The sequence below is a fragment of the Lepisma saccharinum genome, chromosome 23 (genome assembly GCF_977018435.1).
Source record: "Lepisma saccharinum chromosome 23, izLepSacc3.1, whole genome shotgun sequence".
Taxonomy (NCBI): domain Eukaryota; kingdom Metazoa; phylum Arthropoda; class Insecta; order Zygentoma; family Lepismatidae; genus Lepisma; species Lepisma saccharinum.
In genome coordinates this window covers 45,383,599-45,527,777 of record NC_139251.1, presented here as the reverse complement: position 1 = coordinate 45,527,777, position 144,179 = coordinate 45,383,599, and the positions used below count along the sequence as shown (strand labels likewise).

General features: G+C 39.4%; 1 protein-coding gene across 1 annotated transcript; it reads right to left on the bottom strand.

Annotated features, from left to right (window-relative positions):
- Positions 1–58,474: 58,474 nt before the first annotated feature.
- On the bottom strand, positions 58,475–125,491 carry LOC146005483 (LIM homeobox transcription factor 1-beta). The gene is given in 8 exon segments (XM_083144729.1): positions 58,475–58,659; positions 72,746–72,922; positions 73,865–73,991; positions 94,013–94,209; positions 95,755–95,972; positions 100,599–100,606; positions 125,048–125,252; positions 125,457–125,491. Coding segments are annotated over 8 exon segments (1,152 nt in total).
- Positions 125,492–144,179: the final 18,688 nt, after the last annotated feature.

Below are 144,179 nucleotides of genomic sequence, written 5' to 3'. Positions count from 1 at the left end.
GTGGCGAATGGAAGATTGTAGAGTGCCAAAGAAGGTGTTAACAGGAGGACCAGGTGGAAGAAGAAGAAAAGGAAGACCTAGAAAAAGATGGCTCGATGATGTAGAGGGAGAGCTGAGAAGACTGGGAGTCTGGAGATGGAGGAGGAAGGCGATGGATCGAGACGACTGGAGGCTCGTCGTGAAGGAGGCCAAGGCCCTGCAAGGGCTGTAGCGCCAAGGAGTAAGTAAGTAAGTAAATGAATCTGAAATTGCAATTTGAACCAGTTTGAAAATAATATGATGTTTATAAAAGCAAATTGGCACACTAGAACAAATTATCAAATTGTGCAATATTTTGAATTCATATTAATAGCAGTTATATTTTAACTGATAATATATAAAAAAAATATTCTCAAACATTAATTGTGTTGCTTCAAAGCAGCAAGATAGAAAGATTCAGATTTATAATTAATTATATTGAAATTATATACATTTACATCGATTCCATCAAGTTTTATGTACAAAGGTGAACTCTTCAAGATTTTTCAGTGTATAGAAATGATATCATGTTTGGTATTTTATAACATAATGTATAGAGTGGTAATTGTAATTACCAGATAAATATATTGCTATATATATATATATTGCAAAATAGTTGAATCAGAGCAAATATGTACATTTAGATCACAAACCCCAAGGATTTTAAGCACTTAGTACTCAAATGATAAAAAACAATTGAAGATCACATGTGCTTAAACTAGTTTTTCTAAAACTAGTTGTCTGTAAACAATGAGAAAAATAAGTGGGGTGATGGGAGTAAGATAAGTATAGTGGGGTCCATGAGTATTACCGTGCAAATTGTCCATCAGCATGTTCGTGCACTTTATTTGACCCAATAAGAGCTTCCAGAATTAAACGAAAACTCAAAACAAGCTGTTGACAACTTATACACCAGCTTACATAAAAGTCCATCGCTTAAAACACACACAGGGTGTAAGAGTAAAAAAAATGAAAATAGTCATGGACAATTTGCCGAGCAATACTAGTGGACCCCACTATACAACTGTAGCAAATTTTGAATGGCTTCATAATTGGACACATAGTAATGTTTTAAAATATAATCCTTACAAGTTTATTGTAAATAGCTTGGTTAAACCATGTAGAAGCCTTTTTCTCATAAGTGGACATTGGGAGAATCTTGATTATTGCAAAATCTTTAAGAAATATTGTGAGCTTGTTGGATAGCACTGATATGTATGAAAAGTGCCATGTTGAATGTGAGGAAGCAAATTGATATATGTTTTCATCTGTGTGAACAAGAAAGTTTAAAGTGATATAATACCTCAAATAGATATTTTGAGGAATAATACATTAAGTGATACAAATATCATATTCATTCTGAAGTGATTTAGCCAGATGATGAATTTTTCAAATTGAAGAATGGAATCCATTTTGTATAAAACCAGGATGAAATATACTCACAATAGAACCATTGCATGCAAGAAACATAAGAAAAAGAATGATTCTTCTTAGAAAAGATATTCTAAGACATGTCTTTATTTACATTTTATTACATATCAGGCAGGTATACATGTAAAATGATATAGCCGAGAACATGAGACTTATGATTTAAGAGTTTGTTGACCACACTGTCATCACCATTCTCTTTCTTCTGTCTCTTGTGTAAATAACTCATTCATGCTGAATACATTTGAAATTTACGACTCTAAAATATTCTTGTCATTCCGATGTTTCACGGAGTGGTTCGTACAGTACTACGACACCAGTGGTCCTTGATTCGAATCACGATCTTGGCGTGGATATTCTTTGTGAGTGTACCTTCATCGATTTCAGAATTTTATATTGTATAACATGTACGTATATTAAATATTTTAGTTATTTCAAACTTGCTGTGTGTGTGTGAGAGAGAGCAACAAATTAACAAGAATAATGTTAATAAGAACAGAAGAATGCAGTGAAAGTAAAGCAGTCATTTCAGCTAATGAAACGCATAAATTCAAGAAAATGCTTTAAAGTACAAACAAGCATTCCAGTGTATCTCTTGATTAAACTTATCACTTCATTTTCTCTTCACGAATTGATTAAAGTTATATTAAGTTACTCTTCTTTCACTTTTGGCTAATCGCGAAGATGAGGATGAGTGATCATATGATGAAATTGATAAAGGGACACTCACAAATAGCGCCCATTCTCAGGCTGGGGTTCGAACTCGGGACCACTTGCATTGTAGCACGTTGTGGTAACCCAAAACGTGTCAATTGACACACATATATTGACTCCAGTGCCACATTAACGTGCATAAACTGCAAACGATGCACTTTTTATTGTGTAAAAATACACACAGAAATGCATGAAAGGGTACTTTTATCAGCTGATGTTTTGTGTGATGGTTTGTATGTGTAGGCCCGGGCCTAATATATGCCTAAATGAGACCCTGGCATCGAGTGTATGTGTAGAAACGGTAGGAAGAGTTGAAGACTAGTAGCTTCATGTGTACGACTCTTATCTGCCTCTGAAAAAAAATGAAGGGGAAAGAACAGAAAATTCAATCTCGAGTATGTTGGCGGGGCGTGTACCGATGTAATATTGGCATCTCACCCCTCTTCCGCCATGTGGCCGGCGCGTGCATGTTGTTTGCTCTCAAAAAGGTTTCCAGCAAGCCACGTCCAGCGTTCACCTGTGACGTTCGCTTATCAAATCGACTGTTAACTCAATCACTCGAAAAGTGGCCGGATCGGTTCGCAGCTCATTCCCTTTCGCCTACTCTTTTCAGGGAACTCTTTTTTACCCTCCACTCTTCCGCTCCTCTTGACGCAATCCGCCTTTCAACTGTCCGCATGCACGCGATGCCAGCGCCGCGGTTGGTCCGTTTCGGAACGCAACAAAGATCCCCCGCGTACTTCAAATCAGTGTTGCTAGCTACCGTTTAAAATGTGGTGCAATTTGGGTCCAAAGAACCCGGTCGGGGCTCATAGTAAACTGTAGGCCCAGTCCCGATTAGGTTATTCTGTATGAGCCTAACGTGAGTTTGAAGCAAATTTTGGGAATAAAATTTTCGAATTACATTTTCTTCCTTACATGATAAAAGCACCATCATGAAATTTTAATTGGATGTGAAATACGTTTCTGACTCTCTATACAGCATCCCTAATTTCAATCTGTTTAGAAATGACGGAAATACCCTAGCAGGTGACACCGCTATCTTCGTTAAGAACAGCTTTCGTGCCTCTCACGTAGCTTCGGTCAATGAAAGTGACCTTGAAGGGCTTTGGGTGAGAGTCTCGTGTTCTAAAATGCGGTTCGGTTAGAAGAGCGTGCGAAATCTTGCAAACGACGACCACAAGCTTACCACCAAGCCAACTATCCATATTCCTAGGAGACATGAATGTAAATCTATTGAAAGATGACCAAGACACAAATACATTTTTCGAAACTTTATCAGCCTTACGAGACAAACAACGCGTTATTCTGCCTACAAGAATTATTTGACCACATTTATTCCTCGAACGCTAACTTGCACACAGTTACACGAACTGTCTATGAGGACATGAGTGGCCATTTTCTCGTTTACACCACACTCAAAATTAATATAACGCGTACGCCAAGGAAGCTAATTACTACCCGTAAAATTCACAAAATATATGAACCTGATTTTTTTCACCTTCGCGTGCTCTCTTCCTTTCTACGCAAGTACATCCCCTGACTTAACCGTGGACGAAAAAGTAAGTCATCTGCAGTCTCTCATTTCGACTGTACTCGGCGAATTTGCTCCCTTGAAAACTCTCCGGGTGAGAGAAAGCAGGAAGGCCTGGATTACCCCTCAAATTATTAATTTAATATCACAGAAGAACCGCTTGTTCAAGAAAGCGGTGGGCCCTTCCTGTGACTATACGTGGGAGCAATACAAATCTTTTAGGAATCATTGCACAACAATTACTAGGCAAGCAAAAGTAAATTACTATAGAGATATGGTGAACCAGACCACTAGCAATAACAGATGCAAATGGAAGGTTATCAATATCACGGGTAGAGAATCAAAAACAACAATTAATCTCATACTAGTCGACAATGTCCGCCTAACAAGCCCGCCCGATATAGCTCATTATCTGAATATTCATTTTTCTAATATCTGCAAATCATCGACGCACGTTAATCCCAACAATTCAGGTGTAAATATACTAAGAGAAGACCCCAATTCAACTATTGTCAAGCAAATTGAAGAATTCATATTAAAATCTGTCACTGTCGAAGTTTTGGTAATTCTTAATAAGTTAAACGTAAAAAAGGCGGGAGGTTCTGATGGCATTCCCAACGGCGTTCTGGTGGTTTTGGCCCCACTTATAGCGGAGCCCCTTGCCGACGTAATTAACACGTCCTTCAAACGTGGCCAGTTTCCAACGAGCTGGAAGCACTCCATAATAACACCAATCCACAAATCTGGATCTCCTACCTTAGGGTCTAACTATAGGCCTAATTCTCTAACCCTACTTTGAGCAGAGTTCTAGAGAGGGTAATAGACAGGTAATTGAATACCTTCCTGGAAACAAATAATCTTATGTATGATCGACAATTTGGATTTAGGAAGGATGTGTCCTCGGAATTATTGTTACTTATTTTAGTTAATGAATGGCGCGAGACACTGCACCGAAAAAACAGTCCCCCTGGTTGGATTAATTTCCCTGGACGTATGCAAAGAATTTGATACTATTGACCACAAATTGCTAATACAAAAATTAAAGGATAGATTTGGGTTCCATAGCAAAACAATTCTCTGGATGAAAAGTTTCCTCGCGAATAGAAAAATCTCAACGAAAGTAGGATGTTCACTTTCCACCGAGCAGTCAGTGTCTGCAGGCATTCCACAAGGCTCTATACTTGGCCCAAAATTATTCAACCTATTTATTGACGATATCACACTAATAAATTCAGATTTATCGATTACACTGTACGCAGATGACTGCCGTCTCGTCCATGTTGGAGAAACGTATCAGGATGTAAAGGAGAAAATGGAAAACTCATTCCACAAAGTATTAACGTGGTACAACATCAACAACCTGAAACTTAACGTTGCAAAGACGAAGGCCATGGTGCTTCACACCGGTAAGGGAATCCCGGCTAACACGATAGATATTACCCTTAATGACGTCAGAGTACTTTTGAGCAATCATTTAAAGTATCTCGGAATCACCCCAGCTAAATTTTAACCTCCAAATAAATAACTATATCCGAAAAATTTATCACCATATTTACATATTTCGAAAAATTCGTAAATATCTCAATAGAAATCTTAGTAGCCATTTCTACCTTTCCTTTATTCGTCCCGTATTCGAGTATGGAGCTAGTCTTATTTATACGGTAACTTAGCTCATCTGAAGAAACTTGGAACTATCGAAAATAATTGCTTATGAACCATTCACACATGCACCTCCAACAAAATAATTCCCAACAATTGCGCAATTTTTACAACTTACCCACAGTCACTTCGAGAATACATTACATCTACCTGAATAAGGTATTCCATAGTATTCATAACAAATCATCTCCATTGCATAATAGGCTTAAGCTCCGCTCTGAGTTCAGCACCCGAAACACCAGATCGTCTTTACATAGAGACCTAGTAAACCTAACAAAAGCAGATTTGGTCAGAAGTCTTTCTCGTACCTAGCAGCGGTAACCTGGAATTCACTCACGACGAAGGTCAAACTCAGCACCAGCAAAGCGCAGTTCTGTCGTTTTTCTACGTTCACATGCCTATAAATGCTAACTCACAGTAATATATTATTTTCAGTGCTTACCCCCCTCCCCCACGCACATATTTAAATTTACATCCCTATCCTATTCAAACAATAATTCCATACACACCCATATCCAAACCCATACACCTTCTTTTCTTTTAACTAACACTCAAGCTTTCCTTATTTCATTGCTACTATGTAACACTCTACATGCTCATGTAAATTCATCTCATTTTCCTTAGATCTAGTATTTGTTTATATATTTATAACATAGGGCATCAAGTAATTTTTTGTATTAATATTGTTCTAAATGAATGTTGTATGGCTTAATTGTAACCCTATTGAGAGATAATAAATAATAATAATAATAATAATAAAAAAGGAGCAAAGACAATTTAGTGGTATGTTTTGCTTGTCAAATTTGAATACTAAATGCTTCGACAATGTGGTCTCCACTTTGGGCAAGGAATTGAATGCAAACAGTCAAAATAAGAGAGACCAAGGGCCTAGAGAGAACCGGCCTAGGGAGGGGAAACTCAGGCCCCTCACCAGAGAAAAGTGAATTGTGTACGATTTGTTACGAGTTTATAGGACGCTAGTGATTGCAATTAAGTAACTTATCTGATTTTTCTGACTTCATGTAATATTATACTTAAAAATATCCAAAATTACCGAAATTGTATTCTAAACCAAGAACTACATAAAATAGTGTTCAAATATATCAGTCAAAAGTAGTTACAGTAATATGCACTATTATTAATCTATTTATATAATGAAATAACGAAGTGACAATATTATTCATATGAAACAATGTATACTAACTACGGCCAAAATTCTTTGAAAAGTAAGCAGAGAATTACGACAGAGAACGTTTTTGAATATGATTAAAAATAGCCACTTTGATAAGTAAAATAATGATTTGATATTGAACACACCCCGCTTTGAAATTAAGTATAATGAACTTCGCATCAGTGGCACATCAGAAAGGAAAGGAGATATCTAATTTAGAACCTTTTATTAGCCTGCTATAATTCTTGATTTTAACCTTCAGTATGTTCTGCTTATTAATATTAGGTAATAGTAAGAAATATATCAATTAATTGCTTATTATTTGTAATAATGCACATATCGTAATTGTGTAGGACACTTGTATTTCAAACTAAGGAACAAAACTCAATTTCTTTCAGAACTCTGAAAAATTGTGGTTTAGACTGACTGATTTGGTGTTTTAAGTCCACTTTATGCACAGTAAGGTTAATCGGGACTGGACCTACAGTTTAAAGTGGGATCCGAACCACTATGCGCCTCCACTGGGAATCGAACCCGGGACCCCTTGATTACAAGGCAACGACGCTACCACAGCGCCATCGGGGGTCGAATTGTATTTTAGACATCAGAGGCGTCAACTTAAGATAAATTTGGGGTCAAGATCGGCATAAACAACACATCATATATGTAAATATACATAAAATGTGTCCTTCTATGTGAATTTTGGAGGGGGGTGGGTGGTAGAAAGTGCCTTGCCCCCACAAAGTCTGCGGCTATGATAGACATTGTACGCCACAGGCCCTGTACCAAACAAAGACCGGGCCTGCCTAGGGTCAACACTTGCCTATTTCACATGGAATTATGCTACTCAGAGTATATTTTTCAGAATACGTAGTTGGCAACACTTGATCAACCGGTTGAGGACCAAGAGCGGCCACAGAACTGAAGGACTACCAGATGTTTGTCCGTGTGAGAAAGTCTTTGCTTATCTGGAAGCAATCTTTACCAAATGGCGCTCGCGTAAATGGGGCAAACATACAAAGCACGCGCCTCGTTCCTGGATAACAAGGCCACCGGATATGTTCCCACGGTGTGTTTGGAATTGACACAGTCTATCGGCTAGCCGGGCGCCTTCCATGGCCTGGGCGCACGCTCGGAGAAGTTAACGCCCGGCCAAGGGAGGGCGCTACCTACTCTATTCGAAGGGATTAGCCAAGGAAGAAAACAATTGCCTGCGCATGAGGTACGAACGATAAGCCAACTCTTCTAGAAGGCAAAGTAGCCCCAATTAAATAACCACGCTCTGGTGCTCGCATGATCACCTGTGGCGTTTTTTTTTACCCTTACGGTTATTGATTAATTGGGTTTATTGTACTTCGCTTTTCTGCCACTTTGGCTAGTCGCGAAGATGAAGGAACTCTCACAAGCCCAGGCCGATTCGAACCTCAGTCATCATGGCGCTCTGCGATAACCACTCCGCCACGGCTACAGCTCTTTTCATAAAAATTATTGCATACATATACATCGACTCTCATAGATATTCAGATGCACATGAATTTTTCATTTCAAGGCTCGTTATACAAATTTTAAATGAAGACACATTAAAAAATATTCCCTTCTCTATTTTGGACGTAAAATGAAATATGAAGCAATTATGAAGAAATATAATTTAAGTTCGCTCTAGAAGGAAGCCTTTCCTGCAAGCATAAATGCTAACTAAATTTTTCCAAAAATCTTATAGCATTTTCATAGCAGGCAGTGTTTTACACAGAAGCATTTCATGTAACATTCCCATTAGGATTTGCGTACAGAATACATTAAACAGGGTGGCTCGGTGCCAACTGACACATTTGAAATGGTCATTGAAACATGAAAATAAGCTAAACCGTCTATAAATACGTCCAAGTATGCTATTTATTACTTAAATTACAAGCTTATTTTTTTCTAAAACTATATCAGAAGATGGCCTTCCTTTACATCAATTCTGTTGCAAGCGTGTCTGGAAGTTCCCGTACACGCAACCTCAACAATGGCTTGTTTTAGTTCCTTCAAATTTCCTCACCCAAGCCAATATGGTATTCCGAGACGGTACGTGTCCATGTCGACTAACATCGAACGGTCGTCTGAAGACCCGCTGCACTCCTGCCACAGACTTCGTTTCGTAATAACTAGAGCCCGGAAGTTCAGGCATTTATTTTCGTTAAAATAGGCAGGCAAAAAGTCATTTATAATGTGGAAAATAGGCACTAAAAATGAAAAAAAGGCAAAATAAACCGGAAAAAGGCACATTTGGAAGTCACTTACTTTTATCCATAATTTCTGGCAAAATGTTAAAATCTAAATTGGGAAGAGCATTTCAATTTTTTCCGTCTTGATTGCACATAACTACAAGGTGCTTTTTAAGTTCTCAACATTCATTGCTAGTCGTCTGTCAGAGAGAATGTTTTTCATAATAGAAAATGATCTTCCACGAATTGAAGCCGCTTCATTTTCTGGAAGAGCATCGATCACCTCATTAATTTTTTGAAGGTTGTTAGCATAATATATAGCTGCCCATCTCGTCAAGACTGGTTGTGGAGGTAAACTAAGTTCAATCGCAACTTCCTGAAATTTTCGGGTTTGAGAGGGAGATTTCAGAAATATCTTCTTTGTGTTCGAAATCAACCTGTCCACTTCAGCAGTCAATCATGCACAAGAAATGTTAACCGAAAGGCAATATCCTAACTCAGCATGAAATACTTTTTTCTCACACTTTTCTCCTTCAGCAATGTTGAAACATGCGTGAGTTCAATATTACTTAAATAAGGCGAAAATTATTCACATAATAAACGGAAGAAAAATAAATGCCAACAACGTTTTTTGGGAGAAAAATAATTTATACACATTTTTTTTAAAAAATTGTCATATTTCATTGAAAAAGGCGAAAAAAAGGCATTATAATTAAAAATAGGCAGTGGGGTCCCAAATAGGCAAAATAGGCAAAATGAAAAGGCTTCCAAAACATTCGAAACAACATAAGAAACGTATATCCAGAAAAAAATTATCAATATATGCAGTAAATAAAAAGAGGCATTTTGCCAAACTTCCGGGCTCTAGTAATAACAGACGTAACACGTTGTTGCAATATCCAATGCTCCATTGTGTAGGTCACATCACCACCACAATTGGCCGAGATTGTTTATGTGTAGGGCCATATCTTCACCCTATCTCCCTTTTCACATGCCTTCATGGCACGTTATAATGTGCATGGCGTAACTTTATAATTCTTTTAGTAAACCACAATTTTTAAAACTCCCGTTTATAAATTGGTTACCGCAATCTCTGTTCAGTCATTCAATTTGAGAAACTTTTTACAAGAAAGCATAGACTATACCCCATCCCAAGTATCTCTGGAGCAAGGCGGCGCATAGCGGCAGAGAAGGGGGGTAATCGAGTGGGCAGAGCGAAGCAGTGCACGCGAAGGCTGCAACTTCTCCCCCTCCACGCAACCCCGCTCCTCTCATGTATTCATTAGTAGACCCGTCTCGCGTCGCTACTTGCGCAGAGACTTGTTTTCATTCGCCTACTCCAGAGTTAGTTTGGACAGAGTATAGGAGACCCGTAAGAACGCCCTTACTCATTTTATTAAACTACACTTCAAATTTCCAATGTCTAAAAAAATTGATGACGAAAATTTCATCTCATATAGGCTGGTACTTTTGCAAAACTTGCATTTACTTTGACTTTGAAAAAATACTGTAAACTATCCTGGTAACCTGTTACTAACACCGTTAACAAAACAGTAACGGCGTTTACATTACCCCCAACACTATTATCAACATAAACAAAACATCAGGTCGGAGATAGAATTACACAAAATCCACGCAGCGATGGAAAAGGGGCGGGCCATAAATTGAATCAGTTTCGAGGACCACTCCAGCGTGGAAGCTGTGGAAATTGGTCCCGTGGGCTTTGCCCTGTGTATCATGGTTGCGGGAAGCGGTTGTAATTGGGGGGAAAGGGAGGGGGTGCAGTGTCAACTGCGGAAGGATGAGTCGGGGGTATAACGCTGGATTTTTCAGATGGCGTTATCGTCAGAGCCGTGGAGAGCGGCACCCTGGTGCAATGAATATAATATTGAACGTCCTGTTGCATGGAATTAAAATTCCTGAATTGTATATATTATTTGGTTGAAAACATGCTGACTGAGATGTCGCTTATGGTGATGCTGGGCGTCAGTACAGTGAAGGAAGTTTTCCATTACACATTCATACGCACTACTGTAAGCAGGATTTTTTTCGGAGGGTGCTGGAATTGTAAAGGCGGGTATTACATACATTCAGGAGCGTATATTCTAGTCTAGCTAAGCTATATGCGAAGCCTGAAGTCTAGATAATAAAATACAAGAGAAAAATCGATCAGAAATTGTAAATAATATTTATATCAGTGAGATGATGATGCTGATTCTGGAGTTGGCAACCTGATATCTTATGAGTTGGCAACCTGATTTCTTATGAGTTGGCAACCTGGTTTCCTATGATTTGGCAACCTGTTTTCCTATGAGTTGGCAACCTGATTTCTTATGAGTTGGCAACCTGATTCCCTATGAGTTGGCAACCTGATTTCCTATGGGTTGGCAACCTGATATCTTACGAGTTCGCAACCTGATTTCCTATGAGTTGGCAACCTGATTTCTTATGAGTTGGCAACCTGATTTCTTATGAGTTGGCAACCTGATTCGCTATGAGTTGGCAACCTGATTTCCTATGAGTTGGCAACCTGATATCTTACGAGTTCGCAACCTGATTTCTTATGAGTTAGCAACCTGATTTCTTAGGAGATGGTAAATTTATTTCTATTCATAGACTAGGCCAACGTGACATTGTGAGATAGCCCGGATGTTGGACTCAGTATACGCCACTGCATACATTACATCGGCCTCCCCTATGGCGCAGTGGTAGCGTCGTTGCCTTGTAATCAAAGGGTATCGGGTCCGATACCCGGTGGAGGCACATAGTGTTTCGGATTCCACTTTAAGATGTAGGTCCAGTCCCGATTAGCCTTACTGTGGATAAAGTGGACTTAAAACACAACTCAATCAAGCAATCAATACATAGATGCGTTCTGGGGGAGAGGGCGTTTACGCACTACTTTGAAATTACCAGTTTTTAACCTTCGTTTCTATAATTGTTCAAAGAAAAAATGGTAAGATGGGTCCGTACGTATTCACCATGCTTTGGTTTTTCCTCAAGTTCTTTACTGCTTTCATTTGAAAATTTTTATTTTCTGAAAATTTCTGGAAGAGCTTTAACCCCGCCGCTCTCCTCGGTGTACGCCAATTGTCATACGGTTACGAACAATCAGGCACGTATCCAGGAATTCCTTTCGGGGGGGGCTCAACACCATATTTTTAAGGGGTATAGTAAGAACCTCACAATTGTATGTTCAATACCAGTGGTGGCAATTGGGTTCCAAAACGGAGGGGGGGGGGGGGGTGCGGAGGGCGTTGCAAGGAAAGTTTACTTTCTCTTGGTAGACAAGGCTTAACATCAAGAGGCCATAATGTTGAGGCAAAAAAATGGGGAGCAACTATCCCTTAAACCGTCGCCACTGTAAGGCTGTCATTTTAATCAGAACGTGAAATCGGAACATTTTTAACCGCTCTACTCCTCTGTTTCCATGCAATAACATTGTGTGCCGGAACCATCTCAGTAGGTGTGTTTGTCCATTTCTTCCCATCAGGAATCAAAACATCTATGGTGTCTTTGAGTGTCTTTACGAAGCTGTTACACATGCACGGGATGGACAATCCACTCGACAACGCGAGATTCAAATTGTAGGCTGCGAACTGGACGCAGACGCTCTTGAATATTTCTGTCTGATAAAGCCTGAACACCACTAACGTGTCTTGTCCTCCCATGTTTGCAGCTCTTATAAAAGCAGAAACCCACCAAATTGTTCAGATTCAGGCCTTAGCACTCACAAGTGTTCAAAAATGCCTGTCACAGCTTCCGCTGTCTTGTCATATCGGCACGAAACAAAGGACGTCTTCTCGAATACAGGTGGATCACGAAACAATTAATGGACAGTGAAAACCCTTCCGTTCCCAACACATCTAATGTTTCGTCTCCCAGTATGATCAAATGCTTATTCTGACCACCAAAAATAGAATGCCTAACCCCTCTCCCTTCCGAAAATCCTGGGCACGCCTCTCTTTATCTCGGACACATTTTTTAAGATCAACTCACCAGAAGTTTTTATCATTCCGTATTGGAGATTGAAGTAAGATGTGTTCTTCCTGCAGGTTTGGTTATGATCCTTTAGGGTGCTGTCGTCTGCCTGCCTTCACACCTAACCTTAACAAGGCACTAATTTTCCATCCTTGTGACTTGGATTTTCAAGACTTAGGAAGATTTCAGACCGATTGGAATGGGCTAATCAACAGCAACGTTTCATACAGTAGCGACACAAAAGGCAGCACAAACCTAATCTTCAGGCGACATGGTGAAATCTCCCTTATTAGGCCACTGTCATTGTCACCTTGAAGTAGTAGTTCTTGTTGACCACAGAAAAAAATTCTCCTCAACCCGTGGAAATGTTCCTCAGTTTTCTTGTCTCTCCTATATTTTCGTGCTAGTTCACTATACAGGCAACACCTTACGATTTGATATACACAGGACATGTACTATGTAGACATTTTAACGAAAAATCGGTTGAAGTCAAGTATGGCTAGGTGACTCTGGCTCAGTTGGTAGAGCCCTGATTTGGGTCCTGGTAGAGCCTGCAATTTCCACCTAAAATGTCTACATATGCAACATCTTCCTGCTTTCTTTTCTCGACATTCATAAAATTTTCGGCTGTCTCTTTATGGTAATTAAGTGTTTGAATGTGTTTCGAACCCAGTAGGGGGGTATTTTTTTATACCATGAAATTCTCGGACTGCATATACGAAATTTAGTTCTGGCAAAACTAAATCATCACTCAAAACTTTGATTTTCAGCTGATCCATGCAGCTTAATTCTGTTCTAATAAACCACTCCAACATCCGGTACTGCTGAAATATTCACTTTAGAGAGAGACCTTTGATCTCTTCGGCCCTCGAACGGAACTAGCACTACACTGAGGCCCCGGAAGTTCTGCTGTCGTCAATGTCTTCATTTTCGAATCACTATATCTTATAAAGCAACCAGAGGACGCTGACTGATCTGATCACCAATCGACTGTATGAATTGTCACACATACCTCTGAAATCTCATTGATCGATTCTTTGTACAGATCAACCGAAAAATTTAATCCGCGTATTTATATCCTCATTATATTCTAGAACGTTCCGCAGATAAAACGATTCGTAAATATTGCCAGTAGTTGACTCCTTCTCTCATTCAAGAACGTACCCTCTCCCGCCTTCCAAAGATTAGTAATTACAACGAATCGCCCTACGTGTGGCGCTACCTTTGTTGTGCAGCTTCCAAATGCTGACAAGTCTCTACATAGTGCTCAAGTGCGCTGCGACAACACCGAAAGCGCAAGAAAAGTTTACGTGCAATATTATCAACAACAGGGTTATAGAACTTTCTCCGTCTTGCCTCGATAATTGTCTATCTCCTTAAATCATCGTCACATTATTCAAAAAGCCAAAAACCTAATTTTATCTAGTGTAAAATAAAAAATTTCCTGGGGGCGGTTGCTCGAGCCACCTCAACCCCACCTTGGATACGTGTTATTAACAATAACAGGGTTATAGAACATTCTCCGTCTTGTCTCGATAATTATTTCTCCCAAATTATCATCACATTATTCAAGAAGCCAAAATCCTAATTTTATCTAGTGTAAATAGAGAAAAATCCTGAAGGGGGGCTCGATCCTCCTGTCCCCACCTTGGATACGTGCTATTGACAATAATAAGGTTATAGAACACTCTCCGTTTTGTCTCGATAATTATTTATCTCAGATTTATAAATTTATTATCTTCACATTATTCAAGACGCCAAAAATCTAATTTTATCTAGTGTAAATTGAAACATTTCCTGGGGGGGCTCGAGCCACCTCATCCCCACCTTGGATACATGCTATTAACAATAACAGGCGTATAAAACATGCTCCGTCTTGCCTCGATAATTATTTTTCTCCTTACATTATTTTCACATTATTCAAGAAGCCAAAAACCTAATTTTATCTAACGTAAACTGAAAAATTTCCTGGGGAGATGTCGAGCCCCCTGTGCCCCATCTTGGATACGTGCTATTATCAATAACAGGGTTACAGAACATTCTCCGTCTTGCCTCGATAATTATTCCTCTCCTTAAATTATTGTGACATTATTTTATTTCACACCACAAGTAACAAAAAAACTCATTTTATCTAGTGTAAACCTAAAACTTTCGGGGGGGCTCGAGCTCCCTAAGCCCCCCCTCTGGATACGTGCCTGCGAACAATATTAAGATTTGGAACAAGGTAAAACATTAACAGCTAAAAATCAGACGATGGATTTAGAAGGAACTGCACCCCCTTGTATAGAATTAACAAAGACTATCGGCTTTATCCGTTGTGTTTGTTAATTTTGCGTAACTTTGTATGTACATATAGTTGTAAAATTATAGTGTAACGAGGTGCGTCTGTTCCTTTCGCGCCAAAAAGTTTGACATAATAGTATGCGTAGCCAATCAGCTTTGTTTACCAATTACTGAGGCGCGATCTGATTGGTTTAAGGAGTAGCCAATCAGCTTCGTTTATCCATTACTGAGGCGCGATCTGATTGGCTTAGGAAGTAGCGCGTATAGGGGCTTTTGGCGGGAAGTACGTAGATACAATTGTAGTACTTATCTTATTGAGATATTTTGAAGAAGTAAGAGCAGACAATTGATTAGCCTTAAATAACACACTATTTCAATACTCTTTGATAAGAGTGCCTAGATTGTATCTAGGATGTATCGCCCAATCGGCGTTGCCTATAAGTCACAAAAGGGACCAAAAGTGGCGGCGTACTTTGATCAGCAAGACGGAGAAAGATCCCCATAGACAGGAGAATAAGGGAGGAATATATATATCCGATTGAGTGAAATTCATTACCCCTTAGGGTGTTTAAGGAGGGGCGTGGCGACGTGACCAAACCTTCCCCCATTTTCCCGCCACGTGACTTCGCCACCACCGTGAAGAAAGGAACGGTGGCGCCTCCAAGCGGGAAACAGTTTCATTTCTCAATCAGAGGAGGGCTTTCGGGGGGTGGATTGGAGCCCGGGGGCAATTTGTAATGTGGCGGTCGCGTGTCGGCGATCGCGAAACATGTCGGCCTCGTTCGATGACCGGCATGGCGGCGCGCGCTGTTCAACTATTTTCTCGCCGAAGTCACGTGACCATCTGTTGACACGGCGCTCGCAGGGGGTTGAACGATACTGGCAATAGAATTCGGTGCGGCGGAAAGGGATTTGGCTCTCTCTCGGACGTGGGAGAGAGAGGAGGGGGTTAATATTGAACACCAATGCAGGAAACAGGAAGAATGGGGAAGGGGGAGTAAAAAAGGGGGGAGGGGGCAAATACGTAAGCGCTGATTCACCCAGCAAGTGGCTTCTCTCTGTAGGAAGAAAAGCTGAAACTTGGGCGGCAAATTTAGGAACGAATCAATTCCCTATGCGGAACAAAAGATAGGCAAACAAGCTTTGTTCAAAATATTTGCGAATCTCGTATATCCTGGGAGACAGGAGAGTTAAGGGGGAAGAGAACTATAGGCATACAAACACAGGGCCCTCGTCATACACACCACCTGCAAACCCTCCCTGATTTTCAAAACTGTATGTAGTACAGAAAGATTCCAAGCCTCTTCTACACGGAGAACATCACTATTTTTTTTGTACTGTCACGAGATGACACTCGATTACTGTATTGGTTGAGTAAGTAGTTCAAAGAAATTTTAAATACGAACCAAACTGAATTGGTAACTTTTTTAAAAAACGATGCGTTTTTCAAGACTCATGAATTTTACGTTTTAATTTTCTTCATTTAATTACAAACTGACAATTTATCGAACAAGAACTGCATCGTGTTTTCACAAATAGTCAGTGATAATACGAGAAACTAAATGTTTTACAATTTTAATTCTTTGATTTTAGCTTCTCGTTCACTGATGCATGAATATTTTGATTGGGGAACACCGCGGGAAATTAAACATTGCTCTCAATTTTCTTTTCAGTAATGTTTTGCATATCGAGGCCCAAGTTCCAATCGTTTAATTCAGAATAATCATGGTACAAGCGCATTTTTTACATGGTTAGATTTCTACGAGTATGTTTACTCATACTTCAGTGTCTTGTTAGTAATTTACTGCACGTTTTCTGGGGGAACGATTTTCCCTTTCGCATACTCCTATATGATTCTTTCTTGTGAGCATCCATTCGTATACTGTCGTGTTGGCTTTGGGCTACTGCTGACATATACTTCACGTATGTGGGGTGCGAAGGGGTAAATGATTTCATTTTTAAGTTAGACGGACCAGGTTTACTAACGATAGAATAAAGACAAGAGAAGCGGGACCACAAGTGGGGAAATACCTGTGGGAAGTAAGGGAAAGCTATTAGAGAAGAAGGCAGAGAAATTAGTGATCATGCTCAAACCGAGCCATCTTTATAGTGTAACGTAAAGTGTGAACACCCCTTATCGCATAAAGAAGAGGGGAGAATGGGAGTGTGAAAGGCAGCCCGAGAAATAGTGCAAGGGGGAGTTTGGGTGGGAAGTGAAAGATTGGAATAGAGGTATATAGAGACTGGACACCTAAGGAACCAGACGCATAACTTTATTTGATTGCTAAACTATATTTATTATGTCTAATATTCTTATATCTAATTTTCTTATTTTCTTATATCTGATCAACTACTAAGAGTATCTCTATACTTATTAACATAAAGAGTGTACAATATTAACATGACTGTAAGGAAAGAGAAAGTGTGTGTAAAGTAAAATTTATGTAGTGCGTACAGCGTACAGCTCGCACAAGGAAAATACAAATAAACTAAAAAGTAGTGAGTCAAGAGGGCTCACTCACTTCTCCTTTCAAGCGTTCATTGGTCGAGCCCTTGCGAAGAGGACTTGCTTTCTTCCCTTGCTCCACACATTCCCTCCTCACAGTGTAATTCACAAATATAATAGTTAACGAACGAGACGCTTTCCGGCGTAGTGATATGTAAATCATAGAGGGGTGACTGACTACTTACTGTACGTAGAGTCGGTTTTGTTTTCTCGTGTGAGAAGTGAAATATTTTCATATTTCCTCCCAACAAGTGTAGTTAGAAGAAGAAGAAAAATTGAAATCTTACACGATAATATACATTTGTCGAGTCAGCGTGGCCCTACCAAGTCTTAATTGCTTTTGTGTGAAGGTGGGGGTGCCATTTTTCTTCCCTTGCTGTTCTGCCCAAAATTAAGTCACCCTTTACGTTAAACATTTCTCATTGGATGACATTTTTCTATCCTCCTATTTGAAAAACCCGCGCTATATTAAAATTGAACTCGATTTCTTAAGAACAAAAAGGTAGAGTGCTTGTTTGGCAAGGACGTATTTAGGGGGGGTCAATGGTGTCCGGAACCCCCCGAAAAACTTACCAAGTACTAAAATAAAATATTGAAAATGTACTTTTTAGAATTTGTTGTACTATTATCGATTGTTATTTATTTCCTATGAATTTGGAAGACAAAGATTATTATATTGGGATCATACTGCTTTGAAGGACAGTACCAAGGAAGATTTATCCACTTATTAAAATATGCATAAAATATTAATGAGGAACATCATTTTTTTATTATTCAATAAATATTGGATTCTTTATAAATTTAACACTAATTTCCTTGTTTTTCTACAACTTTTGCGATCTTAAGTACACGCAAAGTAGATAATAAGTACATGCTGTTATATTTATATTATTTTACCACTTTTTAAGTACCTATTCATGTAATAATAAAAAGCAATATTAAAAAATACATATTTAAATTAATTTGTAATTAAACATTATAATAATAATAATAATAATTATTATTATTATTATTTCTGGGACACTTGGTCCGTGCCGGTTGTTTCCCTATGTATGTAAACGAAAAAAGAAAAGATAATCCAAGTATGACAAGCCAGTAACCCCTAACACCTTGGTTGTACTCCATGATACAAGGATATCTGAAACTTACTCGTGTCAATAGAGTCGTATATTTAGCATGGATCCTCTTGTATATTCATTCTAAATCACACTTTAATCATCATTCATCTTTATATTTGAAATTATCCTAAAGTAACTAGAAGGATAATTATATCTTCTACAAATCTTGATGTTCGGGTGTCCTTTATTTTGGCTGTTCCCAGTTTCCATTGCACGAATTAGTGAATTATAAATTAGTTTGGTAACTTTCTCATAAACAAAAGACATAAAAATATTGATATGAATCTCAACCGAATTCATCTTAGTGGAAAACCTTTGTCGTGTCGAGAGTGGAGTTGTCTAGGATCCTAGGGCATCGGAAGCTGAACCTATTTTCGGTTTCTAGAAGCTTCTAGAAATAGCAAGAATCTAGCAATCTATTGTTTGTACAGTATCCAAATTACCCAGAAAAAGGCGGAATGAGATATACACTAACAGGAGTGTGTTATAGAGTATAGTGTGTGTACAGTTTTACAATTCCAAAAGATCTTTGTATTGATATTGTCCTGGTGTCGTGGATGATAATGTGATATACTATTACTGAGTGTGTGTACTATGTGTGATGTTCTTTCATCACCCGAGTTACGCAAAACACATCGCAGAATAGGGAAGCGATAATTTAGGATCTAGTTGTACCATTTACAATTCTGATGAAATTCATAGATTCAATCATTCGAAATGTGTACATAACCGCAACACATCTACAAATAATGTTTCAATCGCAAAGGAAGTTATGTTCCAAACTAAGCATAATTACTTGAATGATTAGACAGATGCATTTTCATTTTATTTTAAACCCTTGCGACCGTACAAATACCGCCGTGCATAATTTTGGGCCACACAAGCTCTGAAAAATTCAACGATCGGGGTGCGCGTTGCCCCCCTCCCAGCCCCCACCCGCGGTCCCCGTCTGACACGCGTTCCCAGCCGATACCCCCTCCCTGCGTGTGGATATAATCCATGGGCAAACAGCGTGCCCCCTCATTAAAGTAAGCCACGGTAATACCCGGTTTAAGCCAACATTTCACCAACTACCTCTTTCCCACCCATTAGATTTCATTCTTCCGCGAGATATGGTTTACAATGCGTTCCAGTGGTGGGTATTTTGACTCCGTAATGTTGTTGGAGTCATATCACTTTTTTTTTTGACAGTAAGTGTCATCTGTAGCTACTAGTAGAGTTCCAAGTGGAAGCCGGAACACTTAGGCGTGGTCCCTATTTGGGATTGGACATGAGAATGGAAGCTGTAATCAGTGAGCCCTGCTATATCCTGAACGTGTTTTTAATCTTGACTCTTCGGGTAGAACTCGTGATCCATTTGTTTCGCCATACTTTGCTTTCAGCAAGAGCAGGAGAAGAAACCATGAAAAAATAATTTTGTCACAGGTTACGAGAATGGTACTTCCAGCATCAGGAATGATAAGTACAGTGACTCGTGTTGTTATTGTGCCGCTTGTACGTGGACCGTGTAGCGGCTGGAAGCGCCTAACCTACCGGCGAAATTGGATGTGCATATCCCCTCAATTGAGGCGGATATCGCATTCGATAGCTCTCCATGCTGAAATTTTGTCAAGATTCTCTTCGGTGCAATACAGTTAACTTTGATCAACTACTCTTATTGCGAACAGATCAATGTCTTCGGAAAGTGCCACGAACGTCAGTATTATATTTCATACGGGTGGAAGTGTAGTGTTGAAGAGAAACTTCTGTATAGTTTGCTAAGGTGACAAGTGATAACCAACAAGTATACACTGTTGATAAGAGTTATTAGTGTTTCTAAAATCCCGCAAAATAAGTACACTTTAGAACAAAGAATTTTTATGTACCATTCTTATCTGAAAACAAACTTGTGAAGGGGTATTAGGAAGTGATTTTTATGGAAACTTTCCCAAAGGATGCCAAAAATGTTTGGCAGTGCAAGAAAAACATTCCAAACATCTGTGACAAAAATACGTGATTGTAATTGTTAAATATTTTAATAAAAATAAATCTACACGTTTGAGTTGAAGGGTTACGCACAACCGATTTCGCCGGCAAGCTGCGTGATTCCAGCTGCTACACAGGCAGCGTTCAATCGGCACATTGACCAAATCAAGGCACTGTAGTTGAATACTATGGCCCGAACATTGTTACCAGGACATGTTGACAGGACGAATACAGGCAGAACACGGAGAAATCTTACGGAAGGAAATCTGAAGGAAGAAGTCAGGAAGACAAAAGAGACAGTAGGAAGAGAATATATAGACGAGGACTTCATAAGATTGAGCCTCAAGAAATGGCAGAAGGTGTAGGATCAGGAGAAATAGAAAAAAGACGAACGAAAATCATATATTTGTGTACGCATATCACGGTCACATATTCAACTTAACTAACGTATGTTCTCTAGATTGCATCAAATGAATGACTACCATGACTACGATTGACGTATTCAGAAAAAGCTCTTAATGAAGGACTTTCACAATAAACTTCTTGCGTTATTTGTAAGTTTGAATAAACTTACAACGCGCTTTCTATAACTAATTGAATACCTATAGTTTCTTCAATAAGAACTCTTTTCTTTAGAACATAAAGCTATTGTGATATTCCTGTGAAGTAATAGAATACTTTGCTCCGATAACAAAAGTAGCCGTATCACTGATCAGTGCCATCTGTGAACAACTTTTTCTATTTTCATTACAACAACGAGTGTTGTAATTTATTTGAACGATATGCCCTTTAATTCCACCAAGTGTTCCAGAAATAATTATAATAATGTTTAAATTAAAATTAAATTAAGTATTATTTAAATATGTACAATTATTAATATTGCATTTTTATTATTCTTAAAAAGATAGTATAAGAATATACATATAACAGCATATATCTATTATCTAGTTTGCGTGTACTTAAGATCTCCAAATTTGTATAAAAACAAGGAAATTAATGTCAAATAAATAAAGAATTCAATATTTATTGAATAATAAAAAAGGTTCTTCCGGATTAATATTTTATGCATAATATCATAAGTAGTGGTGTGCATAAATCTTCCTTTGTACTGTCTCTCAAAGTAGCATGATCCCAATATAATGATGATAATAATAATAATAATCCTTGTCTTCCAAGTTCATAAGAAATAAACAACTATCGATTATAGTACAACAAATGATAAAATGTACATTTTCAGTATTTTATTATAGTACTTGGTAAGCCTTTCTGAAAGGGGGGTGTTCGGACCCCCTGCCCCCCCCAAATACTTCCTTGGGTGTAGTGGTAATGTGACTGGGACACCTTGATTACAAAGCGACGATGTTACTACTACGCCATCGTGGAAGCTCTAGAAGTCTAGAGGTATCGTAATTCCGTTAGCTGAATTTATATGTACTTTAATTTTGAAAAATGTGTTATTAATTATTTTAAAAATAAAGTTTAGAGCTTGGTATTTTTTTCAAAAGATGCTAGCTCCTTCACCTAATTACATATGCTTATAGAGTATCGTTCTCTTAAAGAAATGAAGAACCCAAAAACTTCCATTAAAAAGGAAGAGTAGAGAAGGGAAAGGGGGGACGGGGGGAGAATGCTCACCCAACCAAAAGGAAGTTTCTTCTTAGAAAAATATAAGGACGAAAAAATAATTCTCTCTCTCTCTCTCCCTCTCTTTACGTGTTCTCTGCTTGCTGGAAAGCCTAAGCTCTCAGACACACACACACACACACACACACACACATAGAGAGAGAGAGAGAGAGAGAGAGAGAGAGAGAGAGAGAGAGAGAGAGAGAGAGTATCTTCTCCCAGAGACCCGAGGCTCTGCCTGGGTTTAATATCTGACTGGGGTGTAGTCATCTATCAGGGCCAAACAGACAAGAGTTTTATTAAAAGTCAGAGCAGGAACGTCAATAGCTCTGGGGTTGGGGGTGGTTGAAAGGGGAAAGGGAGAGGGAGGGGGCGGGTATAGGAAGGGAAGGCGCACGGAGGGAGAAGGTAGGATGGAGCAGTGTTGCCAGCCCGGACCTTATTGGAGCACACTGGAGGGGGTTGTCGAAACTCTTTATGTTACATAACTACCTGTTCGTTTCTGTGTGATGATTCTTGGACAAAAATTGATGTTGGGAAGATTCTGTTTCATATTAGTACACGAAGGCGGGAAACCTTTTATTTAACTTTTATTTGTTTTCATTTATATTGAAATTTATTACTCAATCTGAATCGGATTTGGATTTGAGATTTATTTGGTGTTTTAAGTCCACTTTATGCACATTAAGGCTAATCGGGACTGGACCTACAGTGTAAAGTGCGATCCGAACCACTACGTGCCTCCACCGGATATCTAGCCCGGAACCCCTTGATTACAATCAACGACGTTAAAACTACGCCATCGGGAAAACCCCGTACGTGTTACTCACAATTATATGAGTGATCGCTTCAAGACCTCGCTAGCGAAGGATCCGGGTTTGAAGTATCGGCAATGATGCTTCTTTGTAAGTGTCCCTCACCAAAATACAAATATATATGAAATAATTTATTTTTAACGCCGACACTGATTTGGGAAAATTAGTACACAAGAAAGATTTATTCAGGTCAATTCTGCCTTACCACCTGTTGACCTCGAATTATATTCTCTGTGAGAGATAATGCAATACAAACACCACCACGTGATGTTTACACAGCGTTGCTGATGTCGACGCACAATACTGAAAATCTGATTTCGCAACAATAATTTTCTTGGGTGCAAATTTCGCAAATTTCATTCGAGAGATGGCGCTACTTGCAGTAGGAGTAGTCTTCGCATAAGGAGAAGGGGAGGGAAGGAAGTTATAGGTGGAAAGGGGAAGATCCAGAATTCCCCCCATCCTCGGAGATGCTCCAAACGTAGACGATAAGAGAAAAAAACAAGGATAAAGAAGGGAAAAGAAAGAGAAGAAAAGGCAGAATTCGGAAAAATGAAATGTGATTTTTCTTTCGCGTTTCTCCTTTACTTATCCCTAGCCGTCCAACACTAAGTGCACGCAGCACAAAAATAATGCTTGGATATTTTTATTACGCTCCTCTGGGGAAGGGGGGTTATTATGGGAAGCTCACAAGCACAAACAAGGTTTATCACTACGAATGAAAGATTTGTAAAGTTCTTTCCAAAAAAGAAGTTTAAATTTCGCCTCTGAGAATCAGTCCCTTACCCACCCTTATAGGCGAACTTTCCTCGGAAGCTGCTCTAGGCTAAGAAATTATTTGTTTCCCAGCTTCTTACGACTTTCTACACAATTCTGCATTGTCTTGGACATCTTCATGTGAATTGCATATTCACATATCTAGGTTGCCTCTTGTGGCGACCTCCTGCGTGAAGAATTCTGAGGAGGCTGTGTTTGAATGTCTTCCGTTTCTCGCACAGAAAGAATTGCCACCAATACTGTATTTGCTTCAATATGATCTGTAAGGTCAGCCACACACGGGATCCGACACGACACGACGAGTCAAATAGCGACACGACAACCGTCACAACGACGAGTCATTTTGTTTGTCAGCTAAAATCTGATAGCAGATTTCGTCCATGTACGCAATAGGACTAGGTCTGTCATTTATAATTTAGGAAGCGGATAACGATGTATTATAAAAATACCAGTTTACAGCAGAATCGGTGTATCAATGTGCGTGTAGAATTGATGTGTCAGTTTATGTTCTGAATTTGTTAGAAAATATATTAACCATTGTAACGAGTACACTCACGGTCCCCGAAATGACGTGTCATTCATACCCCGGTACGGGGCCAAACGTCGTTTTGTGTACGGTAAACCGGTCGTGACTCTTACGGTCCAGGTTTTCAAGTTCGGTACTGAGACGGTCGTTTATTGTCGTACTAATGCGAGGCGGAGATAAATACCTTGAAATGTTACACTGTTTTCTTTACCTTGGATATGTAGGTTCGAACAATCACAACACACTAATAGCATAATATCCGGTACCTGAAAAACGTCAAATAACAACACTGACGAACGATAAAAGGTGAATATATATTGTAACAACAAAAAAATATTGCAATCAACAACTGTTTACAAAGCCTCCTCAATCTCTCACTCATTCACTCTCTCTCTCTTTCACACATCTCAGGTATTTTTACATGTGAAGTATAGATACAAATCATGGATCTCATTAACATATCATTCCTTTTTAGTTTTAAACCTTTATGTGAATTTAGGGTATTTGTCTGCCAGCTCCTGTGCTCTTTTAAATTAATTTATGTGCCAGCCATCGGAAAGCGGTTATCTAAGACAATTGGGTCGGCGTAGTTAAATCTTTCGTTCAAATGAACGTATGCATCCAGTCGTAAGCACGACATTTAACAAGTTTCTCGGACGGGGAAATACACATAAGCCTCTCTCGTCCAATGAGAACAACTACACCAGTACATATTGATGCAAAAACTTAATCGGCGCGAGCAAAAATTACATCAAAAACCACTATGCAACAAATAATACTACTTCACGCGCACGACCTTGCAACATAAAATACGCTTTCCACAATTAAAAAGGACTCATCAGTCAACTATTGACAAATTAAATGGCGCGACGGGGCGGTCGGTTACACAAAAAATGGAGCACACTTTGACAATTTACACTAAATATTAAAGTAACGAAATGGAGCTTCTAACCCTGAATGCAGACAATTAAATTAGAACATCTGACCATGAAATGACCCTTTTTTTATAACAATACCAAAAATTATCAGACACGGAAGTTAGGTTCGGGGTTCCTGAGTCACTTTGCAGATAAGTGAGACTTTGGCGTTAACAGTACGGTGTTGATACCAACATTGCACGTTTACATGGACATAGACCATCTGAAGAATACTCTACCGGACTCTGCTACATTGCGTGGTCATTCATCTCTCCTGGACGCGGGACTTGCACACGGTTTCTTTGCGGCGAAATTGTTCTCCGAGGTCGATCGCGACGAAGGATGATTGCGACGATATGGTGTACTTGCATCTCCTCAGTACTTCGGGCGTTCCTCTTGTCACTAGCGTCGGGTATACGTGGTCACGCGCCGGTCTGGAATCTCTCTTGTGTCGGGCAACAATTGGACGTCGATCTGGAATCATCTCTCTCTGGTAACGGGCTTCGATTGGACGACGATATGGAGTCGTCCTTCTCTCTCTCTCTCTCTCTGGTAACGGGCTTCGGTTGGAACGTCGAACTGGACACGTCCTTTGGGGTTTGTGCAGTGGTTGTCTTTGGCGTCGTTTTTGGCGCTGGCTGGCTGGCTTCACCGGATGACGGCGATGCATCGTTGCAGGGGTCAGGGAAGTCGACGGACTCCCTTCTCTATCTCCTTTAGCCGCCCATTATTAGGTAGTCCACGCTTGGCAAAAACAAATAACCGCGTAATACTTCACCAAAATAAGGCAAACACTGGTAACTCTCTATCTGCAATTCGCTCACGGTACGTAAGAAAACGAAGTCCACGGACACAAAACAATAATCACGCGAGAGTGTAGCGCGGAGATGCTCTCTCTATGAAATCCGGGTAAAAACTGTGTCTGGAATCGTAGTACTCTGGGTTTTATACCACTTTCGAATTTTGTCCGTTGAGAAGCACACTAAAGTGGCTTGGCTTCGGTTTCCGAGGAGATGGAAATGACCTCTGTCCATTGTCTTGAAACGCGGTCACCAGCGCGTCCTCGATCCTTGCAAGCTTGGGCTCCAGCTGATTTCCCTGGTCATCCGTGAAAAATGGGTTCGCCCACCCACTGCGACTCCTAGCCCGGTCCCGACGAAAATAATCCTTCCTTTTCTCCGTGTTGGTGCAAATATGTCATGTTCTAAGCAATGACAGTCCGGCTGTCACTCAGGAAAAACCCGTCTCCCTACTCCCGACGTCTGGCCCGGATACAAATTTATCCACAAAATAAATCAAACCTCACACTTTTATATTTGAACATAAAATGAATCAATAAACAAAAATAATTTATATCGAACTGCGTTTCACATGTCACTGGATACCGTGACACTATTTAATGTAAGATTCAATGACTGCTAGCTTCAAGTTGCCCCAGTTTTCGGTCTGTGCCTGAATGGATTGGCGCATGCGCAGATCGTTTTGTCGCAAGTCTCACCACGCGAGACCAAATTCCATGGACCTTCGTTGTTTTGTCGCAAACCGACGCAACCTGTCGCAAGATGACTCGAATCAAATGCTTCGTGCGGTGTGGGGCCGCCCATAACAGGCTAATGCTAAACCTTCACTGAGACGGTTTGCGATAAGAATGGCTCGTCACGTCGTGTCGTGTCGGATCCGGAATGCGGCTGGCGTACGGCCCAGAGTCAAGGTGACGCGTTGTAAGCGCATCGAGTCCCAACGCCGCTATATCCTGGCTTTCGTTCAATTGTCCTCACGATCCAAATCTTATTTTTCAGTTCAATGGTCCAGCAATTAAAGCAAGGGAAAGTATAGAAAAAATTAGCTCATGTATCGTATAATAATAAAATACAGTATGGTGCTTACAAATATATTTGGACAGGGCTTGAAATGGAGATTTTCACGAAACTGAATGCTTTGCTTTCGTTAACATGGTGTTGTCTTCCTTTTTTCCTCTGTCTCTGGCTACTTTATTGATTTTGAGTTTATTGAGCAATTTTTACACCGAAAGTATCCCTGAGGGTCATTGGTGCATGTACATTACAAAATACATGTTGACATCGCACGTAATATATATATCTATACATCAATTTGGCAGAATTTTTTAATAATAATATATTTTTTTAATAATAGTAAAAACATGCAATGGCAAATTATGTGCTGTAAAAGTACAATATTATATAAAAGGTAAAAAAGGTAAAGTGCTCCCCTGTGCTTAGCACCACGCCAGGAAGGCGTATAGGGGGTGTGAGGGTAACGCCCCACACTTTCTTGATCCGGTCGTGAGTGGGGGTGATGTGATCAGCATCACGCCCCTGACCGCCTTTAGCCCCCCAGGGTTTCCCCCAGGTACCCATGTCATATGACGCTGGGTGGGCGCCGGGGCCGCTTCCAACGTTACAAAAGTTCCAGTATTTGAACAGTATTATATAGTGTAGCTATACAATCTAAATTTATTTTATAAATTCTTTAACTGAATATATTGTATATTCCAATAAGAATTTTTTGACTTTACTTTTAAAGATCGTGGTTCTTTCAAAATTTTTGTAAGAACCACGATCTTACTTCAGCGATGAGATTAAAGACTAGTGAAGAGGTTTCCCTTCACGGCGCCCTTAGTATTTCAATATTTTCCCGCGGCGCTCAAGTCAGAATGTAGGCCTATCTAACACTTGCAACGCTGTAAAAAGTACTAAATAAGAGCATATTCGGAACAATAATTGATTGAATTGACAATTGAAAATATTGCAATATTTCGCGGCGCCCCTGTAGGCCAGTCACGGCGCACAATTTGGGGACCATTGGACTAGTGAAATGAAGCACTGTATTACAATTAATAAGAGTTAATTTTGAAATATTCACATAAAATACATTGGACACGAGTCCTCTGGAATTTTCTTCCCTTGTTAAAATTTTAACAGACGGAATCGTGAATTGTAGTCAGCTCGCCCAACTGGTAATTTCTAAAAAAAAATAATTACAGGAGTTGTGGGTTGCCTAACTCGACGGCGATAAGTGGATCTTAATAGAAATATTTCATGGCAACTTCTACAGCCCCGTAGAGTTGTTGTTGTTGTTGTTGTTGTTGAGTTGGTGTTTTAAGTCCACTTTATGCACAGTAAGGCTAATCGGGACTGGGCCTACAGTTTAAAGTGGGATCCGAACCACTTGTGCCTCCACCGGGTATTGAACCCGGGATCCCTTGATTGCAAGGCAACGAAGTCACATTTTTATTGCTGGTGGCTGTACAATACGTGGCTGAGACATTAACATTTAATCTTTCACACTCCAGTTGTGCTTTTACGTCTTACATTGTACATGATATTATCTGACATTTTGTACGTAACATTTCTCTCTAGCCTTCCTAACCCCGAAGGTTTATGGCTGTAGGAACACAGACCTTCCATCTGTACCTATCTTGAGCAAGATCTATAATCTCTTTTCGATCCCTACCAATTTCCTTTAGGTCCATCTCAACATTATCCCAACATCTTCGTCTTGGCCTTCCTACAGGTCTCTTACCATCAGGTTTCCCAACAACAGGAAATAACAATATCAAATGTAACTATGACAGTTCTTGAAAGTGTCCATGCTTAGTAGAATGCCCAAAAAATCGTTTCCACGCTACAAAACCCGGAGTTGGATTCGCGCCATTTCCCCTGAACACGCGACTCCAGGAGATGAACAAGATGCAACGTCACGGCTTGTTTCACTCGTGCAATGGGAATTTAATTTTCTGCTCCGTGGACCGGATGAGGAAGGGATGCTGCGTCCCTTTCAACGCGCTGTGAAAGGTTGTGAGATGTGTACACGGCTTCATTACTCTCGCATTACGTTCTAACCCCCCCCCCCTCCTTCCCTCCCCTGTGTTGGGATGCTCCCAGGACTACGAGTGTCTGGACATACTTTACATGGAGATACATCTTCGTTAATGAGTTCTTTCTTTGGCGGACTGTTCTTTTGCCAAGCAGTCAGGATTCCGGTTACATAATATACAGGGTGGTCGAAAGATGTTTCCAACATTTGAATGTTTTTTTTTTTTTTTTTACAAATAAACTATTACAGTTACAACTGCATGGCTTGTGACATAGGAAGTAGAAGCCCATAAAGTTTTCCCCCTTTGTTCTAGGTGGAAGCTGACTTTGTAGGGAGGCGCTGCAATCGAGCTTTCTCCTGCACTGACGCCATTTTCAGTTCCAGCGTTCCTGGACCGAATTGGAATACTTTATTGATAACGAGGTTTTATACGGTCTAGAACCCGTTTGCACTTGCTGATTTGTCTCCCGGACCGGAATTGAATTTTGTTTACAATTTCTTGACCTTTAACGATCCACGACACAACTGAGAAGCCTGTACATGTTAGCAAGGTCGTCTTCGTGACTTAACCTTTTCAAATGTTTACCCTCAATTTACTTATTTACTTTATATTTTTATATTTAAAGATACTAGATTTATTATAATTTAATAAAATTATTGTTGTAATCAGATGGTCACGTCACTAAAAAGAGAAGTACAGCTCGTTTTCACGTCATGTATGTGACAACACCCTCTAGGAGTTACATTTGATTCAGATTGTAATATCTCTAAACTGTAACTATAATAGTTACCTTTTGAGTAATTAAAACTATATCTCTGTTACTTTTAAAAATTAACCCTCCAAACACTGAACATTAAATTTGTGTAATATTTGTTCTATATTTCATGAATAGTGCGATAAAAAGAGCCCATTTTTAGTAAAATGTATTCAAACACTAAAGTTAGGACCAATCATTTGAAGTCTTGCATTTATTTATTTATATCGGATTTGTATACATGGCGAAGTTACGGCTTTAATGAAAGCCTTTTCTTACACTTAACTACCTGCTTACATCTATTTACAACTAAAGTATAAAAGAAAGAGAAAAAGGAATTAAAAGGAATAGAACAAAAAATATACTGTTTATTAACGCAAACACAGGCACATGCTCAACCTTTTACTAACGTAAAGGAAAAGGTAGTACAGTTTATATTACACACACACACCTTCTCGTTCTTACACACACCTACTCATCTTCTCGTTCTTACAGACACGCGCGTATGCAAGCATATACATAACATTATATTAAAACATAGAAACATAGTCCAAAACTGTCTAAATTAATCATAATTCACCTGAAATATTACATATAATATTTTTTGTTCCTGTCATTCTCTGCAATTGCTACTTAATTTGGGGCGTCAAATTTTTAATTTTCATTATTTAATAGATGTAATTTTAATAGTTTTTGGAATGTCACAGTTGAGGAAGGGACATGAGTTTCAAGTGGCAACTTGTTCTAAAGGCCTACCTTTGTAAATGGGAAAACTTTTGCTGATATAGAAACTAAAAGCAATGCACACTGAATTTGCGCGCCGAGACGTGGAGACAATGAAGCAAGACGCTGCAAAGCGGGACACAAAAGCCAAAGGAAACGAAGAATGCGAGCGAAATCCTCCCCCCTCTTCCCCAAACCCTCATTCTCCTCCGCTGTAACCACTCCGCTGAGAAACGATGGCATAAATGGCCAAAGGACCCCTTCGTGCCCCTTTAGATCCGAAGATTATAACGCTCTCTGATACGAACCCTAGTTGTCGTCGAGAGAGGGCGCCATTATACTCCTACGACTGGAAATATCTGCCTCTGATGATTGCGAGCAGAAAGGACAAGGGAACCCTTGTCGTTTATGACAATATCGGCAGTGCACCATTCTTTGAAGACGCCATGTTGCCTTCTTTCCTCTCTCGCCCGGTCTCGTAACGCCTTGCTTTAATTCCCCTCTTAAAGTCATTGCGAGGCAGGCTTGAAAGAGGAAAAAAATATGCCCCATTTTAGCAGTTCTCGCTCTGGTATCATCGACGTAGACTGACACTCGAAAGAGGACCCCATTCCGTCCTTTAATATCCAGAAGTGTGGCGCGTAGCTTTATTATGGTTTATAAACAGGTTCTCCCTTATCGCACAACGCCAGGACAACCTTGTCTTTTGGCGTCAGACGAGGAATGCCTACGTTGTTACGTTTGTTTCTCTCAGCATAAATGCACTGGGAATGTATTATTTACGCTGAGAACTAAACCTAACTAGCCTAACCGAACAACTTATGCAATAGAAGCATTTCCCGGTGACCACAGAACACAAGGTTGTCCTAGCGTTGTGCGATAAGGGAGACTTATAAACAAGGTAGGACGAAAACGATTGCGAGAAAAGTTTACGATTGCGGCGCCTCTGACGGGAAATGGAGGAAACCGTACCTGAACGACTGTGCTGCCATCTCGCGTGGAATCTTGCCAAGGGGGAAAAAGAGGGGCGGAATTAAATAATTACGTATAATACTTCGGCTACCATGGGAACTTCGAGAAAGAAAGGGACATGACGAAAAAAAGAGAAGAAATAGCGTGGACGAGGAAGCGAGACAGGAAATGAAAAGGTACGGTATCTTGTTTTTTTCCACCTCTTCTTCTTCTCTATAGCCGCTTCACTTCGTCTTATTAAATGTTTTCTTGGTAGACTGTGAAATATCGCCTTGTGGATGTAAATCCTGCTACATCTCGCTTGGGCCTTATTTGAGGAGATTCTTTGTGCTTGATTTATGCATTTGCCTTGGATATCTTTCTTCGGGAACAAAGTGCTATCTCTAGTGTTTTAGCAGAGACTCTTTTAGTGTGAAAAGGGAGTGGGAGAAATGAAATCAACAGTTCGAGAAGGCCTGAAGTACAGTACAGCAATATAGCCCATGTTAAAAATATCTTAGGTAGAGCACTGGCGAATGTGTGTTTTAAAGCTTACTCTAGACCGCATGTTAAATTTAAGTACGAGAAATTTTATGTACGAGGGTTGAGGCATAAGTCATGGCAACTATTATTTTTTCGCGAGAATGCGGGACCATCACAAAGATTCGAAATATACAAATGGCAGAGGACACTGTATGGAACTGAACAATGAGTGACATGTTCAGTTCATGTGTAACAGGGGTTGGCAGAGAAGTGCCAAAAACAATATTAAAGGAATTATCGTTTCACATGCGTGTATTGATCATAAGTAGGGCCCGGATTTTGATGACCTAAAAATATCTGAAAAATGATCTATAAAATGACCTAAAAATTAAATAAATTGTCTTTATATAAGGGTATGACAATTAGTACGACATAGTTCTTATTTCTGTAACGTTAGAACTGAAATTTCAAGGTGTAGCCTATGTGAATGTTAAGTATAAAAATCTGTAAAAATCTTAACTTATTCAAAAGTATTGCAGTACGTATTGTCGAGCGGCATGCTTTGTTCCTACAAAGACGTGGCGATAGAATTTTTGTTTTCATTGTTGCAGACTTCATGGCGATAAATGTCAGTTCCTGGGTAAAAATGAGTGAGTGAAACGTAATACAATTACATTTACTTTTTTTGCAATTACGCCAAAAAAAGACCAGAAAAGAAGTAAAACGCGAAAAATGACGTAAACCTTGAAAAAAATGACCTAAAACTTAAAAAAATATATAAAATATGACGAAAAAAATAACAATAAAATTCACATTTTTACAATCAGAGGTTCATATTCAGGATTTTAATACTTAAGAGCATTGCATACTACATAAGGTAAAAAAGATGACATGTCATCAAAATCCGGGCCCTGGTCATTATTCTACATTAGCAGTACGAAAACAAAAGAAGCTCAAACAAAGCGCCCTGTGAACCCTCAAAGTACTCCCCCCAGAGCATCCACAACATCGAATTCCATACGATTCATCGGTGTGAGTCGGGACATTCACGTTTCACGGCAATGGCAATTTCCGAAACCGTCTCCCACATCGTTGGCAGCTTGTTGTGCACACTCTGGGGGAGTACTTTGATGGTTTATAGGGCGCCACTGTCTTCCTACGCGCAAGTTTCCTGCTCATTAGTCATTGGATAACAACATAATTTCTGACAAGCCACGTGCATTTCTTTACATTGTATTCGCTCTTAGGTTAGGTTATGCAAGGGCTTTTGTAAATGATCTTCCCGATTTCAAAGTTTAATAACTCACGTTTATTTATTCACAATGACATTCAACTTATGTTAAATGAAAGAAAAACTGAAAAAGTTTCAGTGTTATGAAACACATACGTGTTATGTTCAACGTCAAAGGTGCTCAATATTAGTGCCTTTTGTAATCCGGCACACATCAATCCGATAGTCAAATTCTTGCCACACTCTTCCCAACATCTCAGAGTTAATGAACGCAACTGCGTCTTGGATGCGTACTCGAAGTTCAGGTAAGTAGTTAGGTAGTGGTGGCGTGGTGGCTCATACACTTGGTTTTTTATCATAACCCCACAAAAAAAATCGCAGGGGGTGATATCTAGAGAACGCGGGGGGGGGGGGGTCAAGGAAGCAGAACTCAAGTCTCTTATCCTTGTCTGTAGGTTTAAGCGCCTCCAACAATTTCAATCGGTAAGGTTGAAATTTCAAACGTTTCCGCAGAATCTTCCACACTGTTGTCTGCTTCAAGTTCAATTCTCTGCTTGCAGGAACCGTTGATTTTTTGGGGTTTCTGACGAAAGTCGCACGCACACGCTCAACTGTTTCGTCACTAACTCCTGGCCGGCCTGTTGATTTCCTCTTGCAGATACACCCACTTTCTTTAAATTGTCTGTACCACTTCCGAATTTAGTGCCCGCTTGGTGGTTCTAACCCGAACTTCGTCCTAAAACTTCGTTGGACACAAATAACTGACTGTTGTACATGAAATTCCAGGACACAAAATGCTCTCCTGTCTTCATTTCCAGCCATCTTGATTTACTGTCGCCCGAGCGGTGGAATGCGTAACTAAACATCAGCTTTGCCAGACACTGAAACTTTTTGAGGTTTTCTTCCATTTCTTTCATGAGTTATTAAACCTTGAAATCGGGAAGATTATTTACAAGAGCCCTGTATTGACGCGCAGTGGCTAAGGCGGCCTGTAGCTCCCCCCCCCCCCCACCTTGTTACTGCACACATCGAGCTGGTTCCAAAGTGCAACACCGACTCGTCTACTTCGATGATTTGGTGTCATTTAGTGTATTTGCTGTCTGCCCCGTTTGCACTACGTTCTGGAAATGATTACAGTGGGGTGTATGGTCACGTGGTTGTGCTAACCAATGAAATGAACAATCAAAGCAGTAGACAGGCATTTGTTTAATCTTCTGAATTTGAACACCGCTCTTTTTGAGTAGAGGGTCTGCTTGCTTGAACATAAGTTCCTTACACCTGCACTGCACCCAGTGATGTGCGTCTACGTGTAAACAACGATAGTCTACATTCTACACGTAGACAATTTTATACACGTAGATTACGTAATCTGTGTAAACAACATTTCGAAAGGTGATTACTTAGCAAAGGGCGCCGTGGAATTAGAAGAAAATTATACTGCGTATCAGTTGCTGATGTGTGAGGAGAACTTTTCATACTCTTTCTTCCAAATTCGAACAATTTCTCACCTAGGAAGAAACCTAATATATGAAATATTCTAGTGTTTTATGGGGAAAAGACCACTCTTACCTCACGACTGCCATCTGTTGTTGTTTTTTGCATACTATTTATCTTCTTTCATAGTTGGTAATAAAAGAGAAGAGAAATTTTGTTGTAAATAGAGTTATTTTCATTTCGTTAGGAACCAATATAGTTGAAAATGTCATTTTCCTTTCATGAAAGCCTTGAAAATTAATTTTAGTGCACTTTAGATTGTCTACGTAGTGTATGTAAACTACAACCCTATGTAATCTACGCGTAGGTTACGTGCAGACAACGCATGTAGACGTAAACTTATAGTCTACGGCACATCACTGACTGCACCTAAAGCTCTCGCCACGAAAACAGTCCAGTCAAGGACACGCCGCCCACCTACAGTGTTGTCAATAAGCAACAATTTCAACCTACGAAATCAACCGCATACATACAACCAGTGATGTGCGTCTACGTGTAAACAACGATAGTCTACATTCTACACGTAGACTATTTTATACACATAGATTACGTAATCTATGTAAACAACATGGCGAAAGGTGAAAACTTAGGAAAGGGCGCCGTGGAATTAGAAGAAAATTATACTGCGTATCAGTTGCTGATGTGTGAGAAGAAATGTTCATACTCTTTCTTCCAAATTCGAACAATTTCTCACCTAAGAAGAAATCTAATATAGGAAATATTCTAGTGTTTTATGGGGGAAAAGACCACTCTTGCCTCACGACTGCCATCTGTTGTTGTTTTTTGCATACTATTTATCTTCTTCCATAGTTGATAATAGAAGAGAAGAGAAATTTGTTGTAAATAGGATTCCTTTATTTCGTTAGGAACCAATATAGTTGAAGATGTCACTTTCCTTTCATGAAACCCTTGAAAATTAATTTTAATGTACTTGTCTACGTAGTCTATGTAAACTACAACCCAATGTAATCTGCGCGTAGATTACGTGTAGACAACGCATGTAGACGTAAATTATAGTCTACGGCACATCACTGCGTACAACGTGAGAAGTGTTGGCTGGAAGTGTGGCAACCCTGGAGGGCCAAGGGTGAGGAGGAGGCAAGGGGAAGCTCCGACCCTGACTTGACTGTTTTCTTGGCGAGAGCTATAGTGTGAAAAAGTGGAGCGAACTAGACGGGGCCACGAATTGGAGCGAGCGTAAGATTTGACCTTGAGATGCCAACCACGAAAACTTAATCATTTCCAAGCAACTGAATGCCCCGTCTAGCTTTCAAGAAGGTCGCAACAGGACACATGCAAGGAGGGGTACGGGGACTTCTAGGACATACTGTATATTTCGAGATTGGACAAAAACGAGACAGATGTTTATAACCGAGAACGAGTCCAATCTCGTCTCATCTCGGTACCATTACTAGTTGGCATGACTTCGTTCATCATCGCTGCTGTCGCCTTATCGGCCATTGCAGTCTTTACGTCGTAGGAACGTGGAGATATGAACACCAGAAGGACAAAAGCGTTATGCATGGGAAGCTCCTTACGCACGCAATGGCTCTGCGTTGCTCCGAAACAAGACGGCTTTGGGCGCCTGCTTTGTCATTGACCAGAAGTCTTGTAGGAGGCAGTGTTGCCACAATGAAGAAGCAGAATTTCCCTATCAAGGGGTAAAAATTCCCTTTTCATCCAAAATTTTCCTTCTATTTAGAAAAAAATTTAATTCGCTATCAAACAAAACTTTATCAACTGTTATTATCATTATTACTATTATTATTTGTGTTCTAGTAGTAAGAGAATTAATACTATTTCCATTGACTCACTTATAAATTTACAGAAACATCAGGATTGACTGAATGGAATTCGCACGGGCGTTGCGAGGATTTTTTGTAGGGAGCGGTCAGCCAATTGATATATCTTTTAAAATATAATAACAATAATCGTTTATTTTAAGTGTTGAACACAGTATGAAACCTAATACAGCACTAAGTCAAATACAAAAGTACAAAGTTACACGAACAAAATACGTACATGAGCTGTAGAATAACATAACATAACAAGTTAGCATATTTACACTTCAAGTTGCAGTTTTCAACGAGATCTATTATATCTCTGATACTAATAATTGTTTATTGTTATATAATATTGTGCAATTAACTGTGTATTGTTCTAATAATAATAATAATATTTATTTAAGTGATGATAACGATTAAAGAACCAGGTATATCACTATGTCAAAATTGGTTATATAAAATTAAAAAATTGAATACATAATTATAAAATAAAACAGTGGATCCTGCAATCTTATACGTCAACATAAATTCAAATTGTAGGTTTCAACAAGATCAGCTACTAAACCTCTGGCCTTGTTTAGGCATGTGAGAATTGAGATATACCTATGGGAATATCTGGGAATTTTATAAGCCATATTATTCAAAAAGTATTCACTGTCAACTTGGAAAGTTAATATTTTCTCTACAAAATTTATCCTTTTCATTTTTCTTCTTTCTTCTAAGGTAAACATATTCAACTGTGTTAACCATTCAGAGTAATGTTCGTCATAGTAATTGTTTTTTTAAACTTTGTGCATAATAACCTGATAAAACAATTTTGAACTGATTCAACTTTTTGAAGGTGACTGGTTGCAGTCAGAAACCATAATTCATTTGCATGTTCATAGGACGAACTATCGTTTTATACAGGAATATTAAAGTATCTTCCTTTTTAAAAACTTTCCATGAGAAAAATATATAACCAAGCATTCTCTTCGCTCTTTTGTAAATTTCTGAAATGTGCTCATCAAATATGAGAGAGGAGTCTATTACTATTCCTAAGTCTTTATGACTGTCGCACACTAGAATTTCATTTTGATAAATAAAATAGTTGGAGACTATATAATGAACTTTTTTAGTACATCTTAAAACTTTACACTTTTTCAAGTTAATTTCCATTTCATTAATCTTGCACCAATACGTCATTCTATCGAGATCAGCCTGAAGTTGAACGACATCATTATTTCTTAAAATAATCTTAATAATAATAATAATAATGATAACCCGTGGCGCAACAGCCCTTGAGCACCAGGGTCTACCTACCCACTGCCAGCCTCACTTCCACCTGCCAAGGATCATCCTACCAGTTACGGGGTGACACGTGGTCAGCAGGATGAACCCCCATGACCGGGTTACGCTACTCATTCGTAACTTCCCAATTTCCTCACGATGATGGGTGGCCATCTGTCACATACACTAGCTGAAATCTCAGGAGAAAACTTCTTACTGTAGATCCAGTCCCAATTAGCCTTACTGTGCATAAAAGTGGACTTAAAACACCAACTCAAAACCAAGGACTGACAGCACGGTCCGGAACTAATAAGGATTGTAAACCAATAAAATTAAACTAATTTTATTTCTACTAGTACTAATATTACTACTACAACTATTATTATTATTATTATTATTATTATTATTAATAATAATAATAATAATATTATATCCTCTTGAGGATACTTTTCTATCCCGACCCACCAGCCGAATAGCTATCCAGGACATTTTATTTCACCATACAGTTAGTGTACTGAAACACATAGCTGTTAGAATATTTTGTAATTAAATTTTACAGACTTCATTCACGAAAAAGTCTTCAAAGTCTGGGAGAAATTTTAATGATAAAATTTATGTCACGTGGCCTTTGACATAAACATCTATTTTTTGGGAGTTTGGAAAATGTGAAACCATTTATTCTCTACATTGAACGTGAAGGTCTGATCTAGTTCCTGCACTTTACGCTTCATGTTTCAGATGTAACGCGGTTAATACTTTGATTATTATGTTCGAACGCTAACTAAATAACCTATATTTAGGTTATTAAAAATAATAAAAAAAGGAGCTTCCTGCTTTTTTGTAATAAACTATGCCAACTTCCGGGGGTGGGGCGGGGTCGACATATCGGTTAACCCCCTTACAACGTTACTTTTCATATATTTTACTCACAGTATTAAATATGTACATACATATTACGATACCACATTTTTAAAAGTTAAATGATAGTGGGAAGATATTATATGTTGCGAAAGGAATTTCTTTTTTAACAAATAATTACTATCCTCGTAGTTCACACACACACACATACGTTTGAATTTTATACAAATGAATAGGATATTATGATTTTTATTATTATTATTTTGCAAATTATCTGTGATTTTGACATTTTCATCAAATATCTATTCTTCCCTGTTCGCCTAAATATCTGCCTGAATTTCTCTGCACCGAGGGAATTCGCCTTAAATTGGCAACACTGTTCGCAGGACGAGGCTGCAAGACAAAAAGATGCTAGACATAAAGAAAGCACTAAGTTTCCTGGACCGACGAGATGGCGAGGTGAAGTAGATGAAGTTCGGAGTAGAACAGCTCTCCCCCTGCTCCCCCCTTCATCCCCCGCCCCCCATAAAAGCCCCTCCCACCAGAGCGATCCGAGAGGAGAGGTCCCTGAGATGAATCCTCGACGAAGAATGCAGGGATCAGGCGATATTAGATTCTCGGCACACTGCGTCCTCCCCCCTCCCCTCAATTTCCCCTTATCCCTCCGGCCTGACCTAAGCAAGGGTCTTTTGGAGCCTCCAGAAGGTTTCTGCTGGATCCAGGCTGATAGAGAGGTACCGTGGATTGGAGGATTCTGACACGGCAACGAATGAAAAAGGCAAAAAAGGGGGTTGGAGGGGCTTTTCCCCCTTTATCCAGCCTGCATTATGCAAATCTATAAAGTGTTTATTGTTATCCGACTGAATATGTTATTCGGTTCTTTTTACGCTGCAGCAAAACTGACAAATATTGCATCTTGGATTGGGGCTCCGTGTCTTAAGTTGGGATTTAAGTGTGGGATTGTGGGATATTTCTCGGAAGAAAGAGAAGTTATGTTACGTTCACCCCTCTATTGCGGAACTTGTATCTAGCTGGTGAAGGAAAAGCAAGGGTCTTGATTCCAGCACTCTTTGTTGGTTTGCGTGTAACTTTCACTTTGCAACAATAATTGAAGACGTGCTTCTTCCCTCGTTGCAACAATTGAATTCTTAATCTGCTTACATTAAAAGGGGAACATAAATTAAGAGTATTTAAAAATAAAGTTCTTAGGAAAATTTTTGGACCTAAAAGGGATGAGGAGACAGGTGAGTGGAGAAGGTTACGTAATTCGTCTTCCTGTCCAGATATTATTAGAATAAATAAATCAAGAAGACTTAGGTGGGCAGGCCATGTGGCACGAATTGGAGAGGAAAGAAGAGTTCACAGAATTCTTGTTGGGAAACCTGATTAAGGAAAAATGTTGAAATGGTGTGGTGTTGTTTCGCACGATAGTAATTTTCGTGTTTGTTCGCACTGTTTCTTATCTCATCGCAATCAGGGTGTTGTTTGGCACGGCTGCACCAGGCGAACAGAAAGCATAGAGGAATTAGAGATGAATGGAAGATATACGCCGCCATATCAGGATGTGTTCATCTCTGTCGATTCCTAGGGAAAGTGTTAGTGGTGGATGGCTGATCGTTATGGAAGATTGTCCAACGGGAGAGAAAATTGAACTGTATAACGATTACTTTGTACAACAATGACTAGAAAACCCAAACATTCCGTTAGAGACACGGAACAGCTACGATCAGAGACACAGAACCAACAATGCTGTCGAGGGTTGGCACCACAAATTAAACTCAACAATATCCAGGAGTTCTCTTCACATATTTTCGCTTGTAAAGGCACTCAAGGATGACGCTGCAGCGCTTTCAATTGTTTCAGAAGAATTGAGATTGAAGGTAATCATCACAAAAAAAGGAAAACGACGTATATTAAACTTGAAGCCAGGATAAAATCTATCCAGGAAAATCTGGTAAGGAGCGGTAATCTTAAAATCTGTTTCAGAAGATTGTGCTACGTACAAAAGTTATGTTTCCTGCAAGATTTGTTCTTCTTGGAACAATACATTAAAGAAAATATAAATAAATCTGTTTTTAACATTCAATTTTGTTATTTCTTTTTTCTGTCATTTTCCTTTCCAAATTAAATAACGGTATTCATTAATGCTTTGCATCAAAGGGCTTATTAGTGTCTTTATTTTGTTTTCGTTTGTGGTTATTTTCATTCCTAATTTATTTTGATTTTCATTCGATTAATCTTTAATTCCTCTACGCTTTCTGATCGCCTGGTGCAGCCGTGCGAATCAACACCCTGATTGCGATGAGATAAGAAACCGTGCGAACGAAAATGACTATCCTGCGAAACAACACGCAATCGTTGAGATTGACCTAAAGGAACTCGTTAAGATTGGATTGATCTTGCCCAGGTGAGGCACAGATGGAAGGCTTGTGTTGCTACAGCTAAACCTTCTGGTTAAAGAAGGCTAGAGAGTTAGTTAGTTGGTGGTAATTTGCTGTAACATTTGAAGGGCTTGTGGGTAAAACATTTTGGTCATTATTGAGTTACAAAGTAAAAAGAGCCATCCTTCAATTTTGGCGTGTAATTGCCAAGTCATGCAATTTGCATTGTTTGTTATTTTATTTGTATTACATATTTTACGTTGCTTTTCTGTCACTTTTAGCTAATCGAGACGATGAGGATGGATAGTGATTATATAAATTGGATGAAGGAAATATTTCAAACACAAATAGACAGGGTCCAGAACACAAAACCCACAAGGATTATATTTGCTGTGAGTGTAGACGCCAGACCATCGTTTGTCTGCAAGAACGCAGGTTCCAGGATGTATCACACGGAAGAGAAATTGACTTTTGAGTGCCTTCAGAATAAAATAAACCATATCGCTATCATCTTCAGGGAGTTCAATCAGTTCTTTTAATGAGAGTGAAGTTAGCTCTCGAAATCCTGAAGGATTGTAACGTACACGATTCAATTCTCATTGAAATAGAGCGTTCAAGACATAACACAATTAAAATTGCACTCCTACATGAGCACAGATACTATTAACAGCGATTTTACTTTCTTTTTGTACCGATAGATGGCAGTAAGTATCTTACAGTAAAAATAATGAAATAAATATGTTTGCGATTGCAATATGTATCATGATGTCGAAAGAAATATGATGTAATTTTTCCGTTTTGCAAAATGTATTTAAAATATAAACTAAATATTATTCTATTGGAAATCTAGGTAGTTCTTTTCAGTACTATTTAGAGACTGACGAGATATAGTACTATTTACATTCTACGGATAGCTGTCTAGTGGAAATTATCTATATACAGGAAATCCATTACAAACTTATTTCCGCTTACTGCCGGATTAAAAATTATATGTACTCGAGCTTGGATTCCAATTAAAAATTAACCTACATAAAGAAGAGTAACGAGTAACATAAATATTGAGCTTCTTCAATTCTGCATTAATAACCCAATTTTTTTAATAGTATGCCTTCTATTTTTAATCGTCGTGAGAACAAAAAAGCGCTTTTCTTTTAGTTGACACGTCCTTTCCCATTGCACTAATATTTATTGTTATTAATTACCTTTTCTCTTTTACAAATGTTTATTGTTCTTTAATCTTAATTTTTGTAATTTACCTATCACTAATAATGTCAGGATAGTGACTAACCTGTACATCAGGCATGTCAAACTCAAAATATGGACTGGGCCAAATAGTCAGTAGTGTTAGATAGGGCGGGCCGCAAGGAAAAAAAATCTTTAATACTTTATTTTAAAGAATGACTAACATAACATAAAGTATATTGAACATTCATTAAAACTTGATCATTGCTTCTTGCCTGACAGCTGGCATCTTTTTTCTGCCACCAACTTATCAATATCAGGAGACATCTTATTCAAAGCAGTTACTTTCAGAACAAAGCTAAGATGAAAATCTGAAAATCTGGATCTCGTTGATGACTTGTTTCCTTTCACGAGTGAGGAAAGTTTTTGACACTGGTAAGTGCTACCGAACATGGAAATTATTTCACACGCAAATTAGCGGGTTTCTGGAAAACGTGCAGACAAGTACTTGTAAAAGTCAAGGATACGCACTTCGCTGTACTTTTGTTTAAAAGTTGAGTCGCACTGAATTTCAATTACTTCCATCTGCAAATGTGCTGCCACTTTTTCTACGTCAGTCGTAAACAGGACTGAAAACAAGGAGATCTTGTCTTCGAAAGAACGAACATCGTGGAACCTTTTCCCGAATTCAGTATTCAAAAGCTGATTTTTTCGGCGTACTTTTGTGCAAAACAGTGTCCTTTGAACTTGATCTGTATTTAGAACAAGTTGGAAAGTGCGTCAAGTCTTCGTTTCTTAACTGTTTTTCTCAAAGCAATAACTTACGCTCGAATGTTTTGACTTGATCATTCATGTTGGTGATTAATTAATCTTTTCCTTGCAGTTTCAAATTTAAATCTGACAAGTGTTTCGTTATATCAACAAGAAAGGAAAGATCTTGTAACCACGTTGGTTGCGAAAAAACGCTGGTGACTTGTTCTTTCATTTCGAAAAATTGGCATATTTCATCTTTCAAGTTCCAGAATCTTTCAAGAACCAAAGAACACGATAGCCAGCGCACTTCTGTGTAGTAGGGCACTCCAGAATATTCGCTTTCTAAATCTGCTAAGAAAGCAGAAAATTGTCGCTGGTTTAAGCCACGGGATCTTATGAAGTTGATAGCTTTTTTCACAGGCTTCATCACATTTTCCATGTTGATTACTTTTGAACACAAGACTTCTTGGTGAATGATGTAATGGACATGATGGAACATGTCTTTATCACAGGTTTCACTAAATTCGTTTTGCAGTTTTGTCACAACAACCATTGTTTTTACCCGTCATTGAAGGGTTACCATCCGTAGCTACACAGGATAACTATGACAGAGGTAAATCATACTTCCACAAAAGTTCACAAACAGCAATAAATATAATCCTCACCGGTAGTAGTGTCATGCAACGGTACAATGCCCAATAGCTCCTCATCACAAGCACGAAGAAACACAGCTAAGTGAGCTACACCACCGATGTCTGTACTCTCATCACAAGCGATGGAATAAGCAATGAAATTTGACACTTTTGTTTCAATTTGATCACTCAAATCACAGGCCAGTTCGGTTACTCTTTCAGCAACCGTGTTGCGGGATAGTGAAATGCCTTGAAAAGCTTTTACACTTGCGGGATTAACTATTTCAGCAGCTTTTACCAAGCACCGTTTAATAAACTCGCCTTCGGCAAAAGGTTTGAGTGCTTAGCTTTCAACTCCGACAATACGTAGCTTGCTAGTACCACAGCTTTGCTTTCTTGAGCTACTTTAGTAGGTTTTCGGGCGAAGGCAGCTTGTTCCCCTTTCCCTTCAATCTTCCCCTCATTCTAGATTCCGGAGGGAAAACTGCACAGGCAGGCGACTTAACCTTGAACTCTGTACAACTCGTAATCACTACATTCGTCAACCACCCCAATAATGCAACACGACCACCTTTTTTCACCTACCGACGGGTATATCCTGTCCAAGAGGAAAACGTGTGAAATTTCACATCGTGTTACATAACAACACAGATATTTTGGCAACTACTACATCTGAAGGCTCTACTACTTAAAAACAGGTAATAGCAAAGGGGCCGCACAAAAATATATCGAGGGCCGCATGCGGCCCGCGGGCCGCGTGTTTGACATGCCTGCTGTACATACTTCTCTTGTTAAGAACTGCTGCCATGGCAATTACGATTGTGTTTTGTCTTGACTTTGAAGTTCGGGCTCGGTTTTTGAATAGAGTGATCAAGTTGAATTATAAGAAGTTTAATTTCTTTGAGTGACATGGATTATATGTTAGGCATATAAGTATTTAGTTTGCAAAGAAGTAAAATAGACTTCATTTTTCTTAGTGCAAACTTAACTTTGATTTTCATTTGACGCACTAACAGAGAGATATTACCCCATACCCTGAGAGGCATCACGCGAATGCTTTCGAGTCTTTCATGTGAACTTATTATTTGCTCTTTTAGTTAAATCATGTTCTTTTGACTAAAAGAACGTGTCATAGTTTCGCAAACGATCGCTCTCTTTGAAATTCTATAAATATAAAAACTAATGGTCCAATTTTAGTATGACAGAAAGGTTTTAAACACTATTCTAAATTTTCAGATTTTAAGAATTTGTCAAAGAAACGTTCTTATCAATTTTGCGAGACACCTTTTTCTTATTACTGGGCAGTTTTGAAGCTCTTTGCATCTGTTTTACATTGTGAAACTGGATTTATGCAGATATTAATTCAAGGGATTAAAGATATATGTAGAACGTGGCATCACCACACACAGCGATGTCCATTGAACCGTTGAAACTGCAGGCTTCAGTGTCGAGTCGGTTCATACACTCTGAGAACTAAATGCGTCATATTGATTGATGCACCAGAATGCATCGATTGATGCACTAAAGTGTGTGTTTTATGGCTTCTTCAAAGAATCAGATTCACATTTGATGCATTTGGGTGCATTTTTGTATGTCGTGAAAGAAACACGAAAGTGCATAATTTGATTCAAGTGAAGGCTTATTACAGTCGAATATACTTCAATGCATTGTGATGCACCAGAATGCATCTTTTTGGATGATGCACTTAAACGTTTCGTTTGAGCTAGATAAACTATGTAGCTCATACCAAACGTTTAAGTGCATCATCCAAAAAGATGCAGTAAGGTGCATCAAGGAACATCAACTGATGCATTGAAGTGCATCTCGACTGAGAGGAATCCTCACTTGAATCAAATGATGCACTTTGGTGTTTCTTTCACGACATACAAAAATGCACCCAAATGCATCAAATGTGAATCTGATTCTTTGAAGAAGCCATAAAACACACTTTAGCGCATCAATCGATATGATGCATTTTGTTTTCTGTGTGTACTGTTACTTTTAGAAAGTAAATTTCTGAGCACTGGCAATAACTGATTGTTTAATTAGAGTCGATGTGTTCATGGGAAGAATCTGTGCAATCGGTCTCCGAGGAAATAAAGGTCTCACAAGAGAATTGTATTAGGGCACATTGATCTACGGTTTCCCAGAAAGGAAAGATGTAGACAAAATCCGACGCCTTAACACTTCTCGAGCAGAGAATGTCCCATAACCAAGATCAAGGGGCAAAAATTTGTCCAAACTGATTTGCCGCTATGGTCCATGGTGGCAAGCCTACGTTGGTCCCTGGTGGGTGAAAGCCGCAGCCTGAGGTTTGCTATATATAAAATGTTGTGCCCGTAAATCCTGGTCGCAAGTGTTAACAATCCCCTGGGACCCAATATGTACCGTTCTAACCTTTCGACAAGGCTCCCTTCCCCGCAACCCCCCTCCCGCTGCTCAACAGCTGCGTGTGTATGTGGCGAGAGGGGTTGCCTCTCTCGAATGCACTCGTTTTCCCAACAGGTTCAATATTATTGCCTTATCTTCAATTTATGTGTCTGCTGGAAGAATTTTTCCCCCGCTTTTCCTCTTCATTCGATGCCTCTGCTTCATGTTTCCCGAATTCTTTGCGTACTTCTGTGCCTGAAGAGAGTCTTTCAAGTGTCATAATACGTTCCACTTGTCCAGAAGGAAGCTTACGCAGGTGTGGCTTGATGATACAGTCCCAGTCCTTTACAATATGCGTTTCACTATACGTAACAAGGGCGGGCAGTCACAGAAACTTTTATTATTATTATTATTATTTATTACATTACAATTACTACTACTACTACTACTTACATTTTTTAAAAATTACATACATTTCTAATTTCCATATTCTACATATCTACATACAATTTGCATAACTGTATACTTAACAGTAATTCATGTATGACATAAAGCTGGTTTTTATAGTTAGTCAGTGTAAAATGGACTGTAAGCTTAAATGTAACCTTACTTCAAATAATAATAGTTGCTGTAACATACAGAGTCACAGAAAGCAATACTTTTTGTTATAAAAATATCTCCAATTTCAACATTCGGATTACATTAACTATTTCCAGAAACCTCAGGGGGGGGGCAAGTGCCCTGGCCTTCTCCTGCGGCCGCCCATGATACGTAACCTTCTGCATCGCTACAACTATATTTAAGTAAATGCTCTAACTATACAGGGTGTCCACATGAAATCTTCCTGATTTTAATTTACAATTCTGAGGAAACTATTCGACGTAGAGCCTTGCGATTTGCGGCATCATGTAAAGCAACCAAAAAGTTTTTTTTTTTTTTTTTTTTTTTTTTAAGGTGCTGAGTGATTAGTAGCGATGACGACAGCACAAGAGAGGACGCAGTGAATGTCGTGGTATTCGGAAACGAAATCGTCAATTTCAGTCCAAAGACATGCGTTTGAACAGGAGCCACCAGACATAAAGACAATTATGGCTTGGTATGACAAGTTCCTAACCACCGGGGGTGTTAACCGACAGTCAGGTCGAGTATCGGCAAGACATTTGAAGATTTACGAAAGGGGCCCACGTAGAAGTGCACTAAAAGAAAAAAAACCTTTATGAGTTGCTTTACATGATGCCGAAAACCGCAAGGCTCTATGTCGAATAGTCCCCTCACAATTGTAATTTGAAATTAGGGAGGTTTCATGTGGACACCCTGTATTGCAATGGACGTTATAACTGCATTGGAATGAATGCAACGAATATGTTGTTGGAATGGGAGTTACAGTTACGTTGAAATGAATGCTATGACTACATATGAATGGATTGATTACTTGATATGGTTTATTTTACTTCGCTTTTCTTCCACTTTTGGTAATATCAATATCATCAATAGACTTATCCGTAATCCATAAATGAAAGTTAGTCACTGCAAAAGCAAAGACACTAATGAAGGTATTGAAAGTTTGACACAGACTAACAGTGGTCAAAGGGGAAATATCCATAAATTTGCAGATGATTCAAAATTATTTTGAGAATATTGCTTTTATACAAGTTTATGCATATCTTATTTTGAAAGTTGAGAGCTATGTGGCCTGCTCTATAATAGAATGGTCCATGGTTACATACAGTATATTGAGATGTTATTTTCAACCATTAAGGTTATTGTATTAGATAAATAGAAGGCAATTGAAATTCCATATTCCTATGACCGTCGAGAATGTTTGACAAAATCACTATATAACAAAACAATAATAAACTTACTATCTTGTATGCACTTTATTTTTTGTATTATTTTTACTAGTGGTATTAAAATTTGAGATGCTAAATACAAGATGTGTGCAAGAATCTCTTCTTACAACCCTGGCCCCACCTATGATTTCGAGATTAAGATGCCGTCATAATACTCAAAAAAGAACTTTGTTAAACTAAACGTAAACTGTGTATTAACTGACACTTCTATCGAAGCATTAAGGGCGCTGTAGTCATACTGTATATATATTTGTGTGTGTGTGTGTGTGTGTGTGTGTGCGTGTGTATGGTAAAGCATGTTCACTGTTCATCAGTTCATCATTCATCTCCATCGTCGCGATTATTATACAAATGTGTGGCTGCATGGAGTACCGCCCCTTCTTTTTGGAAACTGTTGCAAACAACAGCATGAGTGTACTAGGGACAAGTGTCCAGCAGCCATTGTGTTTGTTAAGCTGCAATATACCTAGATAACCTTGACATTATGTTACGTTCGTGTATATATGACACCCGTCACGCATGTCGCAAACGAAGACATCAGCCAGGCTGATAATGGCCCTCGCCCATTGCTAATCTGTGCGACGGAGGGTAATATCGCTCAAGGGGGGGGGGGTAAAACAGTTCAATCAGATCCCTAGCATTTGTTTTCAATGCAGAGCTGCTTTGCATTTGACGGTTTTAAAAAACAGCCGGTAGATGGAGCTGTTCTAGCTTTGCTAATCAGCGTCAATGTATCACTCGCCCATTTCCTGCCCGACCATTCTGATGACGTGGTTAATTCTATGTCGGGAGGCAACCAAGAACCCCTCTCATCTTCCTCCCCTTTCCCCTACGAAGTGTCTTCCCTCTTGTTACCCACCCAGCCTCCCGCATACTTTCTTCTGCCTGCTTTCATGCCTCGGTGCTTGTCAATGCGCTCGCAGTCACTGTTTTGGTAAGGCTTGGTGTCGTTTTAACGTTGTTTGACAAGCCATATAATCAGCCGAAATGGGAGCCTTAGGACAAAAGGGTGGTGGTGCCATGGACCTTGTTCCTCGACGCGGATTCTTCGCCACCTGCTTGTGTCCGGCGTTGTCAAAGGAAACAAGGGGGGTAGGGTGATTATGCTCCCCCTCACAGTGACATCTGATTGAAAGTGAGTCAGGGACCAGCTCCGACAAGCAGATCTAAATTTTAAAGCCCGTCTATCTTGGTCAGAGCTGAAGGGGGAAGGAGTCTAACGTTACTCTTGCCAATCAATTGAAGATTCTATGCAGATATTATATTTTTTTGTTATTACTTTTTATTGTCACGCCTTTGATTGGCCCATTTTTCTGATTGATTGATTTTGTTTTTCACTTCGCTTTTCTTCCACTTTTGGCTAATCGCGAAGATGAGGATGAGTGATGGTGTGATGAAACTGATGAAGGGACACTCACAAAGAACACCCATACCAGGCCCGGGATTCGAACCTTTAACCCCTGAGATCGTAACGAACTACACTGGAACTGAACCTACAGTATAAAGTGTGCCATAACCAGTGTGCAACGTGCTTCCACCGAGGATAAAACCAAGACATATCTTTGTTAAAAGGCGACAGTATAATCCAGGGGTCGGCAAACTACGACCCGCCGCCTCTTTTTCTATGGCCCGCGAGCTAAGAATGGACTTTTATGTGGGATAATATTTAATGAAACGCGAAAATTATATAAAAGTAACATTTCAGCGTTTATTGCAGTGTGTGGGAACATTCCTACGTTTTGTCGATGCGTATTGTGTCTTTGGCTGGTTACGCGCTCGAACGGCAGACTTCGAGTTGAGGAATTGCAAGAAAGACTTCTTGCGGATCTTGATGCATCTGCAGAAGACATTTCCATATTTCAAAATCAATTTCACTGTACAATTGAGGAACTTCCACCTAACATTCAATTGCAAGTGATTAATCTGCAGTGTGATAACATGCAAAAAGGCAAATTTCGAGAGAAGAATCTAACAGAATTCTATAAGTGTCTTCCAAGTGATGAATATGGTGAACTAAGATCATATGCTCGGGGTTTGATCTCTGTATTTGGTAGTACCTATCTGTGCGAAAATACTTTTTCAAAGATGAAATATGTAAAATCTCAATACAGGTCAGCATTAACAGATGAACATTTGCAATCAATTTTGGTGATAGGGAGTACTAACGTTGACCTCCAATTTTGTGAATTGTCTCAAAAAAAAGCAATTTCATTCATCTCATTAGTAAAGCTGTGTTTCAAATAATAATTGTAGTCTACTGAGTATTTTTATTACATTACATTTATGTATATGTATATATATATATATATATATATATATATATATATATATATATATATATATATGTTTGTGTAAATTTGTTCTCTCTTTTTTTCTTTTTTTTAAGGAGACCCACCTAAAAATTCCTCCAGTTTGCCTCTTGGCCCGAAGAGTGTAAAATATTGGCTCTTTACAAAAAACGTTTGCCGACACCTGGACTAAACCACTATGGTATCTGGGAGGCCCTTATTAAAATTAGAAAATGGTCCAAAAGAATTACAAATGGAGTAAAATTAATTACATTATCAATATATCTATGGAGTAATAATTCTCTACCTCAAATATCATCTCTACCGGAATCAATATTTGCAACCAGAAGGGAGGGAGGGGGTTGCAAGTGTTCAGAGGATGGAATTCCTTCTTGCTCACCACAAATACCATCCTGTTTGTGTGAGTGTGTGTATATATATATATATATATATATATATATATATGAAGGATTGATATAATTACAGGATGAAATTTTGTCCCATTGGCATTATGGATTCATGAAAACATGCTGGCTGATAGAAAATGTGGCTCTTTCAGTTGTTCCAGACTAGACGTGACGTCACGGCGGACTGATGAAATTCCCCACATCTGTCGCTCGGTTTGACTTGATAAGTTCGGCTTCCACCCCGTAGCCACGGGATGCGCAATATGTAACTTGAATTCCATGGACATCGTCCGACACAAATACACATAAACACGAGCGAGAGAGCATACTGCGCGCGCACGCACACACACTGACACACGCACAATATGCGAGCTTCCTCTCGCACAACTCGGTCCCTCAGGCATTCCTGTGGCGCCGTGGAGAACAACACAGGATACTGTTTAAAGTATGCCAAACATTTTTCTCCTATTTTGCTCTTTGGATATTTTGGGGGGGGGGATAAAAAGCGACCAAAAAACACCCAGCACTCTCCCCTATGAGTATGAACAGAAGAGCCTCATCCTTTTTTTCGTAACAAAAGTTCGTTTCTAACTGCTAACGGTCTGGGTTTTTAACTTCTCTTTTCCTCCTGTTCAGGGCTGTTTGTGCGCTGAGAGGGGGTTGGGGAGGGTGTTTTCTCGGCGAAAAGTACCGCAACTTGGAGTTACCGCCGCAACTTGATCGCTATCTGAGCTTTCCTCCAACATGGTGGTTGAGCGCAAGTCTATTTTTCCTTCTTCCCTTAATTGCAAGTGGTGCCTCTAGCGGTCATGCTGGTCTTTCGCTGCTTGGCAAAGTTTTGCACGACGCTGCTTTTTATTTGTTCATTTCGAACTGGGAATGCTAGAATATATGGCGAAATGTCGGCGGATTCTTTGATAATTTAAACATGTTAGTCCCATGCTCTATTTCTGAGGACAGTATTGCAAAATGTGGGAAGGAATACTTCCAGAATTTGAACTTTTCTAAGGTTTCAAACGCGAGCGTGAACGAAGAAAAAAAATCACAAGAGCTCACCAAGTGTAATAAAGTTTCCTATTAATTAGAAAAGAGAAACTAAAATTATTTAGAATCAACGAGAACTTCGCAATTAACATTTAAAGTTTTCTATAAACTATCATTAAACTTGTAATTGGAGAAGATTAAAACATAAAGTTCTGTAGGCATATCGTTGCCTTTTGCGAAATATGTTAATTCATTTGTTTCAAAACATATCTACGAGAAATGACGTAAATTTAAACATATAACATTCGTCATAAAACCTCGATGATTTTATGATTTACAACAGTAAAGATTTTATTTATATTCATTCTACGTGGTTTCCTTCAGAGTAATATATTAACAACTGTGAATAATTTTTATTTTTTAAAAAATATTGAAGTACAGAGCCATCTACATTTTGGAATTTTGGTCACAAAAACCCATACACCATCTTTATTTTTTTCGTCCACTTTTTTCTTGCACCCATAAAAATTTCCTGTACTCTTTTCCAAGTAATCTATACCGAAGTAATTATTATCGGGACTGACAGTGAGAAGAAGTCTAATTTTATTAGTTTCTTGAGAGCAATAAAGGTCCTTCCTATTGTTGTTTATTCTGCTGAGGAACAAATTAAGAATCAAGACAACAATGAACTTTTCTTCACGGCTATCTTTTATTGCCAGGTGACACCCGATGTCGTTGTGTTTTATTTGGTTCTATTGGTTCCTATGCAACGTAGAAGGTGCTATTGACCAATAAGAAGTAGACCTGGATTTATGAGGAGAAGGAACAAACCCATACAGGGTTATTCAAAATGAAGTCAACAATTAACTCTAAACTAGGGCTGAGCCTATTCCACTGAAACTGATGGTTTAAAATTGTAACGAGCAAAAGTTGTTCAAAAGTATCGGTTAATATACACAGTGCGGCAATTTGAAATCGGGACTGATTTTCTCGGTAGGTGGCGCCACTGTGCAAGCATTATGTGGTGCAAACACGTGAGGAGTATCTCGCGAATAAAATCGATGCAGAGCTTGTGGATCTTGAGTGACATTGTTTCGTGTGGCACTGTTGAGTGTGGGTGGGAGAGTATTCCAGTCCAATTACAAACATCAATTTACCAGATCACAAAGTACAGTTTCTTAGCATAATATTGTCATAAATCAATGGAAACTTCAAATATTGCATAACTTCCATGATAACTCCTGAAAAGTGTCGTATCTTTGCAGACTCCGCCAAAGATCAAAACGCGGGAAAAGTATCAGCAGGTATCGGTAAATAAAATTAACCGATACCTGCCAATACCGATACTACTGGTTAAGCGGATCTAGAATTTGTTTCTGGGAGGAGCAGAGAATAAGGTGTAACCATATGAGATGAAACACTGCAAATATAATATGAAGATTTTCCAAAATATAATTGACTGATGCGCCGACCACCGTGGTGGAGTGGTTAGCACATCGCGGAACGATGCCTGGGGTCCAGGGTTCGAATCCTGGCCTGGGCATGGATGTTTGTGAGTGTATATTCATTAATTTCATCATATCATAACTCATCCCCAAACTCAAACTCACCAACTTCGCAAATTAGCCAAAAGTGGCAATTGATTGATTGATTGATATGGTTTATTTTACTTCGCTTTTCTTACACTTTTGGCTAATGAGGATGAGTGATGATATGATGAAATTGGTGAAGGAACGCTCACAAGGAATACTCATGTCCTGCCCGGGATTCGAACCCGAGATCTCTGACGCCGCTGTGCTAACCACTCCACCACGAAGGTCGACGAAGTCAGGATTGACTTCTACGATTACAACAGGTGTTCCAGGAATTATTTAAGATCTAGTGTTGTGTACATTTCTAGCTGTTGCACGAATATAGTCATATTGTCTGGGAAAATGAAATGAGCAGTACATGATAATTCTTGATACGAATTAACACTTACATCCTAATTTTGAATCAGAACATAAAGTTTATGCCAACAGTGGCGGCGATTACTGCCTCCCCCACTTTTACCACATACTATGGCCTCGTAATTCTAACCTTTGTCTACAAGAGAAAGTAAACTATCCTAACTCCCCCCCCCCATTTTTGGCATCCAATCACCGCCACTGCTTACCAAATACGTTACGTCAGCTTGGTATAAGTATCGTGTGAGCTTCTAAACAAAGGAATAAATTTAAGAACAGTTTATTTTTTTCTATTAATTTATTGCTATACATTTTGTGTACATTAAACTTTTCTGGAGTGATTTTGTTTTGGTTGCATGGTGCACAAATTATGATCCAACATAATATGGACCGAATTCGATACAATCATGCCAGAGTCTTTCAAACAGAATGCACTTCATTGAAGCTTTGCGATGAGCTATGCTGTGCAAGGTTTACATCAAACGTTCTGTACATCACCGACACAGCTTGGCACAACGATTTTTTTTAATTTAGAAGGAGTCCGCAATAATTCTGAATTGTTAAAATTTGGACTGGACCGAGAGATTTAATTTTAAATGGAACCTCAAACCAATGTTATTGTTGTTACTTAACGCGCGTTTCTGCCTCTTAAGGGTGGTCGTGACAATAAAGGATCATGATTACATCAAACTGATGAAAAGCCATACCTATGCGAAGGCCAGGATTTGAACCTGAAACGTTTGGTAGCGAGATCATTCGTCGACCACTACATATCCTCTGCAACAGCCCTGCTAATTCATATTTACATTTAATAGAGGAGAAGGTCTAAATATGGGCGAAGGTTTAAATATGGGTTTTGGAGTTATCAGTGCTCCCGGGTGCTGCAGCCTGGCAGAGGCAATGGAAACTGGTTATCTGTCAAGGATAAAGGTTGCGGCGCCAATTCGCAAGAGAAAGTGGTGGTTAGTTTCGACCTTGGACGCTGTTATAGAATTGCGACCTCCGAAATATTTTTTGCAGGTATGTTTTAACTCAACGTTTTCTGAATTCTCATCTGCTTTGTATAGGTTATGATATTAGCGGTACATAAAACAAATGTGGGCTTTTATAATTACATGATTTGTTTGTGAAATATGTACCACAGAGAGCGAAAATAAATTGAAGAAGAAAAATAGCGTGATGGTCTAAATATGGGCTATGACATGAAGTCTAATGTTGAGATCACATTTTCAACAAATCTTTGGATGTTTTTCTTAATTTCGATTTTTTCCATTCCGCGTGATTTTCATAACAACAGATTATTCATAAATATGAATTTTATAATGTTATAGCGATAAATGACTGTTTTTTAAATTTTAATTGCTTTTTGCGATATTGCCACTAGTAGCCCATGTTTAGACCATAATTTTGCAATACATCATTTTACCATTTTTTTGGAAATTGCTTTTTTTTAAAAAAAAATGGAGACCTTCTATACTTTAGCGTGCTATTACATTTAAGTATATATTTCATAGAAATGCATTTTAAAGGCAGGTGCTTTATATATTTATTTGTTTCCTCTGAAAGTGACAACATGAAAACGGGTGCCCATATTTAGACCTTTTCCTCTACTCATACTTGATGAAAGCACATGGTGGTTCGGATCCCGCTTTAAACTGTAAGTTCAGTCCCGGTTAGCCTTTCTGTGCATAAAGTGGACCTAAAACAAACTCAGCTTTAATATTCATCTTTGACATACTTAATTCTTGGGCTTTGTTAACCTATCTGGAACTTAGTTGTCATATTACACGTTAATTTTCAAACATAAAAATATCTTTACAATAACAGTTAGTAAGAAAATAAGCTAACTTTTATTTTCAGAAATATGCTATAATATTTTATTTTGTATGCAAAGAATTAAAATAGTTGTATACAGTGGCGGCGATTGGGTTCCAAAACCGGTGGGCAAGGTGCTTAACTGGGGGGAATTGTTTATTTCCCTTTGTTGATAAGGTTTAGCATAGTGAGGGGGCAAAAGTGGCAAAAAGTTGGGCGCCACTGCCCCCACGCCCCCTGACCCCTAATCGCCGCCACTGGTTGATAATTAGATGTCGTTTAGTCCGGCCACGAAAAATATTATATATTGTTAAATTAGGAAAACAGATGGCAGCACATTATTTACTGTTTTCAATGAATTACAATATTTGGCAGTGCCATTGTGATATAAGTTAGAAGCAAACAGTTTTGTTACACTAAGCTTTTAGTGTGTACTGACTGAATCATTAAATTTAGGTTAATCAAAAATCGCGTTTGAAATTCTGAATGAAATATAAACTTCACGAGAAGAGATTAAAATTTCGAGATCCATAAACCTTCACAACTACCGATTAGGTTAACCGGTAGTTAGAGATCGGTTAGTTCATTGAACTCTCCAGCTTAACTTTTGCCTATTTTTTTGGGGGGGGGGAGGAAAATGTTTTTTTTTTTTATAAGCTCTTGCCTTGGCTCCTCACCCAACAGGTCGGTAGGTGCCGGAGCTTGCCCCGAGTTGAAAGCTTCCTGGAGATGAGACCTGCTCGAAAACGATTTAATAAGATTAGATTAACCGTAAAATCTTCATTTCGGAATTATCAAGCAAAAAGCAAGTTTTCTTCGAGGGACAAGGCAAACGTTATGAAAATTACTAGCAGAAGATTGAAATATATATTTTAGTGTTAATACTCATTGTTTCATTGTAACAAAGTTTTAAAGAAATTTAAAAGTAGTCTGGCAACCTGTGATCTAACAGGCTTCTAATTTGATGGCAGATATTTATTATAGTTAATATACTGTATATATAGGAATTCACGCAGTAATGATTTATTTTGTGCCAATACTTCAGCAAGCATCGCAATGCACCAATAGGAGTTTTAGAACATTCTTATTCGTAGATTCCATTGTCATCTGAAAGTAGTACCGAAGAAAACCATCTTACCATGTAAGTCCACATTAGATTTTTCTCTCAATTTACTCCTACAGAAATAAAATAACTTCATCAAAAATTTCAATAAAACAAATCACACACTTTGAAATCCGTATTTGGAATGTAAGTCTTGTGTAATAAATACAAAGATAACAATATCGTTTTTTTTCACTTCCTGCAATCTTAATGAATAGCACTCGTGTAATGTTCACTAATTGCCTGCACTGTTGAATAATTCTTCTGTTTGCAAAGAAGCACCATAAGAGTCCATAGCCATTTAACAATAATGCAATAGGAATTCACAAACCTGGAATACTTTCACCTTTTTTTCAACCAGTTAGACACACTTATATTCTTAAACATCATAAAGATCCCATGTGTTGCAATCAGTTTAAGCATACTGTGTTTTCTAGATGTTTATTTCATCTATACTTCGCGGAAAACAAAACTCATGGTTTCACTTTTGGCACATAAATGTAGCACAAACCGAACACTTTCATTCATGACGTCACTAAGTCTAAGCAGGTTAGAGTTTGCTGTTGTTTGAATTTTGAGCGATGTATTGATGGCCGAGGCTTGTACTACATTTGCGTGCGGAAAGTAAAATTCACGAAAACATTATTAGTGAAACGAGAATGTCGTGAAACACTGCGTATTTTTCAAAGTTGTTGTTGGAGGTAAGCAACACTGCCTGCTATAATTATTTGCACATCCAGTGTTCAATTATTTTACAATAGTTTACTTGTATTGAAAGTTCTGTCAAAGTAAAAAAGAAACTGTAATTTGTTCTTTGTGGAACTGTATATGTTAATTTCTTCTAACTAAATGTTAAACCTAGTGATTGATTTCTTTTTGGATCACGACGAAGAGTATATTGCTCAAGAATAACAATAATAATTGTAACAACACATCTCCGTGAAGTATTTTGAGCTCTTTTAAAACATTCATTAATGAGGTCATGGAGTGTCAGTCTGCTTAAAACTTTTTAACAAAGATTTCTTGCATCAAAATGAACATTTTTTTAAAAAAAATCACCTCTATTTTGCATTAATACTTAGCTTCATAAAATATCATATTGTTGGTTCCATCTATATTCTCTTAGTTTTTAAAAAGTCAACTGGATTTTAATAAATGCTTATATTTTTGTCTTATCTGAGAAATTGCACAACAATCACTTAGTTGCGTGAATAACGTATAACTAATGGAATTCATATTAAATTTAGCGTTTTTCACATAGAGTGTGACTATGAGATCTCGAGCTGAGGGGAATAATTTTATTTTAGACTTCAGTTCAGCCACTGGCAAAAAGTATCCTTTTTGCTTCCTGACAGCAATGTTGCGAGGGAACAATCTCGCTTAAGACACTGATACATTATGTAATGTAGCCTATTATACACTTCTGGGTTGTATACTCCCATTAAAATTCATTGGAACCAATACATTAAGTATACCCTACTCTAGCGCCTGTTGTGGTGTTTTTGACAAAATTTCATGAAGCGAAGGAACAGAACTAACCAATATTCCCATGAGTGAATTCTCAAACAAAATTGAAACATTCGTTGTTTTGCTGACAGATAGAAGCACCAATGCATAATTTTTATCCTATAAAAAACATGACAAATGTTTAATATAATTGTGCAATATTCTCACATGTTATTATATATTTTTAATTTTGGAGACTATTGAGTCATATGGCTTGAAAGTTACATAGTAATTGGGATTGGAGGGGATAATTCAATATGAATTATGCACAAACATTGTATATTGCTGGTTAAGTAAGTATGTGATATAGTACTTGCAAAACTTTTTTTCGGGAAAGTTCAAGTTTGCTTATACAGGATGTCCCAAATAAAAGTATACAGAGATCGAAGGCTGGTGGACTTTTATTTGGGACACCCGGTATATTGCCGCGAGAATCACCTGCGTAAACTCCACATATCCTCGAAGACATTCACGACATTCTCGTCACATTAACCCACACCTTGTATCAGAAAGTAACGCTGTTGGCGACAGCAACGCACCCGTCGTTATCGAAAATAAACCTAACCGCAAACGAAACAAGTCTTCACCACCGTTTCCTCGCTTGTCCTTGTTCCACAGGGTGCCTCGTGCGTTATTGGTCCATCAAGCTGGCCTCGTCGCGAGGGAAATAGGTGGTCGTCATGGAGCAGAGGTGGTCGATGGGGTTCAAGGAGGGTGGCTGTTGGTGGTGCACGACGAACATATGATTGGAGGAATCCAGCGATGATGTAGAGAAGGGGAATCCAATGATGGTATTGCCCATTTCGCTACGGTCACCTGCCAATGGGAGAGAAAGGAAAGAAAAGGAAGAATTCTGAACATGTTCATCGCCAATTGCACATCAAAGTTTCAATGTCCTACCAAGAAGAGATTCGTCGACATCTGGCACTGGCACTGGATACGAGTCATTCCATTCAACACAGCTCCCAAACCGACCATCTCCGATTTTTACGTAAATTGGGGAGTTGAAACTATTTATTGAACTTAATAACTGTGAAAATTTTGAGTCTCGTTTGTCTTGTAATTGTAAAATTATTCAAGGTCAAAGTTTGCATAAATTGCCCTTTCTGAGCTCGTTTATCTGCACTAAATACATTGTAACTGCGCTCCTATTTGGGTTAGGAAGCTGATATAATTTTTTTTTGTGCAGGGAATGGAACAAACTTTCCAATTATATGTAACAAGCTTACCTTTGTATAAGGAGAAAATTTTGTCAAGTGACCTTGACCTTGGACTTTGAAAATCTCAAAACATCTCATCGCCAAAAATTGTGAAAAAAATATATTTGGCAAACCATGATATACTCGAAAACATGAAAAATCAAGCTGGGACTGCAATTGGATCAGAAGATGCACAATATATATATATATATAGAGCTATGTGACTGATAAAGGCCTCGTTACAATGTACTAGAGTGAGTCAAAAGTCCCTTAACACCACCTATAAATAGTATGGGAGTTTTGCTAGGTTCATTTGGTCATGATAGAAACCTGTTAGGCCCATGGGGAACCATAATAATGTGTGTCAAGCAGAGGTCCGCAATATTGTTGGCCGTCATATTGAATTCAGCTCAAACATTTTCAGTGGAAAGGGGTGATGTGATATATCAAATCAGGCTAGAATTTCGCACGCAATGCAGTGGTGAAGGTCTCTGCAAACTTTGACCTTGAATAATTTTACAATTACAAGACAAACGAGACTCAAAATGTTCATAGTTACTAAGTTCAATAAATAGTTTCAAATCCCCAAATTTCATGAAAGTCGGAGATGGTCACGTTGAAAATTGCACATATCTGTGTTGATTTTGCTGGAATGATGACTCTTACTCGAGTTTCGACTCCAATTAAAAATTAGCCAATAAGCAACATAAAAAGAATCACATGAAAATTTAGCTTATTCAGTTCTGCGTTATTCTATAGTAACCTAATTTCTTCCAAGTATGCCTTTGATTCTTTATCGTCGTGAGAACAAAAAAATGACGCCTTTTTTGTGTCTTCCAAACAACCGCTCTCTTTGAAATTGTATAAATAATAAACATGTGGTCCGATTGTGACAAAATTTAAATACGGTGCAGGTAGAAAGGTTTAATTTTTAGATTTCTTTAATCGGCCCAAAAAGAGTTTTTATCAATTTAGTGAAACAACTTTTTTCTTAATATTGAATAGTCATAAAAATACGATCTTGGTCTTGTCTTGAAGAAACTATTTGTAGTATTTTGAAGCTGTTTTTAGAACCAATCACCACCGTAAGCTCACATTACGAAACTGATTTTATACAGATTAATATTACCCGACTCGGAGTGACAGCTCACACGGTACAACGCACATCCGACAGTCAGTGAGCGAAGGCAGCTTTGGTGATGCAATCAGTTGCTTGTATATCCTGCCCCGCGTTGCCAAAATGTGGTCCACATATGGTCGACACATTAATTCAGTGGCAAGTTTTTGTATCATCATGAAGGCGAAAGGCGTGCACAGAGAAAACAAAAGACGGTCAAATTTAGTTTGCTAGTTAGGTTGCCGAGCTTCTCTTCTTGGTACGACGATACTGTCTACACTAGTACATTTCTAAATGAGAGAGAAGTACAACATAGAACAAAGCACTGAAGGGAAAACAGAGATGTAAAATTCCATGTCTCTAGTGGGGTTGGTGGGTGTCATACATGTGGAGGCGATAATGACTTTGGGGTCCTTCATAACCTAATGAAACTACAGCAATAACACCGTTATGAAACAATAATAGAATAAACGATCGTGATGAATAAATACTATTGAAACAATAAGAATGCTTTTGTGGTTAGCTCTAAAACCCTCGAACTTACTAAGAAAGGGGGCCATTCGCACAACTCTATACACAGGATTAGCTAAAACGTACCTTTGACACTCTACAAACCCTTTCATTAACAAAATAATTCTTCAATTTATACAACACGAATTACGCTTCATATAATTTATATTCCTTGCATGCAAAGAAAAGACTCGTGGAAGAGAATTTTGAATTGTCAGTAGAGTGCCACACACGTAAATTTGCCGTTGCGTAGAAACGTATTTTCGTTTCGTCTCCCTCTCTCTTAGCATCACGTGTTCTACCCTGCTCGAAAACCTTCGCTATTGTTGCCATATTGTCATTCCATTCCTGGACACACTCGCGCAAACTTCATTGAAAACAATTGAACAGCGCTCCAGCTCGCGGTTCCCACCGGTCAGCAGGGACGGCAATGTGGCAATATAGCACGGCGTAGTCGTTGCTTCTTTTATGCAGTGCATGTTCATTGGCTAGCTAGTAACTAGTGTTGCCAACTGTAATAATGAAGCACTATTTCTGTCACGGAAGGGGAAAGCAGGTAAAGTGGCGGTGAGTTTTGTTGGATTGGAAGCACCATATTTTTATTTTATACTAAGTATTTGACCGGTTTGACGTTGTGTGCGTGTATTGCGTGTGTTTATGTAAAAGCGTGTGTTTGCTGATGAACGTTAAATTCCATAATGCCTCCAGTTCTGTCGAAGTTGAAATCAAAAACCTTGCATAGCCAAGCTCGGGAAATTCTAAGCAACGTGCACGAGTTCATGAAGGAGGAAGCCAGTCATGGTGTTAGCATCCCAATAAAGCATTTTGGCAAGAGAGCAGCGAACAGCAGCAACAAATTGTTCATATTTCATAATTTTGGAATTATTCAAAATAAATAAATTATGTGGCTCCAACATCATTTCAACTCTGGCTCCGGCACGTGTTCTTGTAGAAATTGCATAGAGGAGGCTGTCATTTTTGCTGCTTAATGCGATACATATTGTTTTCTGTGTTAAAATTGCCATGCTTTGATGGGTGACCAAGTTCATAGCAGGGCCGGCGGAAGGGGAGGGCGAACCGTCCCATCGCCCAGAGCGGCAAAATTTGAAGAGAAGAAAAAAATAAGCCTATTGAAAACTGTGATCGAGCGAGATATTCTTTTGCGCTGAATAGTATTGAAATAGCATAAGAAGTCTCATTATTTATTTTATATTTTGATGTTTTAGTTAGGAATATATTGATTTTCAATTTTCCGTTGCTGCGTAATGACCGGGGGGGTCGAAATAGAGCGGCATCTGCCGCCACCTCCCAGGGAGACAAAATGACTAGCGCCGGCCCTGGTTCATAACAAAAGAAAAAGCCGCGCAGCTTATCGTCTAGTGGCAGTATATGTACTTGTTATTGTTGTGGAAGCCGGCATCCTTTGTAAATGTACAACAAAGGCAACCGACTGTCACCGATCTCAGAGAGGAAATAATAATACTGCTTCAGGAGGAGTGTTATGGTGCAATTGTAGCGGTTTAACACGTTGGCATGTTATTATCTGCCGTTGCAGTTCCATACCAGTGTATACGGGTTTTGGGAGTGAAAAGTTAGAACGCCACCAGTGCATTAATGCAATGAAAAATAATATATATATTTTTTTATTTTGTTTGAAATCACTCAAATAAGGAATCGTATGAAGAAGTCTTCTTTGCAGCATTTTTGGTAATTTTACTTATGTGTTAGTTCATATTTTGCGAATTTTTAGTCCATATGTATGTAGCTACATACATAGTCACTTGTTAGTACATATTAATCCTAGTCCTGGTATAATGCATGACGTTTAAAACTCAACGTTAGATAGACCTGAATTCTCTAATTTTATTGTTGTACGTAACAGCTGTGCATCGGCGCACCGCAGCGATTTTTCTATCTGCTCCATTAGCAACACTGCTTCTTTAGTTCTGTCGCGCATTGCACGGCAGAATTATCTGCGCTGGACTCTATGAAAGAATTACTGTTTATATTATTGAAACTTTAGTCACGTTTTTCAAATTCATTATTTTAAAAATCACAGGCTGTTAATATTAACAATGGCTGTAACAAATGACTGGTATAGCACCTATACTATGGGTAAGAAGGAATCGTTTTAATTAGTTCACGAGACAACTTATAGATGGAATCGGTTCTTGTGGTAATTTTCGCAGACCAGGTTAGTTTAGTTTTTAGCTTAGTTTTCTATTCACTACTTTAAATATCTATGCCGAAACGTAATGTCTGAATATCTGGAAACACTGTGGACTGATTTGAAGTCACTAAATAACATCAGTCTGAAAATAACAATACTTGATGAGTTTGTCTCTAGACATTAGATTTGTTGCTAGAGAGGAGTTGGCATACATATATACTTTGTGCAGACATGTTTCATATGAATAACTTTGAAACTTCTACGAATACAGGGCGTTCAACTTAAAACTCCACTACTCTGATTTATTACCACTGGAGAACTGATGTAACTAAAGAAAGTGTGCTGATCTTTGAAAATAAAAATGACGAGTTGCTCTCTCTTACAAATTTTAACGAATTCATTACGAATAACAAAGCAATACAGGGATATCTTGTGTAAATATCGTGTTGATAAATATGTGGGCTTGGTTGGCACGAAAATAATTTTCTGTTTCGAATTCCTTCTGGTCTTCATACCGCGTAGTCCAAAAGTTCCGGAACGATCACATATCGTGAGAAATACACATCGAATCGGAAAACGAAAAAATACGTGTTTAATAAGTGAAAGAAAGCTATTCAATGATACCACACTTGATTCTCCACCCCTGCACCCTGGGTGTGGGGCGGGGGCAACTGTGAAATTTTAAATGGAAACCCATTTTGTATTGCAGAATAGGAAAGAGGACTTAATTCCGAGTCCAACAAGCTATCAACCATCCTCCTAGCTCAATTATAAACGGAGATATGGCGATTTTATATTTTCGCAAAAAAAAAAAAAAAAAAAAAAAAAAAAAAAAAAAAAAAAGGTGAAAATTTCATAAAACCCAAAAAAGAATTCAAAGGGACACCCCCTTCCGTATACTCTATTGAAAGGTCTTGACGTGCAGATTACGAATCTGCAATCGCTTTCACTCTAGCTCAATTAGGGGCAAAGCGTCCCTTTGAAATTTTTTGGGTTTTATGAAATTTTTATTTTTTTATTATTTTTTTTATTTTTTTGGGGCGAAAATTTAAAATCGCCATATCTCCGTTCCTAATTGAGCTAGGGGGATAGTTGATAGCTCGTTGGACTCTGAATGAAGTCCCCTTTCCGATTCTACAATACAAAATGGGGGTTTCCATTTGGAATTTCACAGTTGCCCCCCGCTCCACCCACAGGGGGCGGGGTGGGGAATCAAGTGTGATATCATTGAATAGCTTTCTTTCACTTATTAAACACGTCTTTTTTTCGTTTCCGATTCGATGTGTATTTCTCACGATATGTGACCGTTCCGGGACTTTTGGACCACCCCGTATATAGTCAGATATCCTATACTATTTGATTTAGAGCAGAAGTGTCCAAACATTTTTTTCTTTTTTTATTCAGGGGCAACTTATTACATCAGAAAATCGTTCGCGGGCCATATTGTGTTCCGCTTGCAATAAAAACAATGCCTCAAAAATTATAGGTTTTATCAGAATTGAGAAGAAACGTAGAGGAAGAGAAGAACAAATGGAGAGATGCAACAAAATAAGAAGAACATAATATAAAGCATTTTCTCTTAGACACAGGAATCAAGGAACAAAGAAGAAAGATTACAAGAAAATATGAAGTGAACAGGAGAAAAAAGATGAGGGAAAGTAACATTTTTTGAATGGCAAAAAATAACCCACACTAACCTCAGGATTGAAGTTTTGAATTTAGCACCACGCCACGGGAAAGTTATTGACTACTATGATGCCATCCCGCAAAACTTTGGTGCGACACAGGGTGCATACACCACAGGCGCTTAAGAAGTAACTATAAATTTCGAATCTTTATTTCTACCTCTTTACGCTATTCTCTCTCTCTCTCTGTTTTCCATGTATCTTCCTCTTTTCCTCAATCTCTCTACCTCTCTTTTTCTCTCCACCCATCTCTCTCTATCTTTTTTTCCCTTTCATTCTCTCTCTCTTATTTTTCTGGCTTCCTGTCTTCTTTTAACTGGCCATCTCTCCCGTCTCTTCTCTAACTTTCTCTCTATTTTTTTCCTGTTTTTCTTCCTCTACTTTCATTCTCTCTTTCCCTGCCTCTTTATTTCTCTTTCTCTTCTTCCCTCAGTCTTTGCCTCGCTTTCTCCAGCCATCTCTTTCACATCTGCTTTGAGAGAAAGTTCCAACATCCTCAATCTTGTCAGCAGCGGTGATGCGATGAATATCACACTGCAATGTTAGTCAAAATTGATGCTGAAATTAAGCAACATAATTTACACGATATTGCCAGAGGAGGTAGTATTTTCATAAAAGATGTCAGGAAGAACGTTTTCCTCTGAAAGCAATAGAAACCCAACTGTTGGTGCATGAATTTTGGGCAGTTCAATTATTATTGTTGTTGCGTCACACGAAAAGTAACTTCTCCGCTCACAGCAAGTACGAAGTCGATGTTAAGAGAGCCACGTGATCTTGGAGAGATCTCATTGGTTAATTTCGACGGCAGCTTTTCCACGGGAACTGTCAGTTAATCTACGGACAAGCTGAGTTATACTAGGGAACGGATTTTAAGGTGCAGCACCTTGTCGTGAGATTAGAACATTTACCCCTTTTTACCCACAGCACCTTTTCCTATCCTTTTCTTTCACGTTTTGTTAATTGAATTGGAGAGAAAAATAAATTATTTTCACTCTTCATGAGCAGCTACATAAAATCCTAGACTCATTTTAGAAAGCAGAATGAGAGCTATATACATTATATATGACTAATTACTAATTATGTTATTTCCTACAGTGTTGAATAAAGAATGTTAATTTAACTGGTTTAGACCTGAATAAAGACATTTTATCAGCACCTTTTTGAAATTTTCAGAACCATTTTTCCTCTTTCTCGAATATAATTTTGCACTTTAAAATCCGTTCTCTATTATAACCAATGGGCAAGATTACAAGTCACGTGCTTTGTTTACGCTGACAGCGATCTTCCTCTGGACAGAGTGCACACGAAAATGTTTCATGCAACATAGATTCAGAACATCTCAATGCAGCTTTCTTCTGTCCCCATCTTTAGAAACTCCCATTTTGCTCGTGGAAACTGGAATTCACTTGAGGAAAAGAAGACATTTATCATCCCAGAAGAGCGTAGGGGAAGCTTGCCTTCACTTATGCCCCCACAATCCACATCATTTGCCATACCATCTTCCGGAACACATACACACACATGACTATACACATGTACCACATCATCCCGACGGAATAAGCCCTCTCCAAGATCTTCCAGATTCGATTTTCGGGTGAGCAATCGACTCCCCATCTTTCTCGACATTTGGGAAGCGATGAGGGGAAAAGTGGGAGGGGGAGGAGACTTAAAGCCATCTTGTGAACTCTTTATCGCAGTATGCTACCGCCATTACTTGAAAGCTTAATATCCCCTTTTTGGGAGCCTGAAAAATCCCCAGAAAGAGACGAAAAAGGATCACGTTTCCGTATTTTCGGAGACGAAAGAAGGAGTGCCGAAGTGGAGGGGGTGAAAAGGGAAGATATTCCATTTTTTGCGTGCGGCAGGAGAGGAGTGGAGGGGAAGTTCAAATGGCCTGCAGTAACGGCTCCTGGTGAGTGAATGCGGAATCAATGATACGGCTAAAAGGAGACAAATCACTATCGGAAAAGAGCGATAGAGGGCATTGGGGGCGGGGTTTGATGACGTTCTAAAGAAAATGGATGGAGGGAGGGCGGCAGGGATGGAAATATCTCGAAAATCGGTAAAGATGCGATAATGGGAGCCGAAAGGGGTTTTCAGGGGCCATAAATATGCTCAATGCTGGGTTCTTTTTTAGACATTATGAAAACAAATGCAGATATAATATATTATTTATACCCTTTTGTCCTCCACCCAGAAGTAGGTGTTATAGCTAAGCATAGGAGGATCTAGTAGGGACACAGAATATACTGTAAGCGTAATATAAGATGTAATATTAGAAATACGAGGGTCGTCCAGAAAGAAAGGAACGTTTTGGTGTAAAACACAAACGACAAATGATGTGTACAAAGAATTCACACCTTAGTCTACACTTCCACATATTCGCCACACCCATTCAAGCACTTACTATAAAATGATACCACTTTGTTGATATGGAGGCACAAGTGGTTCCGATCCCACTTTAAACTGTAGGACCAGTTCCGATTAGCCTTACTGTGCATAAAGTGGACTTAAAACACCAAATCAACCAACCCGTTTGTTGATACCGTGATTGTGTTCGGTTGCCGCCAATGTATTCAACCACTCCATTTGCTTTGAATGGAAGGACAGATCCTTTGAAGCGTTTGACAGGAGTCTCAGCATTTATTGTTGCTCCCGTGGCAGAAAATCAATGAATAAGACGCTTTTCCTGTCTCAAAAGACAGTTGCCAGAACCTTTTGCATGCTGAGTGTTTGTTTGGCCTCTTTTGGCTTGGAAGGTTATATGGTATGGTGCCACTCCATTGACTGGCGGTTGGTTTCGGCTGTTGAATAGGCGACCCATGTCTCATCCCCTGTCGCAATCGAGAAATTTTCGTTTGTGTTTTAGACCAAAACGTTCCTTTCTTTCTGGATGACCCTCGTATAATATGCAAATTCTTCTAGATATTACACACAGCCTCAAATTCACATCAAGACATTTAGAGGAACTTCTTTTAAGTCCAATATCTACCAGGAACTAGAAGCTCTTTCATATTTTCATATTGTACCTTGGTTTGTGATATTTACTACTTAGAAAGAGGTATTAAAAAGTAATAAAGGTTATATTTAAGAGGTATTAAAAAGTAATAAAGGTTATATTTAAGATTCATAGTTTGCATTTATAATTTCAAAAAAGTTTAGTGCATTACAAATGTACAAATATGTATTATTTAGCTCTTTTTTCAATTCTCATGAAAATATGTAATTATGTAATATTTACTATCTATGCAATGTAATACAAATAACAAAGGACGTACATAAAATGTATATGGTTGCTAGTTTGTGGTGGGGAGGGGCGCCATACTACAGCCCTGTCTAGGAGGCCTAAATATCTAGCAACGGCGCTGTCAAGAAATTAGATTAACTTCAAAACGAGTAACTTGAGAAGGGTTATACTGAGCTCATTTTTAACAGATAAGAAGGGTAGGAAAACATAGGAAACTTTTATGAAGCCATTTAAGTGTTCAACGTTCAAAACTGAAAAATCAGATAGCCCTCTAATTGTAACAAATTTAGGGATGTAGTCATCCCAACATTCTTCCATAAAATTACTGTGAAATGTTCGGGAAATAAGTGACTGTTCCTACAGTTTTCTAATGTGATTCCTCCTCTACGCCGGAAAATCGTTATGCTTTGACCAATTTTTCTCTTTCATGTCAAAGATGATTGACGCAACACACACAACAAAATAATTATTTTATTATTCTCACTTCCAAAAACCCACCGTAAATAACTAAAGTTTACCTTTCAGGTCGATCTTGGTCAAAAGTTTCTTTATTTTATCTCTTTGTTTGAATTCTCACAAAAATATGTAATTATGGGATATTTACTATCTATGCAATTCATGTAAATCATAACCCTTTCATAATTCAATACATACTTCCTTATTTTATATATATACATACATCCATGATCCTGCCCAGCCTACTCTATTTATAACTTGGAATAATGAAAACGCCGATTGTGACAGTCAACATGAACATGTCTCATTAAGTGCTTCACTAAATTCTCACCGTTTTTTTTAATAACTATGTCGAATTTCGGTCCCGTAGCGTGAGTTCTGAGTCTTAAGGGCTCGTCACGGTAAAAAAGAAAAAAAAGTCGAATTTCGAGACGGGACTGAGATGGAATTCTAAATATTCGATTGATTGATTGAGTTGGTGTTTTAAGTCCACTTTATGCACAGCACGGCTAATCGGGACTGGACCTACAGTTTAAAGTGGGATCAGAACCGCTAAGTGTCTCCACCAGGTATGTGACCCTGGACCTCTTGATTACAAGGCGACGACGATACCATTGCGCCATCGGGGAGGCTCTAAATATTCGAGACTTATTGAGACGAGATCCAGGGACGAATCTCTGTAAAATCAAAATGGAACGAAACTTAGTTTGCGAGGCACTTAACCTTCGTTTCTGGTATTTTTAGAGTTTTCCTAAAACATATTAACCTTACTATGCGACTTTATTCCGACATACCAAATGGAAATCTATCTGATTATTTACTGATGAGTCAGATATTCTGTTTAATATTATGTTTTTTAGGGTTCGTAGCGTCGAAACAAGGCTTCTATGACCTATGACTACTTTATTCCATATGCAGTATAATACTGTATATTAGGTATGAAAGAAATGTTCTAAATCGGCTGCTGTACAATCAGGGCAAGCTGGCATCTTCAACCCTGAAGCATAGCGTATAGAAGAGAAAGTGTGTGCACTTCGGTTTCTTCCCGTAAGCCAAGTGAATAGAGCGGTGCCCCACCGAAACACTGGCAGCACCTTCGCTTGCGACGAGCGTCTTCTGCTTGCAGCGCGGCCGCGCTTTATGTAGAGCGCTGTGTTTAGTTGTGCTAGAATAACATTGTGTACTTTTATTAATGACAACGTTGTTACGTTATTCAGTTTAGTGTTGTTAGATTTGAGATTGATCCGTTGTGTTGTGTTCAACGCATTATTATTGTTTGAGACAGCACCGAGCGAAAACTACAAGATGCCTACGTGTTTCGTACCCGGATGTAGATCTGGATATGACCGCTGTTCTTCGGGCAGTAGACATTTTTTTAGGCCACCTAAAGACAGTAATGGCTTCTCAAAATGGGAGAGTGCCATCCCTAGAAAAGATAAAAAACTAAGTCATAATTGCTATGTGTGTGATATTCATTTTTCCACTGACCTTTTAGTGAAAGTGGATTCGTTCATAGTGGATGGCGAAACAGTAGAAATTCTACGACAAAGGTGGAAATTAAAACCAGAAGCAGTTCCTCATATATTTCCTAATCTGCCCAAATACCTCTCTAAGACAGTTAAGAAGCGAAAATCTCCCTTGAAAAGGCAATCCTTGGGGACAGATGATAATGAAGTAAGTACTCGTCGCAATGTATCATTAAGCTTATCAGTAGAGGACGATTTGCTTCACACTACGGATGCTAGCAATACAATAGCATTGCTAAAGAAAAAACTTAAGAATCAGAAACTCAATTTAATTAGAACGCAGAATAGACTAAAGGTCGCAAAGGCTAAAATAAATTTGCTTGAAAAAGACGTTGAAGATGATAAATTAAAGACAACGGTCACACAGTCAAAACAGTTCGCGTCTCTTAGCAAAAATCAAATAATTGTAATTGATACAATCTTAAAGAAATGCCAACTGAAAAGTAAGACAGGAATGAGATACAGTTCTGAGTTTATACTGGATTCTCTTCTTTTAAAAATTAAGTCCCCCAAGGGGTATAGACACTGTTTGCATCAAGATTTGCTACCTTTGCCTTCTGAAGCTCGCTTGAGAAAATTGGTGAAGGGTCTTAAATGTCCTTATGGCGTAAATTCCCATGCCATCGACGCTATAACACATTTTTTTTACTGAAAAGAATGAATGAGCGTAGCGGAATGCTCATTTTTGATTAAGTTAAACTTAGGGAAGCAATTCAGTTTAACTCGAATTCCTTAAAAATAGACGTCTTTGTTGATTTGGGAAATCTTACTCCAGACGAAAGCAAGAATCAATTAGCAAATCATGCTCTAGTTTTTATGTTTGTTAATTTTCTGTATAATTGGATTCAAGCCATAGCAGTATATGCTAGCAGGAATCTCACCCCTGGTGACATTCTCACAAAAATACTTATCCAGGTAATCATACATTTGGAAAAAGCAGAGGTCAGAATTATTGGTAGCCAATCTAACAAAAAAGTTATGGAAATGCTTAGGAATTTCCGGAAACGAAACAATCTTAAGTGCTCTATACCCAATCCAGCTGACTCTAGTAGAAAGCTTTGGGCATTTTCAGACGCATCACATATATTTAAATGCATGAGAAATAACTTCCACGATAAAGTGCAGGTGTACTATAATGGTGATATTGTTGATTATTCATTTTACAGAAAAGTGTATGAACATGATTCATCTACTGAATTTTCCGGTATGAAAGCTTGCTACAAAGTGACCTCTGCTCATTTGGATCCTAATTCATTCCAACGAATGAATGTAAGACTCGCACTGCAGCTGTTTAGCAGATCTGTGGCTAATGGAATACAATTTTATCGGAGTATTAATGCAGAGGGGTTAGAAGGCAGTGAAACAACGGAAAATTTCACAAGGGACCTAAACTGCCTGGTTGACGCATTAAATTCATTCCCTCCTGCACAGGCACTATATAAAGGATCAGTAGCACATACAACTTTAATAAAATGGAATGCTGTCCTTAGAGATAAGCGAAATTCCTTCGCTTCAGAAAAAACGCTAGAGTCCTTAAGAGTGACTTTAAAAAGTATTTTAGAAGTGTCCGAATATTTGTGGAAGAACAATTACAAGTACGTTTTGACAGGAAAATTTAATCAAGATCCCCTAGAACGCCATTTTGGTATATTGCGGTCGTTCACTTGTGATGATCATCCCTCCACTGTGGATTTTCTGCACTTACATATGCTGCAATCAATTTAGGTACCAGCAACACTTGCTTTATTTTCGGGCGGAAACTGTGAATACAGAACTGAATCTCCTCTGACGTCTTTTGTTAATCAAATGCGAACTCTGGCAAGAGAAACAGAAAATAAAAATCTTTCGGTGAAGAAGCAAGCTGAAAATAAAATAAGGGAAACAATTTCCATTGTAGAAGATGAAATTCAAATATCGGACTGGGAAAACAACGTACCGAACTTAAATGAACAAAGTGTTGGTAAAGAATACTTGGTGTATCATTTGGCAGGATACGTAGTGCGGTATATTTCAAAAGTGACGGATTGTAAACTGTGTACAACTTTTCTGCACGGGGAACCAACTAATGTACCTGCCTCACTTACGCTAATCCAAGACTATGGTTCGGACGACGGCTGTAAATACCTTACCTATGCATCGAAAAGTGTTTATGATGTGCTGTTACGGGTGGAACAAGTTGTTGCAGAAAAGTTATCATGTGCTAATAGTTTATGGGGTGATATATTTTTTGAGTGTTTGGACAATTTAAATATAATTGCTGTAAAAACTTCGCAATTAGGATGCTGTGAAGATCATGTGCTGCGTACGCTACCTAAGCTCGTATATCACTATCTGAAATGTCGATTTTTCTTCCGCACCAAGGAGATAAGAAAGGAATTAAGTGCCTCGAAGACAGCAAAATCATCTCGGAAATTCTCCAAACTATCCAGCTGCTGAGCTCTTCTCCAAACGTAAGTAGCGTGCATTTTTGTTTCTTATGTAGTTAGTTATGTAATCAACGCGAGCATCTTCCGCGCCGTCTCAAACGTCACCACTGCCATCTAGGCGGTGGACCACGGCAACTCAGGGAGTGCACACACTATTCCTTCTATACGCTCTGCCTGAAGTATACAAATCGATACACACCAGTGTATATACGCGACGTAATCGCCCACCTTGAAGTTTACAAATCAATGCACACCCGACATAATCGCTACACTAATGCATACCCGATATAATCGCTACCCTGAAGTTTACGATTTGACGCACACCAATGTATACAGCCGACTTAAAAATTATCTTACGGAATATCAGATATAGTAAAGGGAAGATACAGAGAAAACATAGGACAAGCATTCTAGTAGAAATCTGTGTCGAAGAGATTAAAAAATGGAATTTTATGATGGGGCTAAAAGATATGGCAAACTACAAACTGGCAATGCTGTAGATACGGAGTATCCGACGGCAGGTGGTGACATCTGGTGAGAGGAAGAGAGCAGCACGAGCGGGGTACCTGCGTCGAATTCCTGTGACGGCTTGAAGTAGACAGTGGGTCCTTCGTTGTCCGCCTCTTCTTTTATGGGGAGGAAGTGCGGGGAGGGCTCGATCTCCCCAAACCCCTCCACGGGGGCCGCCATGCTTCCCGCCTCCGTGTCGCTGCTGTCGTTCAGGAAGTTCGTCGGCTGCGGACCTGCAGAGAAAGCAGAATAAAGGTAAAAATTGAATTCGTCGGTGCGGTACACATTGGTTTGTACGGTCATAGAAAAAAAAAAATGCGGGTGGATAAAAAGCATGTTTTTTATTTTAAAAAAGAAAATTGATGATTTTTTAAATATTTTTTAAAGCACGCCTAATATTGCTGATATGTTTTTTTAAAATATAAAGCCTTTTTCTAGTAAAGGGCTTTGTAAAATCTTTGAACAATTTGATTAAAGCCAATAAATAGATATCTGTAAATTTATATTTCCTGATACTGTATATATGAACCTACTTTGGAAATATTTGTTGAGTGTGTTAATGAAACTATAATAATTGCCAACTCCTATTAATTCAGGTTGCCAACTCCTAAGAATTCAGGTTGTCAACTCCTAAGAATTCTGGTTGCAAACTTTAGAATTGCCATTTTCTTCTTTTTGAAATCAGGTTAATTCCCAGTTTCTAATCAATTGTTCTTTAGTATTTTACTTTCTAGGCTTCAGGCTTCGCAGATAGCCTACATAGCCTAGCGAGCCTGGAATATACACTCCTAGTCTGGAGGTTAGTTTAAAACTGGCTATATTTGCATATTCACATATGAATTCAATAAAATTGTAATTATTCTACTTCTGTCCCATCGCCAAATAGTCAAAAGGTCAGACTCTCAAGGTTTGAAGCTGAAATTCAGTCCGAAACTGAATTAAGCTCATTTTGATATCAAAGAACGCCTTGGGGCAAAATAGCCTTAGTGGAGTGGTTAGCACTCCGGTGCCAGAGGTCCCGGTTTCGAATCCCTGTGTACTTTTTGAGAATGTCATCATACGTTACACGTTCTCATCTTAGTGATTAGCCAAAAGTGGCAGAAAAGCGACGCTAATAACAAAGAGCAAATCCAAATAGTTTTAGTACCTAACGCTAAGGAACCCATTACACTTACTTTGTTCTTCTTCTTTGAGTTTTCCTTTCTGACTCTTCTCATCGATGTCCCCATCTTTTGTCTTGTTCTCCTGTCTGGCTTTCTTTTGAATCTTTTTCATCTTCGCCCGCTGATTCTGAAACCAAACCTGTACAATAAAAAAACAGAAGGTAACCACAGAAAACAATAAAGGACAACACTGTCTCAAAAGAAAAGTCATAAACATTATGCATATACAGTGCCGCTGAAAGATGTGTCCGTGTAGCGGCCGGAATCACTCCGCTTGCCGGCGAAATTGCAAATGCGTCTCCCCTCAACTCAAGCACCTAGCGCATATGGTAGTTTTCCAAGCCGAGATTTCGTCAAGTTTCTCTTCGTTAAGTACACTGCGGAGCACTGCAATAGAACTAGGCTCTTTCCCGGGCCAATCAACTTGTAAATGCGGTTTCATTCCTCGCCCTCTGATAGGCTGCTGGAAAGTAAAGGTACGCTGTTTGTGAGAATATCTTATTTGCGTTGTACACGATGATATAGGCGACTTATACAAGTAACTAACTAACTAACTAACTAACTAACTCTCTAGCCTTCTTAAACCCGAAGGTTCATGGCTGCAGCAACACAGGCCTTCCATCTGTCCCTTTCCTGAGCAAGATCTATATACTCTTTTCCATCCCTACCGATTTCCTTTAGGTCCATCTCAACGTTATCCCTCCATCTTCGTCTTGGCCTTCCTACAGATCTCTTACCATCAGGTTTCCCAACAAGAATCCTGCAAACTCTTCTTTCCTCTCCCATTCATGCCACATGGCCTGCCCACCTAAGTCTTCTTGGTTTAATCATTCTAATAATATCTGGACATGAATACGAATCATGTAGTTATACAAGTAATTTATGTAATGAACGAATAGCTCTAAGCGTTTTTTTTTATGTTGATTATTAAGCTGGACACGATGTTTGAAAAAATATGATGAATAAGAATTTTTGGAATTCCATGTATACCTTATGGGGAATCAAATTCAACATCAAGTTACTGCTAATCAAATGGAAGTTTCGACTTTTCCGCTGGTGAAATGCATCTTCAAACTGCCTTCTTCACGTTGATATATTTTTCTACTCCATCGGAAGTTTGATATTCCCAAGAGAACAAATCAAATAATACTCCCATAAGCCCAATGCATTTCTCCTTGACTCATACGGCCATCTTAGCAATGTTACCAAACCTGATGCGCGTAAAAGAGCTAAATTTCACCTTAAATGGAGTTAAAACTGACTTTCAAGGAGATAGATTTACGAAGGCTGGATAAAGTGTGCTTCCTAGGGTAATGTTAGTTGTCAAAGGGGTGGGGCTCTGGGCTCTGCTATTACCGTTAACTCTAAATTGATGACAATTTATTCTTAGTTTTCACCATCTAGATCCGGTGACATCACCCATCTCAATATTCCACCGATGGTCTATGAAATCGAAAATAAAGGATTCGCTGATAACAATATTATGTCAGTTTAACCTCAAACACGGCGCTATATAAAAGGAAGTGGCTGGGGAGATAAGAGGGGGTGGGGCGACGCAGCCAATATAACAATATCACGTCACGTACAAAATGTATAATCATGGCAAAAGTTGGTCTATGTGGGCCGCAACCAGTGATGGCGTCATAACGGGGCACGGGGACAGGCGCCCCAGTTGACAGCCAAACGAGTGAACGAAAGAGCCAGATCTGGCTCCAAGAGAGCTAAGTTGGCAACACTGCCGCGGGGAGAAGAGTTTGGGAAGAGTCCCGTGGAGACTGTCACGCTAGAAACTGCTTCCTTCTACCTTCTTCATGGAATAATAAGTAAAACGACTTGACATGTTTTATTATCACCCCCCCCCCCCCGCCTGCCTCCGTGGAGCATCGAAGCTCATTTTACTTGAGAGTCTAAAGCAAGAAGTCTTTAAAGAACCGATCTGAGACTGATGATGGAACAATACTGCAAGCGCCACCCGTGAAACTCTGAATCGAGATTTTGACAAGTGATTCGAACACAGGAAGTGTTGAACAGACATGGTGGACACTTTAAATATGTTATGTAAACAGAATTTTAACAACTGCAGTTGTTTTTCCTGTGCGATGATAATAAAATTATCTGGGCAATATTAAAAATAAATAGAGCATTTATTTTTCGAAATTCCGTAGCACAATTTTAGGAGATAATATACAAAATAACCATAAATCATATGATAACTTATTGAAAGTTCAATAGGAATTATGTACGAATGTTGCTTCATATGTAATCAGAGGTTTCGACAAGTGTATTATATTGACAGAAGAAAATAGTTTGTACTTCATTTTATAATTCTGTAAAACTAGTATAACTTTATTTGAATGTTACTTATGGTATGTGGTTATAAACACAAAGGTTCAATAATCTCTATCAGGTCGCCATCTATTGATTGTTTTAAACATTTATATTCTATATAGGGTCCGGCAATATATACAGTGTGTAACAAAATAACTGCACCACTTAACAGAATGGAACGCAAACTGTGCTTTAAGTGATATTTAGACAATTATACCGCTCATAGTTTACTTTAGATTAATCCTGGACCTTGTTTTATATGTCTGTTAAAGCCTGGACTTTAACCTTTTGTCATTTGTTTTTTTTCAGTAAAATAATCACCTACATGTTGATTTTGAACAAACAGACATTATTAATAAATCGCATTTCAGCCACAATTTTTTTTCGCTAGATTGTTTTAGTTTTTGCTAGCAAAACTCAATATACGTATCTGCTCAAACTATACACAGGGAATATCCCATTGAACATTAAGAGAAACATGAAAATTATTACAACGCAAATGGCACTCAGACGGCAGCCATTTGCACACAGACGTCAGAGACACCTGTTGGCAGAGAGTGGGATGGAAGACAGCAGTGCAAAAATAACAAGAGAGAATCACGATGCACCAAGGAACAATCCCAGGTGCAATTTGCCATTGTTTTGCACATTATTAGTACAATGGCAATTTAAACATATTTCAATATACCCCTAATTTCTAGCGGTGGTGCAGTTATTTTGTTACAGACTGTATATCTACCATTTTAATATATTTCCTATAGTAACACAATACAGATAATGTAAAGTAAGATAGTGGTAATTGATAGATAACATAATGCCATTTGTAAAATAATAACACAACACTGTTCACTTCGTCTTATTTTTTGAATATCACAAATAACTCACGGAGTCGACGAACAAAATTATCCATTACAGACAGACACCAGCATGGCGGGTGGATTTTGCTGGACTTCTTCCCTAATTCTTCTCTTCAGGGTCTCTAAGGGTTTAGGGCCACGTGTTCAAAAACTCTGCTCTTGAGGTAACCCCAGAAGAGGAAATCGCAGGCAGTAAGTGTGTGCTGTGTAGCTACCATACAATGTACAGTGTCTCTCAAAGGTTTTAGGACAACGACATTTTAAACTAGGCAACCCAAATTACGTAAGGCGCTGGTGGGTTGCGTGTAGAGTTAGGCTCAATTTCAGTGTTGCCACATGCACAATAGATATTTATGAAATACGCGAAAGGAATACAACCAAATATTATTGTATAAAACTCTAAAAAAAATATGAGTATTACATTTGTCGCAAATAAGAAATACTTTCTGAAAGAAAGAAAATCGATTTTCTAGTATTTCATCGCTGATGAGTCTACACAAAGGAAAAGAGGCGAAAAGAAACGAAAAGGGACAAAAATTAGAGGAGAAAGGAGAGAGCGAGAGGGGAGGAGGAAAAGTAAAGGAGGGAAGAAAATATAGGACAGATGTTGATAGGAGAAGTAATGAGGAGAAAGGGAAAAGATGCGAGGAGAGATGAGGAAAATGAAGCAAAGAGGAGAAGAGAGGAGGGGAAGAGATGAGAGAAGAGGAGGTTTGAGAGGAGAGGAGGGGACGAGAAGAGTGGAGTTGAGAGTAGAGTAAAAGAGAGAACATGAGAGAACGAAAAGAAGAGGTGAAGATTGCAGTGGGGTCGGAAATCTAAGACAGGAGAGGAGATAAGAGGAGTGGAGAAGAATGGGATGGAGGCAAGAGGCGAGAACAGGAGGGAAGGCGATATGACATATAAGCAGAGGAGAAGAAGGGGAGAGATGGAGAGGAGGAGAGAAGAGAAAGGAGACGAGAGGACAGATGAGGTATATGTAGAAAATATCGTCCCAGCGTCAAGAATTGATGCATTGATCAAAATATCGATATGAAACATTCAATAATATTTTAAAATGAATTGAGCAATGTATTAGATCGGTGCGAAATGCCTTTTGGCTGAGTTCAGAGCGAGATAAAATGTGTCATGTAAGATCTTTGATTCTACCTGCGATTATACCACTAAAAACATTAATGTAATTTTCATATTTATAAGAATTATCCAATTTTTCTCCACTTCTCAGTTCGTTGAAATGGAGGTTTCGTTATTTAACATTTATTCTCCCCCCATCGTTAATTCCAAACTGAATCATTCCGTTTCACACTGCGTGGACAATGAACACAATGGGATATGTCTAAAACTTACGAAAATTATCTACCATCGGAGGGGTTTGAACCTACGACCATCAGGTTGACAATCTACAACGGTAACCACTACCCTACAAACTTTCGTTCTTGAGAATAGTTAGGAGGAGCTGGCCAGTGTGAAATGTAGATGCAACTCTCCTGCTACACTACATGTAGCGTGCAGAGAATACTTGTTTGTAACAAAGAAAACGAGGGTAGTACGAATCGGCGCAAACATTTAATGGAGAATTGCTCATGATGAAAACTTTTCATTCGATATTTGCAGATGTATCCTTGCATTGAAATGGAGTGGGTAAGGGGTAAAATTAGTATGTCCTAAATTACCACAAATATAAATAGTGATTTCATTAATATTTGTCAATGTCTTTGAAGCAGTACACAATTATCGTTGGAGTATCATAATTCACGATCTTATATGTAAAAATATCCCTTTGAACATGTGTCAATACATTTATTTGTTTAATTTTCTTTAGTAGATTCCAGATGCAGAACAATGTAGCCACTCTACACTGCTATTACAAATAATGTTACACTGCTCTTTTTAATAAAAGGAGAATTTTAAAAAATAACACGTCGTAAGGAGACTCGAACCTGGGACCGCTAGATGCCCAGTCGAGAACTCTAAGCACTATACGAAGCCTTTACCTTCCGTTCAAAGAACAATTTTTATATATTCAGTCACTCCAATATTGTAAATGTTGTTGGATATTCATGTAGTTGAACTTTTACTTTAATTTTGATTTGCTTTTCTTGTATTAGTAGCTATCTTCGTGAAAAAAAATCGAAGTGATGAAGAGAAACGAGAATATGGTAGCTGTTGTGAAAATGCGACTTATTTCTCCTAACTTATTATTTTGTAACGAATTGTTTTCACGAAGACACCTCTTTTCGTTCTCTCGTGTTCTTTCTTTTACTCTACTCTCAACTCCACTCCTCTCGTCCCCTCCTCTCCTCTCAAACCTCCTCTTCTCTCATCTCTTTCCCTCCTCTCTTCTCCTCTTTGCTTCATTTTCCTCATCTCTCCTCGCATCTTTTCCCTTTCTCCTCATTACTTCTCCTATCAACATCTGTCCTATATTTTCTTCCCTCCTTTACTTTTCCTCTTCCCCTCTCGCTCTCTCCTTTCTCCTCTAATTTTTGTCCCTTTTTGTTTCTTTTCTCCTATTTTCCTTTGTGTAGACTCATCAGCGATGAAATACTAGAAAATCGATTTTCTTTCTTTCAGAAAGTATTTCTTATTTGCGACAAATGTAATACTCATATTCTTTTTAGAGTTTTATACAATAATATTTGGTTGTATTTCTTTCGCGTATTTCATAAATATCTATTGTGCATATGGCAACCCTGAAATTGAGCCTAACTCTACACGCAACCCACCAGCGTCTTACGTAATTTGGGTTGCCTAGTTTAAAATGTCGTTGTCCTAAAACTTTTGAGAGACACTGTACCATACATTACTTTAAGAATACGCAGCTACCACAAATGCAGGGTGTTCACGGGTCCAACACTCCAATGCTACAAAAATGGCGTCCCTGTATGTATGTGCGTGTGTGTGTGTGTGTCTATATATATATATATAAACAGCGAAAGAAGAACAAGATGAAATCTACACTCAGAGAACTAAATGCATCATATCAATTGATGAACCAGAATGCATCGATTGATGCACTAAAGTACGTTTTATGGCTTCTTCAAAGAATCAAATTCACATTTGATGCATTTGGGCGCATTTTTGTAAGTCGTGAAAGAAACACCAAAGTGCATAATGCACCAGAATGCATCTTTTTATGATGCACTTAAACGTTTCACCTGATGCAGGAAGGAGCATCAAGGAACATCAACTGATGCATTAAAATGCATCTCGACTGAAATAAATCCTCACTTGAATCAAATTATGCACTTTGGTGTCTCTTTCACGACATACAAAAATGCACCCAAATGCATCAAATGTGAATTTGATTCTTTGAAGAAGCCATAAAACACACTTTAGTGCATCAATCGATGCATTCTGGTGCATCAATCGATAATATGATGCATTTAGTTTTCTATGTGAACACGGATATAGCCTTTTAAAGTTTAGAAGTTGGGCTATTCCTATAGACCTGCAGTGTCACACATTTTAGCACGAATTTTCCACGACACCCTCCATGTTGCAACGAACCAACGAGGCAGGAGTTAACACGCGTACAGCGGTCCAAAAAATCTCATGTTAACGATGCTTTTTTTTCATTTCATGACCGTGTGCGTTAAATGTGCATGATCCCTTTTAATTCCGCTCCAACCAAACATCCCCTTTCGGTATCCCGACTATTTTTTCCCCTACGTCGGGGTGCGTGTTTTTCTTTTTTCAACCGCCAGAAACTCATGCGTTCAATGCGTATGGATCCCGTGCGAAATGATGAAATAGTAGCCGACAGTGATGTTTGGTCACCAATATTGAATTCTTGTGTGTCTGTGCGGGTGATAAACCAGAGTTGCAATAATCGCCGAAACAGGACGCCCCATGTCGAACATATCGTGTTTTCTCTTTTTTAAACGTCGGGCTGCGAATTAAAAGAATCCTGGAAGGCAGAATGTACCACCAAAAAATACCATTACCTTCGAAAATATATTCCCTGCTCTGTCAAATATCATATAGGGTTTTTATTCGTTTTAAATCCGGCTTGCGTTTCGTTTGCGACATGTCTAAATAATACCCGGACTCAACCGTTCCCGCACGGGGTCTGGGGTGTAAGGGGGGACATTTAACTTTCAATTTGTAACGGTATATTTTGTGTTTTTAAGCTGATTCTCAGCAACATACACAATATACACAACCATACATTTTTGAATCCTTGTCCCGAGGTTCAAAACTTGCAGTACCTGAAGTTCTGTGGATGCTAGTTTAGGCAATAGACACGTACCTCTTCAAATTACAACTTAACGCCCATTTCCTTTTAGATATATATAGGTTTATTCATATTATATTTACAGAAGTTAATTCTTGGCCGTTATTCACAAAATTACATTCCGGTTTACCCTGTCCCCCCTTCCCGAAGAGAGTGTGTAGACTCGCGTAGCCACTGGCTCCACGAGTAAAAAAAAATATAACCCTCAGTACCAAAAAAGGTGGCTGAAGGTATGTGTGATGTGTACCCGGTTTCCCACATGAAATAAACTATTGGAATAATGTGAAAAGAGCAAGTGTGTGTACTAAAAGAAAGAGAGAAAGTTAAAATATCCGCCTATTCATATTATCAAGAGAAGTCTTCGTTTCGCCCCATAGAGAAGAGACACCTCTTTACCTCGCCGTATCGCACCAAAACATCTGAGAGCGACTGCTGCCTTCCCTTCCTTTTATAGGCCCCGCTAATGACCTAAACCGTTACTGGAAACTTACCGCTCCCCAACGGCCAAGAACTCAAACGTACAGGACATAGACATAGGCATACACAATTTATAACATAAAAAAGGATCCAGTAATGATCGCATCATTACATAGTCCCCCCTTCCTGAAGAGAAAAAAATCAAAGTTCTGTAACCTAGAAAAATAATAATAATATACACAATACACTTGTCCGCAGTTTCTGTTCACTACAAGCACACTTTCATTAGGTCACACGACACTGACAGTCAATGTTCACTCTAATTTTGTCCACAAGTGTACTTCGAGATCTGCGTTCTTCCCTCAGCACTGGAGCTGGTTAACCCACGTCGATTCTTACCCACTCAGCATCTCTTCCATCCTTCCTCCTGGACCAATTAGGGACAGTCTCCTGGAAATCCATCCAAGTCACCAAGGCTGCTGGTTCGACTCCCGGCAACGCCACTGCTCTGCGCTCCTGCCGAGATCGGAAGACACCGCTTCGACCGGCTTCCACATGAATGGGTCTAAATGGCTCTACATCCAGAGATGTCACTGCTATTCACTGGATTTTCTCACCACCGAACTGCGGCTTCTCGACGAAAATACGCGGTAAAAAAATACGCACTAACTTTGCGTTACTTTTGTTGACTGCGGAACGAAACGTTTGCAGGAGTAGTGTGTGAGGTATCAGAGAGAGAAAATAAATGAAAGATAAAAAATAAAGAAAAGATAGATAAATCCCTATATACAATATTTACAAAAATCCCCTTTTGAAATTAGATCAGAATCTGTTTCTCAGCTTGTAGCGCATCTGGGGTACATCTTCATTCTCGTCTTCTGGAGAAGATACGTGCGCTCCCTTCGCTGAATTTTGCCCGGCTACTTTCTTCGCGAACTCAGGCGGCGAAGAATAAGGTTTTAACTGATCGCTGTTGGCTCTCAATATTCTTCCGTCCTCGCTGTGTTTTAGTTTGAAAGTATTTGCCGAAGTTTGCTCCACAATTGCGTGTGGTCCAGAGAACTTCCCCGAGAGTTTACTAGTTACTCCACGGGCCTTATCAGAGAGAGGATGTTCCTTAAGCCAAGCTTTTTCCCCCACCTTAAACGTGCACTTGCGGCGTTTCTTATCATATACTTTCTTCTGTGCATTATGCATGCGCTCTTGATTGTTGCAAGCTATCTTCTTGGCCTCTTCTATCCTGAATTTCGTTTCCTCCACGAATTCCAAGATGTCCTCCTGTCTGATTTCAGGTCCTTGAGGCAAAGCGTCCCTGGCCTTCTCGAAAGGACCCCTCACAGAACGTCCAAAATGCAAATATGCTGGACTGAATGTGGTCGTGTTGCAAACTTGGGAATTCAATGCAAACTGCACGTACGGTAACGATGACGCCCACTCGTTGTGCGACGAAATTAGTGTGGAAAGAGCACGTTTAGTTGCCTTTACGTAGCATTCTGCGAGATTGCCCTGCGGGCGATATGGAGAAATTCTGATCTGCTTGGAATCAAACATCTTCATCATCTGTTTCCACATTCTGGAATTGAAAATGCTTTGATTATCAGTGGAGATTCTCGGGTAGAATCCATGGATCGAGAATATATCCAGTAATTGTTCTAGCACAGATTTCGCAGTCACAACGCGAAGAGGGCGCAAGATAGTAAATCTGCTAAAACTATCAACGCATACTAGAACGTATTGGAAATTTCCCTTTTTCGAACGAACGACTGGTCCCAGAATGTCACAGTATAAGTTCTTGCCAACTTCTGTTTCCTTATTACTTGCCATGAAGCCTTGCTTCTTAGTAGTGTCCCCTTTAAATACACAGCATGGTTGGCACGACTTACAGTATTGAATAACGTCTTTTGTTAGGCCTAGCCACGTGTATTGTTCTCTGACCTTTGCTAAAGTTTTCAATCTTCCAGGGTGAGAAGCGAATGCACTATCATGCAAGGACATAAGAATTTGCGCACGTAGAGAAAGAGGTGCCCATATTTTGCCAGTTCCTTTCTCTTTGTACTTTTCTGCAGGCAAATTTCTCCTAAGGATTCCATCATCGTCGAAATACGAAGATTTGGCCAGTGTCTTCAACTTTTCCTTGTACATCTTCGTCCCTTCCACCTCCTCGTTCCTAACAGTCTTCGCTAAGTCTGCAAGAAAATTATCTTTCATTTGCTCTGAAATGATTGAAGTGGTGTCCAGAAGCCTGCTCGGATCCAGCGGTTCGTGTTCTTCATTCCCCTCGGCCACGGAGAAAGGCAACAATGAAAAGCCCTGCATCTTTTCACTTTTAGAGAGACGAACCTTGGGTAGTTTGATCCCTCGAAGCAAATTTTCTCGTCGTTTCTTCTTTATTTGCTTCGCGCTTTGTATAGTGCACAAAGCACTGAGGTCAGCAACTGGTTTCTGTGCAATATCTGACGAATCGATCACAACTCCGTCTTCCATCTCGAATTTTACGTAGCCTTCATCATTTTCATCTTCCAGGGGGAATGTTTCCTGCGCTGCGGGTAACCCGTCGTACTCAGACGGATGGGTGTTGCATACTTCATTTCTCGATAGAAAGTCTACCAGATTTAGCTCTCCTTTCACGTATTTGATGAGCAGAGGGTAGCGCGAGAGACGAGCGGTCCACCTTGACATCTTTGCGCTCTTGTTTTCAGTACTGAATATCGTGGTCAGAGCACTGTGGTCAGTGAAAACTTCCACTGCCGGAGCGTGGCAGATGTACTTGTCGAAAGTCTCGACTGCAAGGAGCAAAGCGAGGAATTCTTTGTGCGTTGTGCTGTAGTTCTTCTGGGCTTGTGAGAACTTTTTACTTCCAAAGGATACAACATGCAGTTTCCCCCCTTGGTCCCTCTGTCCTAGTAAGAAACCGGCGCAGTTATCGCTCGCGTCGCTGTAGATGACGAACGGCTCATTCAGTACGGGAATGTACAAAGAAACGTTATTCTTTACAGCTTCCTTCAGTTTGGTCAGGCACTCTTCGTGAACATCCGTCCACCGAAAGCGAATTCCCTTACGTAACATGTCAGTGAGAGGACTCGTCAACTCTGACATGTGGCTAATGTGACCTTTCAGAAATCCGAAGAATCCTAAAATGCTCTGGAGTTGCTTCACATTCTTCGGAGCCCTTATCTGGTCCAAATACTCAATCTTGGATGGGTGGCACATCACTTGCTTGTGAGAAATTCTGAAACCCAGGTAATCCACTTCCGAAGTAAAAAGTTGGGACTTCGATGGTGAAAGTGTTAAGTTCGCCTTGTGTATTCTCTCCAAAACTTCTTTCAGCGCGAGCAACAATTCTCCCTCTGTTTCTCCATAAACCAAAATGTCATCGTAAAATGCAATGCATGAGACACCCTGCAGCTCTCCAAGGACAATATTCATCAGTTTCGCCAGTGTGTTAGGAATCATGCTCAATCCATAGGGACATCTCAAATAGCGAAAGATTCCTCGTGAAGTGTTGAATGCCGTGTATTGGCGTGAGTTTTCTTCCAATAAAAGCTGGCCAAAAGCGTTTACCAAATCTAATTTACAGAAATATCTAGCCTTGCCTAATTTACTCAAAGATTCAAACATATCCGGGACTTCATTCCTAGATTTCTTTGTTACTGCGTTTGTCTTTCGAGGATCCAGGATCACCTTGTATTTATCCCCTTTCCTGATTAACAACGGTGAATTAATGTAATTAGATTTGCAGGGCTCAATGAAACCCCCAGCTAACAGCTCATCGATACAGTTATCCATTATTTCTTGCTTTTCTGGAGTCAAAATACGAAGCTTAGAATAGAATGGTGTCCTATCGGTTAGTTCTATTTTGTGCTGTAAGATGTGTGTAACGCCAGGTTTTTCAGAAAAGACGTTACTGTAGATGTTTAAAATATCTGCTAATTTCTTCTTTACTTCTGGTGAACACGTAGCGTTCCTCTGAACGCGGGGATCTTAAATAGGGATGTACTATTAGAACTAGTTGATGGTAGAGACAGCCCTGAACGGGCAGGTACAAATATCTAACTATACATTAAAATAGACTCATGATTCGTTTCTAGACTGAAGTGAGCAATGCAAATGGCAGAATGGGTGTAGACTAGCTTACCCTGTTCGGTTTAGAAATAAGACCAGTAGCTCCTGCTTCTCCGATGATTCCAGATTAAAAGACCTCGTGTCGCTCTCATGCGCACGTATTTAAACACTCCCTTGGCCTCTCGTCACCTCTTACCAAAGGCCAGTGTTCTTACCATTTCCTGTAGAAAGCTTATTCTACACATTTCTGAGCAGGAGCTGACAAGGTCTGCCAGGGTCAATATTTCTTAACCGAACAGGGCATGGTACGACACTCCCTCTTGCGAAACAATTTCCAAAATTGAAATTGTAATAATTAAAGTTTAAATTGAACCTTCTGCCATTCACCAAAATTTAAAAGGTTTTGTTTATTACATGAACAAAAGGATACATAAAATAAAATACTAATAAAAAAAAAATGTCGGATACCCTTCACCGAAAATTAAATGAAACAGAATTAAGCTCAAGCTTGAATGCTGAAATAAAGTCCTATGTTTACATTAGCCACACGCTGGAAGAGTCTTTCGTAATCAACAATGCTGACGGTTGGTCAACATGCGATATAAAGTGTTGTTCGCAGGTCCGTGGAGTCAGCGGAAAGTTCAACACACTGCATCGTAACGCGATACATGCGACTTGCTTCTGAACAAGTGCTAAATAAGCACAGAACGTAATCCGTGAGAAACTTTAATGCCGCATGCTCGCAATCTTCCGCCTCATCAGGATGACAGTTCGAGGCGAGAGAAAAGGACCGTGGTAAACACCAAACTCCACTGGACTGCGCACAACCACACGAAGATTAAAAAAATAGATGAAGGTTATGTTTGCACTTGCCACTGACGTTCTTAGCAGACTATGTGTGCACACTATGACCTGAGAAATGAGACGGCAGGGCAATCCAAATACATTCCAACCCCGGAGTCCTGTGGTACGAAGCACTGTTCTGTGACATACACGGTCCTTGACCGATCATTTTCACTGGGGGACCGGATTCGAATCCCGGTGTGGAAAGTTCCGGAATACTGGGCAGCAAAGGTCAGATGAAAAGACGTGGGCCGTGGGGCGGGCGAACACAGGGTAGTCCATGGGAAGCCACTCCAAGTAGCGGTTCCAAGCCCCAAAAATATGCCTTGTCCAATGGCGAACACTGGGGGGATGTTAGGATAGGCCCCCGAAAGTTCACAGCAGACGCCATTGCATACAGTAATTATGGCCACTGGTAGGATGAAACGTCACAGGTGGCCTGGCAGGTTGCTGATCCACAGGGCTGGGTCTCAACACATTTGGGTCGTTGACTGTACCCGGAAAGTTCCAATATGTGGTGAAGGACACTGCCTGGCCTTACAGAGCAAAAGGGGACGATGTACATGAAAGATGTTCATGCTTCTTCTTAAGGGGGTTAGAGTCGTGGGGGGGGGGGTTGCTCTGGAAGATGACATTTCTTCTGATGTTTCTGACGCTGTTCTGATCCTGGGATGTCACTTGGAATAGGATTTTCGGTGCTGCTAAGTGACATACACCGCTGAAAACCAAAGGAGGCTGGTGAGCTCCAAAGCCTTCAGGAATGCGTTCTTCTTCCGGCCTCAAAAAAAACTCGCTGGACTACTTTCGAGATTCCTTGAACTCGTGGAATTCCCGAACAGGGTAGGAAACAGGTAAGACATGGGAAAACTACATTGCTCTCAGTCATTCAATATGAAAATATATAAAAAATGTGTAAAGTAATCGTCTTCTATAGGCAAGTGAAAATCATGAGTAAAGATAAGTAAACTAAAATAAAATAAACTGCCCAATAAGTGATAAAAATTATAAAACAAAGTTTGAATGAAGGCTAAAGAAAATAAAAGGCGGAAAATGTCATTTGACGCCGTAACACTGGAACACCATTAAAATGAAAAATCTGACTTCATCAAAAGTAATATATGTATATATTGACTAAATTATATATATATAGCCCCTGGCTTCTCCCAAAAATAATGTGCAATATAAAAATAAAGTTATGACATGGCACTATAAAATAAACGAAAATATGTAGGATTAAATATTGATAAATATATAAAAGTAGTATGTAGATGGTATCAAATATATCCCCTGGTATCAGAAAATTAACCTGACGAAATCCATTAATATCATGTCAGAAGTGTCAAAGCATTGTAAAAAAATGAGGAACTGACGAGAAAAAAAAATTAACCCAAAATTTGGTAACGTCACAGCTGTTAAAACGGACCTAGCCACAAGTAAATTCGGGATCACGAAGATATAATAAAAGAGTAAATGACATGGCTCCAATGACGTTAAGATCGTTGAGATTCATTAATTACGAAAGATACATAATAGAATGGATGAATAAATCAAGGCGACATAGTGACGCACTGTTAGCGCTCACTAGTCAAGGTTTGTTTGCGCTTGCATACGCCTGACGTATAGCATAAATAAACAGTTAAAATGAAGTTCCAAATTAGTAATAGGATAACAGTAAATTCAAAACTGAAACTAAACTGGGTTATTGATTTAGAAAACATTTCTTGGCTATCTGTGAAGTAAATTTACGGTTCTGAGAATAATGGAAAAAAAATATAAGGCATTGCGTTAAACAGAAAAGAGGAAAAAACTACTCTACGTCATTCTATAGCCCGCCGTGTATTTTCTTTGTCACTTAGCATAAATGCTCGCCGCGTAAGAGATTACACTTGACCCATGACAACTGTAGGCGTCTAAATCCACTCTTTTGAGTTTTTAGCCTAATAAGGTAAACAAAACTACTGTTTATGGTCGCCTTAGGAAAAAAAAATTGAAACGGAACCGTAAATGAACATCATGACGCCGGGCCGGGAGAAAAGTATAGGATTTCGTATGATATTACTTCAACTAAAGTCTATGACGTGTGGGAGAGTAAAATATAAGCACAATTACTCGCTATTACCTACTTTACGAAGATTAACATGAAATTAATCTGTAAGAGGTAATTAAAGTTCATTTGGGAAACTTTGAGAATTCTGATGGGACGAGAAAAAATCGCATACATAAGCGCCCTTGAAGAGGCTACTATTCACACCTCGGTTGGAGGCTACTAAGCCACCTGAGTGTAAAGTTCATCTACAACAAATTCCGCATCCATCCCGACACTAGACGAAAGGAAAGGTGTCATCAGATTCTCTCTCTCCGAGACTGAAATAAGATATGTGTCTTCCGCTAACTCGAATGTGAAAATTTCCGTTTCCGCACAGAAATCTGGTGACTTACATGGGAGGAAAATCCTGGACTTGAGTCTTGCGACTGCACATATCCTGAGTTCGAAGGAACAAAAGGAAAACAACGAATGAATCGTGCTTTCGGTGCAGAGATTAAACTTGCGTGTTTAAACCTATCGTAAGCTGACGGAATGTAAACGTGATTATACCTAAGGGGAGGGCTTGATTGATTACACTATTCGCAATACTTCATCGTTATTTAATGAAAAAAATGACAACCAGATTTGCCTTAATTTAAACAACCTTTTTAACTTTTATCGCTATTTAGTGATTTAGTGATTTGCGATGCGATTAAATAACCACACGAAATCTGTTGAATAATGCTGAAGAGTGTTTATTTAAACATTAAGGAATGCCGTAACTTGAAATATAAATATCATAATATAAATACACATGAAATTTAAGGTATTTAAAATTCAAAGCTAGAAAACGCAAAAGGAGGAATATTAAGCTATCCTTTAATAAATAGCTGAAGGAGACAATAAATATATGGATAATAACAAAAAAATCTCGTTAATATGTGAAATACTCCACGCCTTGAATACCGCTTACGTCTCGTTCTACTTTTCATTACAAGTTGGCTTACGCCTAACTATGGTGTTTTAACAAACTAAAAGTCATGCAGACTAAGTCATTCTTATGTCATTGCGCTACAATGACAGTGTCATTCCTCTTGCTACGGGTACCTCTGTGTACACAATTAATTCGTAGGGGAAGACATAATTAACCTTAAAACTAATGGAAGGGAGCGTCACACTTACTACCTTTAGTAGCGGACATCATTGCTCCTCTATTCCTTAAAACATATATATAAACACTTGCGCATCTTTTATATTTCACTACCGGTATTTCTGCGCGTACAACTAAAAACACCTATTATTATCCCTTAGCTAGAACATTGAATCAACGAGCGGGTTATACTCTAGCCGAATGGTAGCGTCACTCTTACTACTTACGCCAGCGTATAGTAGCGGACATATAATTGCTCCTCTATTCCTAGAAATATAATTAGCGTTTCGTTTTTTCACATATTAACTTTACTTTAGTAAAAAAAATATTCCTTAAACAAGGTAAAAATAAAAATGCTCTGCGACTGACTCGTGTATTCTCTCGACTATCTCCTTATCAATTTGCACTACAATTATTAGTACCAAGGTTCCCATCTTCGGGGCGAGGAGATTTCAGTCATTTTAAATTACGAGTGAGTCGACCACTGATCCTTGTGCATTTCAAAACTATACGTGATAAAATTAAATACCCTCCTTGCGATAATCTTTAACAGTTTAACTTAAAACACATAAACACAAACGGCGTTAGTTTTCGGATCATTAACAAGTTACGGTCTGTTTTAAAAATATATATGAAATTGAAACTTTAAAGGACTTTAATTAATTAAAACACAATTAACTTCAGCAATACTCTCTGCTGTGACCCACTAAGTACACACATCATGGTGTGATTGAGTCGTATCGTTTATAGCCGAAATATCATAAGTCACGCACCAAATTTACGTTTAAAAAAATACCAAATTGTATTTCAAGAGACTACTGCAAGGACAAGGGTCATCAAAATCAAATGCCACTTTCAAAATTTTGATAAAATCCTGGGAATTGATGATAATTTCCCAGGTGGTAGTTTTGTCATAGCCATCAGGCCCTGACCGAAGGTACCGGGTTCGAGCGAACCACGGCGTTACTAGGAGCGGAATGACAAGGGCTTGTCGGTAGACGTGCCCGGGCTGGCCAAATTCTGGGCGGAATATGACACTCGAATGTCCGACATCGAACCTTCCGGCGCGCGGAATGACGGACGTACCTTATGCCACATCGCATCGTCGCGGAAAACCGCGACGAAGCAAAAGCGCCCGTGGCTACCAAAGGAAACATTCTATTTTCGTTTCCTCCGCATTGTAATGTGCTTTAATGCAGCGGGTGATTAGCCTATTGGGTGGGTGTGGTGGGTAAGGACTGAATTAAAGCTGATTATCGACATTAACCATCATTAACATTAAAACTGCGTGCTACGCAGCTTTCCCCAAAAATAAAGATTCGCGGAGAAAAAAACAATTCTGACATGTCACTATTTAACAAATTTCAATTTTCATTTATTTCAGAGTGAAATAAATGAAAAAATTCCGCAACTCCACTACGTAGCCTACCCTTTCAATTTTCATGTCTGTTTAGGAAAACAAGGCATGACGCTTTTCATTTCCAAAAGAACCACGTTGCTCAAATTTTTCATCACATTTCCGTAAAAATGGATGAAAAGCCCACGCATCTCAAACCACGTAGCGCTAATTTTTCATCACATTTCCGTAAAAATGTATGAAAAGCCCAAGCATCTCACCACGTAGCGATGCCTATCCTTTCAATTTTCATGTCTGTTTAAGAAAACAAGTCTTTGACGCTTTTCATTTCCAAAAGAAAATGAAAAGGCCCGCATCAATCCACCACGTAGCGTTCCTCTGACGCGGTTCTTAAATAGGGATGTACTATTAGAACTAGTTGATGGTAGAGACAGCCCTGAACGGGCAGGTACAAATATCTAACTATACATTAAAATAGACTCATGATTCGTTTCTAGACTGAAGTGAGCAATGCAAATGGCAGAATGGGTGTAGACTAGCTTACCCTGTTCGGTTTAGAAATAAGACCAGTAGCTCCTGCTTCTCCGATGATTCCAGATTAAAAGACCTCGTGTCGCTCTCATGCGCACGTATTTAAACACTCCCTTGGCCTCTCGTCACCTCTTACCAAAGGCCAGTGTTCTTACCATTTCCTGTAGAAAGCTTATTCTACACATTTCTGAGCAGGAGCTGACAAGGTCTGCCAGGGTCAATATTTCTTAACCGAACAGGGCATGGTACGAACATTCTGCACGCTCAATCAATTCTGCTATTTCGGGACGTCTTTGGCAATATCCCATCGTCGCGGTTGTTGCATCAGATGTTTCACTTTTTCCCATCGTCGCGGTTACCGTCGCGGTTGCCCCAGCTCCAGCCTCCACAGTCGACGTTATCCCCTGCAGAATCGGAAGACTCATCCCCGCTTCCCTCTTCTCCGCAGAAAACAAATAGATGACGTCACTGTCTGCAAAGCTGTAGCCTCCCTCTTTCAAGTGCAGAGATAATCCGGCTTGCCTTATGAACCCACGACCTGCGATGAATCCCTTGAAACAATCGCGCAAAACGACGAATTTATGCCTAAGTTTCACCCCATTCAAATGTACAGTAAGATACATTTCCCCACATGGGATATTTTGTGTTTTTAAGCTGATTCTCAGCAACATACACAATATACACAACCATACATTTTTGAATCCTTGTCCCGAGGTTCAAAACTTGCAGTACCTGAAGTTCTGTGGATGCTAGTTTAGGCAATAGACACGTACCTCTTCAAATTACAACTTAACGCCCATTTCCTTTTAGATATATATAGGTTTATTCATATTATATTTACAGAAGTTAATTCTTGGCCGTTATTCACAAAATTACATTCCGGTTTACCCTGTCCCCCCTTCCCGAAGAGAGTGTGTAGACTCGCGTAGCCACTGGCTCCACGAGTAAAAAAAAATATAACCCTCAGTACCAAAAAAGGTGGCTGAAGGTATGTGTGATGTGTACGCGGTTTCCCACATGAAATAAACTATTGGAATAATGTGAAAAGAGCAAGTGTGTGTACTAAAAGAAAGAGAGAAAGTTAAAATATCCGCCTATTCATATTATCAAGAGAAGTCTTCGTTTCGCCCCATAGAGAAGAGACACCTCTTTACCTCGCCGTATCGCACCAAAACATCTGAGAGCGACTGCTGCCTTCCCTTCCTTTTATAGGCCCCGCTAATGACCTAAACCGTTACTGGAAACTTACCGCTCCCCAACGGCCAAGAACTCAAACGTACAGGACATAGACATAGGCATACACAATTTATAACATAAAAAAGGATCCAGTAATGATCGCATCATTACAAATTGTTGCATTAAAAGTGAAATTTAATTATCTTTGAAGTGACCTTGTCTTCCCAATTGATGTATTTTAGTGCATCACACAAAACATCAGCTGATAAAAGTGTCCTTTTATGCAGGCACGTAGCCAGGGGGATAGCTAAGGGGGCTGAAGCCCCCTGAAATCCTACAAATATCCAATTTAAATAGTGTATAGTGATAATTAATTTTACTTCCATAGCAAAATTAAACATTAGATCGAAAAAGGTTTAGTGTATAATAGAGCAACCAGCTTATATTTTTATATTCTTCAATTTAATCCAAAGAATAAATGGATCCACAGCTCCCAAAATGTATAGCTTTCTTTGTGAGAGGTCGCACAATATAAACTTTATAAGTAAAATTTGCCCATAACTTTTAAAGCCTTTTTTTGAATGGAATGTGTAAATGTTAATAACGAAATACAGTAACTATGAATTTCAGTACACTAACTGTACAACAATGTAATAAAAACAATGTCACTCATTTGGTGGATAGAGTAGCAAAGTCGCTCCATCCATTTATATAATTTAATCAAAATATATGTCAATTGACACGTTTTGGGTTCTCTGTGTGGGGGGCGACATTGCTCAGTCAGGAAAACTACATTTCGAGCGAAACAAGATCCACTTCATGGACAATGACTTATTTCTAACTCGATCACCAATTCCTAATGAATGCAACAATCGCACAAAACACTGAAGTCATCGTGCGCAATTAGATTTGACGAATTGCAGTAAAGTGTGGATGTCCTAAATTTCGCATACAATAAAGCCTAGCTCCATTGTCTTAGTCGATTTCACGAAAATTCTTCCACCGTAGCATCCAGAGAAGACACATGGTTACCAAATGTATCCCTTCCCCCTACATTACGAATGTTTAACTTGGCAATTTATGTGTTTTTGTAACGTAACTGTTGAAAACGTTACTCTTATTGCAAAAGTTAGTGCCGAACACTGGTATCTAGTAATAGCGGTATAGAGTACCCACCTGAACGATTCGTACGCTGAGACCCGTTTCCTTGGCGAGGGCCTCTCTCACCTTCCGGCAGGGCTTGGGGCTGATCTCGAAGGAGGCCTTGAAGGCCCTTCTCTGCTGCGTCGTGAGGATCGTCCTCGGCCTCTTGGGCCCCCGGCGGCCATCTTGAGCGCGCGTGGCCGGGAGGAGCTCATCGCACGAGAATTCACCTGGAAGAGGTAATCGAAATTAACACGGCTATAGTCATAGTTATTAAATGCACAATAGAATACCAGAAAATGCTCTATAATGTCGTAAAAACCACAAAAAATTATCTTTTCAGGGTGTCTCGTAAGTCTGGAACCATAGGAGTTTCAACAGGATGGCGCCACTTCGTATTACGTGCTCACAGCGCCATGTCACAAGTTTCCTGCATTTTTTACTGTGCGCCGAGGATTGGCGAAATGGTCTCCAAGGAACCCAGATCTAACTCCGCTCAATTTGGTTTTGTAAGGCCACCTAAAAGCAGTGGTGTACAAGGTTTAAATTCAGAGCTTTTTCTTCTTCTTCTTCTTAAAAAAGAAGGTGCACTATGCACTAGGCGTATCAGCAAATTGCTGCGACTGTGCTCTATGAACTGTTGCGGGAGGGGGAGATTTCGCCTTCAGCTGTGTATGCGATACAATGGCGAACACTTTTAACCAACTATGTAATTCTACCTGTTCTTCTCCTGTAGGTCCAGACTTATGGTGCACCCTGTTATATACAAAATGCTTCAAAATGCTATTTTACAACAAACTTACGTGTTAATTGCACCAGTTCATTGCTTGGCACTACTAACAACATACGAGAGTGTATGAATGGGTGGAAAGATTTAACGACGGAAGACGAAATGTCGGTGATGGACACCGGAGTGGGAGGCCAGTCTGCGTGGCAACTGAGGCAATGAAACAGCAGATCGATCAGCGAATCCGTTAATTTAGTACATTCTTCCCTGACTTAAACAATTGTCTCCATACTGAACCTTCATTCTGCTGTAGACTTCAGAAGGTTTCACTCCCTCTGACCACAAAAAGAACACTTCGTTGCTCTTACGGTGCAAGTCAACAGTGGAGCGGCCATGTTGTACGAGCTACTGCGCAGGCGCACACTGCTCGATCGTCACGACATCTTTATGGCGTGTTGCTAAGGAACCATTTTGAGTCCCGAAATACAAATTTTCATTGTGGATAAATCTCCATGAAGTTTAGAATAAAATTCCTGTTATTTATTGACTGTTAGTTGAGCCAAGATCAGCAAGGCTGCAGAACCAGAAGCGTCTACAATCACCAGAACAACCAACACCCGAAATGCCTAACCGAACTGCTACAAACCTTTCGCTGCACAATCTAAACCTTTCCTCTCAAGCCATCCTGATGCATCCCAGGCAACCCCCCTGAAGTTTCCAGGGGATTACTGTACTTAGGCAACACCAGTACTACTTATTCCTTCTCCACTGAAACTTTACTCCCTACCCTTAACCAATCCAGGCTCTGGATTGGAACAATTCTCTCTTTCCGGAACAATTGCCTACCTAACCATAAACAAAACAAAACAATCTCACATTACTTAATGTACACAAATAATTTTCACGCCTTCTGTAAACCAAGCCTGTACTGCATCGTTTCTCAAGCTATGGGGCGAGACCCACTGGGGCGACCCGAAGGGGCGTTTGGTGTGTCGCAAAGTTGGACTCGAGAATTTATGAATGAAAGGTAGGAGTTGGGGTTGCTTACCCTGCGCGTATCCTTGCAGCATCTCCACCTCCTTCTCGTAGTCCGGGCGGCAGAAGAGCTGGTTCTGCTTGATGACGAAGTGGTCCCCCTTCTGCAGCCGCCCCCCGCAGACGACGCACACGAAGCACTGCAGGTGGAAGACGGCGTTGAGCGCTCGCATCACTAACTCCTCTGGACCGATCCTTTCCGAGCATCCCAGGCACTTCTTCCCATACAACCTGCAACGGACAGACGAACTAACAATAGTGAGGTAAAAGTTCCAACTAAAGTTGTCTACCTTACCTTAATGTACAGTCACGGTCACTTGCAGGCTGTAACCAACCCAGAAGTGTCCGTGACTGTACCATCAGAAGATCTAATCTTGGGATGCGACACCTTTTACTCTTTGATATCCAGAAAACAGAGAAATAGTTCGGAATCTGTTGACAACACATGAAAATTTAGATTTCAGTCTCCCACTTACTTTATGTGTAACAACATTAAAAACAATTTTTGAAACATACTAGTAAAGTTAATTCTACTCCACATTATTCTAGAATTATTTTACCTTGTACAGAAGGTCGTTCGGGATCTCTGAGGACAATGTTGGAAGGGTGATAAGTTCATGAAAACCCATGTCGCCACCAACGATCATGCTAAATTGAAAAGCCAGCATTCCGCGCTATAGCCCGACAACGTAATTTCCATTGCAACAGACTTTTCCGAAGAGTTATCATGTCCAACTTTTCCCACTCCTCCTGACAGGCTTTCCAGAGGCCATTGAGAGTGCGTGGACGTCTCTTTCCTAAGGCCCGTTTTAGGAGTCCAAATGCACAGAAGTCCATGGGTGAACCATCTGGCGCCTTGACCGGAATGTCGCTGTAAGGAATTGCACGGATGTCAGTTTCCACCTCCATTCGCTGTAAGAACAAACGAGTCGAACGGGAGGTATGGCTGGATGCTTTATCTTGGTGCACCCAGACCTGGTTTTTGGTCCCCCCATACAGTGCCGGGATATCTATGTTATAAATGGGTGTTAAAACCTCATCCTGATAGTACGTGGAGTTCACCTTCACATTATTAGCTACACGGCGAATTGCTATCTTGCCATTATAGCAGTATCCAGCGATGATCATGAAACCCTGTGGAAAACTTTCCTGGCATTCTCGATACAATGTTTGATAATTGTTTTTGTCGAGAGGGCGGTAGTACATCGCGCGGGGTTTGTGACAGTCACTAAGGTATACATATTCTTCGTCTAATGTCACCACATTTTTCCATCTCTCCCCTGCAAGATAGGTCTCATAGAGCTTTCTAGCGTTCGTGCGACGTTCCGCAATGTGAAGAGGCAACAGCTTGTGAACTCGCCGCTTATGCCGCATTTCTAGTTGCAGGTCCTTCTTGATTATGGTGTTCACTGTTGACACAGACATTCCCAACTTACGTGCGATACTCCTTTGGGGGCAGGGTTACCATCTGACGCAAGGGTCTTCACTTTTCTGACTATGTCCGGTGTACGACTCGTAGCTGCTCGTGGATTTGCCTGTTCCTTCCTATGTGGAACTAGGCCCAGTCGGCCTTTGCCATTTTTGTTCAATATCGCACCGATCAAGTTCTTCCATATCACAAAACCACGCTTCTTGCACATTCCTTTGATTGCCGAATAGCTATATTTAGCATCGGAAAGGACTGTTATGTAGCCCTCCCAGTATGGTTCAATTTTCTTCGGCATCGTTGTAGGTAAATGGCACAACACTCTGCACACGCGTTCTCGGTACTGACGTGACTCAGAATGCACCATTTGGACGGATTGACGTTGATAACAGCGTCGCCAGCGGCTTTCAAAATCGTCACCAGAGATCCCGAACAACCTTCTGTATTTTCCTTGTTATGTATCTACAGTGGTGACTATGTATGTTATATATACACTGAATATTTGATTATTTATTTCTGTTCAATATTAGAATGGCATTACATCCAATCGAAATGCACCGTTTCTATGCTTTTGGTTGACAGTGTACACATAAAAATGTTCTGGGTAATTAATAAATTACGTATGTGCAGTTAGTGTTAGTATAGATATTCCTGAAAAACACACCGCAAGTCCCTTAAAATCCAATTTCTGTGTCGACCAAGTAAGGCGAATTCAAAATGGCAGCCAACAAACTATATCTGCTTTTTTTCACACCTAAATACTGAGAAACGATGCAGTACAGACTTGGTTTACAGAAGTCGTGAAAATTATTTGTGAAAATTAAGTAATGCATTTAGCCGTATTTCCACAAACTTAGCATAATTTGAAGAGGGCTGATATTTCAAATATTTAACATTTTTTACATAATACAAATATTAGCCCTTTTCAAATTATGCTAAGTTTGTGGAATTACAAGCCCGCAACACCTTCCTTGAACACACCACTGGTCGCAAAGCCTTAACAGACCAATTGGTTGTAAGGTAGGAGCGGAACAAGGAAACTGCAGAGCATCAGTTTTCTGTACTCCCTCATACACCACAGACTTGCTACAATCTTCGATTAAAGTCACCATGCAATCGAGCTAGGCTCAACAAAGCGCAAGGTCCTTGTAATTAGAATAATCCCGACTGTTAATTTTAGCGAAATTGAGAGCAGGTTCTTGCGTCACTTAATTGTATTAACGGCGGCGAAGGGATTTACTTTCCTTTGGCCTGAGATCCAGGTCGATTCGAATAAGATCCTTTGGAATTCTTAGATAGGAATTAAAGGGATAAATGCAGTTAAGGAATTTACTCTTGCATATAATAGTCCTTTAACACCATGGTTGTTCGTGGGATTTTCAACAGAATTGGACAATCGAAGTACGCACATTTCACAACGTTCCAGAAATGGAAGCCGCTCACTTCTTTGGTGAATACAGAAGCTTGTGTTCAGTCACATACGGATTACTTCAAGTAAAACAAATCTCAACTTTTATTGCTTTAATTGATTGGAATTCGATATATTATGCAATATATAACTTTATTTCATACATTTCAATCAGCGAAGTTAATTTCTATCAGGAAGTAATATTCAGACCAATTCCATCGTGAAGCATAAAAGAGACAGAGAAATAGAAATAGAAGGTGATAGAGGGAAGAAAAAACGAGAAAACAAGAGGTAGAAAGAGGAGAGAGAGAGAGACAGAGGAAATATAAATAGAGAGAGAGAATAGAGACCAGGAGACAGATGTAAAGAGAGAGAGGAAAGTGAAAGTGTGAGAGAATTGAAGAGAGGGAAAGAGAGAAAAGTGTTGCAGTGAAAGACAGAAAGAAAGAAATGCAGAATAAGGAAGATTTAGAGGATTGACATAGGGAAAGACAGAAAAAATTACAGAAAGAGTAAAACAGGAAAGAAAGAGACTAGAAAAGAGGAAGAGAGAGAGAAGAAAAAATTAAGAAAACGAGAGTTAGAAAGAGGAGAGAAATAAGGAACCATAGACAGAGATCGAGGAGAAAGATAGAGGAAAGAGAGAGAGAGAGAATAGATATGTGGAGACAGAGGTATAGGGACAGAGAAAGAGACAGCGAACTTGAAAGAGTTGTTGAAGAGAGGGGGAGAGACAAGAAGATGTGAGTGATACAGACAGGAAGAAAGAAATATAGAAATAAAAAGTAAGAGGATGGACACAGGGAAAGACAGAAAGAGAAAAGGGAGAGAGGAAATTAAAGAGACTGGACAGGGATAGCGAATAGAAGATAGAGTGCAAGAGAAACAGAGGTAAAGAGACATTGAAATGAAGCAGGCAGATAACATCCAGTTCCCTGCAGTCTTTCACGCCCACCAAACACGAACATCTGGTTTGAGAGAGTCAATTGACTGATGGATCCGCTGATAAGCTAATCCTCCTAGCTTTAGCCTCAGAAGCTCATGTAAGTCGGTGACAATCCTCCCGCAGATAGCGAAGGAGATAAGAGCCATTGCTGAACCGGACCATTCATAGGGGGAGCAAGTGTCTGTTGGTTTAGCACATTAATCAATAAATCATGCATTTTATCACCGGTATAACACTTCCCCTTGAGAAATAATTTAACACACATGAAGTACATGTTATAAGCATCCTTTTGGCTGGCAAAAAAGGATAGCTGCGAGATTTAGCTCGGAGGATTAAAGATTATAACTGAACCTAAACTCTTGTTACACGATGGGTAGGTTTTGCGGTGGGTCGTCGTAAAACTCGGCATCATGATTGTCGATATAATATTAGAGTGATTACTGGGGAAGGGATTTTAAGATGCAGCACCTTTTAAAAAATATAGCTGTTTTCATACCGAACGTTTTAGATACGTATTTTAGTACATGAAATCAAGTAAAATGAACTCACTTTGTTGCATCTTTTTGTAAGATTAGCACATTTATCTTCTTTTAACCCCCTATGTAACGCTTCAGCACCTTTTTCTTTCTTTTCTTTCATGTTTTGTTAAAAAAATTTGACAAGAAAAGAAATGATTTTCACTCTTCTTGAGAAGCTACATAAAATCCTATGGTCTCATTTTGTAGAGCAGAACGAGAGCTATAATATGGTATAATATAATCATTGCAGCTCCAATAGTTCCCAAGATAATGTAGCAAAACCCGGGAGAGAAAACACAAACTTCAACAAAACCCATTCGGCAGAACGACTGTTCTCTCTGCGGTCCGCGCTCATTATATAACCACAGTTCTCTCTGCGGTCCGCGCGCATTATATACAGAAGGCGCAGAAAAAGAGAGCATTGAATAAAAGCATTATATCAGCACCTTTTTTGAAAACATTGTCAGAACCTATTTTTCCCTTTCCCGACCATAATTTTGCACCTAAAAATCATTTTCCTAGTGATTACCAAGGTTACGGGAGCAGAGTCAGATTTCACATCTTGCTCTTCAGTCATAGAAACTTATATTTTATAGTTTTATTATTATTATTTTACAAATCATTAACATTGAAAATATTTTGGCGTTGTTGAGTTCAGACTTGAGTCCACTATTTAAATTGAAACTCAATTCGCCTTGCTTCCTTTCCATACATCCATAAATTGTATATGAATGATTAAAAATGATTTTTTGAACTTTTTCAGGATGCACAGAACCCACTTAAGCTTGACGCCCACTGAGACGCGGAGAAACGTTTCTATGACTGAAGAGCAAGATGTGAAATATGACTCTGCCCCCGTGCCCTTGGTAATCACTAGGAAAATTATTTTTAGGTGGAAAGCTATGACCGGGAAAGGGATAAAAAGGTTGTGACAATGTTTTCAAAAAGTGCTGATAAAATTCCTTTATTCAGTGGGCGAAGACCCTTAAGATAACCTGCAGACTTCTGACACGGAAATTCCCGATTCGGTTCCTGGCGTAGTGGGCGTTACACCATTTGATTTCAATAGAAGCAGGCAACAGAATTTCTGTTGTTGCGTTTCTCAGCATCTCAGAGAGAGTCAAGCTTTAATCTGCTCTCCTTATTGTGAAAACAAGAGAAAAAAAAAAAGTAATTCAAAGATTCATGGTCAGATCCCGACATTGGAAAATGATTTCACGACTTTTCGGGAACCCGAACAGTCGGAAATTCCAAAGGATAGTATTTAAAAGTGGCTCATTCTTGTTATTGCCTGCACTATAAGTGTCTGAAGTGTCACCCCTGGAGATAAATAACGAACCCATATTTTTCTCCAATACATCGTCTTCCCATCCATGAATGGTGTTAAACTCGGAACGAAATTTATCCCGAGAAAAGGGTACCAGGTTCTCCGTATCTGGAGATGAAAATTTCGATCCATTCAACCATTCGCCTCTCCATGCCCAGCGAAAATATCCACGAAGGTAGGCAACCCAAGTTACGTTCGACGTGGCTGCATACCGCACAGGATAAATAACACCGTTGCTGGTTCAGGGTCTAATTCGGGGGGATGACGTTTCGGCCCTGCCCGTCTCGATTCTCTGGATGCTGGGAAAAGTCGCAATTTGCCTTTCACCAACCCTGGGAAGGGTCGCACAGGAGATCTTTCAACAGTTCGTTTTATTTGCGTCCCTTTCAGACCAGCGTGAAAAGATCCTGGAGAGGGTGGGTGGGTGGTCGTCGCCACGGGGGGAGGAGGACGAGATGTCCCCCTCGCCACGTGTCCGGCTGCAATATTGGAAAGCAAAGTAAACACCGTAGGAGATTCGGACCAGCAGCAACTTCGCGGCTGAAGGTCCGAGTAAACATTGTTCCTTGGCGGACCTTGCGGGGGGGCCGTTGGTCGTTCTGCACGGATCAATAGGGGAGCGCGGGAGGATCTTCGGATAGACGTGCCTCGGTGACCGCGTACCTTCGCTCTGGGCGAGGGATTTTTTTTTTCTCTATTTCTCTGGCGATGTTGCCAAGTCGGAGGCGGAGGGAGATTGCGTTTGGCTTCGGTCTTTTTCTTCATCTTGATCTTTCAGATCAGTAATGGAGAGTAGAAAAAACTAGTACAAATTAGAGCTGATATCGATATTTGAAAATTGCAATAATTAAAATTTCTTCAAAATATTGATCAATATTGGTGTGTAAATACTCTTCTCCAATTCTATGCGTGAACTTTCCAAGAAATTGGCTTTAGAATATTCAGAATTACATCAGAATGTTAAAATAGATGTTATGTAATCACACAATACAGTTTTCGTACAAGATTAGTGCAAAACACAAAGAAAGTTTGAATTTTGCATAACTTCCAGGATAATTAGACTCCGCAAAAGCGTCGGACCCCGTCGGAAAATTATCGGTTGGTATCGGTAGAAGAATTTCAACCGATACTTTCCGATACATCGGCTTTGGCTCAGCCCTAGTAAAAATATCAATTTTCTATTTTAATATTCCACTTTTTGTACACTTTTTTTTGCATTTTACGTAACAATTTGCTTTAAAATAAAAATATAAACTCTTTTCTATTAGTTCTTTCTTCAAAATTTCCCTCTTTTCCGAAAATGTTCCCTTTTTACTATACAATTTCTTTGTCTACTGTCTAGAACCACCCTCCCCCTCCCCCTGACTACGTGCCTGGTTTCTCCTCCTCTTATAGTAATAGGGCTTGTGTGTAAACCTAAAGTATATAATTTCCATTGCTCTGATTGGCTACTTCCTTCTCAGTTGCTTAATCAATGTCCAAACGCAAATTGTGCAACAGAAGCACGAAAATTCTTCCTGTCAAGTAGCTTTGGCTTGAAGCCAAATTGGCTTCATGAGTTGATCCTAGTTACAGAACACCATATTTGTGTGTGTGTGGGGGGGGGGGGCTTTGACAGATTGGTCGTTTCAGGGAACTGCGTCAGAACGCACACCTTTACACCGGATAATCAAGCCTTAGTCTGGGGAAATTTCCTTCGATCTTCGAAAAAAATCCAAAATTCTATCCACTCTACAAAATCATGATCTTTCCCTTCGCCGTCAAAATTCAGATTTAACACTTCTTTTCAGAATCATTAACGGACAACTTTTTACCAGCCAACTCTTGCCACTTCTTAATATCAGAATCCCACGTTTCAACAGCAAATGCAACAACTTCTTGTATATTAAATCTTCAAGGTTATCTTTAGAACAAAGGTCACTTCTCTACATGCTACAAACCATTTACAACTCATTAAAGAACTATCCGAGCTTCCATTTATCGAAACAGACTTACAGAACATCGGGTATCAAGCAGCTGAAGAGTAAATGAAGTTATTTTTACCCTAGTCGTTATATATAATGTGTGTGTGTATGTGTGTCTATAGTATTATTTACTTTATTTCTTTTTCTGATGATATCCTGATGTAAAATGAATTTTTCTGTATTCAGGATTTTTCAAAATAAATAAATAAATAATGTACCAGAAAATTATGAAGTAATGCCCTGATACAATTTTGAGTCAATTCTGGGAAGTTCCTCAAATAGTGGAAAATATTCATACACAGTTTGTGAGAAGTGTGTGAATTAGTTCGCACCAAGTATTCCAGGTGGCAGCACAAATGCATGAGTGCGTAAAGTCTGCAAGACGTTTTATTCTTTCTGTTAATATAAATCAATTACTTTTCATACTTATGATTGTCTTGCATTCTTGTTCTACTTTTACTGTGCATATATTTTTATTGGCGTAGATCTTTAATGGAGTCTTGAAAGATAGACAGAGAGAGAAACTGCAACACACACGAAGACACTCATAAACACATATTAGCTTTCCTTCTTTTGTATGTTTTCTAAACTATCCCTTATCCTTTATAATGAATATTTGTCATAATTAATTGCCTGGCTTTGTTTCCCCCTCCCATGATTTCGCTCGCTAAAACAAAGCGAAAAAGCAAATAGTGATTCATGTCCAATCATATTTTCCGACTTCTACAGTCAAGAAATTGCATGTTCAATTTTTCCCTTGTTTTTCGAAGAAAAGTGGCTTTTGTAAAGGGTGTCTCAAAAAGACGGGAAATTTTGAAACGGAGATTTAGAGAAGAGGGTAGATAGTTGCAAGAGATTTAATCATGGAAATGAATAGTGCAGAGGATGTCATTGAAAGAGCAACATAAATTAAGAGTATTTGAAAATAAAATCCTTAGGAAAATGTTTGGACCTGAAAGGGATGAGGAGACAGGTGACTGGAGAAGGTTACATAATAAAGAACTGCATAATTTGTCTTCCTGTCCAGATATTATTAGAATGATCAAATCAAGAAGACTTAGGTGGGCAAGTCATGTTGCACGAATGGGAGAGGAAAGAGGAGTTTACAGGATTATTGTTGAAAAACCTGATGGTAAGAGATCAGAAGGAAGGCCAGACGAAGATGGAGAGATAACGTTGAGATTTGTGCGATTTCCCCACGGATCCTTCCGACTAGACGTGCTACAACTGAAGAATCGCTCAGATCCCCGTGGATACGACGTCCCTTGGCGACTGCATGAACGTTTGCGGAGAAATGGCCATTTTCTGGATGTCGTCTTCAAGACATAAACGCGCCCATCTTTTCAGCGGTGTGTAATTATGTAATGGTATCCTCTAACTAACAAAATCTAACTCTAGCCTTCTTATACCCGAAGGTTCATGGCTGCAGCAACACAAGCCTTCCATCTGTCCCTATTCTGAGCAAGATCTATATACTCTTTTCCATCCCTATCAATTTCCTTTAGGTTCATCTCAGCATTATAGTCTTGGCCTTCCTACAGGTCTCTTACCATCAGGTTTCCCAACAAGAATCCTGTAAACTCTTCTTTCCTCTCCCATTCGTGCCACGTGTCCTGCCCACCTAAGTCTTCTTGATTTAATCATTCTAATAATATCTGGACATGAATACAAATTATGTAGTTCTAAATTATGTAACCTTATCCACTCACCTGTCTTCTCATCCCTTTTAGGCGCAAATATTTTCCTAAGGATTTTATGTTCAAATACTCTCAATTTATGTTCCTCTTTCAATGGCATCCTCTGCACTATTCATTTCCATGATTAAATCCCTTGCAAGTATTTTTCAAGTATTTTTTCTGTTATCTAAACCTCCGTTTCAAATTTTCCCGTCTTTTTTAGCCATCCTGTATTATATCATTTTTTTTTCATATCGCCAACGCTCCTCCACACACTTTCCCGGGCACTCAACTTGAAACTTCCCCTAGAGAGAGGAGATGTCAGCTTTTGAGTGTTTCCTGTCGCAGACTCCCTACAACGTGTCTTGCGAGGGTCGTCGCTCTCAACCGCCTCGGATCGTCGAACTTTTGACTTTTTGCGTCGCATAACCCGTAGCCAGTGCAACCGTGTGGTCTCGTGTCTCTGCAAACTCTGTTGGCGTGCTCTGCATAAACGAGAGGAGGCATGTTTGCAGTTCCCTCGGTGAACTAACTTATCTCTCCCACGGAGGGAACTTCTCCGAGTAACACCAATGGAGGCTTCACCAGGCATGGCAACCGCGACCTGCTCTGGTTCTTCTTATTTCCAGCTACGGTATGGACTTGCGTCAGCACTGTGGCTATTTGCACCCTTCTCTTAATACAGTGACATAAGCCTCCTCAGAAAGAACACAATTATTCTCTGAATGTTAAAAAACGCAATATGCTGACCAAGGCAGAAATTTATTTTATTTTAAAATATAAACTAAACGCAACGATTCAACCTTCTGGCAAGGTTTACTTCAGACTCTTTACCAAGTACAAATGAAACAAGGTACAAAACAGGAAGAGATATATATATATATATATATACACACACACACACACAAATTAATTCCCTCCAGACACAAGATTATTAGAAAGTTTTTTTCTGGAACATTCCAGCAGGTGGCATTCCCTTGTCAACTGTACTTTCACCTGACAGGCGATTTAGCTAAACATTTTCTATCATCTGGAAAGTGGTTGGACTCTTTATCTCACGCTCTTTTTCCTTTCTTTCTTCATTCCTCTTCCTTCTTCTCTTCTATTTTCGCTCTTGTCCTTTCCACTCCTTCTAACACCTTCTTCCATTCTTTGCTTATCTTCAGTCTCCCATTCCAGATCATTGTGTCTTCTTCACCTTTCTTCTCTATTTCCTTGGCCTCCTTCCATTTTCTCACTAGTATTCTCTTCTCCCTTCCTATATGCTTAGCCTCATCCCACTCTATGTCATGTCCTGTTTCTCTCGTGTGTTTAAATATCTCATTTCTCTCTGTCTTAAGTCGTACAACCGGTCTTTCAGCCTCTTTTTTGTTTCTCCTATGTACATACTCTGACATTCTTTACATTTCGCTTCGTAGATAATCCCTTCCTCTTCCTCTGCTCTGTTTTCCTTTTTCTTGTTTGCATTCCTCGCTATTCTTTTAATCTGTTATAATCTGAATATTAATAAAAATGGTTCTTCAATAACCTATTGCTTTAAAACTGAGGTACCTGAACTCAATATTGCCTAGTACCCAATATGGCCTATTGATATTCCCAAGTTAAACTTGGTTAATTCAACAAATGACGTTTGTATGTCACTTAAGCTACTGTCGAGATCACGTGATTCAACCTGCAGGCTGTACCTATAGTACATTAACTTCAGCACAGAGAAGCAAAATAGCTGAACCTTGTGATTGAGTTCTGTGTAATCTAATACGTATTACTCATTACATCTTCCAAGTGATAGATGTTTACATCTTTAGTACATGGTATGATAGCTCATAATTTGTACTTTACAACAATGTACTTATTTTAGACTGTAATCTAAAGAACCGTTTGTAACAAAGGAAAATAGAACACTATAAGGTGTACTCAATATGTCCTACATGGAAATATATCGTGAAAGACGCGCAAATGTGACATTTGCTACTCTTATGTTGACGTAGAGCGTGTGGAACTCACGAAGGATGATGAAGGCCCTTTCATTTGCCCAGACTGTGATGTGTAATCCATCGTCTTCTGGTAACAAATTGTGACATGCCACTACCTTGTTTATTGATTTGTAAACAACGTTATTTCTTTGTGCAAATCTCATATGTATTTATGTAAATAAAAATGTAAGTGTATCAATATACTTATCTACCATGAAAACAACGTATTTGTACTTTTTTTTTTGCAATTTCTGTTGCATATTTTGATGTGGAAGAACAAAATATATGACTAGGCCATATTGGGTACCCAATATGGCCTTAACGTAAATTTTTAATAAAATCTTCCCTAAACCCATGTTATTTTTGCAACTTTCTGCAATTGTTAGTAAACGTCCAGAAAAGTTCCCTATTTTGAACCTTGCAATTAATTTTACCTTTCTGACTTTGTACACCACTAGAAACAACTGCAAACCTTAGGTAGGGCATATTGGGTTCAGTTACTTTATATTTATTCTAACACCTCTTTTCTTGTCTTCAGGTGAAATTTCTTTTGCCGTTGGTGGGAATCGAACCTACGACAGTCCTGGTATTTTTACTGCAAATCCGGTGCTCTAACCAACTACTTCATTAAGTTTTTCAAAACATATTAAATACTATGGGAAGCACTCCATCATGCTTTCTAATAGTTTTTCTTCGAAAATATAAGTACATTGAATTCTGATATTAAGGATTATTCTGCGAGAAATTTTGAGAATTTATCACAACATTGTTCTCAAGTAAGATTAGAGGAAAGTACAGGGTGTGCGAAAAGTCACGCAACCTAGAGATGAACATTTCCATTTCCACCTGGTGGTGAAAATTTGAACTATTTTTTTTTCGTCAGCATTCGCTTCACCATGGTCTCCATAGCTTCTATACCAAGTTACACCGCAATCCGGTGCATCGAACTGCCTCAAGAGGGCTCTGAGTTGGAAAACGGTGACCATTGGGTATAATAAAAAAAATAGATTATTTGGGTGTTCAGATATCACTGCGAATAGGCGGAGGCCGCTACTGGACAACTATACAGAGGAGTTGAAAGTTTAGGTGCCTGAGTCTGAAACGTGTTGTACCCTCATTTCATGAGAGAAAAGACAGATCCCAGCAACTTGAAACGTTAAAACTATAGGACTCCTTGTCAAGCAAGCAATGATTATGATGTGATGAATGAGACGGTAATGAATATATGGGTGAATACCTTTCGTTCTATTAAGTCTATTCCTACCGATAATACAGGTCTGCATCGCGGGATTGTCTCAAGAAAATTTCGATGTGATTTCTATGTAGTCACTGTATGGTTTCGATCTGACTAAGATTTGGAAAATAATGTTTTAAAAAGTAAATAAGTTACAGTTAGCTTGCTGAAAAGTAACCCAGTTATAGTTACAGTTTTTCATTTTGAAATTATCCCCCTTGTAGTTAGAGTTACTTTTCAGTAACTTTATTAGATACAACTCGCTGAATGCATTTCATGTATGCACTTCCAGCGACCTTTTAGTAATTAATTTTATTGATGGCCATCTAAAATTAACTAATTTTCATTGAATTATGAAACAAAGTTTCATGTGTTTAAATTAGAAAATATAAAGGTATGAAACTCGAAAGAAAATCTTTATATGCATGTCATCACTTTTTTTAACAAACTCAATTTTGTTTATTACTGAAAAATGCATAAAATAACTATCAGAGTAACAAATAATTTCGTTACTCGTCTGAAAAAGTAAGTTACTCACTTCAAAATGTAACAGGGTTCCAGTTACTCATTTCAAAAAGTGAGCGAGTTAAATTTACTCATTTAAAAAAAATGGTTTGAAGCGCAATTGCTTCATTTTATACGTATTAAAGTAGAAGTCGCCGACGTAGCTGATGGATAATTGCGTCGTGTAAGAAAGGTTTTGTGATTAGCCACGCTCACAGCAGAGTTGCGATTTTTATGGGGGTATTGCAATATAGCTCTCCGCCTCTACGATGCATTATATTAAGCTTTCAGACAGTTTAAATCAATTATTTCTCAACCAAAATCCTTCTTGTATATTTTAACAAAAGATGGCGCTTAAGAAACAGTAAAACTTTTGAAGACAAAAACGGTAACAGTTTTATACATCGGAGACACATTTCTTCAACTTTACACAAGAAACTACTTATGGAAATGAGTTTGTCCAAGGTTTACAACATTCGTTGAGGTATTTTCTTTCGGCGTGGAATATATTTGTCCGGAAAATCATGTATTTTTCAAGAGAAATATTTCATCGACGCACAATTGCCATTGCTTTCATTTGCTTGCCCTACGTCAACCGAATGCTGCATACGTTTGATGACGTAAGCCCCTGTCAGTGTTTCAACAACCCCCTTTTTTTTATTATGCTTGCCTAACGTAACCAAACCTAACCTAACCTTATCGGAAATGGTCCGTGGGGCTATCCGTGAATGGTTCGTGCAGCTATCCGTCAGCAACCTGGACTATCCGTCAGCTACTTGTGCATAATGTACAATTTGCACAAGTGACGAACACGATAGTAGGAATTTTTCGGTGAAGGATGTTGGAAACACTGCATGCCCACTACGGTAGTCAAGATTTGCCCGCCATATTCTGTGTTATGGAAGCGAAAGAAGGAGTCAAAGAAATTTCTCTCTATGTGAAAAATGGTGTTTCTTTTCTTGTAAAAATCATAATGGCAACTTGAAATATGTTCCGCAATACACAATTGGTAAGTACGAACCAGGCGAAACACAAAATATCCGATTCTAATGTGTCTCCGATCTATGAACCTGGTACCATAAAAACGTACAGAAATTGAAGAATTAGGTCAAAATATTTAAGAATGAAATGTTAATAATTACAATATTATACAAGGAAAGCAAAAGAGTGTGCTAGTTTACAAAAGTAAAAGTAAAATATATAGTGAATGTATGTGTGAAAATTCCAATCAGATTATTAAGAAACTAATACATGGAAAAAAAGACCGGAAGTTATCATCGATGATATTTTTTATAGTAATTACGGGAGAGGTAAACTTCAAAAATGGTTCTGCATCGGTTTAACCATATTAGCCAATAGAAGCTGGCTTACCCCGAATTTCTTGCATTTCGAAATATCCGAGTATCTTGCAGTTTGTACGGAACTACAGGGTGTTTCAAAAGTCGTGGAATCCATTCTGCATTATAAAGCCACATCCCTTGAGATATTTTCCAATGCTTAACATTATCACTTTAGTCCATACAGAAAATTAGATAAATTAATAACTGGCAATAATTATTTTTCCAGAAATGTACTTTTCAGTGAGAAAACTGCATAAGAAATTTTCAAAGGGTCATAATTAGATGACTGATGACATGTTACTCTGTGTGTCATTTGAGGATTTTGGGGCTATCAATAATTTTGGGGTATAATTCCTTAGATGCAGTAAGCAAACTTGCGTCATTCTCGGTTCAAGAAAGTAATTACGTCACGGTTACTCCTTTCAAAAAGTAACTAATTACAGGTGTTGTTACTCGAAAAACTAACTGTTGGGTTACTTCTAAGCAGTGATGAATTCGGGGGGAAAATCTCTCCCCGGAAATTAAAATCCCCCTCCCCTCGAAAATATCAGTAATCTGGTAGGGCAATCGGAAAATATCTAAGAAATTTTGCAAAATGATTCAGTTAAATTTATAATTAAGAGTCAAAATAATGAACGCATTTAAATTGTCGTCAGTTATTGATAACTGCTAAATTAAGAAATATGATGGATCAGGATAAGCTTCAAGCTTGTGTGAACGTGTCAACTGAAGGGGACATGATGATATCATCCACATACGTTGTAGAAAACCTAGATCAGAGCTGGTTCGTTATTGTTTTTATTACATACTAGCTGCTTGCCCAGCGTTGCCCGGGTATTAATTTATCCCAATCTTCTATTAGACAGGAATATAATGAATTCTAACTATAGTGCATAGGCGCCGACTCCATGGGGCTTAGGGGGGCTCGAGCCCCCCCCATGTTAATTATGTGGGGCAGAGCCCCCCAAAGTTAATGATGTGGGGGCAGAGCCCCCAAATAATTTTGCTTAAGAGGATCTAATGTATTATTTTTCTTCTCTTGTAAAGTTTACTCTGAATTGTGCCACATGAACTTAACTTTAAATACACATTTGAAATGTTCTAGACCATCAACTTTGGGGGGCTGAGACCGCTAAACCATCAACTTTGGGGGGGGGGGGCTATGACCGGAGACAGCAAAACACATGACTTATTACTATATACTAAGTATATAAATATTATTTACTATTTTACATATATTAATCAGACACATAATGAATTTAGCTAACGACTTGTTAAAGACTGTTTGGGAATCCCCTAAAATAATGCATATATTTAGGAATATTATTGATGTGAATGATAAGGCTGGCCATACTGGACTGCGTCCACTTTGCCCTCGTCGGTGGACATTGAGAGCCTCCAGTATGCAACAGATCTTAAGGAACTATGAAAACCTCAAATTTCTTGAGAAATTTTCTGAAGAAGATTCTACTGACGCAACATTAAAATGTGCTGGATACCTGGAGACAATGCTTCACTTCAAGACATGTTTCTTTCTCTCCCTCTACTGCCATGTGATTGGTCCAATAGAAGAGGTAAACTGTAAGATTCAGTCTCCACGCATTGGTGCTACAGAAGTGGAATCAAAACTAAAATACTTGACTGACATCTTTCAAGAAAAGCGAATGGGTTTTGTGCAGTTCTGGCTGAAATGCACTCCAGCTTCGTTGATGAGCCAGAATTGTCCCGGCAACGTCACGTCCCTAAGAGACTTGAAAATCTTGATGCTGCCAAACATCATCACAAGTTCTACACTCCAAAATAGTATTATAAATCAATATACACTGACGTGTGTGACACAGCAAAATCATGTGTTAAACAAGGACATGAATGTACAGGACTACAAAAAGTAACAGCCGTAGAGAAAGACTGCATATTACCTGTGAACAGTTGCACAACAAACTTTCAGCAAACGCGAGAATTCTTTCGCAAAGATTTGGATGCCGATAGGCTCTCCTTACACATGTCCATGCTTGGTGATATCGCCAAACAGAAGAAAGTGGTTCTAACTACCATGCGTGACATAAGGAAGTTCCTTTTGGAAGACACCACCCTCCAGGAGTAAAATTCATGATGGTCCACCAAACTGAGCCAGTGACGATAACCACAGGCGAAAGGTCATTCAGTGCTATTAGCCGACTAAAGACATATTTGAGATCTACAATGACGCAGAAGAGACTAAGCAGCTTGGCGGTACTCCACATACATCAAACTGTGCTTGATAATTTGGACCTGAGACCGCTCGTTGATGAGTTCATAAAAAATAACCCACTGCGTAGAGCAACTTTTGCTTTATTTTTAAATCATGTTCATATGTTTTTGTTGTGTATGTCACTTTATATCTTAGTGTACATGCTATTTTTTTATTATTGCAAAATTACATTTTAAAAGTAAACTATTGTAGCAAGAGCAAACAAGTAAAACTATTTTCCTGCGATTTGTGTTAGCATTTATGTAAATAATTAAATAAAACTGTTAAATATTAGTTATTTGCAACCCATCACATGTCTGTTTGGGACATTAAAACACACCCATACCCTCGACGGGACTCGAACCCGAGACCTCTGGATCAAAGCGAGTTGAGTCGACCACCCAACACGCTCGGCTATTGAGTCCAACATAAACTGTTAGATTGGTCTCTTAATGCAAATACATACTTTTCAATAAAAATGTTAATTGTTATCTAAAAAACATATGACCAGACATAAAGAAACTTTGAAACATTTTCTAAACGTTTTTCATGTTACATTTCATTTGCATGAGGAATATAATAGCTGCTTAAAAACTGCTATACGAAGACGTAATTTTTATTTTTAAAAAAAGGGAGTGAGTGAGTCATTCATTCATTTATTTCAGTGATCAGAGCCCCCCCAATAATTTTGACAAGTCGGCGCCGCTGCTATAGTGTAAAATGAACTTTGAGTTGAACGGCATTGGGAGTGTCACTATTCATCTCAGCGGTCCCAAAAACTATGGATTCCACACTAATATTGGTCGTTTTACATGCCATCCCCTTCCCACCCCCACCCCTAGGGGTGTGAGGGGTGTTTTAGAGTTGTACGGCATTGGGAGTGTCGGTATTCATCTTAGCGACCCCGAAAACTATGGATTCCACACTAACATCGGTCGTTTTCGATTATTTTTACATGTCACCCCTTCCCTACCTCCATCTGTAGGGGTGCCAGGGCTGTCTTAACCCCACAGTATTTCTTTCCAGATTGTAAGTCATATGTGTATCAAGTTTCGTCATTGTGAATGTCACCAATTAGCTTAGAGACTCCGAAAACTTTGGATTCCACACTAACATCGGTCGTTTTCGATTATTTTTACATGTCACCCCTTCCCTACCCCCATCTGTAGGGGCGCCAGGGCTGTCTTAACCCAACAGTATTTCTTTCCAGATTGTAAGTCATATGTGTACCAAGTTTCGTCATTGTGAATGTCACCAATTAGCTTAGAGCCTCCGAAAACTATGGATTCGACACTAATCTAGGTCATTTTTGACATTTTATTTTTCACCCCCTCTCACCCCCATCCCGATAGGTGATTAACTTGGAGTTCATGTCACTATTCATCTTGGCGACCCCGAAAACTATTTATTCCACACTAATATCGGTCGCTTTCGATTATTTTTACATGTAACCCCCTCCCCTAGGGGTGCCAGGGGTGTCTTACCCCCAACAGTATTTCTTTTGAGATTGCAAGTGATACGCGTACCAAGTTTGGTTGAAATCGCTCCAGGCGTTCGAGAGTTATGCTGAAACAAACACACATACATACATACATTTTTATATATTAGATTTCACTACATTTTCCTTTTCAGTGTTAACTAAATTGTTAATATCCTTTAACCCTAGCTTACCCGTGCCGTACGAAAAACTTACTTACCTCAGAAGGGAGGTCTCACAGGCCCACACTTTTTTAATCACTAAAATTCAAGAAACCATTTTGTTATTCAATTGCTTCTTGCTTTCTTGTCTATAGATGTTTAGTTATTTATTAATTATAATGATTACTAAAATTACCATCATTAATAAATAATAATAACTAATTATTGCATGAGTGTCCATATTCTACCATTGCTAAAACTCACAAAAACCATAATAATTTATTTTATTAATACTTGTTTGTTTATAGAGGGGCAGTTGTTTATTAATTATAATAATTACAAAAGAGACCTTCATTACCAAGCTTTGTACACTCTCACTAGTATGAGTGTCTCGAATAACAAGCATTTAAAGATGGCGCCTGATACACCCTCCAAGTGCATTTTACCTCCTATTTGCATTACATTTATTTTATGGACAAAAGTAATACACAATATTGAGAACACCCTAGGGAACAATGTAATTTATTTTGAATTTTTGATAAGAATTTTCACAGTTGAAAAAATAGAGGTGGTGGGCCTAACAGGCCCCCTTTCCCCTCTCGGGTATGCTAGGGTTAGGCTTACATAAGGTTACATAAGCTTCCCCTCTACGTGGAGATGCGTTGTTGCCGCGAGGGGGCGCAGCAGAGTATGATGGCATCTACGTTGCCTTAATCTTTTGTGCTTTGTGGTTTTTGATTTCACTTTTTATTTGTTAATTACTATTTAATGTTTTGTATTGTGAATTCGATGGTTCTGACAGATGTATCCTCCTTCACAAGATCTTTTGGTTCTCTTTTCCCATTCGCACTTTCGTCTTCTATACTTTCCCTAACGAAATCGTTCTTGTGATATACTTTTTATACTACGCATGATTGGGTCCTACCTACCCCATAGACACCCGCATCACCCAGATTCATGATGATCTGCAATATCCAATGATAGAGAAGACGCTTCAAATCGCCAAACAACGCGTATGGGCCAAGGTTCGAGCCCACACCAATCCACTGATAAACTCCATCGGGACACTCCGTCCCCGACGGCATAAGGAATCTCTACCACGACCATGAAAAGCTGAATCACACTCAGATTATAGGGAACCTAAGTAATCTCTTCACATGGTTTTTAACAAATGTATAATATGTGCACCGGTGCTTGTATTCAAATTTCATGTAAAATATCATGACAATCCTTGTATATCTTGTATGTATTGTTTGTAGTTAGTTGTATATGTTGGGCACATACCTGTCTCCTGCGACAGTAGCAGGAAACACTAATGTAATTGCAATTATCAATGTTCCTGTACACATCTACTATGTAAACAACCCACATCCCAGTTCAATAAATAATATGCTGGACATGACTTCTGGAAAAAAAAAAAACTTTTTATAATTTTGATACTAGGTTGGACTGAGAGGAATGAAAAATAACAATTTGAAAATATATTTTTGATTTGCGCAAATTTATTTTTTAATGATGCATATTATTGAGACAAAGTATTGAGGATATGTAAATTTAATGAAGAAAATGTCTCCTGTTGGGCGAACTAACAACCATTCACAATTTCCGTCTGTTTAAATTTTAAAAAGGCTCGGGTCCTTTGTACTAGATACTGTCTCACGTTTATAGTAACTATATTAATTGTATTATTATTATTAATCGTTAATCTCGTGTAACCAGTGACAAAAAGGAAATGAAAAAATAACACCTTGTTAATGAATGTAAAGCTTTCGTTTCGTGAAAGTTTCTATTGCGGGTCCTGACCTAGACGCTTTAGTTTGCTGTAAATGTAAATTATTGCATGCCATTATTTTATTAATTCCCATAACGTTATTATTAAAATGATAGTTAATTAAACGTAATTATACTTAAGGTAAAAAGGTAAAAGTACCTCTGTGCGTGTGCACACATGCCACGAAGGCATATGGAGCGATGTGGAGGCATAGAGCTCTGCATATTCTTGATTTCGGCCACAGTTGGGATGATGTGATCAGCATCACGCCCCTGACCGCCTTTACCCCCCAGGGTTTCCCCAGGTACCTTTGTTATTCGACGCTGAGTGGGCGCCGGAGCCGCTTCCATTGTTAGAAAAGTTCCGGATTTGAACCGGCCGGGGATCGAACCCGGGACCTTTTAGCATGGTAGTCAGACGCGTTACCGACTTTTTTTTTTTTTAAAAAAAAAAAAAGGAAATACCCCCTACACGGAGGTATCCCCCACCATACACTCTTTTACTCACTTTTACACTTTTCAATTCTTACATTTTCTTTGTTTCTTATCAACTGGACGAACACAAATACCCATGCCTTACCCGGGACTCGAACCCAGAACCCCTGGCGTTGTAGCGCGCTCTGCTAACCACTTTTTTTTTTTTTTTTTTTTTTTTTAAAGGAAATACCCCCTACACGGAGGTATCCCCCACCATTCACTCTTTTTCTCACTTTTACACTTTTCAATTCTTACATTTTTCTTTCTTTCTTATCTACTGGACGAACACAAATACCCATGCCTTACCCGGGACTCGAACCCAGAACCCCTGGCGTTGTAGCGCGCTCTGCTAACCACTTCGCCACGGAGGTCGACACCACTTCGCCACGGAGGTCGACATCGACTGAGTCACCGCGGCCACTTTATAGGAATAGTACTTACTGCGTTTTAAAAGATATTCTTCAGGCACTGAGATATAACTGAAATATTTTTAAGTATGCTAAAAAAGAAATATCAGGAATCGACACTACGAATCTTTATATATAACCTATATTATTTTTTTAATGAGTTTTTCTTGCTTCCTCGTTTCAAAATTTACAGGATGTAAATATCACAAACCATGGCATGAGAAAAAAATATTGAAGGACGTACATGAAATGTCGGTTGTGCCAAAATATTTAGAAGGAAAGTGGCGGTATTGAATACTGCTTCTTAAACAGATATTTCATTAAAGTGTGTCGGCTTCCGTGGCGGAGTGATTAGCACAGTGCGCTACAATGCCAGGCGTCCCGGGTTCGAATCCCGGCCTGGGTGTGGGTGTTTGTGAGTGTGTGTCCTTTCATCAATGTCATCACATTATCCTCACCTTCGCGATCAGCCAAAAGTGGCAGAAAAGCGAAGTAAAGTAAACTATACTCTGTCCCAGCTAACTCTGGATCAAGTGTCAGAGAAGAAGCAATACTGATAATTAGGGAGCGGAAGTTGATGACCTAAAAAAAATAGGTATATGACCTATAGAATGTCCTAAAAAATGGGAAAAAATGACGTAAAAAAAATGAGCATTAAATTTGTTAGTTTCAGGTTAAAAATTAAAACGAAAAGGAAATTAAACAAAATGCGATCTTGCTTTAAAAAAAAGGTACCAAATGATACCACATGCTTTCAATTAAAATATGCAACGAGGATTTCCAATTTAAAGAACAGAATAAATTTAAAACAATTTAATGAAAAAGTCGTATACACTAAATGAATTGGTGTAAAATGCATTAATTTCCCAGTTTGCCTCAGACGGACACCTGGTGGTTTCAGGGCCTCCCCGATGGCGATGGTAGCGTCGCCGCCTTGTAATCAAGGGGTATCGGGTTCGATACCCGGTGGAGGCACATAGTGGTTCGGATCCCACTTTAAACTATAGGTCCAGTTCCGATTAGCCTTACTATCCATAAAGTGGACTTAAAACACCAATTCAACAACCTGGTGGTTTCTCCCGACACAACAAAGACTGTCACCAGTTCAGCATTTCTTTTGCTCGTAAATTGCAATCCTGCGAGATATATATAGGCTTATGTTCACCTTGGTGAAAAGACTTAAGAATATTACCACAATGAAAGAAGTGACAAAATATGACGAAACAATACTCCGAATATTGCGGAAAATGACGGAAAAATTCCGAAAATCGGGGAAAAAACCTGAAAACTGGAAAAAAAATGCACTTTAAAATTACCTTTTTTGGGTTCTAGACGAAGCGTAATATGGACATCGTGTCCGAGACGTCAGAAAAAAGATGACATTTCATCAACTTCCGCTCCCTACTGGTAATCTACAGTCGCTTTCCCCCACTCCACGCAAAACCGTTCTATCTCGTGCGTTCATTGGTGGAGCCGTCTAGCGTCACTCCTTGCGCAGAGACTTGTTTTCGTTCTCCTGCTCCAAAGATAGTTGGGACAGAGTATAAATCAATCAATCTTTAAAGTGCAACTCTATCGAAGACTTTAGGACGAACAATTTTGCGGGTAACCTTTACCCATGCAGCCCTTACCCTTTTAAACAAACAAGCCCTTGCAATGGGACGCCGCCCTACGCCACAGCGATGTCCGCAATCAAACATGGGATATTAATCTACAAGATGCAAGCGCTAGGCGTGTATCCAGACGCATGACTTAATGGACGTTAAATGAATATCAATAACTACGCCCGCCGCCGCTCCGGCAGGCATAAATTAATACATTATTTTCCGTGTCATTTGAGACGAGGTCGTCGCATGCATATGCATTGCGTGGCATTGTCCCTAAAGGCGGGGGGAGGGGTGCGTTGCGGTGAACCTTACATGGCGTCCGTGCGTAAGGCGGTTGGGTGGGGTGAGGGGGTTGCGACAGCTGCTCCCTTTGTCGCCGGGAGTTTTTGTGTCGCAGGTGTTGCTCGACGACATATTGTCCCCTCTGCAATTTCTTTTGACTTTTATTCCCTCCGCGGAGGCTGTGCTGCCAGCATCCAAGGAACGGCTGAAGTGATCTCTTGCATTGGTTGGGGGTTGCAACGTTTGGAAGGGCACACACTTCACCCCCTTTGTAGGGTAAGGACGTGACATTCTCTCTCTCTTTCTGAAATGTTTATTTCCTTTTTTTGAGTTGGTGGTCCCCTTTGTGCACGGCAAGGCTAATCGGGACTGGACCTAGAGTTTAAAGTGGGATCCGAACCACTGTGTGCATCCAGCGGGTATCGAACACGGGACCCCTTGATTACAAGGCGACGACGCTACCACTGCGCCATCGGGAGGCCATTTTCTGAAATGAATCACTGAAATTAATAAAAGTGAAAGCAATTAATAAAGAGGAGCCGCTGTTAGCACAACGTGCTACGACGCCGGGAGTTGCGGGTTCGAATCCCGGGTAAGACATGGATGTGTGTGAATTAAAAGATTGAGTACAAACTGAAATATGTGAAAAACAGAAATGGAATGACTGGGGGACGCATAGGGGTGTTCCTATAAAAACAATCGGCAGAGTGTCTGACTGCCACGCGGGAGACCCGGGTTCGATTCCCGGGAAGGGTGAACTAGGATCGGAATTTTTCCGGCCTTGTCCCTGCATAAACCGGCTCTAAGGTCCACCCAGCCTGAATGAATGCGTACCTGGGGGCATCATATCATCGCCCATTCTCATCGTCGCCCAAAGGAGACAAAGGCAGAGTTATTAGAACCTAAACATTGTGACGCCTCCCCGATGGCGCAGTGGTAGCGTCATGGCCTTGTAATCAAGGGGTCCCGTGTTTGATTCCCGCTGGATGCATATAGTGGTTCCGATCCCACATTAAACTGTAGGTCCAGTCCCGATTAGCCATACTGTGAATAAAGTGTACTAAAACACCAACTCAGTCAATCAATCGCCGACCCTCGTGGCGGAATTGTTAGCACATCGCGCCAAGATCCCAGGTGTACCGGGTTCGTATCCCGGCCTGGGCATGGATGTTTGAGTATTCATTCATGTCATCACTCATCCCCATGTTTGCAAATTAGCCAAAAGTAGCACAAAAGCGAAGAAAAATAAAGCAAATATATCAATCAATCATCTAAACATGGTGAAAAGTCAGAAAGTGTGAAGAGAAGAGAAGGTGGAATTTGTCAATTTACATATTTGTAACAATAATACAGGCAGTAGCTGTGCTTCTGATAAAAAAAGTTCAGGTCTGAGGGTGCTTTGGTGAGTATGCTCTGAAAAGTATAATTTTAACTAATATGACGAGCATTTTTAGATTAAAGCTTGTCGCTTATTAATCCTAGCTTGCCCGTGCCATACGAGAAACTTATTTATCTGAGGGGGGGTGGCTCACAGGCCCACACTTTCTTCTGTTTCTATATTTCAAGAAACCATTTTGTTATTGAATTGCTTCTTGCTTTCTTGTTAATTAGTTATTTATTAATTATAATAACTACAAAAGAAAACAATTACCAACCAATTGTACACTAATTGTACACTCTCGCTAGCATGAGTGTCTCGAATAACAAGCTTTTAAAGATGGCGCCTGACACGCCTCCTATTTACGTTACATTTATGTGTTTTGTGAACAAAACTGATACAGAATATTCAGAACACCCTAGGGAACAATGTACTTTATTTTCGACTTTTTATAGAAAATTTCAGTTGAAAAATTAGATGTTGTGGGCCTGACAGCCCGTCTCCCCTCCTTCAGGTATTCTAGTGTTAATCAAATATGGAAGAAGAGGTGTTGCTAGAGTGCGCGTCAAATCTCCTGCATATGGCCTTGAACTGCTGAACAGCACCAGCGAATCACAGACGTGCGGCGTTGACTAGTTCAGAACCTGTTTCACCTCGCTACAAAATCGTGTACCTGGCGCTCGGATATAAATATATTATTTCAAGTATCAGTAGTTCAACAGATGGAAAGATAATGAATTTGCGAGTATGTACGAAAAACAAGCGTGATTGTAGCTTATACCGTTCCCTCTGTAGAAGCAATGTTATTATAAACGTATTTGCATTGTATCCTTTTTGCTCTTCCTTCGTTCCTGTTTTTAAAATAATGTTCGAGTGAAGAATAGAGAAGTAAAATTGACTTTAAGAAATGCCAGGCTCTAACAGCTCAAGCGTGTGGTGTGAATCAAGCTACCGTTTCTCGGATATGTTCGGGGGCAAAATAATGTGGATCGGGGCCTGCTCCAATGTTTCAATCACCTAGAAAGCACATTAACGTACCGAAAAGAACAACAAACCTAGATGACTTTGAAAAAGACGTAGTTCGTAGAACCGTCTTTAAAGTTTACGATTGTGGCGAATTTCCTACTGCCAAAATGATAACGTACTCTTTACGGGACAAAATATCTTACAAAGGCTCTAGAACTTCCACCTTGAGAATATTGAAACAATTAGGCTTCAAGTACAGGAAAACCAACGACGGTCGTAAATTTCTGATGGAGAGAAGTGACATTGTTACGTCAAGGGTAAAATTCCTTCGTGCAATGCACGAAATTCGAGTATCTGGTGATTCGAGACCAATCTTTTACCTTGACGAGATATGGGTAAAACAGAACCACACATTAAAATGTGTTGTTAACTTGTTAACGAATAACTTGACAATGTAACACAAGAAAAATGGGCAGCTTGTGTTAAACATGCACAACAATTACAGGAAAACAATTTTGTAAGGGAGATAGATCGGGACGAAATTTTGGACCCAATTATAATACATTTGAAGGACGACACAGTGACGTTGAGGACAACGACGGCAGTTGTTGGAGTGACGAGGAGCCCCTCTCTGGCAGTCCCTCTGGCATAATCAGGCATGTTCTTTTCTCCCATTAAGTTTAATATATGTTATATTACCTAATGTTCCGTGCTCTCCGTGACAAGGCGTTTCGCTCAACCACGCTGTCTCTTTTCCGTGCGAGATTTCGACATGGCACCGCTGCAGTGCGCTGCTATTGGCTATCGCCATATGCAGGAGATTTGACGCGCACTCTAATTGTCCTGTGTTGCGGAGAAAGACAAACATTTGTTCCGCGGTGTCGGACTATTTGTAAGACTAATGGAAAAAGTAGGCATCGAGACAAAAAAGAATCGTAATCAGCATTGTGAATATCCCAGTAGAAATTGGTCAACAGATTCGCCACCAGGAGGTGTTACATGGTTATACTACAAACAAAGCGAAATAAAATCCGCCACTTATAGAAATCTTAATAGCTGGAAGCGGGACATTTGGGATAAATTCAGGGCACAAAGACATTTTATCAAGAAACGGTACTGTTCCGGGAAAACTGGGACGGGTGGAAACCATAGGTCTGTCGTCTGCATGCTGTTGTTTCCAAATGTACATTTTGTACAGACATCGTGACTTACCAGTGGTTTTGCGCGAGTCTAGAATAATAATCTCTTAACAGTGCAAATATTTTTTCTCTCGCCATCTGAAATACCTGATGTCGGTAAGTCGGTTGCCCTCACCTCGATTCTATTATGAATGTTCAAACGACAAACTCTGGCTGGCGGAGCACAAAGCACGTGATGTCTCCGCCGCCGGTACTACTTTTATATAGGTGTGACACCTATAAATAATTTATTTCACACTTTTTTACATTGCTAACGTACTATTCTGCATTGCGGAACATTTCTTTAGGTGAAATAATGAATTTCTAACGAAAATAATGTCTATTTCTTACATTTACGAGTACTTACTGTTCGTTATTTCGATTCTGTAACAAACATTATAGCGTACTGGTTCATCGCGCGTTGTGCGAGCGTTTTATCGATTTATGCAGTGTTGCAACCTTGTTCACCGAAAAACACCTACTTTCGTGCCCAGATTTGAAATTATGCTAATACATCGCAAACCATTGACGTTAGCCTCACAAACCATTGACGTTAGCCCCAAAAACCATCCACGTTAGCCCCACAAACCATTTTCCGTAAGGTTAGCTTAGGTTAGGCAAGCATAGTTTAAAAAAAAAAATTAAAAAATTAAAAATACCCGACACGTCATGTTATATTGAAAACATGGCGAGGTTTGAAACACTGAATACGGGGTTTACGTCATCTAAGACACGGAACATTGTGCTCTCGTGCAGAAAGCAAATGGCGGCAGCAGAGATTTTCGCAGAAAACAACATGTATTCGCATTAAAATGGATCAAAACTACATTCACGAACTTCCACAACGCTACAGAAAATTATTTGCGTAAGTACTTTCTCCTGTAAAAAGTAAGAAATCCGTTTCACCTATATGAAAGTGTTACCCCGCCGCCTTCTAAGTGGGTGGAAGAACCCAACGTCTTCCATCAGATCACCTGGTGTACTCTTTCACAAGTAACACGAGTTAAGCCAATACGAAGTCAGTGCTATTGCGCTGTTGCCAAACTAACTGCTAGCGGAAGGGAAAGACAGAATTAGCTGTGTCCAGTATTAAACTATTTTTTCTTTTATATAATGCATACACAGTATATATGTGTACAGTGAAATAATGCAGTTAATATTTCTACACAGGATTATAATATAATATCACTGCAGCATATAAGAACTCCAACTGACTCAGACTCGCAATGTTGGAGAATGCCTACGACAATGAAGGATCTGAGACGAATTTAACACCCATTGCTTTCCCAAGACACAAAAACTCCGCTTTCTCAACACGGTGGCAAAGAAAAGACAGACGGAAGGAAAATGAAAGGGTCATTGTGTGTGTGTTGAGACGTGCTGTTTCCCATTGTTTCTCCAAGAAACGATAACTCCGGCTGTAGGGAACGGAAATTTATGGGACTTGGACAGTTAGGTTCAAAATGTCTTGCCCCACCTTATGATGAACTTTAAAGTGGCGAGTTTTATGAAAACTTCTTGCGCGCAGGAAAAACACAGAACACGGCGTTCAACTTGCGCGCCGCAGTTTCCTAACTGTACAACGTTGCACTGGTCGCCAAGGTCACGCCCTGCGTGGCCCCGCTCGATATCGCTTCTAAAATCGTACGCCGTATAGTGGCGGGAACTGTACCAGGCAGAGGCGTATATTCGGGGCTACCTAGGCTATCTGCGAAGCCCAGACCCAGGGAATAAAATACAGAAAAAATATATATCAGAAAATGTGCATAAAATTGTTCATTTCAATAAGAAGATGAACCTGATTTCTTAGAAGTTGGAAACATTCTGAACTTTCTCAACAGTCTGGGTCAGTGTTGCAAACCATTTTTTTTTACCTTTTTATGTAATTTTCCCAGGAATGGGGAATTTTGAAGCGAAATTATCGTGGGCAAGGGGAAAGTGTCATGTGGCAGGGACAAGAATATCATTGAACGCTTGCAGAGGAGTTGAAAAAGAGGTCGTTGACCTTCAAACAACTAGAGATTCAGTAGGGAGTAGAAAATTGTTGGCTGAGAGGGAATGGTTTACCGAAATGACAAGGACCAGTTCTAGTCTAGATCGTGTCGAGTGGTCTTGGTGCGTGGAATTTATTTACAGGCAGCGTGTGAATACGGTAGTGAGTGGATTGTCTTTTTTTTGTGAATGATATGTACTGTGTGTTGTGTAGCGAACTGAAATGAGGGACATAATTAATAAGCTGTCTTTTCGGCTTACGAATGACGATATGTTTCAAATCGTTGTGGATTTTCCTTGTATGTCCACTTTATGAACAGTGGGGATCGGACCTACAATAAAAGTGGTATCTAAACCACCATGCATCAATCCCAGGACCCCTTAGTTTCAAGGCAACGACGTTATTACTGCGCCAACAAGAAGTACCCGAACTTCAAATCGTGAAAATCGGTAGGTTGAAATTTTATTTTTATTCTCGTATATACCTGTAGGCCTACATAATATTCACAATATGGGCCTCTCATTTATGCAAATAAGAATGAAATTCTTGAAACCCTTTCCTTACTGACAGTGTATATGTCCATGTTTTATTTATGAGGTATATATTTTTAATCACAGTCACATCACTTCAACCCGCCACTCCAAATGAGTTAAAAGAACAAAAACACCCCCAACAGCAAATTTTTGTCCATTCGAACACTATGATATGGTGCGATAGCCCAGGTTCTTAACCCAGTATACGCTACTGGTACGCGTCGATTAAGGGGGTACCTTTTGCATTGCACCATGACCTCTTAATACAAAGCCTTGTGTACCAAGAGAAAGTAAGCTCCCCCCCCCCATCACCCCCACTTTTGACACCCTTTCGCCGCTACTGGTACCAGGATAAACATTCTGCGTTATGGAAAGTGTCAACACTCAGAACTGGAAGCTAGTGTGATATTTCTGAGCTGATTTACCTCTACTACACGATCATTTTATGTGTAAATGAAGCTGAATATGTCACGGAAATAATGAACCTACATAAACATATTCACAGAATTTGTAGACGATGTTCCTTTCCACTCACCTGTCGTAGTCTATTCTGCAGTAGAACTTGGAGTCCCTGGTGAAGCACTTGCCTGAGAGCGGGGCGCCACATTCGCAGCAGAAGAGGCAGCACTCGTGGTATGAAACGTCGACCACCCGAAGGTAGAAACGGTCGCAGATAGGTCGGCAGCAAAGCCCACAGAGAGGGGGCTTCCGATCCTCTGCCATCATCGGCGATTTCCTGCAAGAGGACAGAAATCGTTAAGTCAAAACGTCACCAGGAGAGTAAGGACCAGTGCGCTGTTTCTGAAGCCAAGTCACGTGACGACAAACCGGCGAAGTCAGACCAAAACATTCGAAGACTCCGTAAGAAAGCATGTGATTTTGATACATTTGAATAAGATTTAGGAGCAATGGTGCCTGCTCAATACACGGCAGTACTAACACAGTGACAGGGATGCCCATTCCCCCAAGGCCCATGACGTACTCCCCCCAAAAAGGTAGAACACCTCCCCCCCCTTTATGCCGAATTAATTACTCAAATTATTTTTGTCAGACAAAATTTGCGGAAAAATATAATACCAGAGGTGCAACCATGAATATTTGTCTGGGGGGGGGGGGGGCAAGTACCATGATAAACGTACCAATAATAATAATATTAATAATAGCTTTATTATTATTATACCAGTAGTAGTAGTACTAGTAGTATCAAAGACGTTATTATCCTCACAAATTACGCAAAAAAAAAGGTAGAAGACTGTGCTAAAGCATTTGTTTGGAACAAACGATTTGAAATATTTTTTCAACACCAAGCACACAAACTGTATTTTTGAATGACAGAGAATGGATGATAAATGCTTTCCTATGATGTATGTGTTACTTTCATGTACAACATATGTTTTACACATATGCAACATGGAGTGACATAAAATGGAAATACATATGCAACAAGCTTATTCAATACAAATATACAACACATATTATTTAAACACATTACATCACAGAAAACAAGTAGAATGCGAGCGAGGCGAGCAAGAAAATTTTTAGATCCAATTCTTGCAATTGAAAACAATATTTATTTAATAGGGTGCAAATAATTTCAGTGGACACCATGGCATTCTCTCTTGTACAACTTTTTTTAGATCATTCGGCACCCATGGCCGACTCCCGCCGCCCCTAGCTACAGCTCTGAACTTGGAAAACGAGGAAAGCAGATAATGCGAGAGAAGCAAGGAAGAAAATTTTACAAAATCAATTTTTATTTGCATAAAATTTGAAATCGTAGGGAGTAATTGCTCCTCTGTGCCCCCTGCAGGTGCCCTAGGCCGTCAATGTTTGCTACCCCCCCTATTCGCCCATAATAAGGCGCAAATAATATCACGGGGCGCCAAGGCACTCTCTCTTTTACAACTTTTTTCAATTAGGTCAATCGGCGCCCATGGCCGTCTCCCGCCGCCCCTAGCTACAGCTCTGAACTTGACGAACACGAGGAAAGCAGATAATGCGAGCGAAGCAAGCAGAAAAATTTTACAAAATGAATTTTCATTTGCATTAAATTTGAAATCGAACGGGTAAATGCTCCTCTGTGCCCTCCCTGCAGGTGGCATTGGCCGTCAATGTTTGTCTCCCCTTGCTACCCTAGAATTGACTTCCGTCGAAGGTTTGGTGGGGGGGGGGGCAATGACTACCTGCCCCCCCTGTGGTTGCGTCACTGTATAATGAAGACATATTTAAGCAATATATGTTTATTTTAGATACTTTAGGCTCACTGCCATTGTTGGTGCACTGATCCTTAGTCCTCACCGTTTGTCTGCTCGACTAACCTTGTATTAATGCAAATACCACGCCTCCCTCCTTCCAAACCGATTCTAAAGGCATAAGAGGTGGTGCTTCATTTCAACCCTATCGCCATGATCACCCACAGGTAGGTAGAAAAACTATACATAATAACCAAAACTAAAACTAAAAAACAAGCCAAACGATATGATCCCCCCATTTTTGTGTGAAGATATATAGAATTGGTATAAAATTTTGTCCCCCCAAAAAATTCCCATGACGCAGGCGCGTCATGAAACCCCCTGTGGGCACCCCTGGTGACAGGAAACCTGAAGGAATAATTCCATAAGCAAATAAAGCTAGTTATAGTGTGGTTTGTAGTATTTAAGTGTATAGCAAACCTCGAGTTCGCGTTTGTAGTTGCAGCCTACTTCCATGCTACTTCCAGCCTGCGTGCGCATGCAGCAGCTGATGCGATGTTCTTCTGTCAGTTGAATTCATTGGTTGAAGTAGATGCCGCCATCTTACGCTGACCAACTGAAGCTCCACCCACTGGCTTCAAAACCAAGGCATTGAGAGACACTGCTCATTCACTGTATACGTAACCAAAACCTCTTTGTAATGGATGGAAAAAGCATGTTCTATTCTCGTACAAGTCCTAGTTAGAAGGAGCCTTCACAGAGCTATTTGATGGCACCTTTATCTCAATTTGGCTAAAAAATGGACAAATCACATTCTTTCCCTGTATGGTCTTCATTTTAGTTTCTGCAATCGATATTTTCACGTTGTATCCGTGCATAATAATTTGATTTACTAATTGGAATCCTGCATGATGGAAGAATTGTGTTTTGGGAAATTATATCTTGCAGGTTTTAGGAGGATTATCTTGTTGGGATGAGTCTCTTGTAAGAATTAAAATGTTGTATTTCAAGAAAGAATAGCAATTAAATGATTGTATAAAGTTGGGAGTATAAGTTGTTTTGATAGAATTAATATCGTAAATTGAAGGTGAATTCAAGAAACGAAATTCTAACTTGAATATGTGCAACGATGCTATACAGGTTCTCAGCTGCAACCTTACTGGTATTCTAGAGCAGAAATAACAATTAGGCTCAGTGTCAAATTTTTACGTTTCAAACGAGTAGAGTCTCTGGCAGTAACTCTCAGTCTCGTTTTCGATTTTACAGAGGCCTGGCTCGTTGTCGATTTGGTCTCAAAGGGTTAGTTCTTTTTCTTGTATCAATTTTTAGAAGGTGTCCCTTGTTCTTCCTGCAGTAAGGACAGGGCTCAGTCAACACTGAGCCTTCTCAAGTTAGTGGTAATCACTAAAAGACTTATGTAAACCTAGGCAGCTACATACAGGTTGATCCATCCACCTGGTCTAGTAATTGGAAGTATGACGTCATCAGCGAAAGATTATGTCACTTTTCGGATGAAAATGTTTTTAAATAAAGTTTTTTTTCTAAATATAGATTCCTGTAATTAAATTAATATTTTTCAAAGCAAAAAACGTTGATATCATTTAACATATCGAAAATAAAACAACAGAGTATAATGTACAGTGGGATCCATGAGTATTACCGTACAAATTGTCCATGACTATTTTCATTAATTTTTCTCTTACATCCTGTGTTTTTAAGCAATGGATTTTTATGTATGCTGGTGCAGAAATTGTCAACAGCTTGTTAATTCTTGAAGCTCTTATTGGGTCAAATAAAATGCACGAACATGGTGATGGACAATTTGCAAGGTAATACTCATGGAGCCCACTGTACTAGGGTATTGCACTTTCCTTGCACAGAATTGCTCTCTTGTCGTGAATGGGAGTTACGATCCACCTGTCTCCAAGTTACCAGAACATAAATCGAATGAAAAGGAATCGTGACCCTTATCGATCTCATACCCGATACAACCCTCAAAGTGAAATCGAATCCTCGATTATCGCTCGGATGATCCTAAATGCAAACCTGCCGCTCCAGAACGATAGCCCTAATTAGCTTTATGTCACGGCCATTAGGAAAGAGACGGGGGAGTCAGCGGGAACGGAAAATCTGCAATAGAAGAGCGGGCAGTCGTGCTATCCATTTCCTCCGTATCAATGCCCAAGATCCCAGCCCCACAGTGTTGCCATACCCGATTATTTAAAAAGAGCCAAAATCACTTTTAACAACCTAAACATGAAAGATATTGTTTCTATGTCCTATCCAAAGCCTTACCGATACTGTAGACGCTATTCTACGCAGAATTATTTTCGGGGAGGGGGGGGGGCTGGAATTGTAAAAGTGGATATTATTTATTTATTTAGTATTCGATTATACTGCTAAAAAGCAGCATACAAACCTTATACAGCCGTTTATTACAATAGATAAATGACATATACACAATAAATAAGTATACTACATGATAAAACATAGTAAGAAGACCAATTTTCGTTTAAATAAACTAACTAACTAACTTCCTAGCCTTCTTAAATCCGAAGATTTATGGCTGCAGCAACACAAGCCTTCCACCTGTCCCTATCCTGGACAAGATCTATCCAATCTTTTCCATCCTTACCGATTTTCTTTATGTCCAATCTCAACGTTGTCCCTCTATCTTCGTCTTGGCCTTCCTACTGATCTCTTACCGTCAGGTTTCCCAACAAGAATCCTGTAAACTCCTCTTTCCTCTCCCATTCGTGCCACATGGCCTGTCCAAATTATGCAGTTTTAAATTATGTAACCTTCTCCACTCACCTGTCTCCTCATCCCTTTTAGGTCCAAATATTTCCCCTAGGATTTTATTTTCAAATACTCTTAATTTATTATCCTCTTTTAATGTAAGGGACCAAGTTTCACACCCATATAATACTACAAATAATATTACAGGTAATGTGAAATAAAAAAATAGGGATTTAAAAATTAAAAAAAATTACAATATAATCACATGTAGGAAACGGCACGTAAGTAGTAAAATTACACGTGATTTTAATAATAACATGTGATTAGCCTCCAGCAGATTATGATCGTATTGTGATATAAGAAAATTATATTACCTGTTATTTCTAAAATGAAAAATGACAGAAATTGCAGAGCAGTTATTTCTGAGTGTGTACTAACGAATCTTTAGAGTAATTAAAAAGTAATTATAACTATGCTATGGGCGATATACAATAAAATACTTCGTAATTACCATTTCTAACCTTTGTTTTGAAAGTTTTTCAAAGGTGGCTTTTGCATTTACCCTTTTGCCGTGCTATCATTTGAAAGTCTTGATTTTCTCAAAATTGTAAAACGGACCGTAGCCCCATTCTTTCCCCCTTGCGTACACCAGTGACCATAGGTGATGGTTCTGAAATATATAATCAGTTGAATCCAAACATTTGGTAAATAAACACCAGATGTCTCTGATTATCCTGATCGATTAAATTCTCATAAACGAACAATTCAACACAAAAAATTACACGAGTAAACAAATAATTGAACACCGTAATGTAAGGAATTTAAAGGGGGAGTAGCAACGGAAGGAACGAAAGTAATTTGGGACAATATCTCTATTCGAATTGATCACCACACATCACATGTCTGCAAAATAAAAATACAGCCAGTCTGGTGTTACACACCAGAGAAAAAAGTTAAATTACCCGCTATCTATGTTTTTCTTATGTTATATATAATATATTGCATTAGAATACAGCATATAGTTCATTACAAACTGAAAGAGAATCTAACCTTATCTTCCTCACAATCAGTGGTCACATGACTTGTTAAACTTGTGAGGAAAATAAGGTTCGACTTTCTCTTAGTTTCTAAAAATGAATAAACAAAACATGCGGTAAATATACTTTTGTTTGTAAAATTACAAGGCATGTACCGAGACAACATCAAAGGCACTGGCGTACACAAGGGGGGAGCTGTTGGGGCTACAGCCCCTTCCGAAATCTTGAGAAAATAAAACATTTTAATGAAAGAAGTAAAGAACTCGGTGATAACCAAAGTGATCACTGCAAACCCTATTAATTTGACAACCGTTTACCATTTTTGCCTTTGAACAATTCTTAAAACGAAGGTTAAAAACGGTAATTACGAAATATCCCGCCCCCTTCCCGCCTCAAAAACGTAGATATGTAGTATGCTCCGTTGCAATTTCAGCATCCTACGAAAATACAATACTGCGTATGCTTGTGATCACAGATGTTGCGGAGATACTAAAAGTTGGATATAACTAATGAAAGAAGATTAAAATTAGTGCTACATTTCCATTGCAGTGTTAAAAAAAATTCATATCTAGCCCCAAATAGCCAAGTTGGCAACATTGCCAGCCCTTTCCATCTGCTCATACCACAGCTGACACTGGAGCAGGAACGCCCTGAGAACCGAAGCGTATTGGCCAGTTGGTGAGCTTCCGCTGACTTTGTAATCCTTTCTCTCTGTTCTCTGTATCCCAACAACCGATTAGGCAAAAATTTGCATACACTACTGTCATGGCTTTAGAACTCTCCCCCTCCACCTCATTCCTTTCTCCTTGCGCGGTTTTGTAGCTCGGAGAGGAGCAGAGAGGAAGGTTGTGTTTTAACATTGTGCCTCGTTCGGCCAGAACATTTCTATTCTTTCATACGGAAGGAGAGAGGGATGCACCATGTGTTTTTAAATGCTGGAAAATTATAGAACTGAACGGTCACACATATGAGTGAAAAGTGAGTTGCATGTAAGGTTGCTGCACGTGGTCAGCGGAACAGACGAGTTACAAGAACAATTTGCGTGGCAGTACGTTCATCACACCCACAAACACACTACACATACACGAACATATACACACATTTATATATTAGATAGATAGATAGATAGATAGATAGATAGATAGATAGATAGATAGATAGTAGTGTTGCCCACGAGACGAGACTTTGGCCTGTCTCGTCTCGTCTCGAAAATATTCGTTTGTCTTATGGCACATGGTCAATCTCCTCTCGTCTCGAATTTTTAAAAGCCTGTCCCGTCTCGTCCCGTGGGCAACACTAATAGATAGGTACATACATACACAGTGGCGGCGATTAGGGGGAGCGAGGGGGGCAGTTCCCTCCACTTCTTGCCACTTTTGCCCCTGCACTAAACCCTATATACGAGGGAAAGAGACCTCCCCGATGGTGCAGTGGTAGCGTCGTCGCCTTGTAATCAAGGGGTCCCGGGTTCGATTCCCGGTGGAGGCACATAGTGGTTCGGATCCCACTTTAATCCAGTCCGGATTAGCCTTACTGTGCATAAAGTGGACTTAAAACACCAAATCAACCCAAATCAACGAGGGAAAGAGAACTGTCTTTGCCCCCCCCCCCCCCCAAGTTTTGGCAACTTGTCCCTCGCCACTGTACATACAGGGTGTTTCCGTAACCTTGAATCAAACTGGCAGAGTGGATGGGGACTGACCTAACCACCAATATGAGATATAGAACCCCAGTCCTGAAACGCGTCATGGAAAAGTTATAGCCTAAGCCAAAACTATACCCTGTCCCCCTCCCTCTCTGCATAGCGGCAGAAAAGAGGGGGAAATCGAGTGGCCAGAGCGAAGCAGTACACGCTGCTGGTAAGTCACTGGAGTCGCTTTTGCCCCCTCCACGCAAGCCCATTCCCTTTCACGTGTTGATAGGTGGAGCCGTCTCGCGTCACTACTTGCACAGAGACTTGTTTTCGTTCGTCTGCTCCAGAGATAAATGGGACAGAGTGTAGTTGGGGCTGCCTATTACAGTGGGGATAAGATTTCATTCGGACATTACTACATATACTGTGTATCGTAGCACTCTGCGACGAAAACGTTACCGTAGGCGACCCCCAGCGTCGATGCAGGCATAACAGCGTCGAAAGAAGCTCTGTCGCACCCCTGGGGACGTTCTGGGGATATCACAGGCAGCAAGGATTCTTGCCAGCAGGTCCTCCTCACTCTCTACCTACTCACAGAAAACTAAATGCATCATATCGATTGATGCACCAGAATGCATCGTTTGGTGCATTTTTGTATGTTGTGAAAGAAACACCAAAGTGCATCATTTGATTCAAGTGAGGATTTCTTTCAGTCGAGATGCAATTAAATGCATAAGTTGATACAGGTTGATGCGCCTTCCTGCATCTTTTTGGATGATGCACTTAAACGTTTGGTCTGAGCTACAGAGTTTATGTATGCATTCTGGTGCATCAATCGATATGATGCATTTAGTTCTCCGAGTGTTGTCGAGGGACACCCCTTGCATCCCCTCCTGGTAAGAAGACTTGCTGCCTGTGATACCGTCAGAACAACTCCATGGATGTTCGAACGAATACGACAGAGCTAAATTCTATAAGCATATATTCAGATTTCTCTTTGCTAACTATAGAAGCACTGACACATCGCGGTAGTGCGGTGTTGCCACGTTCAACACACATCTTTACTCCGTTAAATAAATATCTGTATAAAATCGTTTTCGCACTGTGAATTGACAATGATAATAAAATTTAAAAACAGCTGCAATGAGCTCAAGACCAGACCAATATCATATTTGTTGGACAACCCAATGCTAAGAAAAAGTTGTTTTACAAAATTGATAAGAGCCTTTTTTGGCCGATTTAAAAAATCTGAAAATTGAGGAGTGTGTTTAAAACCTTTCTACCTGCCCTGTATTTAAATTCCATCACGATCAGACCACATTTCTTTCCTTTTTTATAGAATTCTTCTTCTTTATTTTATGGCTCACACCGCGTTTGCAGTTTCTAGCCAAAGTTGCTGAGTTCAGTTTCTATTCTTAATATCTATGTTCTAAACTGTTTTTAACCTTTCTACCTGCACTGTATTTAAATTCCATCACGATCGGACCACAATTTTTTTTATATAGAATTCTTCTTCTTCTTTATTTTATGGCTCACCGCGTTTGCAGTTTCTAGCCAAAGTTGCCGAGTTCAGGTTCTATTCTTAATATCTATGTTCCAAACTGTTGTTGAATATCATTCACTTTCTTCGAAACACTAATGTCTTGTTGTTCTTATGTTATAATATGTAGAATTTCAAAGAGAGCGGTCGTTTGGAAAACACAAAATTGGCGACATTTTTTTTGTTCTCACGACGATAAAAGAATCGAAGGCATACTCGAAAAAAAATAATTGGTTACCATAGATTAACGCAGAATTGAATAAGCTAAATTTTGATGTAACTCGTTTTTATGTAGTGTACTGGTTAATTTTTAATTAGTCCAAACGTGGGTATTCATAATTTTTAATCCGACAGTACTTCTGGAAGATAATTGGTCGACTCTCAAATGCGTAGAGGAGACCACGGTTAGCTATCTGCAAGGCGAGAGTAGCAATGTGTCTATACTGAAGCGGGGCTGGTGAGGTGCACATCCAGCTGCTAACACTTGGCGAAAATCAGATTCTCAAACATGTTGTTGATAACACGAAACGCAACCCTCCTAACCAACTTACATGTATTATTTTCACAATTATAATTCTTAAAATGCCTACATTGTTATGTTAAGAGGCCAGGTTTAAAGCTATCAGCAACCCATTTTCGCGATGTGTTAGCAGCTGGATGTGCCCCGCATCTAAACATTAGATTGTAAATGGCGAAACATGATAGATGCTTTCCTTGTCGATAGATGGTGCTGCTGTAGTCAATAGAGTTACTGAGATATCTGTTAATCTTAGATTGATCACTTGATTCTGCTACGTGTAATGATTAGTTGTATTTGTTCTTGCGTTGAGCATTGTTTTCTTGTATATTGGATTGTACTCTTACTCTTTTCAAAATTTGTCAAATTCAGGTAACACTTTTGTATCATCTCTCTTTAATATTCCTTTAGTTGCTTTTTGCTCTGATGTGTAAAGATCAGAATTCTTGTCTCTCAAGACTTGTACTTTTCTTACTACGTAATTGAGAATTTTGTTTTTAGAAATTTCCTGTAAGGTTTAGGTTTATAGGGCTGTCAACAACTCATTTTTGCGACATGTTAGATGTGCCCCGCAGACTCAAAGACACAAATTCATACCCCCACACTTTCTCTCTCTTCACTATATTGTTTTTCTTGACACTATTATCGGTGCCGATATTTTTACCATATCTACATTTGGAAGTTTTAAAAAGTATCTAAATAATGCATTTACTACTTCAACCGATAAGATACCCCCCCTCTAAGTTCCACATCTCTTATTTATAACCAAGTTCATGCATTTTTCAATGTCTCTGACTTAATATTTATTTACGGATATAAGATGGCGCTGTATATCTACTTAGAAGTTGAACAAGCAAAACAGGGATCGATATGATCAACATACTCATAAATTGTAAAACAAATTCTGCTAATTTGAACCACTAAAGAGCACGGCCTCTTCAACAAAATTTAAGGAGAAGCGGGAAGAGAGATAGGAGAGGGTAAAGGAAAATTGAAGAGAATATGCAAATGCAGATGTGAAAGCGAGGACAGCAAAAGAACGGGGGTTGGAAAGGGGGAGCATTGTTTCCCCAAACAGAAAGCGGGAAAGGGGGGCGGTATATAGAAGACACCTGTGGCAGGACGCAAAGGCGAGAGACTACCCTCGTTGTGAATCGATTAATCACGCCTGGCCTAATCTTAATAAGCCCCTGTCTATCCTATTACGCCACTCTTTAGACAAGGACTGTTCGTCGCGGGGGGAGAGGGATCGTTGACGTCATCCGTAGGGAAGTGCCCTTTTTCGGGGGCTGCAATTTCATGCTCCTAAACTTTTTCACCCCTCCCTGGACTTATTTTGACAGGGACATTGTTGACTGGATGGATTATTAGCTGCCAGATCTGGAGCTTATGTGAGGTGCCGCTGACACATTACGCCCCCTACCGTCAAAAAGGCAGACTCAGGGGTGGAAGTTTATTTCGTAATTCTCGATTTCTGGTCAAGGTGTACTTGTTAAAGTATTTCTATAGGTCTTTTCAGTTCTTACGGCGGGCGCCCTATATGCTGGCAAGGGGATCGGGGAAGCGATCAATCCAGCGCGATAAGAAACGCAGCAGCCTGTAGAACGAGGTTCACGTAGTACTTATTTCCGCCATGTCGTATCTCTCGGCGCCACCGCTGTTGTCTGGTTGGTCTGTGGCGAATTCGCCGCTCCCCACTTCCCTTGGCAGCTTCTAGAGCGCCTGTCGTAAGAACTGAAAAGACCTATAGCCACGGGTCATAAGCTCAAAACACGCAAGTGATATTCTTTTTAATAACAAAAATAAGTTTTATTTTTTCTTAAAGATATTCACTCACGCCCTTGACAGAATTCTAACACTTACCCAAAAGGTATCTTATACTTTATAGATAACAGTATGTCTGGTGAATTTTAAATTTATGGTCTGTTGAAACAAGAAGATGCACTTTCACCTTTATTTTTTAATTTAGCCTTAGAGGTAGAATTTTCTTTCTAAGTCCACTTTATGCACAGAAAGGTTTATTGCGACTGGACCTACACTTTAGAGTGGGATCGGAACCAGCATCTGCCTCCACCGGGTATCGAATCTGGAACCCCTTGATTACAAGGCCATGATGTTACAATTACGCAAATTTAGCCTTAGAAAATGCGGTCAGGAAGAAAGAAGCAACTTAAATAAAATGACTAAAAGTAAATACCGTAACTCAGCTGTTGATATTCACAAACTATGTAATGATGAAAATACATTTAAGAATAATATTAAAATGCTTTTAGAAGTAGCAAAGGAGATAGGCATTCACGTTATCACAGAGAAAACTAAATTCATGCTTACAGCACAAAACAACATATCAGGTAATAATCAAAACTGAATTATTAGATAACTGATTTGAATCAATTTCTAAATTAAATATTAACAAATGAAAACAATAGTAAAGAGGAAATTACAAGAGGCTTAATTTAGATAATGCATGTTACTTTTCTATGCATAAACGTTTATCCTCACGTCTAATATCAAAGAAACTAAATGCTGTAATATGCAAGACAGTAACTACTTATGCATGTAGTTAGTTCTGTATGGATTTGAAACGTAGCACCTTACACTAAAGGAGGAACATAGATTTAAAGTTTTAGGAAATAAAATATTGAGAAAAAGAGATGAAACAATAGGAGAGTGGAGAAGGTTACATAATTTAGAACTGCAAAATGCAGTATTCATTAATAAAGGAGTTGATAAGGCCAGACTCTTACCAGGTACCTCTCAATCATCTGTCAGGTAGGGTCAATTACCTGTCAGGAGATTCCACACTCAGGATTTCCTGACAGAAAATGTCTAAGATAAGGACTAGTGCCTTCCTGTTGTTGTGTAAATGGACCCTGTCTGGGAGTGTATATACAAGATGATGTTTTGTATCTTTCATCAATTTATTGTGAAGTTTCGTCTGAATTAGAGCTGTTAGAGGGTGGAAACGTTACGTTTTTAGTGTATATATATATATATTTTTATACTATAAATTTTGCCTTGGCCAGTATTTTAATGTGTTAGTATTCATCTCCAGATATTATTAGAATAATTAAATCAAGACTTAGGTGGTAGCGTACCGTAAGTAATTTTTCATTGTATCTCTTGGTCACTGGAAGCCATACAACTTCGCCTAATACCACCTTCTCTCTGCTAATACTATAGGGTGTCCCAAAAAAGTATACCCAATCAGAATAACAAAAGAAACAGGGGGTATGCTTATATTTGCGACACCCTGTATTTATTTGACTAACTGGCATGACATGGTTCTGGACAATAAGTTTTGTGACAACCTATCATGCAAGTCCATTTTTTTATTGTTATTTCTATCTATATACTTTTACTTTGAGCAAGATCTATGATTCAGGAAGACGAATGCTCCTCTAGAGGAATACTGTTCTAACCTTCTGCCAAGCACATTTTGTGTTTGTTTTTCCAGAGTAAAAGTGTTTCCTAAGTTCTCACAGATGTTGAAAATGTTTGCCCAAAGCTGAGGTCATTCGTCTGTCAGCCAGTGCTGCCATCTGGAGGACGGTTCGAGAAATTCCTCGCTGTCATCGGAAGCCAGGAAGCGCAAAGGTCTTTCGCCTTTCAACTGGACATGGGAAAGAAGTGTCAACAGCGTTTCTGTGCCCAGATAATCGAGCTGTTCTTTTCACAGAACTAGAACAACCGCACGGATGGTTCGGTGCCATGTTATTAGTAAAGAAACTCAGCTGGGAAGAAAACAAAAAATTATCTCTCCCCTGTCCCAAAATTATCCTATGACATCAATGATAGCAGAGCGCTGCTGATGGTGTAGCAGTTGTCTTGTATTCATGTGGACTAGGTACTGGCGCATTTAGCGGGAGAAGCGCAGAGGCACGTGCCCCTCCCAAAAAATGCATGGCTAAGGCCAGCTTTAGAGGGAAGCCTTTCCTTTAACATTTTTTTGCTAGCATACATGCTATGTAAATGTTTCTAAAAAATCTTGTAGCACATAGTACTTTACGCGAAAGCATTTCATGTAATATTTCGGTTAGCTTTTGTGATTACAATGTATAATATATACAGCACGAAAGGCACGTCGAGTTATACCATCTATGGTGAGTTCACGGTGTTCACAATCAGTGGCGTAGCAAGGGCTGGGCGAATTGGGCGACCGGCCAGGGCCTCTCTCCTGAAGGGGCCTCGCGAGTTGATACGAAGAATGTAAAAAAATAGAAGTGAGAAAAAAGATGGAAATTGCTAATTTATATGGGCAAAAAATTAAAACATTGTGTTTTTATCTGACTTTAAATTCTAAACGTTATAATTTGAATGTATACGTCACACCATGGACGTAACAAATTTCGCGGGAATCTCGCCCAGGGCTACGCCACTGTTCACAATTGAAAAAACTAAATTATTCTTCCATACGTGTATTGTATGAGCTATAAGTATGTATTTAAGCAGTGCCATTGATTTCTACCCAATACCGTTTTATGGGAAACGTTATTCCTCTCGGTTGAATAGTTATCAGCTTTTAAACATGTGAAGTGGTATATTGTTCACACCTGACTCCACCGCCATTAGAACTGCACTCGTGACCTAGAGATCGCTTCTGATTGGTTACGCTACGAAAAATGCTACGGACCGAGCCTATCCTAGAGAAATGCCATGAAATATGCCAAAAGATTTTTCACTTGATACGGTAGCATTTTGGTGATGGCATAAATGGTAAGAAAAATGATAAGGAAAATGCTTTCGTCTGAAGCGGGTCTACGTATTATGAGGCATGATATAATTATGTGCAAAGGAATATAAAGCGGCCGTATAATATATTTCAATAGCTTCCTTCTATAATATTATTTACAGACAGTCACAGAATGAAACTAAGAGGCTAATCGGGCCGAATAGTGAAATTTAACCTCTCCGGAGGTAGTAGATCGGCACATAGTGGTTCGGTTCCCACTTAAAATTGTAGGTCCAGTCCTGATTAGCCCATCTGTGCATAAAGTGGACTTAAAACAAAAACTTTTAAAAAAATATATTTAAAAAACCTCACTACCCTTAGGATACATTCAGTTTTCAAGGCAACGTGACGTGCTATACTTGCTTTGAGGTAATTTAGAGCATAATTTCCCTCTTGTCAGTATTTTGTGTACTGGTTCAACAGAAGATTGCGTAATATGGATTCAGTCTCCAGCATCTGATATTGTGATTTCTTAATCATTGCCATAAACAGACTCACGAGACTTTGACGACGCCAGAAATTGGTAGGCAGTGGTCGCCCTAATAGACATTCAAGAAACTGCTAATTAAAATATCTATTAACATCAGGTCTATGACGAGCTCCCTCCAAAAAAGGTAGAACACCACCCTCCTCCCATTTATGCTGAATTATTTTGGTCAGACGAAATTTGCGGAACAATATAATAGGTACAGACATTTAAGTAATATATGGTAGCCTTAGGTATTGTTTACAATATAGACATTTACATGTATAGCTATCACTTTGACATTGATTGAAATAACATTTTACGTAAATGATAACTTCTGACATTGCAAAGTTGTTGCAGCAAACTTATTGATAGTTTCCTCACTTTGCACCACTTTTAAAATATCGGACTTAAGATGAATAATGTTTCTACAGCACGTCCCCTTCCAAGTCGATTCTAAAGGCATAGCAGGTGGTGGTTCATTTCAACCCCATCGCAGCGATCACCCACAGGTAGGTAGAAAACTGTACATAATAACAATAACTAAAACCCAATAACAAGTCAATCAAACGAAACAATCCCCCCACATTTTTGTGTGAAGATATATATATACAGTCCATACCAAAAGTTTAAGACCACCTTGTCATGTGTTTTTCAGACAAACAGAAAAGTACATATGCGAGTGCTTTTCATGAAATAAACACTTTAATACAAAATTGAAATTATTATGTAATGTTATTGAAAGGTACATCAAGGTCAAGGAAGTGTAAGGGCATATTAATGCATAGATGCAACTAAAGATACAATTTGTAAAATCATGAAATCTGAACTTTGAAAATATACTTGGAAACAAACATTTCTCCTGAAATTAGATGAATGAAGTGTGAAATTTTTAATAGTCTATAGATACACCTTTAACTTTCAAGCACATTTGCACACGTTTTCTCATACTGCGGACTAATTTCTGGCATTCTTGGGGCGTAATCTGATTCCATACTTCGGAGATCTGTTCACGAAGTTCCTGGACATTTTTTGGCTGGCGTCTGGCTAAACGAAGACCAATGGTGTTCCATAGGTTTTCTATAGGATTGAGGTCCGGACTTCGTGCTGGCCAAGGCAACAATGGGATTTCCCTCGCTTGAATCCAAGCCATTGTTGCTGCTGACGTGTGGCAAGTCGCGTTGTCCTGCTGGAAGACGAAGTACCCGTTGTGGAGCTTCTGGGCGGACGGAGCAAGTTATCTTTCGATGTATTCTTGTGAATCCATGGAGCCATGAATGAATCTCAAAATCCCGGTCCCTGCAGCAGACATGCATCCCCAGATCATGACTGATTGACCCCACCCTGAACAGCTTGCACGAGACATTCGGGGAGACGTTTCTCGGTTACTGTCCTCCGAACTCTCACTTTTCGGGAGCTGTACAGCACGAATCTCGATTCATCACTGAAATGGACCATACCCTAATGTCCCATGGACCAGATTCTTTTATTTTTACACCACTTCACACGATTTCTCTTATGTACATTGTTGAGCAATGGCTTTTTGAGAGACGCAAGTCCACATTCCCCCATACGACGCGAAATGGTCATCTTTGAGACCCTTTTATTGGTGGAATCTTCAAATTCCCTCATAATCACTGGAAGAGGGGCTTTACTGTTATTCTTTGCCACTCTCGCGATAATCCGGTTCTCGCGTACAGACGTTACCCTGGGGCGGCCGCAGCGTGGTTTATCAACTACTGTACCTTGCTGCTTCAATTTGTTTATTATGTTCGCCACGCAGGTTTTACTCACATTCAATGCGACTGCAATTTCTCTATGAGACCTATTGCATCTGTACATAAATTATTTGCCATTTCACGGCCACGGGCACAGATTTATCCCCCATTATCGCGTAGCTTGCGATTCAAACAGCCTGTTTATTATCAAGCGTAACGAAAACAGGTTTGGACTTGCACAGTGCTGCTACTCGAGATATGTCTTTCTGCGCCATCTATTGACACACATTTCAACTAAGGACTGATAAAATTTGTTCACTCCAGCGCAGTCGCTGAGGAAGATATTGTTATCTGAAGACCTCTCAGTTTTCGCTGGGTTTTTTGTTGTTCTTTTTAGGGAAAAATATAAATTACGATATTTTTTTTTTGCCCCAAAACCTTCGTTCATATTCCACAGTACTGGAAAAAATTCAGTACTGTCATAACGACGTCGGTTACGTGTATACACATTCATCTGTACTTCAAAATGCTGGATTTTTCAGTTAAGAAATTTGATTTTCCACTTTCGTATCTCAAGAACTACAAGACGTATACCAATATTTTTTCGGCAATATATGCCTCACACACTATATTACTTCCATACAATTTCACTCCATATTTGTACCAAAAACTTTCGGTCAGGATTTATTTATATGAAGAAAGTTGGTGGTCTTAAGCTTTTGGTATGGACTGTAGAATTGGCAGCTAAATTATAAAATTTTGTCCCTTCCCCAAACATTGCCATGACGCAGGTGCACCTGTGGACACCCCCTAAATAACATAAACATAACATAACGTTCAGATGTATCTAAAGGAAATCGGTAAGGATGGGAAAGATTGGATTGATCTTGCCCTGGATAGGGACAGATGGAAGGCTTGTGTTGCTGCAGCCATAAACCTTCAGGTTTAAGAAGGCTGGAGTTAGTTAGTTAGTTAATAACATAAACCTTAGCCTATATTTTTCACACAGAAAAGGCTCATATCAAATCCTATACTTCAAATATAAAATATTAGTTCTGAGCGAGAAGTACAGCGAAGTTGGTAGATTCATTTTTTGAGGATTATTTTAATTGGGAAGGAGGCTGTTGCCCCCACCTTGCGAAATCTCAGGATGGTACCGAGATGAGAAAAGTCTCTGTTTTGTCTCGACTACGGCTCGAATTTCGACAGAATGCAGAGAACACAGTTAGAGACAAAAACAAGATCATACGGGGCAGATAATTGGAACAACAAAACAGAAGAAACTCTATCCTTCTCGGTAGAGAAGAAGATTTTATCCCAGTACCATTCGTAGCCACGTTCAAATTCTATCTATTGGGACAGGTCCTTGGTTCCAATTCTCGTCACAATATCCATGATTCATCTTCATCGTGTCGATTTAACACTTCATCATGCGCAATTCCCTCCCACTTTTAGCTGTTGACGTCAACGAACAATGGCTGCCAAATAATAACGAACGCTTTCCAAGAAATAGCTATTTCAACACCTCAAGGAAAGATTCCTCCACTCCCTCCACTGAGGAAACCATTGACGTATTTATCCACGGAAGAGTTGCTCTTTCTAAACCTCGAAGCAACTTTTCTGTCTGTTTTATCAGGCGGCACTCGTCCGAACGGGAAAGCGACGAGTCTCAAGGGACGCAGTTCCCCCTCCAGCCCTTGGAGAGTAGCTATTTTTAAGGGCAAAGGTCGCATGTCGCCATGATACCAGGCATGCGTGTGGCCTTCCAACGCCCCTTTAGAATCTCAACACTGGGAATGGCCTTGCTGACAGGCGAGAAAAAAAACATTGGTTGAAACGTAACCTTTTTACGATGAGAGAAAACAGGAATGGATTGTTAACCTAAGTCTCGTGTCTATCTTGTCTGTAAAAGACTCGGAAACGACAGAATTAGTGTTTACATATATATGGCTGTAAAATTATGAGCTCTTTACATTCAGAGATGTCGGAAAAACATTCCGTGAGAGATAAGCGAAAAATAATTAAACATCTCTAAGTTTCTCCAATAGTCCATCCGTCTCGATTGATTGAATTAGTCAAAAGTGTCAGAAGAGCGAAGTAAAATAAAGCAAATCGATCAACCAACCACATTGAATGCTTGTAGCTTTATGAAATTCAAATATCGAAGGTAAGCAGTTCTCTAAGTGAAGGGGTGTGCAGGGGATGGTATCGCCTCTGCCAGGATTTTTTTTGCAAATCATCCCCCCCAGCTGTAAACCAAAAGAGCATCCATCTAGCTAATCTCAAGACTTGGCCAAACATCCCCCAGCAAGGACGTATTTAGGGGGGAGGGTCCAGGGGGTTCGCCCCCCCGAAAGATTTACCAAGTATTAAATTAAATAATCAAAATAAAATTGTTTATCATTTATTATATAATTGGTTATTTATTTCTACTGAACTTATTGGAAGGAATTTGGCTCATACTACTTTGAAGGACAGCTCCAAAGACCTATGCACTTTACTAGGAAGCATAAAATATTAATCGGGAACTTTACGTTTCGTCAATTGTAATAGGCAATTAAAAGTGATCACCGTACAATTATTTTTACCTATTACGATTGGATCTAACTCCCTTTTTTGTTATTCAAAAAATATTCAATTCTTTATCTATTTGACATTAATTTCCTTGCCAGGGAAGTTGTTTTTATGCACATTTTGGCGATTTTAACTGCACGTAATGTAAATAATGACTACATGTTGTTATATATCTAATCTTTACCATCTTTTAACCTATTTATATAATAATAACAATACAATATTAGTTAATTTACATATTTAATTAATATTATTTTAATTTAATATAATTATTGTAATTATATTATTATTATTATTATTATTATTATTGAGACACTTGGTCGGACCCCTTCCCCGAAATGTATTTCTAGATACGTGCGTGCCCCCCAGCTAACATTTTCAACTTCAAGCGCTGAATGTAAGACATACAATCGGTTGTTGAAGTTCGGTTGTTTCACTGCTATAGACAGATCGAGATACTACCAACAGAACGCGTCTCAATTAGGCTTGTATAGAGACAAGACATGAAAGTGTCT